Raw genomic sequence first — 138530 nt, 5'->3', positions numbered from 1 at the left:
ACCACATATAATGTGTTAATTTGTATGCCTTTGTAGATGCTAGTAGTTGGACTGTAAGTTTAGATAAGCTAACCAGTGGTTAGCTTTAGGCTAATATAAATTGACAGCTAGTTTATTCTTGGCTAGAAAGTGAGTAAGCGTATATACCAAAAATGTTCCTTTAAGAAAATGTGCGCAGAATAGCTGAACAGCAGAGGAAGGCGACGGCCTGTTTTCTCTTTGCAAAACAGTTAAAACTTGCTTTGAAAAAAATGATGTTGGAAAAGAAGCTACCATGAGAGGATGACTTGTGGATAAATCTTGGACAACTTGACAGTTTCTGCTTTTTCCTGGGGTCTAATGGCTTCAACAAAACGACCAATCTGTTACTCCATCACTGTCGAGAAAAGCCAGTGTGAAATACAAGGCTCCTCTGGCTAGAACTACAACAATGTGATGGCACCATTCACCCTAACAACGGACGCATTTAACTGTCTGACTGTAAGCGACATGACGAATCTAAATGTCAACATTGTCAACTAACAGTGTCCATAAAGGGGCACAGCGCTCTTACTACTTTCAGGTTTGAGTTATACAGCGCAAGTGTCTCGTATGTTCTGGCTACAGTTGACCCAGTAACTCGCTGTCCGTGGAAAGAGGAATTAATCTTCCACTGGGTCATTCTGCAAGCTCCATTTGTTATTGTAAAGATGCCTAAGACCTAGTTTTAGCTCTAAGCAGCCAGTCTGAGAGAGGGATTCACTGCAGACATGACTTGAATTGAGTCACTTATTACAAATGACAAGAATACAGAAGCACAGTTCTGTTGGACACTTTAAAACAAAGATATCAATGTAACTATATGCAAGGTAAAACACTGCATTATTCTTTAATAACACAGGTGACCTTGGGGTCTGGTTGTGATTTAAGTGTTGTGCTGACTTGGCTTTCCTGAGGACGTTTATAGGCTACTGACATCCACAGGCATGGTGTTAATTTGTGTCTGTGAAACCTGGTTCCCACCTGTCTGCAGCCAATATAGTGAGAAGTCCTGTGTGTGCGTGTGTGTGCGTGTGTGCGTGTGTTAATGATGGGGCCAGGAGGGAGATATGCTTGTTGGCAGTTCAGGTAACTCTCAGTTGGGGGCGCTGCTGCAGAACCTCTCTCCTCCTTGAGGACTTGACAGCACCATACTATGAATTTAATACAAGTTTCCATCCAGTCTAAATTCTTGAATACACTATTAATGTTCATAAACACATTATTGACACCAGAAGAGCATCTCCCCATAAAATTGTAAAACACAATTACAACAATTTTTCAGTGGCTTCGTGGTGATATTTTACCCAAAATACACAAAGTAAATTACTCACAAATACGTACTAAGTACTGAAATAAATAAAATACTCCAACACAGTGAAAGTTATATGTTCAAAAATGCTAAACAGATTAAGGTTAAAAAATAAAAGTATTGGCTTCATATTGTAGTATATTGACAGTACGAGTATACTGTTGTTTTATATTGTGGTACTGACATGTAATACTTTCAAGTTACTAAAAACACTATCATGTATAAAATAAAGGAAAGGAACTCCAACAAAAAGAGAGGAAAAAGAGAGAGAAAGATGTGACAACAGATTTACAGTTGGAGTAAATTCTTTAAAACTTTTTAGGCAAAGTCTTAAATACTGAGCTTGGAATAAAATGTACTGTACAAGTGTAGTATTTCCCCTTTGGAAAAATGATGGAGCAAAAATGTAAAGTCTCCCCAACACTTAAAATAAGGAAAAGTATCACCTCATAATGTGAGTCGTATAGAACAGCACAGTGCTTTACCTGTGAGTTCCAGCATCTCTATAATCAGTGTCACTTCAGTGTGATGATTTCATCCACCCTCCCTCCTGGGTGAAGCAGCATGCTGCTTCACTGGTTAAATATTAAGCACACAGCTCTGCCTCATCCTCCTCTCATCCGTCACACTCCCATCTGCTCCTGCTGCTCCATTTGTGCCTCTGCACACCCCGGCCCGGGTAAGAGAGCAGGTCAGCGACCCATCTGCTGATAGACATCACAGAAATACAGTATGCAGCACGGGAGAAGTGAACATGACCCCTGTCATCTAACTCTAATGATGGACAACACAACTCGTTACAGTGCGCCGAAGTGACAGTCCGCAAAGAACAGAAGTTTTGCCTCGGTGCAGGTGTGTTTTCAAGAATATATGGGCCAGTAAGGGCTGTTTCCAACCAGCCCACCCTGGCAACACGTGTGCTGCGTAATGGAAAAATCTAAATCTCTGCCAGTAAATCAATTTTCAGCGCCCTGCGTGTTGCCCACTGCAGAATGACAGCAGCAAAATACAACCTCAACCAAGCAAGCACAATAGGTAAGAGGATGAAAAAAATAGACATGTTTGTTGTTTTGGCCGTAGAAGGTGTGTGATCTGACCAAAAAGCCAAATGATTGGAATTAACCTGACACCAAGTGTAGCCGCCTGTGGTATCTCAAATGCACAAAAAAAAGTCACATTTAAAACTCAAAGGACATATTTAGTGGAGAGGAACAACAGTGCAGCTTGGTTTATCCGGCATTTAAAAGGATAAATGTCTCTGTAAGGCTGCCTTGAAAACCTACACCTATAATAAGTAGTTGTCAGAGGGAAGTTAGCAGGATGTACATTATTCCTCATTGGGAGATCTTTTTTCTGTTTCCTCCCCTAATTCATATTATACCAACTGTGTTCTGAATTAAATTAAATGATTTCTCAATTCTTGGTTTATTGGACCCTATTTTATACTTCTTTTTGAAAGTTCAATGTTAAAATCTAAAGGGCATTTTTTTTTTTACCAGCTTGTTTGGCCAGTATGTTCACATTGCCCAGAATGTCTGTATGAGCAGGGACCCACATAATGTGACCTCCGTCCCACATATGTTACCGTGATTTCCTAAATTAAATCTTGGCTAGACTGGATGCAACTAACTTGAAATTAAATATTGCAGCTTTTTTGTACTGCACATTGAAGGATGCTGTATAGCAGCTGTATCCTGTATATATTGGCACATATTGATATATCAATGGCACCAAGTTACAGAGAAACAGTGCTGCTGGCATTACATAGTTCGCTCACTGTAGAGCACTGACAAGTTCGTTTTTCAACTTTAAAATGTGCACATTGTGGTAAACATTTGTTGTTGTTTTTGTAAACTTGAGGGATCTTTAAAAAAGGAGGGTGAAAAAGCAATATATCCAACTATATAGGATTTAAGCTATGCAGAGGTTTAGGGTCCAAGGTCACCCCATGCACCACTTAAGTATTTGGATTTAGAGTTTTTTCTCAGTTAAGGGTTTAATCATGTTTTTCTGCATGTGTTTTCTAGGGTCTGAGGTCTGAATGCTACTTCACATCACATCTCCACACTTCCAGGAATAAACATAAACATTTACTTTTGTGAATTTAAAAGTTGTTAATTGTTGTTGAGATTAAAAGTACTTAAATAATCCTCAGTGTTTCATATATTTATTTACTGTCAGGTATATTTTATGTAACTACCCTTGGTAATTACTGTAAAAAACGTCATTAACAGCTTCATTAATTGATCTTAATGTGTTTGTTTTTGTCTTGAACACAGCAGCATGTTGTGTATTGTTTTCTTCTTCTGTGGTTTTATGACAGTTGTCATCATGTCTCTTCCGGCCGCCATCTTTGTTGTTTTTAATGAGCTGCGGGCGAAATATTTCTAATTCTGCAGGGACAATTTAAAGTTAGCTTATGCGGGTTACTCACAATTAAGTTGAAAAAATAGATGTGTTTTTACTGTTATGGCTGCGTGAATGGACGTGGTTGAGTCTCAAAGCAAAAAGTTGTGATTCACCTGCGCTACAAGAGCGGCTAACGTAGATGTTAGCTAACTATTAGCAGAGTCTTCAAAGGAAAATATTCGCACACTTTTTGTTTAAAACGTAAAGTAAGGAGGTTGGGTTAATGTGTTTACGCTGTTTAAGAGGCTGGCTTCAAAACTTAGCCACTCGGTAAGTTTAACAAGGTTAGACGCTTGACAAAAGTCCTCAGATTCAATAATATGGCGCAACAATTGGGCTCCTTGGCTGCACACTGGAGAAGCTGTGCGCCAAAACTACCTGCTGAGCGCAAAGTGTCGGGACGTGCGTCGTGACTGAAGGAGGGAGCACCACACCACCACACCACCACACCACATCCCTGCGACAGCTCGGTTTCCCTTATCTCCTGATCCTCTAAATGCGGCATCTATCTTCATCCTGATGCGCCTGCTCTTCTTCCTCCTCCTCCGCCTCCTCTTCCTCCTGGAGCAGCAGAATCAGGTAGGACACGCTTCCGATTTTGGGAAAGAAAAAAAAAACATCACCCACATATCCAGTTGGTGGAGGTGGGAGCTGTGGTCCTCTACGGTGCAGTTGTTCAGTTTGTCCGTGTCATGGTTGTCAGGGGACCACTGTCAGAGGAGGGCTGGGGGATAGTGGGAGATGCCCTGGCATCCGTAGTGAGATGCATCGGCAGGGAAGGACACACTGTTGCTACCCAGTCTGTCTGCTGTCGTTGCCTCAGAGACGCGCATTGTGCCGCAGGTATGCAGAGGAACAGAGGGGATGGATGCAACCAATTACACTGTCTTATTCCCCCCCCCCCCCTCTGTTTTTGTGGATGTGTGCTGCACATGCGACATGGTGCATCTCCTGTCTTCATGTCACATAGTTTTAGGACATAATAATGGGTTGATGATATAATAGGGCGACCTATTTTCTGCTCTTTAATACTCCCCACTGAGAGCAGTAAGACTCAGAGTGGCTCCAGTCAGTGCCTCTTATGTGTTACCATCAGTTTTGGATCACAGAGCTAAGCATCCGCCTGTTTGACAACACTTAATGCCGTTTTGAACTTATATCTTGAATCCTCAAAAACTTTTCTGATCTTCTGGATGTAAGAAATCACAGAGAAGATATCATTCATTCATTAGTACAACGTGAACCAAAGTTTAAAATGTCTTATGACACATATTGGTATATATTACTTTCCAATAATCTGTATTTTTATTCTTTTTGTGCCACTGTCACAAAGTTTTTAAAGTAATCTTCGGTGTTTTTCAAAGACAGCAGGGACTAAACTTAACGTAGCTCAACTGAAGATGTTATCAGGGATACAGTTACCTGTCTTTTTGGTTGACATTGGCTTTATTCACTGTAAATCCTAAGCAATAAATTGTAGATTTAATCTATGTTAACCATATCATAATAGTTGTAGACTTTCTGGTAATAGCCAACCGCACGCCACTGCATTATGCAGATAAAGAGCCCCTGACATTATTAATATTAGTATTTGGGTGTTTCACTGTGTGCAAGGTTAATTGTTACAGTTGTCAGCAGTTATAGTGGCCAAGGTGAATCAATGCAAATCAAGATGATGCACTCCACATCAGATGACGAAAAAGAGCCTGCACAGGAAGAACTATGTTCATCCTGAGATGTAATTTAGAGTGTTTTGTATCATAAACTGTCTCTGCTTCTTCTCCCTCTTGCTGCAGTAGATTGTACACTTTACTGAGATTTAGGATGTTGCACAGTTTCACCTTTTATTCTTGAAATCACATTACACTATAAATACACCTTCAGTGTCTGTAATATTTGTTTTGCTCCTCATTTTTCTTCACAACTAGCCCTGACCTCTGCCAGGTATTCAAATGTAACCAAACTTTCCTGAAAGTGACCTGGAAGTAAAAGCGTTTATAAAACAAATTCTCAGTCATTCTACCTAAAGTCATAATAGGTCACAGCCAGTCTGTTTAACAAAGTGTACAGTAGTTACCAGAGTTAATTCTTCTTTTCTTCTTTTTGCCTCTTACTGTACTGTATTTTTTGTTGTTTTGTCCATTGTTACTAGTTGCTTTGAAAATATTTCCCAGAATGTTGAGAAAAAGTAAATTCTTTAACCACATTGCAGCATTTAAAACACTTATTTTGATGTGAAACAAAAGGTGGTCATTATTTCCTAAACCATCTTATGCTTTAAAGGTCTTGCATAGTTACTTCATACTGTAGTACAACTTTAACCTACTATACCTGCAGTTTCACAGACGTGCACATTTTTCAAGTAGTGGCCAATTGAACTGAGCACTTGTTGATCTGTTTACTTCTGGGTTTACCTCCAAATATGCTATTTTAGATGCCTTCTCTTTTCTTCTCCATTGTAAGGCTGTGGCTACCAGTGTTGCTATGTTCCCACATTGCAGCAGGGAAACTAGTGGGTAAAATCCTTTAATACCCAGCAGGGGTTTTGGCCAAAACTATGAAAACAAGGCCCAGTTTGTAAAAACAAAAAAAACAATTCTCCTCTGAATAAAATAGATGAAATATAGCATATACTTGAATATTTATACTTCACAAACAGTGGCTCCTCTGATACTGTCAATTAACAATTCATACATGATTACTTTGTGTTTGCAGTGTTGTTAGTATCTCATTCTGTGTGCATTAGAATGTGTGAAATCTAAGGGGCTGGGGAGCCCCTGGTTAGGAATATATCATAGAGGTTGTGCTATTCTTAAATAAAGGTTGGTGGATTGATTGATCCAGCTGTCAAAATTTGGCCAAAACAGTACAAACCAGACAACAGTACACACTCAGATCAGTTCAGCATTTAGGTAAATCTGAAAAAAAACAATTCTATCATATTTACACAAGCATCAACACATAAAATACTTCATTAGCTAATAAAATGATGCATTCTAATGAGTCATTTAGGATGGTTGATTACTGCTGCAGTTTCAGTGTTCCCTCTGTCTGTCATTTGCATATCATGGCACAGTGTTAGAATTAATTTAACCATGACCAATTCTCTCTGCAGCAATCAGAAAGACCACTGCAGGCATTATGGTCTTCACAGAATCTCTGGACAGATGGATGGAAAATCAGCCTCTGATTATGTTTCTTATGTGTTTTCTCTCTGTTCTCTCTTTCCTCCCTCCTCCCCTCTCCCCATCTCGCTCAGCAGCTCGATTGAATGCACGTTGGTGTAATCTCACAGTGATAAATGGGTTCGCTGTTTCAGCTGTCCAGATGTGCCAATTAAAAACTTGAGATCACAGCTATTTCATATCTGTTTCTAAACCTTTTTAGTGTTAGTGTTATGCTAATGGATATCTAGAAAGACTGATAGCACTGCCTGCCCACAGTGTCCTTCAAATACTGAGGTGCACTGTGTTTAATTGTATCTACATGTACCCGACTGCACTATACCCTTAACAAAGCAGCCACATATTTGGCCGTTTTTATTACCCAATTCAGCTTGGTGCTACTGTTTACGTTATTATGTAAGGAATGTCTCATTATGCTATTGTTGGAAAAGCCGTGTCGACTTGCCCGATTTCTGAGTCTTGGCAAAAGTGGACTTTCAGCACTTAGAGTTAAATAATCTAGACTCCAGGGTAAACCGCACATTGAGGGCTTACAGTGGGCTGTTTGTATTGGGTGCATTCAGGTCAAACCTTCTGCTCAACAAAGCCCTCAGTGAGACTAAAGGAACTTGCAGGATTTCATTTTTGAGGAATTGCGCAGTACAACAATGTAAGTGAAAAAGCTTGAAGAAAACTACCTTGTGATAGAATAGAAAATTGCTCTATATATTACTTTGAAATGTTCTTGGTGTCATATGTTTCTGTTTTATACATGCATTGTTTTTAGGATTTTTTTTCTTTCATACTCCTACCTCCTAGGCTTAAAATTCCTGCCACGTATGAGGCTCAGCAGGTACCTCCTGAGTGGTCACCTAAGTTCCTTCCTGCTGACTTGCTGTTCTGTTACACTCCCCCAGAATTCACTCTGCATGTCTGTGTGGCATCAGAAAAGAGTGGGAGTTTTTAAAGTTGCATGGTGGGAGTGTACATCATGTTTCTGAAACGGATAGCTAATTGCTAAATGCTCAGGGGCAGGAATGAATCACTCAAAATACAGCAGCAAAAATGTCGTTATTTTGGAGTATGATAGACGAATTTGGCCCAGTAAAAAAGAATGGGACCAGCTCCTGTTAGTTGTTGTTGGAGGATGCATCGTCTGTATTTGTCACTGGTTCTATTCTGAAACACTGGGGAAAAATCCTTTGTTTATTATGTAAAAGTGACTATTGATCTGTGTGGGATGACATTTTTCTTGCTTGGATAGTTGAGCACAAGAAAACCATGGCAGTCAACGTGCAACAAGATATATTTGCCATGTACAGTATGATCTATGCCTTCAATTAGTTAGTTACTGTAAATGCCAGTATCCCAAAAGAGGAAGTCAGAGAAGCAGTATGTGGAAGCAGTATGTAAAGTGAGACAGATAAACTAGTTAATGAACTGAAATTACCCATTTTTCCTCATTCTGAAAATCATCTTCTTAGTGTCTGCTTTGAGAATAATATGGTTCACTGTGTTTGACCTAAATCCATTATAATGGAATTTCCTATGATATGTTAGGTTTGTAATGTAAGTTGTGTCTTGTAATCTGAACCAAGAAAAATGACAGCATTGTTTCAGAAAAAAACCCAAAACATCTTTATGCTAAAAGGCAGGGCGTGCAACTTATTTTTGCTGTATTTGTTGAAAAAAAGTTAAACTAAAAAAAACCAAAAATCTGGTATTTGTGGTTGTCTCAGGCCTGTAATAAACCTGTCCAGTCATTGCATTGTACGTACCTACATACCTGCCTACCTGCATGCATGCTGCAAGTACACATTGCATATGGCCGTAGTTGTCCACAAACTGAAGCTAGTGCGCTAGTTGCACAAGAATGGCAGAGAAAGTGCGGCCAAAATTTGAGCTGCAGCTCAGCGACAGACAGTTGTTGAGAAAGGGAGAGTGCTGCTGCTGTGAAATTTGTGTATGGCGACAGACTGTCGTTTAGTGATCTCAATCTCTAGTGAGCTATTTTTGCTGTGAAGTACTACTTTAACTCTGCTGGGTGGCCGTTGGTAGCTGTTTTGGCTACACGAATGATGAGCTGATCGCTCTGAAACCTGCTGGCATCTTGACCACGAGATCTTCACAAATTCCAGAAGAATTGTGGAGGAAAACACACCGAGGTTGCAGAGGAAAGAAGAACCAGCGGAGGAGAGAAACCAGAGGGAGTCAACGGAGGCGTATGGAGGAAAAGAAATATAAACCCTGTCTCCCCATCATTACTATGGGCAACGTGAGATCGCTGGTAAACAAGATGAAGGAGCTAACAGCGTTAGCCAGGAGTCGGATGGAGTACCGGGAGTGTAGTTTGGTGTGCTGTTTGGAGACATGGCTGCATCAGGACATTCCCGACGACAATGTTTCCATCGGTGGCTTCCAAACTGTTCGGGCCGACAGGGATTGCACCAGGAGCGGTAAGCGGAAAGGAGGGGGGCCGTTCTGGTGAACAACAGGTGGTGCAGTCCTGCTCATATTACTATCAAGGAGCGCATCTGCAGCCCGGACATTGAACTGTTTGCTGTTGGTCTTCGTCCACGTTGCCTGCCACGGGAGTTTTCGCATGTTGTTGTGGTGACTGTTTACATTCCTCCTTCTGCCAACCCAACTTCGGCGTGTCACGTCATCCACTCTGCCATAGCCCGGGTACAGACTCTACACCCGAGTGCACTCACTGCTATCTCTGTCTTCAACCATGTCACCATGGCAAAGGCACTGCCCAACTTCACCCAGTACGTGAACTGTTCCACCAGAGAGGAGAGGACCCTGGACTCTGGACTCACCTGATTATTATTATTGTTATTATTATTATTATTATTATTGTTATATAATACAGCTCCTCACTCAGAGTGTACATGTTGTTATATATTATTGTTGGTAGTAGTGGTATTATTTGTATTATTATTGTTATTATAATATGATACAGCTCCTCACTCTGAGTGTACATGTTGTTATATATTATTATTAGTAGCAGTGGTATTATTTGTATTATTATTATTGTTATTACTTTCGTGTTTGAAGTTTATTCTTATTCTTTTGGAGCTGTGCGTAACAAAAAGCAATTTCCCCCTGGGGATTATTAAAGTAATTCTGATTCTGATTCTGATATCCCATTCGCACAAAGGGTGGGATTTCTTTGGTTGGATACTGTCAAAATCTAGCTGCTCTTGCTAGTTTCTTCACTGCCTTTAACTGGTAAAACTCTCTAACAGCCATACGAATTATCACTCACGTCAGCGGGGAGCAAAAGAAGAAATACTGTAATGTTGTTATAGAGCCACAAAGTCTGCAGAGGAAGAACGACGTGTTGATGAGTCAATAGGATATCAGACACAGGAGACCATTGATTCCTGTTTCCCGCACATATAAATGTTATTTTCTTTTAACCATGACTGCCAAAACCAGAAAGTTAGTGTTTTGAGAATTTATAAGGTGTCCTAACCCTAACCAAATAGTTTTTTGCCTAAGCCTTATCAAACATTAACCATAGGGGTGTCAGATCAGAAAATGGTGACATTATGCTGTTCTTGAGAGTTATTACAAATTATACACTTCATTGTCTACTTTGTTGCACTTGTGGTGTAATTCCATGCTGGCTGGGCTCTCTTGGGCCTATGGCTCTAACCCTGAAATTCCACCGGGCACGTCTGCGTCAGGATCCGGCTGCGCTACAGTTTTGTTCCATCCTCCGTGTGGCTTCATATCCCACTGGAGACGTTTCAGAAGCTAAGCGTTTTGCCTGTTAATTGCTCAGATTTTGTTGATTTAGTAATTTTTCCTTCATTTTCATTCCACTAACATGAGCAAACGGGCTACTTTTCTTGTTTTTTCTTTTTTAAATGTGTTTCTTGTGGGAATTTACTACTTTGTTGTGCTGTAGCCTTCGCACAGCAGGCTAAAGGGAAAGCGTTGTCAACAGTGTTAAAATCCCACTGACTGGTTAGTAATACTGATGTGGTGGAATATACGATCAAAAGTCTGCATTGAGTATTTATTTATTTATTTGAAAATTGAAAAGATCCTCTTTGCCATTTGTTTGGCTGACTGTTTGCCTTATCTGCTTTGTGGTGCTTAACATGACCAGGCTAAGGCTTCCGTCAAAAATAGACCAGGCGTGTATTTTAGCTTCTGGGACGCTTCTGACACATGCTGTGGCGCCTCTGGTGGGATTTGAGGCATTAACTAGAGTGACCATGATCAACTCCGGCGGCCATGTCGCAGCCGAAATGCGACGCAGACACACCTGGTGGGATCTTGCCTGAAGATAAAAGTGTTTATTCGGTCATGAATAAATGGTTTCTGATGAGGACAGTTAAAAGTTGGGGTTTAAAAATGTAGCCATATTGTGCCTAGCAATTTTTAAGGAATCAAACACAATTACACTTACAGTCATTGTAATTGCGGGCGTGTCAATATATAGATTACATATCATATACATATAGTATACTGTGCAGATAATGACATAGTAGTCGTAAATGAATGGGCTGTCAGACATTCCACACGTGTGCTGGCATCATATTGTATTTTTAATCTTAAAGATGTGTTTATAGCAAGGTTGAAGGATTTACTGTCAGTTTTCCAGTATGTTATAGAGGTCATTCGTCTGAATTGCATGTTCATATGTTAGGGACAGCTGTTCACGTTGTTACTGGTAGCTGAACACAGAAGTCATTCATACCTGCAGCATGAACTGAGATGGGGATATGGGATTTTATATGGCATTGACTGTATCATGTTGGTAATAAAGACATATATGAAAGGATTTTGGGTCAATGTTATGCTGCAGGTCATGGGGGTAACATATTAAAGGGCGTTTACAAGGACTGGAGGTGTGAACAGCCTTGATCTCTGGCAAAATATCAGCAGTAGGAGTCCAGAGTGAAACAACACTGTACTCTGGGGGTGTGCATTGTAATATAGTGTAGAACGGTAAGGTCATTCAGGAGTCACAATCATTTGTCACTGCGTGGAATTGTTGTGGCATTGAAGTTGTCCTTGTGTCTTTCCAGAACATGCTGTTCTGATGTGCCCACACAATGGATCCATCATGGTAGTTATCTTTTGACATTTTTATGAGCCGCTTATGAGCTGTTGCCTCATATTCCTGCTTAATATGGTTGCGGGGACTTATGTAGCACTTGTATGTTCAGGTAGTTTCTTATCTTAAATCACATTAAGCCCTGCTGATAGACCAATGCTTACTGAGTGACACAGACTAGACTCTAAATACCACTAAAGCTGTGCAACAGGATTCCTGCAGAGTGAAAGGGATTCGGAAATCCATCTGTGCTCACAGTGCTCCTTGGGGATCATGTTTCCCTTGTATCTTTTTTCTCTTTCTTTCTCTCTCTATCTCGGTCTCTTTCCACCACTCTTCATCAATTAGACATTGATGCTGGTTCTTATGAATAATGTAGCCACAAACACATGTAAGAAGCATGCTTGTACATTGCTTCTTTTAATAACATTATATACAAAAAAATGTGACATATCTAGAAATAACAGGTGAAAATAAGACTTATTTCAAGAATTTCTGTCTCTTATTTATAGAGTTGCAATCTGTAATGATCTTTGTGGTTGGGATGTCCTGCTGTCTTTTTTGTGAGGATAATCTCCATTTTGAATCACAACTCTGCAGGTGTTGGATTCCACATAGTTTTTACAGATTAGCCCCATTTTAAGGCAATTTCAAAGGAAAATAACTCCAAATATACAAATAAATAAGGCTGCTTAAAAGTCTCTTTACAGTCAAACAGTAGAATTTTCAGTGTCGTCAGTGAAGTCAGTCATCTGACCTGAATCCAACTGAGCATTTTTCTTTTTTAAGAAGACCAGAATGAATTCAACCACCTGCCAAAGAGGCAAAACATGAAGATGAAATGCAGCACAGGCCTTGGAAGATATCAGATGTTGTCAGATGTATATGGGATGTAGATCTCAGGCAGGATTTGCAACCAAATGTGCACAGGCTAATATACAAAGGGCATGCAGCCCCTTATTGGACATTATGACTATAAGATTACATCAGCCTGGTAGTCGCTGTCCCCTAAAATTGGGAAACTGTGTAGTTAAAGGACTACAATTCCCACACTGTTAATCTGATGTGGACTGCAACACCCTAAAGAGTACATTGCTGCTGCAAATGAAATGGAGTACAGAGCCAACTCAGCAAAATGTCTTGCTGTCCCAATATTTTCTGACAGCACTGTGCTGTATTTAACCTTTCAGAGGAGAGGATGTTGACACTGAACACTTGTTTTGTTGGATTGAGGAGCACTTTTTGCAAATTCTCACACAAATTCACACTAATTGTTGCCATCTTGCACAGAACTCTGTGGTTTTATAAAGGTTGATCACTGTTGGTTGATCACTGTATCGATGCATTAATTCAAACTGTGTGTCTGAGGACTGTTGTTTGTTATTCTGACTGCACTTACTGTATATACATTTTAAACCACATGGGAAGTAAAAAATGTAAGAAAATGGTTCATTTGCATGTTACCACATTATGAATCTTAACTCGAGTACATTAGCAACACGATCAGGATTCGGTGACATTTGGTGTTTTGAGAAGATTCAGGTATAGCCATCATTCATGTCCCAGTTTTCCATCAAGGTCACGGTGCAACAGCAAATGCTGCACTGCTGTGCCCTTGTTAAAAATGAAATGTTTTTGAAACCTCACAGTCTTTTTAAATGCCAAATGATGTACATAATTGTCAATCAGTGCTCTGATAGTTTGCCTTTGTAGCTGCAAGCTTCATGCTCACTTCTCCTAAAGTTCACTTGAAAAGTAATGGGCTGCAGTAGCTGCTGCAGGACTACCAGTAAATAGAGGCATGATGATGGGAACCACTGTAAGCAGTTTACTGGACCATCCGTTCCCCAACACAGAGCAGACAAATTATTTTCTTCACTGCCTCTTGATCTCCTGTAGGCAACGTCATTACTTTACTTCTGCTTCAGTTTCACCGTTGTTCTGTCCTGATAAACTAATGAACTAAACATTTTGGAATGCTTTTTGGCCGCAGGGATCTGATCACATGTCAAGACGTGTCAGTGTCTATGTTAGTGTGTTTGCATGTGCGCACATCTTTCCACAGTACCTAGTCTACAACCACTGGTAACAGTTACACCCCTGTGAGGAGCAATGTTTCAGACTACATTAATTTACAGTAGGTTCCCATCACAGTGTTTTGACACAGTCATTTTCTGTTCTATCTTTGAAGTGGCTCACTCCTGACAAATAGTTCAATAAAACCTTGTTTCTGTTCTGTGGTATGGCTATTAGACCCCTCCTGACATATCATAAACTATTACCGTGATCTGTTTGGACATTAACGGTTACAGATGGTCTGTGAGCTTGCCAGCGAGGCTGGAAGCTGCGCTGCATGTGATGAAATCCTCTGTGCTACTGTACTTAATCAAACGTAAGCAGGCCAGTGTGTTAAGAACTTTCTTAAGTCGCACTATTTCACTTTAGACATTTCACAAATGGAATCCGTTGGTAGCGAGGGAAGATGTGGCTTCGTCTCTGTTTAAAGAGTCAAGCTGATGTGCCCCATCTCACCGTGGGGAGAGGCAGTTTGAGTATATGATGGCAGACCAGAGTAGGCATCTAAGTATAGTTCTGTGTGTGTGCATACACATGTGTTTGTGAAAGCATCTGTGTATGTGTGTGAGTGTGTGAAGGTTTTTGGGGTACTGTCTATTTACAGCTCAGCCTGTGGGAGATGTCCAAGTCCAACAGAGAGGGCATGGGGGCATGGGAAGACCTCCACTCTGCCTCATGTTTCATCCTTTTTCTGTTAGGACCTAAGCAGTGTGTGTGTGTGTGTATGTTTGTAGTTGTGTGTTTGTGGGTCTGCGCACACTGTGTTGTGTCAAGGTTGCTGAAAATAGTCGCAGTGCATAAGTAAAAGAATATGACACTGTTGCATGCTCATGCACACACACAATTGTTCAGAGGGAATTGTCTAACAAGATTATCCCTGTGGCTCCCCTCACAGCTGGTTGTTTACAAGGCCAAATACTTTCTCTTCCACTGATAGTGATTCATTATTTTCAGAGAGAGAGAGAGTGAGAGAGCAAAATGGAGAAACAAACTTTTATTTGACTTTATTTTGCTTTGAATTGAAGAATGTTTCAGTACCCAGTTTACATCATGAAAATAAATGCACTGGGCTATTTCCAAATTTACAGAATATCCACCCTCAAAGCCTTAAAAGCCCGCTCAGTAATCTTTTTAACTGTGTAAATAGAAGAAAATCTTAACACAATGTCCCCTTATTGGCTCTTTGCAGAGCTTTCAACCACATCTCACAGTCTTCATCAGAGAATGGTGTTTGCTCAGTTGTCATGGAAATGTCCTAGTATGTTGAGATGCTATTGAAAAAGCGTTAAAAGCTCAAGGGGAACTTGAGTTAAGATTATTTTTGTCAACATTTCCAACGTAGAAAATGAACTTTCACACTCAGCTGTAATTGAATAATTGAGTTGAGCTTGAGTTGACAAAAAATCTTCCCACATATTGCGTTTAACTTACAGAAGCTAAAGGCGCGCTTGTGTTTCACTGGACCTTTAAATGCCTTGGACTTCCTGCCAGGCTAGAATTGATTAAGCCGTACTTGAGGATCCGCCTGAGGCTCTTTGAGTGTCAAAACATCGTCAACTGCACAGCACAACAACACTCTATTGTGGGCCACATATGCTTCCTCATTGGAGCAGTTGTGGTTCACCTGCTGTTCTCAAGGGAGCCCAAACAGCTACAGTGTTGAGGTGTGAGTGTAGAGCAGCTCACATTAATTTCCTTTACCTTTACCCTTCCATTTCTCATACAGTCAAGGTACTTGAACCTTGAAATGCTCCAATCACAACAATTCTTTTGTAAAAAAAATAAAATAAAAAAGCCTGGCAATAATTGTTTTTTTTCATTTGTTAAACGGTTGATTATCTTTTAATTAGGCGATTGTGTTTCAGTTATAATAAAGTAGTAAATCATTAAAAAAGCAAGCAAATCCTCACATTTGGCTAGCCAGTCTTTTGTATTGTTATTATATGAATCACTTAAATGATTAACAATCTATTAATATAAGTAATCGTTGTCAATTCCTGTTTCAGCTCTACTTTGTATTGCCCAACCATTTACAATTTTGTGTCATCACAAAATTGAGTATATATCACAGTCTATTCCTGCTGCTCCGGTGTAACCGAGCAACAATCACTGTGGTGCAGTGATGCAGACAGCGCTGAAGTGCCTTAAGATGGCAGGTCCTCCAGTACCTCTCCAATATTTAGTCATCTGACACACTTTGATCAGTTCAAATAGACTGCTAATGTGGGTTAGACCAGCATTACTGTGTCGGTCTGAATAGGGTGTAAGACTGCGTGTCCATTAACAGTTGGGACTGCCTCCCTTCACGTTACCAAATGCTCTTTGCAAGAAAAACACATTTTGGCAGGGACTGTCGCCACCCTGCTGTGAGAAGATTGGCGCCCTACTATTTCCAAGAGTGCACCCTCCTCAGTAATGAGTCCCATCATTATGCAAATGGTTAATATTTCCTATTTTTGATTTAGAGTAACTACACTGAAATAAAGGCCAAGTTAAGTTTGTTTAGTTTTGCTTTCTCACTTGCCAACCCTCTCATATGTGCTCTGTCTCTCACTCTCCGTTGCTCTTTTTTAGATCGTTTTTTTTTAACAAAGTTCACATCATGTTTAGTGACATACAAAGCAGCACTATAGCATTGTGATTTTTCTATTCTATTCCTTCTATTTCTTTTGCTATGAATTAAACTTAACTGATGTGAGACTGTTGGCAATTTTGAAATTTATTGGTCCATTCAGGGGACATTCAAACTGAAAGAAGGTCACATCTTGACTGACAGGTCCTCCGTACCATTACATATACCTGTGGGGGTTTTGCTTCCTTGCACCATTTAGTTGCACTAAGGCTCCACCCCTTTGTCCATGCTTGGATTTTGCTTGGAAAGGTAATAAATTGCAGTCAGTGACAAAGCCAACCTCTAAACTTCAAAGCTCTCTGTGGGTGACACTCCATCCATGTTTTCTACAGTCTGATTTTACCTTCATGTTATCTTACCACGCTGTTATTAAAAAGGATATTACTATGGCTGAAACATACATCACATGACAGTAAACGGGACAGAGGACAGGTAGTAAAATTATTTTTAAGCAATGAGAAACTGTGTTTTTAAGTATTTGAAACAAAATTCAGCACTTAGTGCAGTTAAAGCTAATTTGCATGTGCATATTATTTTAATTTTTTGTCAGCAGTTCATGAAAAAACTAAAAGAAACTGCAGAAATGCAAGCTAAGTACATACTCATCTTCTGCAGAGCGAGAGGAATCCCTTTGAGTGCAGAGTGGATGACTGTCAATTCATCAGTTATGTTTTTTGATGATTGACTGAAGGCCTTAGCCGTCAGGGTCAGTGCGCTCTCATTACAAGAGGTCATGCTCGCAGGTCCTATATATACACGACACCAGCTCTGTCCCTCGTAGCGTCCCTCTCTCTCTCTCCCTCCCTTCATCTCTCCCTCCCTGCCTCCCTCCCTCCCTCCTTTCATTTGTTCTAGGGACAGAGCCCTAGTGTGAAGCTTCTTGTTCTTGTACTTTCCCGTGCTGTGCAGCTTTCCAGCCGTTCAGAATGAGTTCGCTTAAGGCAAATACACTGACCATGCGACATGGAAAAGCCCCATTCGGCCTGCTGTCTGCTCCTGCTAGAAGCTCTCTAGGTTATATTTAGTATTGGACAGGCCGCCCTGCTACTACAACTATCATCAGCACCAAAAGGGATATCTGAGGAAACTGTACCTGGCACCACCACCACATTTTCCTCTCTCTGCTCTTTCACTGTAAGTAAATCCTGACATTTCTGTTCAATTCAGAATAGTTTTGCCACAATGAAGAGAGCACAAAGGGATTAGGGATTGAGAGCAGTTACACTACACTTGACATATTGTGGAGTGTTTTAGTTTTTGTAATCCTTTAATGTGGCTCTACTTGATGTCCTGTAACTACTGTGGTAGCAGTCAACTTCACTGTATGTCTCAATGTATCAGGCTGACTTTGGAATAATAAACAGTACTGCTCTAGACCGTGGTGTGGAAAGAAACCTGTGGCTGAAGAGTGTTTTAGTTCTTTATTTGTTGTTCAATGAGAGGAGACTGGCTTGTAAGTGACTGTGGAGGTTTATATAGAGCAGTAAAATGTGAACTATTATGATGTGGTCAAGATGAAGTGTTGGTCTGTGCAAACACAACCAAATGACCGAGGTGTAAAAACTTCCAATATGGCAGTTTTAGTTTCAGTTCTCCTGTCTTTTTAATTCTTGTTCCCAACAGTGTTTGTCACCATCACAACAGCTTTGTGTTTACATAGGGAAATGCTACAGTTAGGTACATATTTGTCTTCAGGGAAAACATTTATCTTACTCATCAGTTACAGAGGGAGGGGAAGGGGGTGGGATTAGGGTAGTGGTTGTGCTTGTATTTGACAGAGGAAGTGGACAGCAAGACATGGAAAGTTTAAAAGTGAGGTTCTCATCCCTGAAAATGGAAAGTCAGAGAGAAGGCAGACGTAAAAACGAGAGAGGGAGAGAGAGGGAGAGAGAGAGAGGGAGGATGGTGGGAACATCTGGAGAAACAAGACCAGTGCCAAACCCTGTGACAACATGAAGGGACTGGAAAGTCTCCTGAGAGAGGCTTCAATGCACACTCTCACACGGTCACACACATGTGGATCATAGCATGTATACATTGGCTAATGGAGATGAGCTGAGCCCTACCAGAAGAAATGGCTTTCCATTTGTGCCTCATAAGTATTCAAGATTTGTGCATCAGCCTCATATCGCCCCCACTGCAGTTGCAATGTGTTTGGCAATATGGGGATTCATTCATCGCCTGTGCCTGCACAATGTTCTACATGGCCCCCCTGCCGCGCTCTACTGTGGCCTTTTAAGGAGACATCATGTGGCTATATGTTCTGTTTAAAGGCTTTGTAATCCAATGTCATACTGCAGTTTTCTACTGTAATCCAGTTGTATACTGCAGGGGGGATCCTGAACGGCAACAGGAGTTACCTTTTAATCAAAATGTAATTAACTGCATCTGTTGCATACGTGTTTTATATGTTGGATTCTTTAAGTAACAGAAAGTGTTGCACATTAACATGCAGTTTTCAATTTTTGTCGAGGGTGGCATTAGCTCTCCTTCTAATTGTCTAGCAGTAGGCAGGCAGGTTTCTTTTTTTAGATTCCCATCCTTACTTATTGAGTGCCATGAAGAGTCACTGGTTAAGGACAGGTTTGTGCAGTATAACGACTGAAAATGCAGCACTGAACACAACAGAGGGATGGGGGTGAAGGGCAGGAAGATGATGGGGTGAGGGGTGGAGTCGGGGTGCAGAGAGCACTACTACCTTCTGGTGGACTGACAGGCTAGTGTTCATGACACCAATTACCTGCAGTGGAAAGTGTGTGTTTGTGTGTGCATGCCTGTAGAACTACTGCAAGTAAGTCATCCCCTCATCCTTTACTGCAGAGGAAAGCTGCTCGATGGAGCACTCCCACCTGGATTTTCCCTCTCCATCTTTTTATTCCTGTTTCTCTATTCTCCCTGTCTCATCCTCACTCCCACTTTCTACTCAGCTTCGAGTATCTTTGCCCATGTGAAGGGGATTCAGCCACCTTACCAAATTAATGCTGATGTTTTGTGGATACCTCTGCCTTGTGGTTCGGTTCACTAAGGATTGTATTCTTCTTCTATCTACATTTCACTAAGAAAAGAAACTCATGTCTGTTCACTGATTGGTATTAATGTTTCCTTCAGTACAGTGAGAATAACAAAGGTGAGCTTGGAGTTTCATTATTGACTCTAGAAACTGTAGTTCGACAAAGAATTTTAGCACTATGTCTACTCATTGGATATTTTCCAGTGCTTTCAACCTCATCTCTAACCCCTTTTTTATTATTCAGATGTTAAAGGTCTCAGAGAGAATTTTTTTATAGAGTAAATATAGAATAACAAACAGTCTGTGCTTGAATGTGTGCATCATTGCTCACTGCCCAATTTAGGTTAAACACTAAGCGACATATTTGTATCTACTTATGTTAATCTTTACCAGTTTCACTCACTGGAACAGATGCTGTACGTCAGCTACAATACAAACAGTGTGTGTGACTGTGCTTGTGTATCTGTGTGTGAGTGTGTTGGTTACCAAGTAGAAGGTTTACTGCTTTAATGATAAGAATTCAGAAGAACCCAATTTTACAGAATTAAGCACAGCAACCTGTTATATTACTAATAAATACATCAAAGCACAGTCCTTTCTTGTCTCCTGTATCACTAGGCAGTGTATAGGAAATAATGGAAAAACACAGCTTGCCGTTTTCTTACACTAGTTTGAAGGAGTGAACGGAAAAATCTTGTTCGGTCAGTGGAAATAGCCCCCGAGAGGAAATAACTTGACCATGCTAATGCTGGGTCCAGAGACGAGCGTACCACGACCATTAAAGTGCCAGGAGAGAGATACAATCAACAAACCCACGCACTCAGTGCACCAAAGAACAGCGCAGGACGGAGCATAGTGAGGAGCTACCTGCCTGCCCGTGCTCACACAGAGTTCCTGCTCCACAGAAACACAGGCACACAGATACTCCTTTCTGCCAGCTGTCTTTGTTTCTGATGAGGCTGATGGATCGCATCCATTCTATGCAGACTATCTCTATACTGCCTTAACAGCAAACTTTTCCTAAAATAGCCAGCTGCCCCCGTCCACTTGTGTGGATAACTCAGTTCAGTCATTGGTTCATTTGCTTCTTGTAATGATTGCAGCTAGATGGAGAAAGAGGATATGAATGGTAAAAGAGGAGAAGAATGGCATGAAGGCTGGGTAGAGAGAGAGAGAGAGAGAGAGAGAAAGAGAGGGAGGAGCAGGGGAGGAAAAGCTTCTGAAAACAGGGAATTTCATATCGTTTCCTGCTGTAAACATGCTGTAAACTCTCTTCAAAGGGGTAAATGATTGTCTTCCGTTTTTAATTATTTAAATATATGTCATTACACTAAAATGGCCCTCAACTAATGACTATATAATCCTCATTGTGAGGCTTTCTGAGTAGTAGCCATCAAAAAAGACCGCACATTGTATTTGAGCTTTTTTTGTGCAGTTGCTACCAGTAGTGGATATGTGTGTGGGAATTGGCCTCCTAATTGTTTAATTTCTAAATCTAAATAAAAAAGTCAGTACCGGTTTGGTCATTAGTGGGGCTGCACTTAATGATTATTTACTTTGTTGATTAATCCTAGGATTTTTTTTTTATTGATTCATTGTTTAATTGATAAAATGTCAGAAAAAAAAAATCTCCATCATAGTTTCTAAAAGCCCTAGTTGACATATTCATATTCCTTTTTTTGTGCAAGCAACAGTCTAAATTTTGCATTAACTGTCATAGAAAACACTAGAAAATACCATAATTCATTCATATTTTAGAAGCAAGGGCCAGTGAATTGTTGGTTATTTCTGCTTACAAAAATCATTGAAAGCAGGGTCTGCTGAACTGGAGCAACTAGCTAGACTAACCTAGATTTTGAAAGTATCCAACTGAAAAAAAATCTCACCTCCTTCCTCAGGCCTCCCTTCAAAGCCACTCCCCCAAAACACATAAACATGCACTGCCTGACTACTGCTGGACGACAAGTCCACTATAGCGATGAGAAGACCGGCTGCCACCGCCACGGCTCCGTGGACGGTTCTCACTACTGAATCTAAAGCATTTTCACAGGGCCAACAGCCTGAGGTCCAAAGTGTTACCAAAGGACTAACTGTGCTCAAACAATCCTGTTTAAACAATCCAGTTAGCTCACATTGTCTCTACCCTGCCTGACCGGGATGTATGTGTCTATTAAGTGCTGTCATTTGAGATGGATTTATGTCAGCAGATATAAGGTAGACAGTTTCCTCTCTGCAAAGCCTATACTGTAATTATGGCAATCATTTCTCTATCTGGTGGTATAGATACAGATTGCATTTAAAGCCACCAGTGTTGGCCCAGCCTATAGAAAAACTCGAATGTCTGTGTTTTTCTGTGTACTTCGTAAATTTAAAGAAATACATAAAATATAACGTAAATGTAACATAATATAAATTAAACATGAACATGCAAAGCATTTTAGATAATTCCAGACAAACTCATCAAGAGAAATAATAAAATTTTTACTCCATCTTATGCTTCATTAGAACACGAAGTAGCTCTGCCTTTTGAAAATAGCCTGAGGTTTAAACAATCGTAACGGAACACTCTTCACAAATAAGCCACAATTATCATTATATTGCAACACCCATTGCCTCTAACCTTTTTAACATTGGGGTTGTTAACTGATGTAATAGCCAGTTTCTCCTGTGTACTATGTGGCAGTCCCTTTTAGAAGTCTGTTCAAGTTTTAGCCCATTAACAATGTATCACATGTACTTTATTACAAGTGTCTGAACTGATATCCCGCCTTCAAGGCAGCCATAGGGTCAGTCTAATTCACTCATATGAAAATAATCGTGTTTTTTAAAAATTCTATAATTCTTATTTTTTAGTACTTATTTTACTGAATCAAACTAAACAGTGACTGCTGGGGATTAATAGAGAGTTGAAAGTCATATATACTTTGTCTATAACTATTTACACATAGTACAGAAACAGTGTTATTCTTTTTGATTATCGTAGAATGTTGTTTCATTCAAGTGTGCATAAAGATGTGTGATTAAGTATGATTAAGTATTTAGATTATTGATTTAAAGCTGCTGTAAATTACATTTTTGGCATTGAATTAAAAAGGAAGGATAGTATTCAGGCAGAGCACAGAAGTCGTGCCACCAAGTTTTAGTTATTTTTTTATGTAACGCAGATTATTGTTCATGTATGTGTTCGTTAAGGAAGGATTTCTCTTTGTTGCTCAGATTCTTTGAAAGCTCCTTCAAAGAGCAGAGCCTTTCCTGCCAATCTGTGTAACCATCAGTTTAAGTCCACCAGCCGCTTGCATTGCCAAATCCTCTCCTGAGAGTTGACTCCAAACTCCAAAACTATCACTATTATACCAGCCTTTAAAAATCCACTGGTTGACCCTCTGCCTCAGACCAGGTGTACACATGGTGTTAGCTGATATAGCTGCTGGCGAAATGATAAGGTACATATGAAATATAAGGTGAGAGAGATAACCCAATAGTAAAAGACTGATTTGGTTGTTTGCCAACTTGATTCTCATTTGACTTTTATACAGTAAAATATCACTCAAGGACACATTTATAAAATTCATTTTACTTATTTATGAGTCATGAATTTCAATTTAACTTACATTTGAGCCATTAATTCTCTATTAACTATCTTTTTATTTGATCCTAAATTCCGAAGCACTTTGTAAAGTTTGTCTCAATATGAGCGTTACAAATTAATCACTGATTATCTTTTTGTTTAACAGTAATGACTAACGAATCACCATAATGGTGGGTCACAGGCACACGTGTGGTGGTATGGCTGCTGTAAATTGCCACAGCCGTGCATAATGGTCATCTATCTAATGACAGTTGTTTGGTGCTGTTGGAGAACCTCATTCAGTTAAATTGCACTTCTTCATTCTTCTCACTGACGGGTCCAATGAGCGTGGCGAGGGCACACGTGTCGATATGCAAACAGATGTTTAAGGGTGTTTCTACGTCCAGTTATGATGGACTGTGGGAGTGGAAGCGAGGCTTGTGCACATGTGCCGGTTCCACAGTGATTGAGAGTCATGAAACAGAAACGTGTACAGTTTTACAGTTTTGGCAAAAATAATGCATATGCACTTTTCGGTCTTTGTGAGTACCCCAGTTTTAGCCATGAATCTACACACCTGCTCCCTAGAGCACACAGCCTGTGCTTGGTGCAACTGTTTACAGAACGTTATGGGTCATCAGCGTGGATGCTAACATAATTATTGCTATAGTTATCTTTCTTGGTGTGGACAGCCCCTAAGGGTTCAGTCAGAAGAGCAACATTTCTGATTTTAATGAAATTGATGCCACTAGTGGATTTGCCCACAGAGATTAAGTAGAAAGATTTGTGTGCGTCTTGACAGTTTTGAGTGTGGGTGTGCCACTTAATGATGTGTCGAAGACTGGGCCACCAATTCAAGCAAACAAGCAGAGACCAGTGGAGTGTACTTTACCTGCCCAGCACAACGCATCAGGGTGCCTGAGTAAACAAGTACAAGAAAGCTGAGTGTCTAACAAGCTAAAGGAACTGATTTTTCTGAGTTGGTGGACTAAACTAGGGCTAATAAGACGATAAAAAGAAATGACAATGTTGCTTCATGTCAGTTAGATGTGACTGCAGTTGTGAACATGTTAATGCCAGTCAACTGTTTTTTTCAATCCAACAAAAATGCCTCAAACTGAGCTCTGACACAGGGTCTGGGGTCACCGGAGGTCACCAAGTGTTGAGCAGAATGCACACAAACTGTTAACAGTCTGCGGCAACAGGGCTGCAGCATGTAGTCTGGTGGTGATACACCTCTAGAATCAATGATGCCATTGTTTCTATTGACTGACTGAACTAATTTACAAGCCAAAATCCAACAAAAGTGAACTTTGCCCTTTGTTAAAAATACATTCTGATTGGTTGTTTGGCTGCAGGAAAGAGTTCAACCTAGTCTTTATAAGAAGGTATCTGTGAATTCATGTTGAATTACCGGAAACCTCCCCTAAGACCTTGAAAACCCAATTAATCTCTCTTGTATAACAGTGAAAATCTTGCCAGCTTTGGCAAAACCCTCTGTTTGTTACATGGAATAAACCACTGGACAGGTTTTATGGCAGTAATTTATTGTAAGATGTAAATAGAGATTACAAACAATTAACAATATAACATGACAGTACAAAGAAATGCAAGGAGCTCCCCATTCCTGCCTCATAAACAGCTATTCATTTTACAACCTAAAAGTCATAAACGAGAGCTTGTTGAATCAGACACAAAATAACATAAAGCTGCAGAAACATCCATCGTTTCTGACATTTATGACAAGCTTTTGATTCTTACCTCTTCATGGAATAAATTAAACTGCAAAAGACCGTCCCACACTGTGTCTGCACTTTGCACTCATGTCTGTGGTAGCAGCCAGTGGACCAGTAAAATCCTTCTGTTTAGAGGTAGGAAAGGGCTTTCAGAGATACCGCAGGTCCATATTCCCAAGTGCACCCTGCAATTAATTGGGACCTAACACCATTTGAATATTGAGTGTGAACGAATTGGGCCATGCCCCTGAGGAAAGTTCTGCTTCACAAAAATAAATTCTAAGATGACATTAAAACAAGTCAATAATGTGAGAGTAATTAGTTTTCATGTTTCATGATACATTTTCTTTGCTAATTGTATTCACTTATTAGATAAATTATGCCCAATGTAGTACAGTTACGCACACTTACTTAGTGTACTATTGGCTTCGAAGCAAGTTCAACATCATTTGCCCTCAGCAGCTTATTTATGGTATTGGTATGGTATTCTTCTCTGTCCGACACTAGGACAGTTCCTTCCTGTTCTCCTCTAACATCAGGGCACCACAATGAACAGCACTCTGCTTTTTGAAGGAAAGAAAAAGAAGTTATTTTAATTGTCATGGTTGAAACCAGGCCAGTCTCTCATACTGATAATGTATTCTTAATCTGACCCCTTTTCAAACTGCTCTGCACCTGTGGTCATAGCACTACCAGAAATCAGTTAACACTGTGCACTTGTGCCACATTAATGTGAATGTGCTTAGTGGTGTGTGCCATTCATACTTAGTATGTGTTTGATATGTATGTGTGTTCGTGAGAGAGAAGGAGAATGAGAGTGTTATGTATCACCCTGTTCTGCTGCAGAGGTAAAACTGGATGCCTGCCCAGTTTCTTCATGCGCCATTGTTGAAACCGTTGTGGAGGGGAACTTCAGCACACACCTACGTGCTTGTAATCCCATTTCCATTATGTTGAAAATACTGTTTTTCTCTCTCTCTCTCTTCCTAATAAGAAATTTGATATGAATTATTTTTCATGGTCAACTGTCACACTCATTGTGTCAGGTTAGGATTGTGCATTTGCCTATGAGTAAATGTAAATGCTCGTCTGGTTCCATTACTGTGAATCACTGACCACATCTTCAGTTTGCTTAGTGACTGTCAGTGTTGTTTAAAATGACCTTGATTGGATAGATATGTCCGACCCTACACTCTGTGTTAAAGAAAAGCTCATCTCACATCAGCTAACATGAACACAGTTAGTATGTACTGCTTCTTGGACATTTCTGCTGAATTTTCTGCACAACCTTCCTGCAAACCTTGAGAAACTGATTTACTTCTCTGACATAACAGTGACATTTTTGCCATCTTTAGCACAAACCTCTCTAAACAACATAAAGTAAACCACAAGACATTCACAAGATTTTCCATGTAGCAGAGGCTTTGTAAACTGCATCTCATTCTCAAACCATGTGATGCTACTCCTGTAACTTTAATGTACATCCAGTTGTACTGTGTGTACAGCAGAACAGCCGCTGGGGCATTAAAATGTAAAAATCGTTCGATGGAACAAAGGCAAGGCTAGAAACAGAAACACCTTCTCTCTGTACTTATTTGCATTTTGGATCTCATAAGACAGCAGGTTAGTCACCATTCGACCCAGACTGAGGGTTCTGCTAAGCGAAAGGCAAACTGAGGAAACAACCAGCACCAATAGGACTAATCTGTAATAAAAAAAAACTATTAGTTGCAGCCCTATTGCAGATATATTGTAATGGTGTATGTATGATGGCCCAGTTATAAAATGTCTTGGTCGTTACACATCTGGGTCACAAATTGATCCATATCAAAAATGTGTGTTTATTTAGAAAAAAAAGACAGCTCTTGGCCAATTTGTCATTATCAGATTTCTGGCAAATGTTGAAATGGGTCAGTTCTATTTTTAAACGTTACAGATCCTTCAGAATCAGAAATTCAGTTATTGCACCTCACCTGGGGTGTTAATGCACATGCTTTAGTGTGCTCTCTTGCACTTTGTCTGGTATATTCTGCACTGGCTCATTTTGAGCTTCACTCACATGTGGTGTCCTTACATTACAGTGGAGCAGCCATCAACCACGAAGGGTGGGAATAAAAACAGACAAAACCTCCTTGGTTCTGATGACGCAAACAAAAACACTGACAGATGATTGCAACATCCTCACTAAGAACAAAAGCAAACATGGCTTTTTCGTATAGTATTCAGCAGGTTTTCTATGTACTTTGAAACTCCCTCCGTTTGGTGCTGCCACATTCATTTCATCCTCCTCAGTTCTCCTCTTCAGGTCATGCTGACGTGATGCATGTTTAGCCCTTTGAATACATTGTGTATCTGTGGTGGCTGGTTGATGAATGTGGCATAGACCATCCAGGTTTTATCCCAGGCTACAAACCAGCTACATGTTGGACACTAGCTAGCTGGACAGCGGTCATTTCCACTCAGATTTTTCACATAAAATGCTTTAAAGGATGTCATTCTGTTTTCTTTCACCTTAACTCACCCTGTGTAAGAATAACATTTAGTACATAGAGGAAACCTTATAGCCAAAGGCATATTCAGATGTTAGTCATTCATGTTTTATGTGAAAGGTCCACACTACAAAGACCTTATGTCACAGTCACAAAAAGCTATGAATTAAAAGCCTGGTTCGCTCCGGGCCACAGTTACATCCCACATACTGTATGCTAAATGTGTCGCGTATCCTCTGCACTCTACTTATAGGGCTGAAGATAAATATAGCCTTGATGTTAAAGGCATGCTGGTGTGCATTCTTTTTAATAATTAGCATAAGAGCGAGCTGCTCGCTGGGGTATGAGATGATGTGCTTTTATGAGGTCACGAAAGACGTGTCACGCAATGGGACACTCATGGTATTTACATAATTTATATTTATGAAGACAACACTGTTTTCTTCATTAAGCTTGAATCCAAGTAGCCCTTGCACAAAAATGTATGTGATTCTACCGGTGAAATGATATTGAAGGGATTGGTCTTTGTCTATGGAGAACCTGTTGGTGATTTTGATATTGTGATAATCTAAAACTAATCAACTAAATATACACCATGATTCAATTTCTTTTAAAACCTGATCTCTATAGAAGTTTCTGTATTAAGCTATCAGGACAATCTTACCCTAACACGGGAGACCGTTTACTTCTTATTCTAGTTTCAGCACTTAGTTGGATATATCATATAACTTTTTTTTAACACAGTAACACACAAAACAGACTGAAGCGTAGGCTGCATGCTGACTGTTTCATTAAAGGGATGAAACAGTTGGGTTGCTTTCTTTAGATTATGCATATACCCTATAAGAAGCTGTGGCGGTCGTGTTTGTACGTTGTGTACCGTGTGTGTTTAGGTGGCACACGGCAGGTTCTTTACACATGATTTGCCTCATGTTAATAGGTTTCCATTTTCCTTCTGATTTGCTTTTTTCTTAGTTCCATCTTTTAATGAAATCTGCTCTGTTATTTTTTTTCTCTCCCTCTTTTCTCAGTCTTTAGAGAACAACCACGTGTAAGATGATTTGCTGCTTTGCAGGTTCAGCAGTAGTTAAACTGTAACATCAAAGATGCCTTCATGGAGGGAAGCTCTATGCCAAGCTCTTTTTGAAGAAGATTATTTGAGCATTTTTGTATAGTTGGACAGCGAGCAGTGGCGATGGGGGAAGGAACTTGGTTTTCTAGCTGGAGCCATGCTGACAGTGTTGAAAGTACATGGCATGTGGCTTGGAAGCAGGCCATTTGAGTCATACTTCATACATTTGTTATGAACGAGAGAACAATTTCCAGTGTGTGTATTTTAGATTAAAATCAATTATCCTGATGATTCAACAGATAAATATGTGAATGTGAACCACATAGCCTTTTCAAACACCTAAAAGCATGGCCAGAAGATAAATGCAGTGGTCGGTAATTCAGCATTGTGTGAAAAGCAAAGCAGCTTTGATTATAAATATAGTGCTGGCCTTGAAATCCAGTCCAAATAGCATCATTATAGATTCATCAGAGACATCAGTATCAGTTTATTCAAGCATCTTCTTGCTGCATCATCAGCCTCATCAAAGTTCAGATCTCAACATCTCACTCTTCTCTTTCCCTTTCTTCTTCGTCCCTTTCTGTTCCCCTCCTTTTCTAAGGCTTATCTCCTCATCGTCTTGCTGTCTTTTTTCTCCTCCCTCTCCTCTTCCTCTTTTCTTTTGCCCTGTCCTCCTCCTCTAATCTTCCCATCCTCTACCAACTCGTCTTCCCTCTTCCTCTACTTCTCTTTCTTCCCTCAGTTTGCTGCAGTGCATCACTAGCAGGCATATTAACATCTCATCTCCATTACCCAGCAACGTCCTGCCCTCTCCTTCTGCTTTTTACCACCTTCCCTTTTTCTCCTGTCCGTCCTGCCTTCACCTGCACCAATTCCACGGCTCTTCCTTTAATTTTCATAATACTCACAATTTTAATTATTTGCATATTTTCTTTTACTCATTTTTCATCCACATTTTTACCCCTTTTAATAGTTGTCTATGCATGTGATCATCATCATTAAAAAGACCTCCTCTCCTCTCCTCTCCTCTCCTCTCCTCTCCTCTCCTCTCCTCTCCTCTCCTCTCCTCTCCTGTGACGAGCTGTACTGTGTCAAGAGAGTGTATGCCCTTGGTGTGACCGTGAGAGAGATGGGCTAAAGCTCTGCAGTAGCAAGCCAGTGAGTGAGCAACTTGCTTTCCCTGTGTGTGTGTGTGTGTGTGTGTGTGTGTGTGTCCTGGGCAGCACCAATCGGGTTTATTTGCGTAATGCAACTCAACCAGGCAGGTCTGGTGATCATGGATCCCCGGCTATCTGTCTTCTGAAGCTCACCATTCCCAAATCAGCCTTGTCTCTCCGCTTTCCTCCATCACTCTTCATCACATGCGTTCCTGGTTGCCTCTCCTCTACCTTGAAGGGAGTTAGAAGCTAATCATGCTTCATGGGCAGCATTTTTTACATTTACAGACACTTGTGTTGCCCACCAACACAGTTTCACTTCATTTAAGCCACATCCACTGGAAAGGATGTAAGGCCAGTTTTTTCTCATGAAGTAATCAAAATGACAGAATGTAGATGGCAAAGGATATTGCAGAGGCATTTTTTCAAACTGGCAGTGAAAAGGGAACATAGATTGTATTAAGATGTTATATCAGTGGCAGCCGTCTTCATCCGCAGTCTTTAGCTAGGAGTAAGTATTCAGGTCTCATCCTTAGGACTTCCATTTGAATAGAAATAGCTAATGACAGAGTGATAAATTTTATTACTTGAAAGGATTGGGGCTCTTGTCTGATTACTTCCTTGAAGGTGTCATTCAAGATTAGTCTCTCTCTCTCTCTCTCTCTCTCTCTCTCTCTCTCCCCCCATCTTTTTCACCCTGTCTTTGTGACCCTGGGTTTCTCCCCCTCTCTTTCCCCCTCTGTGTGTGTCTCTCTGCTCTGTCCAAGACTTGTGTCGTAACTGAGTGACCACGAGGAACAATGATTAGCATGGTTTTAGTTGGAAGAGTGTTATACATGGAAGCAATTAAACTTCATTGTTGTGCCATAAGGAGTTTAGCTGGACGGATTAGCGTAGTCAAACTTGTTATTGTTTGAAATTAAGTCCTTCATTTTGGGGGAAAGTGCCACCTGAGTTTAGACACTGATAGAGAGACTGAGACACTGATGAATCTATTGTCAAAAGCAACCATTCATACACAATCATTTGGTAAGCAAATATCAAAATGCATTTTAGTCCACAATTACAAATTGTAACTTGTCGTGAGCCTTAATGCCTTAATCATTATGTATTTATTGTCCATGTTTGTATTTGTTCCAGCCTGTCAAAATGTTGGAGCATTTAGCAGGAGAGATTGGAAATAACTGTAATGCAAAGGGCTTATTTAGTCAAAAACAATACAGATTAAAGATGTTTTGTTCATGCTAGCTTATTAGCCCAATCGTTTTTAACAAGCACAGGATGTAGGCTAAGAGCTGCTTGTTGTTGTGTGTGTGTGTGTGTGTGTGTGTGTGTGTGTGTGTGGGGTTGTTCTCTGCGTAGCCTATGTGAGCTAGCATTATTCTCAGTGCCAGGCAGATCAGTTGCATAGCAACAAGAACTTTTTGAGGGCAGGAAATCTTTCACCAGTGGAATGTGTCAAGCATAAGAACAGTAAAAATGGAAAGAGAGAGATGCCTACTGTACATACCCCCAAATTCCCATACCCGGGTTCAGAAATGACATAAAACAGATGGATTGTAATTGAAGGAATCATAGTGCAACTGTTATTAATCTGTGGAAATAGATAATAACACAGAAGAAGATCTTTAAGTATGACTTTGAAAATCCGAACAATGCATATTGACAGCTCAAAATTGCCATCAGTATGCAGTATGCAATATGCAGAACTCCCAAACTCCAGCAGGGGTGAGGAGAACCATGCAAACAGCAATGCAGCAAATTTGTATAAATGTCACAGCTTCTGCAGCACAAATAATTCAGCTGAATTAACCACTCTTGAATAAAGCTATTGCAGTAGCTGATGGAATTGATAGATTTTGTGTAAATTTGTCTCTTAGCATACAAACATTCTCAGAATACATAAACTTATTCATGCACTATAATGTACATTTTCCTCTTACATATCCTAAGTGCCCAGGGGAACATGAATATAGTTTCATTGTTAAGAAAAGATAGAAAAAATATTGAAAGAGAGCAAGATACACTCACAAACTTTGCGCAGGCAGGGAGAAGTCAGCAGCACTGTAATAGAACAGAAGTAATGGTAACATAAAGTCTTCAAATGACAATTAAAGTGCATAAAGCAGTGGGGCAGACTAAGACTGGTTTGATAAGCTGATACAGCAACCTGCAAAACACTTTTACAGAAAATGTATCTTTTGTAAAAGAAACCTGAAGGCAACTGTTTTCAAAATAATTTCCAAAATCAAACCAAAAACTTGAATGGTGCCAGAGGTCAGAGCAGAGCCCAGTTAAACAAGCTTGTCTCTTGCCGGAGAGGAGATTACCTCCCTCTTCACTGTTTAGTAGTCAGAATGACCAGTTGCAAGTGATGATATACTAAATGACACTGCAGAGCCTCTCCCATACTGTGCCATGTTTTATTAGCACACTTGCGCTTCGGGCCTTTACAGGGTGTGAAAAGACAACCTTATTTGCATATCTAGTGCAGTTACATTAAAAATGACTTGTCACTGGAGGCTTATTTCCATCACTGCCAATGGGGATTCTCAAAAAGGGTGTTCCCAGCAGACACTCAGTGTGAAACAACAGAAGAAACTGGCAATCAAATCTTCCATATAAAGTTTTAAAGGCAACAGTTTTCAAAATAATTTCCAACATTCTTTAGTTTATAGGCAACTAGTTTTATTGTCATCGTCATATACATTATATTGTATTGGTTTGACTGGTTTGATGCTGAGAAAATACATTTAAAGAGGCATTTCCATCTCACTCCAGCATCCCCATGCCTCTGCTTTCTATCTATCTTTGTCCATATTAACATGTCACCTACAAAGTTCAGTCTTTTACATATGTAGTGTTCTACTCCATAACTACAGCTGATCCATGTCTTTGTGTTGGCCTTCTGTGTGTTCTTCACTGTGATGTTTAATGATAGTTAGATTTGAATGTCCTGACCAATTCAGAGTGCTGGGCGATGGATGCTGCCACATTGTCAGCAGGTCAGCACAGTGGCCTAAATACAGCTTTCTGTCTTCTCTTTACTCTGCTACTTCTGCACCAAAGCTGTTGTTTAAAGCCTTGTGTCATGAAATTTTATTTCAAATAAAATAATAATCATATAAATCCAGAAACATTTATGGATGTGTGATGAGAAATGAGCATATTTTGAGAAAATGCATGAGGGTGAAATATTAGCTTTTTCTTGGATAGAGTTATCCTTATTTATTATTCTTCACAAAACTTCCCGCTACCTTTAGATTAACAGAAATGACTGTTATTTAGTAGTAGGTCTGGCCAAATTGTAACTCAGCTCAAACTGGCAGCAGATCCTGATAGTCTCACACTGTAGGTAATGTAGCGTGGTCACAATCTGCACTGGCTCACACATCAGTCGTTTGAATAGCGTATAAGAATGGCACTATATTGCCGTGATGTATTGCACACTGTTTTATGTGGCTGTAAATTTGCTGTTTGTATTTGCCACCTGTATATTTCAGTGAGAGGTATATCATATGTTTCAAAGCTTTGTGACATCCTGTATGCAGTTTTACATTTTCATATTTTCCACCATGAAATATGTTACCAAGGCACACCACATTACTGATACATCAGTACAACCTAATTGACCCGGCATTAAAAATGGGGGAGGGACTATAGATCGGCTTTTCTACCCATTAATCTGACACACACAAAGCTGACATGTCAGTAATCAAATTTTAAGACACCTCTAGGGAATAATGCTTGTCATTTTTCATTTCTGGCTTTATCTAAATTACATTAATTGGCCTAAGGGGGCACTGCAGTGTTTGTTTGCTTGTCTATATGGCATCTGCTCAATACAGTATATTAGATGCTGCCGATCAAATAGAAATGAAATGGAAGAGGGGCAAGTGTACCATAGTGTTTGCTATGTTACATATCATACAGGATATTCCATCATGTATCAATTAGATTTTTTAGAAAATATAGTGAACTAATCTGGATTTCAGAATTACAGTAAGCTTGAGCCCCTACGTGCACTGTATGTATTTCTGTCAATAGAGTACAGATGGTATCAGAATATCACTAGTGTCCAACATGTATGGGACATACATGTTGGACACTAGTGATATTCTGATACCATTTTGTCTTTCAGTCAATGTACATGTATATATAAAAGTATGTATCTATAAATATATCAGTGTCGCAGTGCCTGGCTCAGGTTAAACCCTTTGTAAAATATCTTTTATTATCTAGTTTGTCCTGTCACAGCTGGAAAAGAACACAAATAAAAAGGGATGTAACAATACCATAAACTCACAGTATGATAGTAGCACAATAAAAAGTCCACAATATATTTATCTTCATACTAAAAAGAAACAAAGACAAACGATGACTTGAAGAAATAACATTTAACAAAAGAAAAAGTTCAACTGCGGCTCCATGACTGCGGTATTTTAGGCACTCAAATTGGACATATTGTCACTAAGGAAAAATACATAACGCTTGCAGTAAACACAAATGCCAGTATAATACTCCAGTATAAGCGTCCTCTGACCTGTTGAGAATTCCTGAACAACTGCAGCTTGCACTCCTACACAGGGCAGGCACAACGGACTGACTGAGAGGCACATGTGAAGGCACACTGTGGCGGAATTCAAGCAATTTCACCATCTTCTACATTTTCTACGACTGACCACGGTCGGATATTGGCTGTGATAAAGACTTGCACAGCATTAGTTATTACTTCAGCACAATCTGAATCTGCAGTGAGAGGCTGCTTGAGAACTTTTGGGGAGAAGGGCTTCAGGTCTGTTTTTGTCTTGTTCTGCTTTTCAACACATTTAGGTGATGCCGACATGTTTGGAGTGTTTCCATTTATGTTGGCATACAGTGTGACACTAATCATTGTCCATTTTCTCTGTAGTTAACCAAGCTAAGACACACTGCAGCACTGAGAATTTGTTTAGCGCAATATCACAAAATTCAGGGACTTTTGTAATCTTTTGTACTCTCTGTCCCTCTACGAGTATGTGCATCCTTTCATTGTCCCATAGTGGGACACTGTAGGTATATTTCTTATCCTTATGTTGTGACATAATCATTGAATGGTCTTCTTCAGATTTGATATGATATGAAATGCATGTATGATCCTTATGTTTACAGCATTGTGTACATTTGGTATTTCCACCTCATTGATAATCTTTTTATATCTGTATATTGTTAGATTTGTGCTGCACAACAATTGTCCTATTATCTCACCTTAACTAATCTGTCTAGACTTGGATCTTTTTGAATGAACCCACAATTCAGAGCATGTCAACCATTTAAAAGGCTGATAAATTGCAGAAAGGTTTTACTAACATGCAGATGGCCTCTGACTCGAGTAGAGAATAGACACTACTATAGGCATCACATTGGATGTGTTTGACTCCATGCACCCAGATAATCTATCTCCAGCTTCTTTCCCATTCAAGGTCAGAGACAATCTGTATAGGACAGAGTTGTCCCTGTCAGCACTCTTCTGTTCTCTTATTTTCCTCCTTCTCCTCCTCCTCCTCCTCCTCCTCCTCATCCTCTCTGTCTCTGCTGTCCTGTCCTGGGGTGGAGAGAGCTGGCAATCGTTCAGTGTAACAACTTGGCTCTGATTAATTGGCTGTTTAAAAAAAACAAAAAAAACATGGTCCTTGAAAAGTTCCCCTCACTTTAAGGCAACTAATTTTAGATTGAGTTTGAAGTGTGAAAGTGCATTCGTGTTTATCTGTGGACGGTGAGCACAGTGAGTTCTCCTGTTAATTGTATTGGACAGTGAGGTTGAGGCAGTTCCAAAGTGCCATTCTCTGTCTGTACTGAACATACTCTCTCAAGTCACCTCACTGTCAACCGTGTGTAGCATTAGCATGGCACTCTAGAGATGAGTTAGAAAATGCTGGTCCCTATTTAAACAAACCCCAACCACTCAGGTGTCACTTAAACAAGGGCATCTGACTAAAATGCATTCGGGATCATATTCAAGAGACATCATCTCATAAATAAAGCATGTGTTTACACAAAGCAATTTCCTAGCATTGTTCTGGTTCCCATCACAGGCAGAATAAGGTTGTGTGTCTTAGTAGTTGAACCTATCACACAAACTGTTCATGTTTTTGTGTTACAACGCAGTAGGTCCAAGTGATGACTATTGTCCAAGTTAAGACTTGGTTCTGGCACACAGGTACACTGACTTTTCCCTGATTTTGAGAGTTATACACTCAGTATAACATTTATTAGTATTTTCGTTGCTTTAATTACAACAAGACTAACAGTCCACAGCCGTGCTAGCAGCTGTGTGAGGCTGTACTTTGGTACAGCAGTGCTTTGAGCCAAAAGATAATGTCAGCATTGCATACAAGCTCACAATCCATCCAATAGTTTTCCAGTCATTACACTTGGACCCCAAATGTCAATCTTATGGTTAGAGGAAAACTCAAGGGGATAGCCAAAGTCATTAGGATACATTGCACTGAAACCATAAATATTTTTGTACCAGTTGTTGTGCCAATAGTTGCTGAGATATATCAGCCTGGACCACAGTGGTGGACAGACATTGGCATCCTTCTAGATATGCTGCTGGCTTCACTAAATAATGGCAATTATAGGAGCCTCTCTTGCTGAGAGAAATACAGAGCGCTCAATGCACCGATGTAGTATGTAACAGCTCACTGAGATATGTAACTAAAATTAGGAGAGGATATTGGGGTCTACAGTAGATTCTACAGTAGTAATTCGGACTGGAGTTCACTAATCTCTGTAGGAAATGGCATTTTCTCTCCTCTGCCAGAGAAGCAGGTCAGAGTGCACATTGTGCTATACTGTAGCTATACTGTGCTTACTGTTGAAGTATAGCATGGCATTCACTAAAAGGAGAAAGACAAGCTGATGAAGGTAAAGCTCTCAACAGAATATTGTGGGCAGTTAAAACATTTTCACAGTAGACATAGTTTTTATACCAGACTGGCGTTTGCTCTAATTGTGGCAAGTTAATTGTCTTGAGGTGAGGTTTATTTTTCCTGTGATGCAATGACTTTGAATTTACTTTGCCTCATATTTGCGCAGTAGATTCCATCCTTCCTTGCCCCTGGCTAAACTGACAGCCCTTTGAAGCAATATTGACTGATAATCATAGTACTCATCCTACTTATTTCCCCTCCAGCCACTGGCTCAGAAAACCTGTCACTGTTGACCTCAACAGAACCGAACTTTGTATAATATAGACAGACACACAGTACCTTGACACCTTTAAGTAAACTGATCTCTATTTATTTTTCCTCATGAGGGTTTCTCCAAGAGCCCTTAAGTCATAATCACCCTCACTTAGCAAATAGCCTTATGAGAGTGTCCATATCCTTATCTGAAATCCTGTTTTAATATTAATTTAACAAGGAATTGCAATTACTCACTGCAATGAAAATAATACAGTGTATCAAAGGTGTGGAAAACATCATATACATTGTCCAGTCTTGCTGGGAAGACTATTGTATTCAACTGAGAATGAACTATATTCACTCACAATTGGCTGTAGCTATTCATATGAGTGTTCCAGTCTTTTTATAAACTATCTGGAATTGTCCAGCTTACAGATGTACAAGACTGATTAATCCTCTGCCACAGCTTAATCCTCACACCTCACCTCAACCAGGCATTAATTTCCCCTGGAAATGGGGGAATAAGAACTGAATATATGGCTATTTAGGAGGGACTGTATGTGCTGAGAGGGAGAGGAGATAAATGGAAAAGAGAAAAAAAAAACGAGGAAGCCTGGGTAGATTAATGGCTTTGGACACCCAGCTTTTCTCGTCTGTACCCAGTGCATCTCCTAGCAGCTGAACAGATTTCAGAGGCAGGCAGCTTTGTTAGATTATCAGTACAACAATGTGTTTTTAGCTCTGCACCCAGGGGTCAGCCAATCAGGGACAAAGACCCCCACTAGATAGGTTGATGGGTTTTCCTTGCAAGAATTGGGGGACTGAAATTAGACTTCCATCTAAACCTGCTGTACGTCTAGTGATGGTCTGGACAAGTAAAATTAAAATCTTTCGTCTTTTATCTTTCCTTTATTTATAAAACAAGATTTCTACATGACTGGATCAGTAAGACTTGTATGTTGTAATGACTGTAGTACCAACAAAACAAGCTATATGCAATTTTGATATATTCTTAGCAGTTTTGCACTGAATACAGCTGTGTTTTTTTGTCAGTCCTCTCTTTTGTACACTTGAATTTTAATGCAAAGTGAAGGTAGAGAGCTAGCCAATCACATTCTCTATGTGCAACCAAGACTTAACTGTGCTCTTTGTAGAAAGTCAATTACCAACATGGGGAGAAGGAAAAGTGAAAGCTCTGTTTGACGTGAATGTTTCAACAGTGAGCCTTAGTACTTTGCCCATGCACACAATTACCCCTCACCAGACTCTTTAAAACCCTTTAAACGCTCTGCACTTGCGTTTGTTGGTGGGTGTTAAGAATTAACTATGTGCTCATTCATTAATATTTCCGTACCACTACAAGTGCTGAGCCACCAACCGACAAGGGACATATAGTACATGGAGCAGTTAAAACCCAAGTGATTGGGATTGACCTTCTCCCGTGTTAAACACTTCGACACATTTTCCGAATGGAGGTGGTTTTTTTACTTTTTCTAAGATAAACCCGTCAAAAAAAAAGTCACCCAGCAGGCCTTCACAGCAAAAGTAAGGTTCCCCCATTAAATGTAGGTAATAATTGCACTAATATAGTTACATTAGATGGTCTGTCAGTGAACTCTATCCAACCTTGTATTCTGAAATGACTTTAGGTACTTTACCTTGCATCTAAAATCTGTTTGGCCTCTAAAATCAGAATGCGGTAAATTACAGTGAATAATCATGCATTTGATGTTTTTAATGGTGTGCCAAAGCTTAAAATAGTGATTTAATATTGATTGATGCAGTCATAGAGAGATACTGTATAATCAGTAGTTACAGTACATATACTAGTCATAAATTTATATCTCATCTATCTGACATATTGGATAATGTTTTAGTAGATGTAGAAAATGAATTTGAAAAGCTAGTAGATAGCTGCCAGTTTGCCAAGGTAGTCTCCAGGTATTATGTCCTTTAGTACTCTAAGAGCTTTAAAAAAATTCTTCATCTTCATCATAGTATCAAGTAAGGACACAAAGTATTGGAATAACTTCTGCAAAGCACTTAAGTCCCTGTTTATATTTTGGAGCGTCTTGCTGCATTACTTTCCATATTAATGTGAAAACAATCCTGAGACTAATGTGCCTACCTTGTTTTGTTTTTTTAATACTGAGTTTGTGTTAAAACCAGTTGTGTGTTGTGAATACAAATATTTTGACATATATCTTAACCAATGAAGACATTGTTTAGCTGAATTAATGAACTCATTGCATGGGATTTTGCTGCTGTGAAGACCAGTATGAGGAAATTGATAACAATGAAGAGCATCCAGAACATGGGGAAAAACAGGTGCCATAGGACTGTCCCATATAGGACTGTAACCAGGGATGCTGAGCTACATGGTAGAGATCATTCACAGCTGACAAACAGGAACAGACAAATTCTAACTTAATCTTTGAAAACTCTACATTTGACACCAGTGGGTACAGCCTTGGTAGAAAAAGTCAGAGCGCGTGCTTGCTGCTGTTTTATGTACTGTCTGCACTGTCTGTCATTGTGTAATGTCTCCTTCTCCTCTGCCTACCCTTGCCTCTGGGTTTGGTATGCAGGAAGCTTAGCTAAAGAGAATTTGACTGAGTTCACCCCAGCCGTCGGACGACATCTCCCTGTCTGCTGGCTCTGTGTGTGGGAGTGTGTACGTGGATGTAGGTGTTTGAGTTCTTGTGAGTTCTATCAGGCTTGTGTGTGTGTTTCCATTAGTCTTATGGCTTATGGCTGTCCTTGGGGAGTTAGATGAAGCTCTCCATCACTCTTGGAACAAGGACTGAGAGAAGAGAAAGGGGACATAACAGTGTAGAGAGCGGTATGAGAGAGGAAAATGGGACGGCCGTGCTGGTTGTGATTAAATGAGTCACAGTTTGATTGCCTACATATTAGATACCAAGATGTTTTTGTCTTCTCTGTTTCAAAACCAGTGGGAAGACAAGGAAGTATCCCATGAATTTCATGGTGGTATTGTGTTATCAGGATTTGCCAACAAATTTGGCTTATTTCAACTGCATCATAACCAGCAGTAGAGCTTAAACAGTAAACTGATCAACAGAAATTTAATCAGCAAATCACTGATTCATTGTCAAATATGCAGCTTTCTTGCTTTCATTTTTTATTATATGTTGGTAAACTGAATATAGTTGGGTCTCTATTGGTCCTACAAAACAAGCAATTTGAAGATGTACATTTTTACTTATTTTCTGACATTTTATTGATCAAGTGACTCATCACTTAATCGAGAAAACAACTGGTAGATAACCTAGAAGTAGATTGGTGGTATGAATATAGAATATAATGGTGTAGCACTGTGAGGAAAGCCTTGTATGATAAGTTAAATATGGTCTTTGGTCAACAATTAAACGAATAGGCTACTCATCTTTTTCTGTTTTAATCATTTGTTATTATCTATGCAGTAGACACATTCTTTTTAAAAATCATTGTGTTTCATGGGCTCGTGTAGCTTGTTTATCAGTCACTACTATGGCATTTGTGGAGAGAAGATGTTGCACAAGTTAAAAATTGCAGCTTGCATGTTGCAGATTTGATGAAACAGGCCTCAGACCTTTAACATGCAGCTGTAGAATTGGCACAGAGCTCTCAGTCTTGATAACTGTCAGAGATTATTGCTGCAAGGAAGTGCAGACATGCAGAGTGTGAGCAATATATTAGATAAGAGGGAGTGTGTGTGACGGTGACCTCTCACAGAGAGAGGTTAGAGACCTTTGGGAGTCATCTCATTAACCACATGCTTGTGTGCGTGCCCACACACAGTCACAGTGCATGGTCATGTTTTACTACAGTACTCAGGAGATGGCCCAAGGCTTCCGTAATTAATAAGGCTAATGGTTATTGGCTGGTGGCTAGTGACCAGGATATGAAATCTCTGATTGACCCAAGGTAAACATGGCACTTGACGGGTTAACAGATCCCCTCTGGAAGGAAATGGAGCTTTTATGAGAGAGAGGGAAGAGGCCATTTATAGAGGAGGACGAAGAGGATGAGGAGCCTTATACTAATGTGTCTAATGGGCTTCTTGAATGATAGTAACTTAATTAAGATGAATGGCATAAATTTCTCTTAAGCTAAATACGTGTGTGTGTGTGTGTGTTTTATTTAGTGCAAAGGCGTGCCTGCAGCATCTATTTAAAATTGTCCTACCTGCAGGATTTGGGTGGGAAGAAGCTGACTTTCATATTAATGAGACTTGTTTATTCCCACTAAAAAGAAGGGTGGCACTGTACTCTCTGAACGTCTCAGTTCACAGACTCTTTTTTTTTTTTATTCATACCTAGAATTACACTGACAGTGACAGTTTTACATGTGAAGTCAAACAGGAAATCCGGATGCGAGGAATGCCATGATGTGTTTTGATTCATGTGGGTGGAGCAGGAGTTTGTATGGGTGGTCTTTGGCTGTGCAGGACTGGTACCTCCAGCTTAGCCTGCCTGTGATGCTTTTGTCCTCTCGTGCTCTTTCTCCCAGGTTTTGGTGCACTGCAGCCCTGAATTCTCTCAGACGTGCTGCATTGATATTCAGGGCCTGTTTCTGATCTCCATCACTGCTCTCTCTCTCTCTCTCTCTCTTTTCCTGTCCTGTCAGAGATAAATGGTCTCAACAGTTGCTTATTGTCCAAACTTTCCTCGCTAAACAAAATCATTATATATGAACTAATATACTCAAAGCTTGTACAAAGTTATCCAGTCACCACAAGACTGTAAGCAATTACCTGCTCTTCTATTCTCTTCTATTCTATCATGCCGTGTTCCACCTGCCTTCACCTGCATTGCTGCAGCTGCCGTGGCAGCTCCCTCCTGCTGATGCTGGAGTCAAGGTGTTGTTTTGTCCAGCTTCCCTAAACAGATCTTGATTTGAATTTTTATCTCATTAGATAAGATCAGAAATGTGCACAGTGTCCTTAATTAGAGTGACTCACCTGCACAGCATATATACATAATATATACATTATTCAACTATGCAAACATCCGAAAAGCAGCATCAACAGCAGCAGGCATGCTACTTTCAACCAATAACTCTAGTAAGCTGGTTGAAGTGTTTCTTTAAAGTGATCCTCTGCAGTAAAATTTCAGTGCAAGATAAGATTTCTCAGATTTGTGCCAGACACAATGTTTTCAACAGTTCAGGCTTGCTAATCAAGTACATAAGCCTGATAGCTTGACATTAACCGTGATAGAATCCGGCCTTTCTTCAAACAGTCACACAGTAGCCCCCTTCTCTCTCTTTGTTGAAAACATTGTGCTGAACACTTCATTTTGTGACTCAAACCTTGTCATTTAACTGGGGATGTGCTCCCTCTCAAGTGGAACAGTTGTGCAGCAGTAGTGATACTGTACAGCATGCACAAACTGAGACCTCTACAATAGTGTAGGTTTTTCAGTACATGCTGTGTGTTACATCAGAGCCCAGCTTGGATGTGCAAAGCTCAGCTCTGTTTAACATGTTTTCATCCTAGTGGGAATAACCTAAAGTGGAGGAATACTACTAGTGATGCTGGTGCTGTCCGACATCTGATATTTACATAAAACACCTGTGACACAACAGGGTGGAGAGAGAGAGTGTTACACAGTGAGAGAGAGACACGGAAAAATAGACACAGAAAAACAAAACGGAAGATAAATAAGAGAGAGACAGAGAGAGAGATGGAGAGAGAGAGGGGGGTAGCAGTTTGACACAGTAAGGCTCACACTCCCCTCCTCCTCCCCTTCTCTCCCTGCAAGCTGTGACAGGATGAGATGTGGGATAGTGACGTGACGGCAACATGACACAAAGCTGTTATCCTCCCCTGTCGTGGCTGGCTGGCTGGATGGCCAGATGACTGGCTGGGGCAGAACAGGTGTGTTAGTGCTTATGTGTGTGTCGTGCTAGAGCCAAGACACACACATGTACAGGCACACAAAAGCATTATGTCCTGCAGCCATCATGTTCACTGGGGTGAGCTGTATGCAAGCTAGCGTGTGCTGTATGGGTGTCCCCATCTGCAGAAGAGAAGGATGAGCCTGGCAACGATCCATGTCCTTGAAAGTTACCCTCCTCTTCCCTCTCCTCCATCTCTGTTTTTCACCCATATCACCCATACCTTCTTTACCTCAACATCCTGTTTCTTGTTTCTGCCTTTACTGCCTCTCCCTTTTCTCTTTTTTTTTTTTATTTCTGACCTTTCTCTCCATGCCGCCTTCTCTTGCTCATTCTCTTCCTTTCCTCTCCTCTCCTACATCATCTGTTAATTCTCTCCATCTCCCTCTGTCCCTCTCCCCCCTTCTTCCCCCATCCTCCTTTTTTTAGCCATTTCTGAAATAAGGGTTGCGTGCATTTACACAGAGGACCTCCTGCTCTGCTCTTAGGGCAAAATGTCACAGAGAGGGGAGTAAGAGAGAGCCACAGAGAGAGAGAGAGATCTAGAGAAAGGATGGACTCATGTTTCTTTCCTTTGCCTATCGTTTCTTTCGCCATGCTGCCAACCCTCTCTTTTTTCTTTGTCTATCCTCATCAATCCATCCATCAATTTATCTTTCCATCTATCTATCTTGATCCCTCTCTCCAGTCAGTGAAAAGCTTTGTAAAGTGAAGATCAGCCTCTCTGCTATGCAGTACTGCTCACAGTCACACAGACACACACACACACACACACACACCCACCCACACACACCCCTGCCGCCTGCCGACATGGTACAGGCTGTGCATTGAGACAGCCCCAGCTGAGGCAGTAGCAGTGAGTGTGCAGCTTAGCGAGTCTCCACACACACGCACACCTACACTCACTCACTCACACACACATACACACACACACATACTTGCACACTGCTGTGGTGGATAGTCCACCACTGCATGTGCTGTTGCAAGATCATTTTCAGTTGGGAGGATTTTCACGTCACGGTGATGGTGGTGATCACCATGCTGCCATGTAAGTATGCATTGTCCTTGTCTAAGATGTAAATGAATGAACAGCTTATCTGTGTTTGCTGGTTTCGTTCTTTTGATTCTGTCGGTGTAAATCATATGCATGTCGGGAGGCTGTGATGTGTGAATATGAGGCTGTACACGTTGTTCTGTGTGTGTCTTAGTTTTATGGGTATGCAGAACATAGATAATATTGTAGCTGTGTATCAGTAGGCAAGGTAGTTAAGAGGCAGGTGATCTGTTAGAGGGGGAGAGGAGAGATGAGGATGATCTGTGGTAGAAAAAATTATTCTCCTCTAGAAGCAATTCACGTTTGGAGATCTGTTTGATGTATGTGCATCTGTCTATGTATGCATGATATATATATGATATATGATGTGTGTGTATATATATATATATATATATATCATATATATAATATGCTCATATCTGTATATACATGCATATACGTATCTTGCATGTTGCCTAACTCCATGCTCTATGGCAGCCTATGATTTTGTTTTTAGAATTTCAGTCCATCGATGCCCTTGTCTTGTAATTGCTCTAGATGAAGATGCTTTACTACACACATCTTCACTCAGTCAGGCCATCTGTTGGCAGCACGAAGTCTGCAGTCTCTCTTCGCTGTCACACTTACTGACTGGTTCTGCTGTAGCAGAAGGCTTCGCTGTCCTAACTGATCATGTGTGTTTGCTGGCTAGCTGTCTTCACTACATTAGCTAACTGACTATTTGGCATGGTGACTGGATTAATAGGGAACATTATCACCTCTTCTCCTTGATCTGCTGGATAGCTGGAATCTGGAATCAGCCACAGAGCCAACCAGTGCCCAATGAATCTGTAATTTCACTGGCTGGTTAGTTGAATGTTTTCTTTCTTATCAGATCAACTGGCTGATCATGACACAAGTGTCTGACAGGGTCACTGGCCTATTATCTGGTTGGCTGACTTGTCAGTCAGTTCAGTAGATGGCCAGTTAGTTACTGTGTGCACCAAAAGAAGAAATCCATTTAGAGACACGTCAGTACAGCAAGGTTGTCAAACAACCGGTCAGCCATTTGCCTAGCCACCAAGGTGTTTAGTCATTCATGCATTCATTCAGTCAGCAAGTCAGTCGTTCAGTCAGACATTAAGTCGGTCAGCAACACTGTTTGACTGCCTGTCATAGGAAATTGATTGCGCCTCTGTTGGGGCTGGGATGACTGTGTGACCTCAACCATCAGCTCCACTGCACCAAGACACCTTTCTCTCCGACTCTTTCTGTTTCTTTTTGTCCCGTTCTAAAGCACACAAAACACACAGGTGATGAGACATTTGTAAAGGTGTACGCAGGCTGAAAATTTGGAGCAATAGAGAAATGAAGAAAATGTACTGGCTCTCTGTCCTCTAAAACTAAAACACAATTTTAGATGTCAACACCACACATTCGATGATGTTGTAGGATAATAGTATCACAGCGAGCATACAATGATGTATTCCACCACTCTTTTTAACTTAAGGTTGGATAATACAGACCTACAAAGATGTAAGATTAAATCACCATGTGGCGTTTCCATTTCCACATCAGTCCTGTGAACCTTATAAACCTTGTAAATACTGTATAATTAAATTTAACCAGTCCCTCCCTTGCAGTTTGTAAACTTCTCTTCCTCTCCCTGTGAAGGCACTCATACACACCAAAATGTCCATTTATATTAATAGTATTTCTTTATGCTCCTAAAATTTGTCAAGATATTTTTGATGTCATATAGTCAAGAGAGAATCCGTTGGCGGGCGCAGTACATTAAATTTTGCTGTGTCATCATCACCTTGGTGTAGCATAGCGACAAACACAGTGCAAGAGCAGGCTTGACAGTCATTTTTCACACAAAAATGATTTCCTCTTATCTTGTTAGTTATACCAAATGACAGGTAATGATAGATGGTGCTCTGTGACATTATAAATAGCTCGTTTAGATTTTTTTGTGAGCAAGTCTACCAGTGGGAGGATTCTTAGACAACAGAGGAAAGAAAAGAAAAGGAGAGGTGAGGAGGGTGAGTGGGGGAGTGTACATAGCGGCACAAAGTGAGAAGCCTGTCATGCTATTTGAGGACAGTTTCAATTCAATTCTTACTCCTAAATTCAGCCTAAAAAACAGGATTTTGTGCTATAAAGATAAAAATCGACTTGATTCAAAACATGCCTACTTGTGCCTACTTGCATTCACAGCTTTTTTCGTTGTTTTGTTTTGTTAAAATTAGATGCTTTAGATGGATTGCTGAGCTCCCTCCAGTCAGCTGGACCAGTGTTAGATTTACTTTTTCTAAACGTGTAGGTTACAAACGCCAAACTATATCATTTATGACTTTAAATGGTCATATCTATCAAGTAGCTCCCAAAAGGTTTACAGTTTAAACAAAAAAAGGGCTGGATTTTGTGATTACCTCATGAAGTTCAACTCAAATAAACATGAGCTGGGTTGAAAGGCAGGATGTAAGCAACTGCAGGCACTCACTTGACACTGACACCCACTTGCTTTGAGTGTGATGTCACATTGCTCGATCCAGCAATGAGGATCAGTGTTTTTTTCTAATTAATCTTATCCAGGTGAAAGGACTTCGAGTTCCAGTCACCTGTTATATGTGAATCTGACGGCATGGAGTGTGTTTGTGTGCATACACATGTGTAAGTGTGTGTGAGACGCAGTGAGAGACAGAGACTAATAGCCTTTATCTCTCTCTGTTCCTGACCTGTCAGTCATTACATTTTCAGTATGTTTCCCTGTGATTGGTCGAGGAGTTTTTTTTTAGAAAGTGTCTGAGTGAAGACTTTGTTCACACACTGCTGGGTTCCATATGTTTCAGCTGGTCCCTACCACCTTTGAACTAGTCAGTGTTTGAGGTTGATTTAATACATTTGCATGCATTGTGCAATTTTGATACTTGATCTACATGTTTAGACCACCTCTCATTTCAAATTAATATTCCAAGATGAGTTTTCTTGGATCTTCTTGTTGGATGTTCTAACATTTTGAAATACATTTTTCATCTTGGAGGCACCAAAATTAAAAATTTTCAAAACCTAGTTGTTAATTGGCAGTGCTGGGCTTCTACATCTACAGTATAAAATGCATTTTTGTATGTGATATATCGCAGCGTAATTGTTGGCTCTGTAAAAAGAGTTGCAACAGTGATAAAATAAAGGCACAGGGAGCAACATTAATGCGTCATTAATCATATTGTCACTGACAGCTCACACTTGATGATGTATGTCGTATGACATTTTATAGCCACAATTTATTGCCATAATAATATACTATAGTAATGTAATAGTACACAAGAGAGATTTTTGCACATAGGATGTACAAACTGTCTTAATATTACCTAATGTTTCTAAAATTTAAGATATATAAGGTAGATAAAATCTCAGTTTAACTATCTGTGCTACAACATGGATGTGTAATGATGTATGAGACAAAATTATACCATTAATCTTAAGCCTGTTTTGCAGGTTTTGCTCGCTTCAACACCAAGTTGAAATTTAAAAGACTATTGTCACTCAGTCACTCTTCATAAATTATTTTTTGTACTCCTCTCCTCTCCTCTCCTCTCCTGACTTTAGTTCCCTTCTAGCACACTTAGCCTGCATGTGTTGAATTTAATTAGACCAATAACTCCCTCATGATTTCTACAGGCTCATCTGGAGCAAGGAGAGGGCCACAGCAGTCTTTTTTTCTTTCTGTCTTCTAGTGACCTTGCAGCAGGAAGTTAGTGTGTGTGTGTATGTGTGTGTGTTTGCGTGTGCGTGCGTGTGTGTGTGCGTGTGCGTGTGTGTGGGTAGGAAATGTGCATACCGCATGTACATGTGTATTGGAGAACATGTGGTGTGTGATCTCTCTTAGTGAATACATGAATATAAATGCATGAATGTACTGTATGCATGTATGGGTAAAATGCTTAATATGATTTATTGCCTTTCTCTGTACACCCCAAAAAGACAAAAAAGTCAAGTATTCGTTCATTCCTCAGAACGTCTAACTTGTGATCTTGATGCTACTTAATTAAGACATACAGACTGTGTGCCACATTGTAATCTGCTTATTCAATTCTGTTTGAAACATTTGAAAAATAGAGTGCAGCTGGTGCTAATTCAGGATAAAAATTAGATAAATGTGTTCTGGAGGACTAAAATGGCTACCAGTGACTCTTTTGTAAGCCCTCTCTTTTGTTCTATTAACAGTTAGATAGATGCGCTCTACTGCGTGCATACTGCAGCCAATATTACACCATTTCAGTTCCTCCTTATCTCCCTGCAGACAGCTGAATTCAAAGCCAGTCTATCTTTCTAGGCCTTTCTGCCTGTTGTCCTATTTTACAGTGAAACCTGGTACACCAGTATTTGTCCTTTTATTTGTGTACCTGAACTAATGGTTGTTCTCCCAAAGCAGTGGCGCAAATGCATTACCAGGACTAGATGCTTTGCTAGCTATTGTTGTGCAGGTTAGTCCTGCATGCTCGGTGGCACCATCCGATGTTCGCATGTTTATAGGTACCGTTTCCTCACATGCACATGCTCCTCCCCCAGCAGAGGATCATAACAGACTCCTAATGTCCCCCTGTAGGAAGACTTCAGCATTATATAATGAACAACTTGCAGGCAAAGACGCAGCCAGGCGTACAGGAGGCAAGCAGGCAAAAGCAGAAGATCAAAGCAAGAACAGGCAGACTGGCAGGGTGGTTTCATTAAATGTAAGTAACGAATGTGGTAGAAATAAAATCATATGTAGAGTAGTTGTAGACAGGCATTAAGAGAGGGACAGAAACGGATCAGTGGGCATAAATGCTACAGAAGCATCAAGCAAAAATGTCTTGCTTATTTAGTTGATGTCACTCTGCAGACAATGAAAATATTATTTGGTTTGTTAGGCCAATTCTAGCCACATTTTGCTTATTAAGACTAATGTTCAGGATCAGACTGAGTCTGCTTTAGTTTGGAACGGTGGCCGGCAGTTGGCACATATTAACTTGTAATTTTGAGGATTAAAAGCTTTATTCACTTGATTTCCACTCTATGAGAGACCATTAACATTATTTCAAACATCCGATTTTTACAAGTTGAATGTGAGGAAGACCTAAAGTCTTGATGCAATGATAATAAAGATAAATCCAAATGGAGAATTGAAGATTAGAGAGGGGAAGATTAAGAGCCCAAAGATGTTTCACCTCCATGTTTGTTTGTGTTATAAGTTGTAGCTGCAGCAGCTGAACGTGTTTTTGTCAGATTCAGGAGATGATGATGGGGTTAGAGCTCGAGGAGTGCGTAATCATCATCTTCACCTCGTCATCGCATGTGTGTTCCCCACATCAGACTTATCCACAAGTGTGTGTGCTAAGTATCTTCATGTTTCACAGCTGGAAAAAAATAGTCAGTCAAAAAGTTTCCAAAATAAACTTGTCAATAAACTTACCACATCAATCAGTCTTATTTTGGGTGGTCTGGTACCTAGAGGCAAAAAATCTGATGCTCTTTTCTTTTATGTCAAAAATACATATTCTATTCTATTCTATTCTATTCTATTCTGTTCTGTTCTATTCTATTCTATTCTATTCTATTCCTGGAAATGACAAAGTATTTGAGTGCCTTCCTGTTTACCTCAGATGTCATCTAACCATGCGGCCCATTTAGTTGTACAGGAAGGATTTCTGTAAGAAGCTGTATCATGCTTTTTGATCCCTGGGTGTTTTCAGGACACAGATTAAGCAGCTTGTCATGCTGAAAAACAGCAGAGTGCTTCCATGACAAAAGGCTTACAAATGTAGAAACAGATGAGTAATCTGAGGTCAGGATCCCAGCCTACAGGGAAACAAATGGAAAAAGACAGGGGTCAAACTCATTTAGTTTTTTAACAACTGGGTTTTGTTTTTGTTGACACAGATAATTGCTCTTCCTAATTAGTATGAGTAAGTAGAACCATCACGAGCAATCTTGTTATACCTATTTGTCAGTGACTAATATTATCATCATCATTACGGTAAATAATTCTCAGCCTTTTGACATCAGAGTCATTTCTGAATGTTCGTTTTATATGCAAACATACAGGCCAGTGCTCGCGTGACTGTGCAGGTTTTGCTTTCTGTGACGTTCACAGAGATGAGAGCATCGCTGAAGTTCCCTTCTTTTATCAATACTCCCTGTAGATACCATTTTTCCATTACTGACATGAATCACTTTTCAAAGAAATGGAACATGCTTGGCTTAGTCCAAGCTTTAATGGCATCAGTGATGAAGAAATACAGATTTCTGTCTGTTTATACATATGCCTCAGTGGTACCATTACCATTATGTCATGGATTTTACCAAAACCTGAACTTAATTTGCAGCCGCCGCCTCATTGCACACAAGCTTTAAGCAATCAGCCTCGAAAATGATGACTCAGTATGTTTTGCTGGACCTCTTTTGGCTAAAAACCCTCTTAAGCAAGTGTCAGACTCCGTGCCATTACTATTCAGTGAACCGTATTCCATGTGGACTGTACCATGTGTCATACTGTGTGTGGATTAGTAAAATCCCCAAGAGCACACTTGTCATCCTCTTGTTTGATGCATTATTCTCCGAAGGTAGAGAATCTGCTGGTGAAACAGATTAAAACAGACTCATTCTAGGTTCAACTAGGTTCAAGTGACTGAGGTTATGATGCAGAAGCTAAGATGGGGGCGTGGAGCACGAAGGGCGTAAAAGTCGTAATCCCTACCAAGGGCACAAGTAAGAAAGGTGTTTTAACGGAGTCCGCCAGGCATTGTGTCGATGTGCTGTTAAATATTATGATAATGCACTGCAGGCATATGTGAGGCAGTTAAATTTAACCTATAACTCAGAAACAAGTCTGCAGACTTACAGCGGCTCTGTTAGGCTATAGCCTGCTAATGTCCGCATGCTAACATGCATAGCAGGCAATATTAGTGTAGCATGTTAAAATGCTAACATTGGCTTACTCGTTCTTATCCTGAAATACATCTATGGCTGATGGGACTGTCCTTAGTTTTGCATGAAAAACAAAAATCAGGGTTCACCAAAGGCATTGGATATATTGTCTAGGAACCAAATTTCATGGCAATCCAACAAATAATAGTACAGATGCTGGACCAGAGATGGTGGACTAAAAAACAATGCCATTGCGATCCCTAAAGTCATGCTGCTACGGTGGCTAAAACACAAACAGTAACTGTAGCGTCTCAAAATATGTTTTATCACATTGGATTCTGTTGGAGTCATTTTCTTTTAACAAAGGTTAAATACCTGAATGTTTTTTTTTCTAGAGAGAAGAACATGAGATCCACGTTCAGCAGCTTCGGTAGATATTCTTTGGTTAACTTTAATTCCTCTCTCATTGTTTCTTAATCATATAACTGTGCCACCATATACACTAGTCTAAAAAAAACAAATATTAAAAACAGAAAAGTTTCACTTTATTCCACTCTCACCATCTTATAATTTGCAGGGGTTCCACTTCCCTGAGTTCCTGTACAAAGTGATTGACAGCTGGGGGCCATGCTCCGAGGGAATTGGGCTGGGAGTCTAGTTTGATTGGAGAATTTATCACCAGATAGCAAAACTGCTCCTCATTTACTGGATGATCTCCTACTGAGGCAAAACCACAGCTTATTATAGTACCAGAACATCCTCATCACTATTAAGCTAACACTACACCACTATTTATTAGAGGATCATTATGTTCTGGAAACATTTGGGTTAGCTAGTTTTTCAATAATAATGACTTTTTCATGCTACATTAGATTGGTACATTTCATTATACTTGCAGTGCAATAACATTCCAGCATTTATTTGGTTACAGTTGTTAATGTGCATCCACACTGCTGCCCCAGGCAGGATTACACTCTACATCTCCGTATCTCCCTCCACAGCTTGACAATGTTGCTTACGTTGCATAATGCCATTTGCTCACTAAGTACACCTAGGACAAGGTATTCAGGTGGCCATGAATACAGCAGAACTTCTCACAACAGTAACAGGCCAAAAAAGGCAGTTATTTGTAGCAAATTATCAAAGAATAAAGCAATGGTAATGAAAAGATCCTCCACTGAAAGAAGAGAGGAAAGGTGGCATCTGTACACCAGCCAGAATCGGTGTGTGCGCTGGAGAAGCAGAGAAAGCAAAGGAGGCAGGTGGAAGTAAGAAGGAGAGTGAGAGAGAGAGATGAGTCGCCCACAGTGGCACATCTTAACATATAATTGAGGCACTTCTTGTCCTCTTTAGGAAAGGATTTCTCATAGACGTGAAGGATGGTGTCCATTAGTGCTTCTCTATTTGGACTGAAAGCGTATATCGCTCAGTGCCTTTGTCCTCCATCTCAGTCACAGCTATAGCATATCATCACCAGTTCTCACTTTCCCGCTTCGCAGTCTCACTCTGCAGTGACACACAGCAACCCCTGCAGCTATCAGGGTTGCCTGGCTTTTCTGCAAAACCCGTTCACCATCTTTAAGCCGACACAGGCTAAGCACACACATAAACATGGATGTATGTATTCATGCGTATCTCTTTCTCTCTCTCCCCTTCGCTCTGAGTCATCCCTCTCTCTCTCTCTCCTTTTTTTCCTCTCCGCTTCAGCCTGATATGAGTTGGAGCTGCAGTCCTTTTCGAGCTCATGCATTGGTTTCCAAAATAACCTTTTTCTTCGTCAGACTCTGTCTGCTGCTCTTAGTTAGCATGACAGCTGCTTTCAACCCAATTAGAGAGCACTGATGGTGGCTGAAAGGAAGCTCTCCGTGCTGTTGTTATATAACAATTCACCTCAGAGACAATGTCAGTTAACGTCTTTCTCTCTTTCTGGGTTTGCATCTGTGCACTTGGATATTGCAGTGCAGTATTACAATGCAGCTGCTATCTAATGTGTGCATGCGTGTGCTTGGGGATTCCCTGAGCATTGTGCAACTGCGTCTGCTGCTTAGCTGATACTTATTCATTCAATTTTTGACATTTTTTGTAGCTTTCGACTAATTAAATTTCATAAATGGGGCTGTGCAAAAAGAGGCAGTGTAGTGCAGGCCATACACAGCATATATTTACACAGTAAAGCTGCTTTTAAAGGTAATTTTATTCAGTTTTTTTGATTTCACTAAAACATATATGGACTCAAACGCACTGTTATCAGGTCATGCACATTGTAGGTCCTCCTTTGTTTATGTTGTAACATACTGTAGAAAGAGTGGACACACTTTTATCAACACATTCACAGTCTAATAGTCCCAAAGCAGTCCTACCTTTGTGAGGCTTATGATTTCTTAAATACATTTTTAAGACTACGTCAGTGAGCTGTTCTTTCTGAGACTATAGTTTGTGGTGTTGTATCAATTGCATCACATCTCAAGGTATGCATGTTATTTCCCTCCCACACAAACCTGTTGTTATAAAAGAATCGGATCAGTGCTTTTGAACATATTTTGAAATGAAACGCTTCATGTCATGATACAAACCCCAGAGCATTTGCAAACCTGTCATCTAAAATTATAATGTGATATTTACGGACATGCAGGTGTGCAGCAGAGCAGCTCCATCATCGGTGAAGTCTCCTGCACTATTTTTTGTCACAGGCAGGTGGGGCTGTATGCCAGTACTGCTGCTGGTGGTGGTGCAGTGGGCACAGCTCACACCTCAGCTCTGCCTCACTGTGCTCAAGGACATTTTGAGACAAACACACGGAGAATGCGCATGGCTTCACCGTGGAGGACAGCAAACTACCCACTGCCTGCCAGACCAGGAACTTTCCGTCAAAGAGAAAGCAGCAATTATTTTATGGCACCGTTTCTCCGTCAACACTTGTTCTTTGTAGTCACAGAGCAGAACAGAGAGACTCAGCAGATGAATCACAAGGCTCAACACATAGAGAAAAGGTAAAATCAATGCCACGATAGAATGCACAATATTATATTGCACATAATGTGTCAATTAAAACATGTCTCCCCTGACGATGGATAGAAAAAGAGAGACTGATGATGATGTCATCAAGAAACAATTACAAAATCGAAACTGCCCACCATCAAAAAACACTGATGAGACAGGAGGACATCTTTTAGTTGAGTGTATATACTTATGTTATGTTTTTAGAAATTATTGACCTGGGCTGCCAGTGTGTGATGCACTTAAGAAAACACAGTGCCCCCGCATCAACACTGTGATAGTATAAGTACTGTGGGGTTTCTCAGTTGCACTGCAGCACATTTTACCTCTGTTTAATGTGCACAAACTAAATACTTCAAAGCAATCATTTCAGTTCAATAATGAAACAACTGCAAAAGTTACTTTTGCCATCTTTTATCACAAAAATACTACCGCTAGTTAAAAATGATGCTACAACATGTGCCTTGGCTGGACAGACAACTGCTTAGTGTTGCTGTGTTGGCTTTATTTTAATACCCTTTTCTGTGCCTCAGCTATAGTTGATCCCTCTCCGTTTTTCAGTAGTTTCATCATATGGCAAACACTGTACATTATGGTGGTCAGATGGTCATAGCATCTGGCCGTCGAGCTTCACATTTTAATGTGGATGGATCCCATATGGTGTTCAAGTTCATAAAGTCCAATTAAGTGTTCTCGCATTTAAGGTAAAAAGCTGTTAATTATTGCAAAATCTACACTTTCTCCTTGAGTGTTTGATCTTATGTTACTCATTACTCACTGTCAAGCCACGGGGAGCATGCCAACAATTATGCAGACAGACTGGCAAGTAGGCAGGGAGGTCAGGCGAAGAAAAGCACAGCAGGAAAGTTTTTTAGTCAGCTACAGATATAGAGATTGGTGGTGCGGGCTATGGAGAGCTACAAAGACATGACTGGGAGTGGTGGTGATAGAAATATTGGAGACAGAAGGTTTTTGCAAGATGTAAAAAATCATGAAGAGCTCCATATCGCCAGCACTTGAGGAAAAGACAGTTACGCAGCCTTTGATGTTCAAATTATTTAACAGTGAGGAAGAACGCTTTTGCCACACTGCCTTCATCACGGTTTTATCTGTGAATGCACACAAAACCTCAACAATAGCTCTACTTACAGCTGCCCTCCTTTTCCAAGGAAAGAGGAAATCAATTCTGTGTGTACATATATGCATTTCAGTTTGTGTGTGTGTGTATATGTGGTTGCATTGATTTAAAGTTACTCAGCTCAGCCCTCAGCAGCGCACTTCACCTCTATCTCACCCTTTCCCCTTGGTCCTTCCATGCTCCCCCCTCTTAATCTCATAATTTCATAATTCTGTATTACCCTTTCACACCCCTCCTTCAGTCTTTTGTTATTGTTTGCACCCCCCCCCCCCCCTTGCTCTCTCCTCTCTCCTCATTTCCTTCCCACCCACATCTCAATCTCTTCCACTCTTGCACATGTCATTGTAATTTAAAGATAGGCAGCTGCAGGCCAGCAGAATGTAACACCACCACCACCACCGCTGCTGCCAGTCACTTACATCACCTACATGTAAAGCTGGACACACACTGCCTTACATGGTTGGTAATGAACAGATGTTGTGGACGGAGCCGCAACCACATTCTTTATTAAATTAGTCATTATATACTGCGTTTCTATCAACATTTTCTTTTCTTTCGACCAAGAAAAATATTGGAGAGGGTTTAAAACTGACAAGCAGGAAAGGTTATCAGCTTGAATCAAACCCAAGTATGGATTACACAGTGTAGCTTGCTGATGTTGCAGCTTTCCGTGACAGATTTGCTTTAAATTAATTTATGTCTTTAGGCCTGTCTAACATTATATATATTCATGCAGGGTACAATGCACAGAATTAGCCTTTTTCTGTGTGTTTGGAATAAAGGTGATCAATACTTTAATTCTATTCTAATTCTAATTCTAATTATGCTTTTATTTAATTTCGTCTTGGGTGATCATCAGCATTTTGGATTTGCTGTTATGCTGACAATGTCTCTTGGTTTTACTGTGCCAGCTCAACTTTCCAACTGCCTCAACCAACAGGGTAGTGGGCTTTCAGTCGAGTAACTACAGGACCCAGATCCATGCTGGTTTCCATTTTGCCCAGTTATCTTACTGACTAACTTCTTGGCTGCAAAAGACAAACTAGAAGGATGGAAATCAGCATTTTCTTACTGCTGAGGAGCGGTACAGGTATACCACTATAACTGGTGATGGTGACAGTGTCCCTCTGATATAGTTTCTCTCCTCAGCCAGCCTCCTGATTAACCATTCAGGCACATAAACACACACACTCACATAACCACACACACACACACACACACACACACACCATTTCCTGGGAGAGCATTTATTTGCTTTCATTTGACAGTTTTGGAGGATCTGGCCGACACAGATGTCTGCCTTGGCATGCAAAGAGTACCACCAACATTGATTGGACCTGATCGGCAGGAAAGGGGGACAGCATAAAAGGATGGAGGAAAAAACAGGGAGGAAAATGCAGTCCCGGCCCGGGCTGCTTCTGTTTTTGTGTAATAAATGCAGAGAGTACTCGAAACCCTACTAAGATGGAATATATAACGCTTTTATTTAATGTATCACTATAATATTAATCTGTAGGTGGGGAAAACAGAACAGTAGCTCTGAGGATTAGTAGTGTAAAGTAGCATGAAATGGAATTACTCAAGTAAAATAGGGGTCCTACAAAAATTTTACTTAAGTATAGAAATTGAGTAAATGTCCTTAGTGGCTTTCCACCACTGCCTTAATCAGTTTCACAGAAATGTTAAGCAGGTTTGTTGGGTAGCACCTGCCCAGGTAACCTTGCCAGTGCTGTCTTCTGTAAGAGCTGGCACTCATTAACAGACAGGACTGGTTCCTGTGGAGTTACAGATGTGTGTTCACATGTTGGCAGGGTCTCGCTCCACCCCACTGTGACAAGGTCGGTGCCCCGCTGTTCCCGAGCACACAATTGTGTCTGCTACTAGTCCCATCTGTATCATCACCCTTGATATTTGTGACTGGATGCCTTGCTGGTTGTGTCAGTCTGGCTGATTTAAAGCAGTGCGTGCCACCAGTGCCAGTGATCTGAGTGTGCTCGCGTCACTGTTGCTGAGTTTTATCTGCGGCTAAGTGAACTTCCTGTCACTTCCCATTCCTGCTTTCAAGCAGGCGATAAGCTGCATCTTGTAACATGGTACCCTGTGTTGTTAACTTGTATTTCAGCATGTCAACGTGTGTTATAGGTCCTAGGAATAATAATAATAATAAATGTCTCCCACTTGTGAGACATACAGTAAATATTGTTTTCATATTCATGACATTTTTACTACATACCAACAAAGTAAAAAACAAAAGACTGGGTTGCTCCATTATCTTCTCTGTGGTTTAAACATGTGAACAGATTGCACAGACAGTCACAGCAGCAGTCACAAGAAATGTGTTTCAGCTTTATGTAAGCAGTTCATAACAATACAGCTTCCTCTTGACTTCACTTTTAATTTACCTCACACTATACATATGAAGATTATACACTGTAGATCCAATGAGTTTTGGTATATAAAGCAGCCCTTTCACATATAGGAATTTGGTGTGTGATGTTAGGCACAGGTGAACCCCTCGAGGGCAGACTGTACACTAACACCTGATGACCTTCAAACAGTGAATGATCAAATCACCCATTGTATCATTACATAGTTTGTTGAATGGATGGAGTGAGCAGCCATGCTATCAACTTCACTTTGACTTTATCGTCTGATTTTAACCAAATATATTTAACCATATAAAGTTTTCCGATGGCCCCCTCTGTACATTTGCCACTTTTACCGCTGCATTAGGACTCCTCATTCTTGCAGTATTAACACTGTGCATTGCAAATAATGGGTCAATATCACCATAAGGTGCCTTTGAGACTTCCCAATTTCCCCCCAAAAAAGCTGAGATTTTCCATTTAACTTCACATTTATTGTATTAAGTAGATGTTATGCTGTTAGAAATGCATGTTGGTCAAGCTCCCACACTTTTTATAAATTAACTGCAAGCAGACAATGCACACGCAAACAGCTAAATATGTCAACCCTGTCATGGACAATTTCAAAGTAGAATAAATACATTGTAATTACATAGTGATTATAAAATGTATATTTTCAGAAAGCTATTTAGTCCCTTTCTCAACACTATGTTTTAGTTAATGGGAAAAGTATTTGGATAGTAATGAAATTAGGGCAACCATGTCCACCCTGTCATGGAAGGCTTGCTGACAGGGTGGACAATGACAGGGTGGACATTTTTGGCTACTGTTAGCATTTAATGAGCACATGGTGGACCTTCACTTAGCAACATGATTCAGTTAGCAAGCGGACTGTGTACTGTTTAACACATATATTTCGAATTTCTGAAAGGTTTTTATATTAATTGATATTTCACTATGACAGAGTGGACGTGTTAAGCTTGACAACATCTAACTACACACCTAATATGATGAAAATGACAAAACATAAGTGTAAATACTTACTCTGCAACTAGCCACTGTTTCAGTCTCCACTGAAGAAAGACGAAATGCTGGTTGTGATCTCACTGAAAACATCAGCGAGTTTCTTAAAGGGGCATTTAGCCCAAAATGAAAGGGTGGACAGCAATCTCAGGGACACATGCAAAATGTTCAATACTATTATGAAAATAGAATATACATGATCAAAATGACTTGTTTTATCAAATAACTTGTTGTGACAATAAAACCATGTAAAAAAATTTTTGATTTAGTATCATTTAACCACTTATTACGCACACTGAAGTTAGCAGAACAGTGTGTGGGACATGCCAAAATCACGTACATCCAAAGAAAAAAAATGGTATAAAATGAAGGAAACACATTTTTAGAGACATATTATTGTACTGATATGTGCGCAAATCTTTGGTCACTTATAATAAGACCTCAGAGTTTAATTATTCTGCTACATTTTCATGATGACTGAGTGATTCTGATGAGGACACCAAAGGCACTTTATAGTGATATTGACCCTAATGGAGGGACGGTATAGCCAGCCAGTTGGTCTTGATTCACAGTGGCGTTCAGCATAATGCAATACAGTCCTGCTTTGATTCCAAATCTCCACCTGAGTGGGTGGGCGGTGATGAAGGGCAGCTGTCAGCCACAGGTTTCCTGATGGCATTGACTGAAAATTGAGGCACACATGTAAATTACTGGTGACAGATCAATAGTGTATTGTGATATTATATGTGTGTATGTGGAAGTGTGTAGATTGTGAGAAACTGGTGACTTTATTAAAGTCAAGGCAATATTCTGTCTCTGCTCTATTGTCACACAATCTTATGGAAAGATGAGCAAACATTGAGTTGATCCTGTTAGCAAGTATTGCATGTGCTGCTCGCTCATCTGTTTCATAGTTGTCTGTTCTTGTCACACTTGAGAACTAAATGTCTATTAAACCGTGGCTGTCTGAGTGACTTGCGAACAGCTATCATCTCTGTTGGAGTAAAATAACGGCAGCCTCATCCTTTGATTTTTTTTTCTAATACCAAGAAATTAGTAATCCATTATGTTAAGCAGCTGATGTAAACTGTAAATTGCAGCGTAATGTCGTACCACCGTCTCCTCTCTGAGGTGAGTGTAGTTCTTGGTGAGCGGGTGGGAGACATGGAGTGAAATCCTTAATGCCAGGCAGCACAAGACAGCAGGTAGAAGGGAATGGATCACTGAGATAGAGTGACTGCATAGGAGAGGTCTCTTACTGTAGAATGAGAGAGAACTAGTGGTGAGATAGCAGCAGCACCTCCACGGCTCAGCCCATCCTCCCCGTGACAGCGCAGCGTTACGTGCTGCATCTCTCCTTTGTCGTCAGAGCAGCCCCAGCCTCCCGCCCGCGCACAACTCCTCTCCGCTCTGCACCAGAAAGGAGCATCCTCTTCTCTCCGCCCTCCCTCTCTTTCGTATCCTCTCTGCCTCTCTCTCTCTCTCTGTCTCTCTCTCTCTCCCTCTCTGTCAGTTGGTGTGTCCTCAGAATGAGGTTAGCAGCAGCAGCAGCAGCAGCAGCAGTAGATAGAGACAGCAGAGCCACACTTACTGCAGCAGCCAGGAGAGGCTGTCCTTCAGCCGTGCACCATCTACCGCTGCATTCACCCCTGCCCTGAGAACGCAACGCTCATTCTTGTGCTCTCTTTCTGTCTCTCTCTCTCTCTCGCTCTCGCTCTCTCTCTCTCTGTAGCAGTGATGGGGAAGACCACCATGTAGACACAGAGAGGCAGCAGAGGCAACAGCAGAATAGCAGCAATGGGAAGCCACACATGGAGCGGGTCTGGACTGCAGCCGTGGTGAGCCTGAGACCAGCAGGACTTGCAATCACCATCATTGCCCATCTCAGGACCTGACCACTGGGGCTGTCCAACGCTCACCTGGATGCTCCCCACTTGTGTTTCGTCATCCCCTCCTCTCCTTGTTCTCTGCTGCTCTTTCTCCTCCTCTTCTTCTGTTTCTTCTCTTTGATGGTTTTTGGTCTACTGATATCTGACAGTCTCCTGAAACTGCGAAGCTGCTCATTGATTTATCCCCTCGGATTTCCCCCCCATTTTTAATCTCTCTATCTGCCTACTTTACCTTCAAGTGGCATTCTTTTTTCCCTTTTTTGGTTGTTGTTGCCTGCTTGATACCTATTTTGGAATTTTTTTTAATGAGACTGAGCTCATCTCTCTGTTGTGCAACCTTTTTGATTGATCTATAAGCAATAACAAACACTAATCTAACTGACTTGACAAGCTGACATCATGGGGGACATGTCCAACAGCGATTTTTATGCCAAGAACCAAAGAAACGAGGACAACCATGCGGCAGGCTTCGGCTGCTCGCTCATGGAGCTGCGCTCGCTCATGGAGCTGCGTGGCACAGAGGCGGTGGTCAAGCTCCAGGAGGACTACGGGGGCGTAGAGGGACTGTGCAAACGACTGAAAACCTCACCCACAGAAGGTGAGTCCCCATGCTTGTCTGTGTATGTGCCCGGTTGTGTATGTGAATATATGTGCACTGGTGTGTGTCGTATGAAGGATCGCACCTTGAGGAATGTGTTCTACTGCTGTGTGTCGAGCCAATTACAAGATTGATGATAAGTTTCCACTGTTATTACTGCTGGTTTGAATATGGATAGTTAGTATATACGTGGTACCCCTGCTTTATTTGACACAAAATCATTGGTAAAAGCACAGGCACGAACAAACCTTGTAAAGCACCTGGAGAAATGCGTAAGCACAGCATCAGAACAGCAGACAGGGAAGGGAGTCCTGTTTGAAGGGACTAATGAAAATTCTTCTCAGCCAGCTAGTGTTAGACCTGTTTAGTATGCATAGAAATCTCTGTGGACAGTTTAGCCTCCCCTCACTCTCCCTCCCCCACACAACGCCCCCCACCCTCCCTTGTCGTTCTCCCATCCCATCAGCCAATCGTCCGTAGCCTTATTAAGGAGCAGGTCTCTGGGGCAACACGGTAGAGGTTTTGGCCATGTGCGACGTGCTGTGGCGTCTGCAAATGTGAAGTGGGCATGAGTGGAATGGGAAAGTAAAAAGCACAGTGATAAATAACAGGTACAGCATATGTTCTCTATTTATTTATTTCTGTTGAATACGTGGAAAAGACAGTAAATATTTAATTTCTGCTGTGTATTTCCTCCTTCTGTTCTTTTATCCAAACTGGTGTAGGTTTGTTTAGTTATATTACAGCACTATTTTTCTTCATTGAGGGAATCACCAATGAAAATTTTAAAATTGTATAAAAGCACAGCATGTGGTACCCCAGAATCCCCTCATATCCGTTTTACACACCTGCCTGAGCTATGACATAATATCCACTTTAGGTTATTGAAAAATTCATGCAGACATATATTGTTAAAGCAGCCCAACCTTTACTTTATCTACATAGTGCACAAAAGTCGGCTTTTGTGTTGCTACGTCTTCTTACTTCATCTGTGTATTGAATATTTATAACAGTGTTGAAATCATCCACCTCCCCTGATGTAGAGACCATTGCTCAGTATTCATGTAGCATCACCTGTGTGACATCAAAGGCAACCTGTAACCTTATAGGCTGATAGTCACCGAAGATTGTGTTCCCCGGTCTTCTCATCCAATAGCACCACTTCTAGGTCAGCTGGTGGCAATACCTGCTGCAAGACACAGGGACAACAGAGTTAACTGGATAGATTCAGAGAAGTCCAAGTCGCAGAGCTGAATTAAGTTTGAATAAAGAGCAAATCAGAAAGGGATGGAAAAGAATAAAAGCACTGATGAACACTGGGGATGCAGCCTATCGCTCGTCCACAACATCAGTGTGAAACAATGCCTGCAGTGTTCCAGCGATTCTGAAATTAAACTGAATTTGAACTAGCAATAAAATTATCATAACAGACATAAAATTATAATTCCATTTATTCCATTCTCATGAGCATCCTGATTAGATACACGAACACTACATTTCATCAGTGCGCTAAACACTAATTCAGGATCACAGCCTGCAGTCTTGCAATAAAACTACAATTAAAGTCATTAAACATACAATATAAAAACAGGAATATTATATTTATTAACATGCTTTCTGTCACTGGTAGTCTGACTTGTTGAGCGTAACATCTCAGCAGTGCCACTGTATGTACTGTATGTGCAACACCAGGTCTGACACTGAGGGGAGAGCGCGTTACATAATAATACATGATAAAAGCACAAAATAGTACATCAACATTTACTTTTGTTTTGGTACAGGCTGAGTTATAATTACATGATGCAGCTCATTTAAGACATTGATTAAATGTTTACCAGGGCATTTTCATATTTTAATTGAAGAAGTGAATGCTAAAATTATTGCGGATCACTGTTCAAAATTAAAGTTCCTCCTTGCTGATACGTCCTACGGGTAAAATAATAATCAGAAAGAAAAAAAGAAATGGGGAAAAAATGGCTCTAAGGAGCAATTCAAAATGTATGTAAATGCAGTTCCCTGCCAGCTGGATTATTCAAAACATTACAATCTCAAACGTGTGACTGTGCCATGAATTATTTTGGGATTCATTGGATTTACAAGAATGCATTGTGTGTCTTGTGCAGTACTTGTGCAGGATAAATGAGGAATTTCCATATTATAGTTTATCAACATGTTGAAGTCCCCAAGTTTTGGTTGAGATCTTGTCTTACTGCTAACAAGCAGGTGTTCTCCCGTCCCTGGTTATTATTATTAATTGTTAAAATGAATTATGCTATCTCTCAGCAGAGCGTTCATTAAGTAGAAACTGAGTAATGGTACCTGGTGCTATTTGCATTAAAGATCCCAGGTGTTTCTATATTTATGCTGTGTGTCTCCTCTTGTGTGCTGTGTGGTTTCTCCACAGAACATATGTTACCTCAGAAAGATGATCATGGTAATTATCCTTGAAGCTATTCTGTATTGGTTGCTGTCATCATGTGTGGTGTGTGTAACGTGTATATGTCCCAGGGGCCGGAGTTTGATGCTAAGAGGCCCTGAGCACAGTTGACCTATTAGCCCTGTATACTGTTGCCGTTACCAGCCCGTTCATGTGATACTAACAGTTCATGAGTGGCTAAAGCCCATTATGCAGCATAAATGCATAATGGCTCTGTAAGTATAGAAATGCTACCAGTTAAGAAGTTCCCCTTCCGACCACATGCATTCAGATGCAGCAGGCAGCAGGCTCCTGCTACACTGATGCTACAGTACATGAAAATGTGAAATTTAGAAAAAAAGGACAAATAGTGTTCCAGCAGCTAGACATGTGATAGGCTGTTTATTTATTTATCTGACACAAAATGTAAGTTACTTATGAGGGTTAGAGGATACAGCACTCACTGCATGTCTAAGCAGGACTCACATTATGTATAACTGCAGTGGTTTGTAGGAAACATAGCTTGGTTTTTAACAATCTAAATGATAAAAAAAAGAAGCTTACTTGAACACATTTCTTTAGGCATTAGCATGTTTATCATTTTTAACCCATAGAGAATTGATACATGGTGATGAAATCAATGGTGATTCAGTGACACATGACATAACAGCCCGGATCCTCTGTTTCTTACCCTTCAATTTTCTCAGTAGCCTGATTCCTTGCACTATATACCTGCACCCAGGATGTAGTTACCTATGTGTTACCTTGTAGGTGACTGTGGGGTGAAGAAGCTTGCGTTTCCCCGAGACAGCCAGCGGGTGAATGGCATGAGTCATTCAGGGGCCAGATGGGATGTCAGGCTACAGCTAAGTTTCCGAGAAGGGACAGCAGGAAGCAGCTCGGGGTATGACCTGCTTCTCTTCAGATAGGAGAAAAGATGGTTGGTGGTTGCTCATAGTGTAACTATTTTCTCAAGAGACTGTAGAGAGCTCATTGGTAGGTCCTCCTGGGTTGGGAGCAAGGAATTGTGAGAGAGTACTCAGGGCAGAGCCGTTCCTCAAGGGTTGGGAGGATGAAGAGGTGCTTAGGGCACCGATAGTCTTTGATGCTGTGAGAAAGGGAGGGCAGGAGGGTACTTAGCAAAACTGTGCGGGAAAGGAAGAGTAAACACAGATTTGTGTTGAAGCCACATTATATATAAGGGTTGTGCTCACCTCACTATAGTACACTGGTAAGCTTTGCAGGATATTTTGATATGACTGCAAATTTGGATAAAATGATGTGATATTTGAAATGAAGCAGTGAATGTTTTAAAACATGCATCACTATAAGTGTACACACATTTTTTAATACCAGTATCAGTTCTGGCATCTTTTAGCTGTGTACAGTATGCCTACTAGTATCATCACCCAAAGCAGAACACCCACCAGGACCCCTGAAAAATCAGGCTCATAACTGCCACAGTCACTTTTTTATAACTTCCAGTTCACTATCTGCAGAGCTGCACGTGAGCGTGACTTTACACACCAAGGTGATGGAATAAAGTGTTATCTCATGCATGCTGAAGAGAGATAGCACTAAATACAAATTACCGCTGCAGGAATTTAAAATAGGCAATAGGAATTCAATCCAAGAGTAAAAATTTGCTATTTTATTTACAACTAAGCAACAACGACTGAGATACCTCAATTTCATATCCTCACCTTCACGCCTTTTCTGTCACATGTTTTTTATTTGCCCTGTACAATATCACCACACCTTATTTCAATCGTCTTACCGCCTCCATCTTTTCACCACCTCCCTTAGGGCTCCAGTTCTCCTGATCTGACTCCCACTGCACATACACGCACTTCTACCACCACCTACAAATCCCCCGCAGTTTTATACCAGCAGTCCATTCCAGATGCTTGCCAATATCTTAACCGCACCAAAACTATACCTAAGATATTATGATCTCCAACCTAAATTGAAAAATTCTACCTTGAATTTATGCATCTAATCATCTGAAAATCATCTGTCAAATGATCTGTACAAAGTACAAATGATCTTTGAAAAAAGGTCTCACGCACACGTTTGTGTACATAGAAATGTACAGACTTTAACAACAACTCCCATTGTGCATTTTTGGTCTAACATGCAATCTCACCTCATGCCAATAATGGGGAATTGGGATGGAAATGTTATACTTCTGTGCATTCACTGTGCATTCAGCATCTTAGATTAGTTCACCTTTAGATTTCAGGATTTCAGTTTTTCCCTCACTGATCTCATAGCAACAGCAGCTGAGGTTAATAGGTGTTACAGTACTTAGAAAGCAGAAAAAACATTATTACTCAGAAAAGTTCAAATAATTAAAACACTGACAATAACCTATAGAACTGCTAAATTATTACCACCACCATGGAGCTCATGTTTTCAGTGCCACCTGCTTGTCTTCTTGCCAGCAGGATTACTGAAACACTGCTGGCCCATTTTTCAGGAAACTTGGTGGAAAGGTGTGCCATGGGTGAAGGAAGAACCGATTGAATTTTTGAGTGGACAGACATCTAATTCAAGAACAAGCAATACTATGGACTAAATTGTAATACCGGAGTCTAGTAGTAGTAGTACACTTTTGGACGGAGCCGTATTAGCTGGTTCCCCCATCTAATCTTTCTAATCTATGCTAATCTCAGCTAACTGGCTCCAGCTACTGTATACATTTATCGTATAGACGTGAAAGTGGCATTGATCTTCTCGTCTAACTCTTGGCAAGAAAGCATTATTTGATTTTTAAATATCAAACTATTCCTTTAAAGCAAACTTTGAAATGGAAAATAAAAATATATTTCCACCCGCTCCACAACTCCATGATGTCTTCTCCTGTAAAACACCTTACTTCCTACCTCCCTTTATCCCTCCTACCTCCCCTCCCTGTCCCCTCCAGACCTCATCAGCCCTTCTACCTGCCCTTACTCTCTCTCTCTACCTCCCATTCCTCTGTCTCATCACACCTTACCTCTCCTCCCTTCTCTCCCTCCTCTGCTCCCATTTCTATTTCGGTGTGCTGGTCGGTCGCTGATATCCCAGTGGGCCAGTGTACAGCGTAGCCTAAATAGACCTGCTCTACATCTATAACCTTCATTATCTCTCTCTTCTACTCTCACTTATTTTACTGAGTTAGTAACAATGTAATTGTGCTGGAAAAGTAGCACACAGTTCTAAATTTGTGTTTGTGCCTAAACTATTGAAAATATACTATCTGAACGTGGACTTGGTTTTTGATACCTCTAGTAACACAGAGCACAGTAGCCTTTGACAAGTGGAAAAAAAATGGTTTGCAGAAATGCAGGTGACAATCATTTGATTGAGGACAGATGTTTTTATAGCAGATTCCTGAGGGGAATGCCCCTGCATTACTTTTTGTGGCAGTAATGACAGTGGTGGATTGTGGCCAGATGATACATCATGCACACTGCCTGTTTTCCTTATGGGAGCTGGTTGTTGACGGTTCTTGTGTTAACAGTCCACTCATTGAGGTGAGCACTTTATCTGAATGTGATTCGATATAAACACACACAAACAACAGACCCGAAATGTCTCTACACACAAATACACACACGCAGTTTATCGCATACAGTATAAATCCATTGATTTGTATCCAGTGTCTTGGATGTTTGCATTCATTTTTCTTCAGTGACATTGGCTTGATGTCAAGGACACAAATTTAGGGGTGTGCATGTGTGTTTGGCAAAACATGTAGAAAAGAACAAAAAGGAAGAAATGGAGGTGTAGCAGGAGAAAGACTGAAGATGAGAAGAGAGTGTTGTTCAAAAAGAGGTTAGATGTATGAAGATGGGTAAATACTTTTTTCCTTTTTTCTATTCGGCCACAGCCCCTCTTGCAGCTACAGATGGCCGTCTAGTATCATACATTGCATTGTGATTTCCCTTTGTAAAATCAAGGCTGTGCTACTATCACTGTTCGTATTCCTCCTACATATTTCGCTCTATGTTCTGTACTGCTCCCATGACGAGGCCTTATGAGTTCTATACATAACTCAGGAAACTGTTTGCCCCACGCATCTGTCATCCACCTCTTCCCACCTTCTCTCTATCGTCCTCTCTCCTTCTCCCTCCATCCTCTCTGACTGCAGAGTTTTGTTGAAAACACCTCTCCTGCTCCCCCATTTCATCTCCTTTATTTATATATTTTTTTATTTTCCTTCATTCATACAAAGCTTCTCCCTTTTTTCCCTCTAATCTTTTTTTATCCCTCCCTTGAAATAAAGTCCACATTTCAATCTGGGTACATTTCTCACATTCTCCTCTTCTAATTACCCTGTTGTTTCTCCTTCTGCTCCTCTTCTCATCTGTTTGTCCCTCATCCCACCTTTCCTCCTTGCTCCTTTTCGTTTTGGCCCTCCCTCCATCTCGCCCTCCCTGATGATCATACTTATCGCGTCCTCCAGTCGCAGCACCTCGAGCGCGTTCCCTTCTGACGCAGTATATTTAATCTCTGTCCCACAAGGGATCTCTCACACGGAGCAGCCATCTCTTTAATAAGGACAATTTCTCCTGCTCTGCAACTCCTCTTCTCCTCCTCTCCTCCTCCTCTCCTTCTCTCCTCTCCGCCATTCCCTCACCTCCCTTCCCCTAGTGGCTCCGTAAAAGGGAAAGAAGAGGAAGAAAAAGAGAGAGAATGAAATAGGAGGCGGTGGAGAAGCGAGTGAGAGATGTCTCTCAGAGGACAGATTATAAATGATACACAGCCATTTTGCTCTGTGAGGGAGCAAAACCACATCATGGGCACACACGCACACTCACAAATACACACCACTACTCACACAGGTGTTCTTCTGCGGTGTAGTAGCAGTGACCTTGAAGGAGGCTTAAGCAGCATTGTGGCACAGTGGTCGATCACTGCAATAGCACTCTATATGCAATATTAAGAAGATTTACTGAGTGAAAGAATGTGCTGACGTCTTAATGAGCAGTCCAGCTAATGCATGTCTTTGGTATGTCTTTAAAAAAAAGCCTGATTTTATTTATAGTCAATAAATGTTTTATTGATGCTTCTAGATCAGTGAAAATCACTAATCAAATAAGAACTACACATATACAACATCTAGTGTTGTATACAGTGGGGCAAAAAAGTATTTAGTCAGCCACCAATTGTGCAAGTTCTCCCACTTAAAAAGATGAGAGAGGCCTGTAATTTTCATCATAGGTACACTTCAACTATGAGAGACAAAATGAGAAAAACAAAATCCAGAAAATCACTGATTTTTAAAGAACTTATTTGCAAATTATGGTGGAAAATAAGTATTTGGTCAATAACAAAAGTTCATCTCAATACTTTGTTATATACCCGTTGTTGACAGAGGTCAAACGTTTTCTGTAAGTCTTCACAAGGTTTTCACACATCATGTTGCTGGTATTTTGGCCCATTCCTCCATGCAGATCTCTTCTAGAGCAGTGATGTTTTGGGGCCGTCGCTGGGCAACACAGATTTTCAACTCCCTCCAAAGATTTTCTATGGGGTTGAGATCTGGAGACTGGCTAGGCCACTCCAGGACCTTGAAATGCTTCTTACGAAGCCACTCCTTCGTTACCCGGGCGGTGTGTTTGGGATCATTGTCATGCTGAAAGACCCAGCCACGTTTCATCTTCAATGCCCTTGCTGATGGAAGGAGGTTTTCACTCAAAATCTCACGATACATGGCCCCATTCATTCTTTCCTTTACACGGATCAGTCGTCCTGGTCCCTTTGCAGAAAAACAGCCCTAAAGCATGATGTTTCCACCCCCATGCTTCACAGTAGGTATGGTGTTCTTTGGATGCAACTCAGCATTCTTTCTCCTCCAAACACGACAAGTTGAGTTTTTACCAAAAAGTTCTATTTTGGTTTCATCTGACCATATGACATTCTCCCAATCGTCTTCTGGATCATCCAAATGCTCTCTAGCAAACTTCAGACGGGCCTGGACATGTACTGGCTTAAGCAGGGGGACACGTCTGGCACTGCAGGATTTGAGTCCCTGGCGGCGTAGTGTGTTACTGATGGTAGCCTTTGTTACTTTGGTCCCAGCTCTCTGCAGGTCATTCACTAGGTCCCCCCGTGTGGTTCTGGGATTTTTGCTCACCGTTCTTGTCATCATTTTGACCCCACGGGGTGAGATCTTGCGTGGAGCCCCAGATCGAGGGAGATGATCAGTGGTCTTGTATGTCTTCCATTTTGTAATAATTGCTCCCACAGTTGATTTCTTCACACCAAGCTGCTTACCTATTGCAGATTCAGTCTTCCCAGCCTGGTGCAGGTCTACAATTTTGTTTCTGGTGTCCTTTGACAGCTCTTTGGTCTTGGCCATAGTGGAGTTTGGAGTGTGACTGTTTGAGGTTGTGGACAGGTGTCTTTTATACTGATAACCAGTTCAAACAGGTGCCATTAATACAGGTAACGAGTGGAGGACAGAGGAGCCTCTTAAAGAAGAAGTTACAGGTCTGTGAGAGCCAGAAATCTTGCTTGTTTGTGGGTGACCAAATACTTATTTTACCGAGGAATTTACCAATTAATTCATTAAAAATCCTACAATGTGATTTCCTGGATTCTTTCCCCCCATTCTGTCTCTCACAGTTGAACTGTACCTATGATGAAAATTACAGGCCTCTCTCATCTTTTTAAGTGGGAGAACTTGCACAATTGGTGGCTGACTAAATACTTTTTTGCCCCACTGTACATGTTTACAAAGCAGTACATGGGTTAGATAGTATAGTATATGGGTTAGATCATTGGGAAAAAATACAAGGACAAATAACTGCTGATGATTTACTGTACTGACATTTGAATTTACAAGCTTGTTACAAGCCTCCATCAATGACTTGCTAACAAACAGATCTGATGCAAACAGGAAGCCCTAAGAGCTTCTCCAATCTGGCAACCCAAAAGGTTACTTTTTTCACACTGTTTCATGTTCATCTGTTAAGCATAAAAAAATTAAAAAAAGACATAAACCATTAGTAAAGTTCTTAGTGGCAAATGATGAACCCTTTCTATGCCTTACAACAATGTACTCCTTGTTGCAAAGCTGTGCCAATTTCTTAATGCACCATAATACAAAAAGATGAGCAGGTGTAGGGAAAAAATAATAATGGCTTGTGAACATTTCCGCTGGGATGTGTTGTGAAGTGCAATCACTTCTCAGATGCTTAGGCTTTTATATCAGGCTTTGATTACTGTCTCTGGAGAAATGCGCTGTGGGCTGGTTTCCCAGACAGGAATTAAACAAGGTCTTGGACTAAAACAAAGTTTATATCCCTTAGATGTCCACTGAAATGCATCCTTAGGCTTGACTATGTCTAATTTCTTTTTGAGAAATTGGCCTTGAATGTGGAAATTATCTGTGCCTCTTTTCATCAGTAGTGATGCATATCAGATGAAAAGCCAGCACAGTGTATTGATTCCCTCATGATAAATATGACTTGATGGGTTGACCAGTAACAATACAAGGAGAATCAAGTGAGCTAGAGAAGTATTTCAATATGTTGAACTAGGCTACCATTGTCAGGAAGATACTTTGAATGTGCTATATGTGTACTCTATACAGTATATATTGTATATTACTGTATTGTCATTGTATGACTATACACTTTCTTTTTTTTTTAAACTCCATCTTGCCAGGCAGACAGATATGTAGACACACACACACACACATGCGCATGCACGCACACACAGGCAGATGCTGGTCATTGCCGGCAGTGAAGTCAGCTGTCCCAGGAGATGCCTGACTGAATTAAGAGGACAGATGCCAAAAACCAGACTCTACTGGCCTGCTCTCATGGAGCCTGGTGCTGACTCACAACAGTATACAGTATGTCTGTTTACTTTAGTGTACAGATTGGTTTTCAGTAGACATGATTGAAAATGTAAGAAAAAAATAAACATGGTTGTCTTGGTAGTTTCCAGATATGAAACTGACTGTAAAGCATCACTGTGTGGAAAAAACAACATATGTGCTGATTCAACTCTCCTTAGGAAAACAACAATTTAAACTTACTTGTATGGATCTTTAAGCTTTACTTGTGATTGACGTTTTCAGTTCACTTAAAAAATAATTCAGTTATTACTTTACATTAAACATGAGGTCATTGTGACAGTTTAGCTATTTCACATCTGATTTCATCTTATGAAATCGTTGGTCTTGTCGTTAGCATTTTTTTAAGCATGAGGGAACACTGACTGACATTGCAGTGCAGTGATGTTTTTCCTCCTTTCTTGTTTTTTGTGCTGCCAGACTCCTCTGGCTTTGAAATAATTGGTGATGTAATGCTAAGACATTGTTACCAAGGCAAGAAATTAAATCAGCACTTTTCATATTTCTTCAAAGTGTACTAAGATTCATTCCTCCTTGTTTTTTCAAACTTTAACTTTCAAATGAAACATTTTAATTTGCAGTCTTGCAAAGTAAGCCCACAGTGTTCAGGTGGGGTGTAGTGTCATGCTTAAGGGCTCTTGAGGGACAGGACAGGTGGCTGTTGAATCTGTGATCCACTGACAGGTTTCTACCATCAGTCCACCACACCACCTCATTACTTTAGTTCGTGTCTGCCTGGAAAGTCTGCCAGTAGATAAGTGAATCACTCAAAAATACAGTGGCAGAAACTGACATCTCCAAATGCTTCTCTGTCCTAGGTCGCTGTCACATATCTACATTCAGTTCTTGTCCTCTGAAATGTCCTGAATCTGAACTGGCTGCTGGAAGCCAGGAGTATGGATAGCAAGTTGACAGGCGTGGTGATGCTTTTAGCTGAATATGCAGAGTCCCGGGCTATAACCGGCTTGTTTCTTTCCATGTCAGCTCTTTTCCTGAGTTGACCTCTCTCCTCTCTCTTCTCCCGCTGTGGGGCAGAACAAGGATGGTACCACCACTGCCAACACAGACAGACAGCATTTCCCTCTCAAGGGCACATACACAGTCTTGGACCGGATCCAGCCCTGCCTTGCTCAAGGGCACAGAGCAGCCATCTCTCAACTTTGAATTCATGCAGAAAGTAGAGGAGAGTAATCCATAACATCCTAGCAGCAGCAGAAAAGAGGAACAGGAACATGGATATTGTCTCACTCCAATTTAGAGTTTTACCTTTCCTGAACCTTTGAAACGTATGACTGTGTGTCTTGCCCAAAGGCATAAAGAAAGAATAAACTAAGCATGTTTAATCTTGCCCAGGGGATGAAGGATACTACCACACTGATAGTACACTTACCCAAGGGCACGGCATCAAAGCATCAAAACCAGACACCGCCTAATGTGCAAACACATCATCTCAACTTCTGCAGTTCACTAATCTAGCAATGCTCTTGTGATGGTACTTTTGAGCTATTGCACTTTTATCCAGTAAGTACAGTACAGCTGGGTCTGATTTAAAAGAATCTTCATTGGGGAATTTATACTTCACCTGTTCAAACCTTCACTGGTAGAAGGAATATTCAGATCCATTATGTAGTCCTTTATCCTTTAAGTTACAGTCATCACAATCTTACTTGCCTACAATAGTAAAAGTAAGCATTTTACTATTGTAGCTGGTCGGTGGAGTAGTTTTATTTTTGAATGTAAATGTACCACTGCAAATCCTGTAATTCTGGATGCAATCACTCATGTTTTTCTACTTTCTTGTGCTTAAGTACTGTATGTATACTGTGTGCACAGTGTAAGAGATTTTTTACAGTAGTATTAAAACAATTAATCCATTAGAAAATAATTCATAAAAACACATTGATAATCAAATAATCATTCAATTTGTCTGATATAGATTGCCAAATATGAAATGTGTCTTTATATCATGATAAATTGACCATGTTTAGATTTTGGACTGTTGGTTGGATTGGAAAAAAAAATATTGGCCTCAAGGAACTTGCGAAGAGCATATATTTTTAAAAAATCTTATAGACTAAACAATTCATCAATAATTAAAAAAAAAAAAGTCTCAGTCCTTTTCTCTTGTAGATATAGTTTGCCATTTAGTAGTGTGTGTATATATATATATATTATTTTTTTTTACAGTTTATAAATGTGACCCAGCCAGCACCAAATGATTAGCCTTACATTAGTAGTATATGGAAAAATCAATTGTGCCTAATGCCATCTAAGAACATCTGTTTCATTTCAGGAACATTAAAGATGCATCCATTTGTGCAACAGATGGAACTTTTTGGATGGGGTTTCATGGGCTCAGTCACATTAAGTTCGCTGAAAATGCTACTGCATAGCACAAGCAAAGATCAATACCCTTTCAACTCTCCACTGTAATTTCCATGTAGTGTTAGGGTTCTCCTATTTCAAGAGTGTGCTGATTAACAGATAGTTCTTACATGCTTTAATCCATTTAAAACATCATTGATATCGATGTATAAATATGATGACAAAATTACATTGAATGATGTCAAATTATTATTTGAATTATTAGTATACATTTAGTTCAGTTGGCATTTGCCCTCCACAGTCATCAGCGCCTCTCTTGCTAAACCCCAAACAGTGTATTTTCCCTGCAATTCCAGGCAGACAATAAGGCACATTAGTGTGTGTAGATTTCCCTTACCTGTCATGACTATTTCATGACTCTCTCAGGTAGTTTGAATTTTAATAGCTGTCCCTATTGTGTCCGGAGCTTATCTGAGCCCCTGGGCGAAACCAGAGACTGACACCCAGATGGGAGACAGCAGATAGACCACTGTCACTCTCCCTTTCAGCCTCTTGGCCCTGGACGCTCTCCCTTTTCACTCCCAAGGGGGGAGGGTTGCTGACTTGTGTGAGTGCGCATCCACTGCGTTTACGTGCAGTTGGAAATGTTAGTGTATGTGTGTAGGCATGAGGGAAAACACAACAGCTCCTGATCGCCATGGTTAACTAAGCCAACAGAGCCAAAACTACGGTGTCAGTATAGATAGTATAAATATTTGTTTTTACTATGCTGTACGTAGCTCTCTATGGACTTATTTAAAATAAACCATTACCTTGTCATTAACCCCTATGATCTGTAAATGGGAATGTACAATAATTTATACAGTCTAGTAGTATTAAAGCTGTCAAAATGTACATATATTCCTGCAGTCATGCGTACAACAGTCCCTACATAAATATACAAACAGTCACACATGAGAGGAGTAAGGAAAAGGGGTGTTTTCTCCTTCTGAGTGTGCATGGCTAAAAGAGAAAGTGAGAGATGAAAAGGTGAAAATAGGAGGGACTGTGTTGTTACAGCTACTGCTCAGCCACAGCACTATATTATTTATTGCAGCATCTACAAAGTGAATAAGAATTCAGTACCAGTGACATTTCATCATCAGATATGAAGACTGGCTTAAGAAATCCAGGAACTGAATGAATTTATGTTTATTTCACATTGTATGATGATGTGTGATGATGGATGGATGAATGGATGAATGGATGGAAGGAAGAATGGAGGGATGCACAGGTAGATAGATAGATTGATTGATTGAATTAATGGTTGAACAGTCTGGAATTACAGGGTGAGGTAACTGACCGCATTACACTTTGCCCTTATCACTAAGCAGTTGTGTCTAAACATGCTCACACACTCTCACTATCTCTTTCTCTTTCTTTGCCACACACACACACACACACACACAGAGGCTGTAAACAGATGTCACATTAATGTTGTGTCCACATCTAGGGCAGTCGGGCCAGCTAACATTACAGTGTTTGAGGCTCAGATGGTGGAACAGATATACTAAATGACTAATAAATTCAGTAAGAGACTCACATTTTTTTACATTGTTTTTCACTTTTGAGCATTTGCAGTCAGTTGAATAAGCACATTTGGACACTCACATGTATGCATGCATGAAGAGAAAATCTTTTCCACAGATGACATCACGATTTTCACCCGTATTTTTTGCGTTTTTTTGTGTCTGTGACGATTCAAGTGGTTACACAATTTCATTTTTAACTATGTGTTTGTAACTCTCATCTTCTATGAATTTGGCCCCACACAGCAGGCTGCTCAAATGTTTTACAGTACAAAAACTGCTCTGCGTCTTACACGTTAGATTTATTTACATCAATGTCCCGTCCCACATAGATCATGTCACCTGTAGTAACTGAGCTTAAGGAGAATTTGGCAGGGCTTGGTTCGACGCAATGGATATCCTCACCAATACAAACATGGCAGAATCATGTTTACATAACAATGACTTTGCTGGATTTTATATGATTTATCATACGGCCCAAATGCACATACACATGATGGTTTTGAAATGTGACTCACCTGCACCCAGAAACGGCACAGACGCATCGATCCAGAATATGAACTGGACCTCGCCCGTGCACAGAATTTTAACACAATAATAGCGGTTTCATGAATTTTGATAAGGACCATATGCACCGAAGCCTTCATCCTACTTGAGTCACCGTCAGCTTTTATCTGTTTTTTCCCCTCCGTGCTGCTCTTGATGTGCTACTTGCCAGGCCTCCAAAAAAGATTTCTAAGAAGGTGTAAATTAAACCTTTGGGTATTAAATTTCTGTGATATGAGCGACATACACCAACTGCATCTATGGGTTTTCGCTGTTGCCTGCTTTTCTTGCATAACATTACATAATCAGCTTTTTTTCACAACATTATTAAATAAAACAAAAAAACTGCAAGAAATATCGTCATAGAAACAAAAGAGCATGTGTACTTTGGGTCAGAACATAATAGCTTATAAAATGAACGTGGGATGATTTATTCAGTCTTTTATACCTGAAGACTTTGTTTATTCAGCCATCTTGTCCAGTCTCTGTACAAGACTCCCAGCAACATTTTATGTACAGTACTCGAAAGTACTGCAGGAATACTAAGTGAAAATCAGTTAGCCTGTGGAGTGAGTGGCATGTGTGTTTGTGTGTATGTATGCATGTGAGAGAGAGAGAGAGCTGTGAGCAGTGTTCTCTCACTCCATTCTCTCGCATGAGTCAGACTCATAGAGCACAGTGCGTGACAGCAAAATCACCCACTTGTACAGCTGCCCCCACAAAATCGCATGCACACACACACACACACACACACACACCCTCACACGCTCATATACAGTTACATATTTTATTTTCGGCATTGCTACATAGGCTACATGTAATTCGGGTTGTTGGGAGACCTTTCAAAACTGCCCTGGCATTTGAGAAAACACAAATTAAGTGGCATCAGAGAATGAGTTCAGATGCAGTGGCTTTTTAGTTTTGATAATGAAAGACCTATAATGCCAAGACAAAAATGTGTTTTTAGTGGTCAGTTTGTAGCACTGTCAAAATCAGACATAAATCAGCTCTGGAACATGTCACATCCAAAGGCCGCCAGCATCTCTACATCTCACTAATTAACTCGCTATATCTCAAACAGTAAAAACAATTTGCCGTTTAATGGGGGATTATGTGCCAGACTATTTCTTGGCCAGGGCCAGTTACTTCCTTGAGTCTCCGCTGGTTGCTTGGCAACTGGGCCCCGCTAAGAAATAGTGCCCCCCTCGCTCATCTACAAACACGATCGTGGTATCAATCTTCTCATCTAACACTCACCAACAATGTGTATTTTCCAAAATGTTGAACTATTCCTTTAAGTAAATATCCTGTAAAAGTAGCAGCCAAGACCAGAGCTCCTCTGAGCTCTCGGTTGCCTGATAAATGAAAATGAAAATCCGCCACAGATCCTGTTCCCGTAGTTTGCATCTCTATAGTGTAGCATAGTGCATTTGCATTATTAGACTTATCTGTCATTTTGTCGGCACAAGCAGAAACACACGGTAACAGGCTGTAGTATGGTGTCACACTCATGTGAACATATGCACACACATACAGTGCACGCGTGATGGGAAAGACATGGTGTCAAAAATTGCTCAGTGTCACTTTCCAGTCCATTACCTTTTAGATGGGGCTGTCCGTAGGGGAATAAATGATAGATCTACGTGTGTGTTTGTGCGTGTGAGCATGCATTTGTGTTAGTGTGACCCTGTGACTTCTCATGAAATGAGAGAATGTATTTTCTCTGCTGTTTGTTTACATACAGTACAGTATGTGTGCTCGCCTGTTATGCTACAGTGAAGACATGTCACATCAACTCGTCCTCACAGAGAGAGCCTGCCTCCTGCCGTGCCCTTGTGCACTCTCAATCCTGACAGGGTGCGGAGCACACAGAGAATCAGAGCATGCAAAACCCCGTCGTAAGCTGAGCTAAGAGATCAATCTTTAAAGCAAAGCAACACAAAATAAGACATTGAACTTTTTCAAGCAAGAGAAACCCTCCCTGAACACAGGATGGGCTGAAAAATCCCTTTCCTGCTGTTTTTAAATGTTGCACTAACATCAATCCCCCTGATGTTTTCCCCAAAACATCCAGCTCCATTGTGTTTAAGTGAGAAAAAGCACCTCCTTTCTTTAATTACATCTTCATTTAACAGAGCCTGGACCTGCTGTGCTGCTGGGTGTGGCATCCCTGTACAGGAATGATTTGTTCAATTTAGTTATATTCGCCACTAATGTCTCCAATTAAAGAGGCTGTTCAGTTGAAATGTCAAGTTAATCAAGCTAAACTCCAAACCCGTGATTAAATTTTTTCCAGACATTTCCCCACCTGGCTAATTGCAATAAAACATCATAGACATATGTGTTCCTTCACTTGTGTACGGTATGTTTGTCTACTGTCTGGCCTTAAACACAATAAGGGGTGAATTCCTCTGTGTCCTTGTTGCTAGAAGCAGAGATGTGGGGAGGTGGTCAGCAGATCTGAATCTTCGTTTTGTATTACAAGAGTTTGCACAAATCAGATTTTTACTTCTATCGCTCTCAGGTGTGATGAGTTCTCTGGCATTATATCTTCTATGCTCTCTAGTTAGAGTGTGGGTTGTAAACGGTTGTAAAGCTTTGTTTTTATCTCCAGTTCCAAAAAACCTTGAAAGTGAATATAACGTGGAAAATGCATCACCTTGGAAACTGAACATTGTCAGTAAACCAGGAACTGCAACAATGTTTGCACACATAAACTTACATGGAAAGCCGAGAACAAATGTACAAAGATACGCACAGTCACGCATCTTAAACAAGGACAACAAGTAAAAAGCTAATATAAAAGCATCCAGTGCTTTCAGCCCCTTAACTAGCACTACAACAACAATGTATGTTGCGCTGCCATATCTTATACTGCATCCGACACAAGAGACACAAGCCTTAATAGCATATCCAAAAAAAAGCACATTTATTTCCACTTTCTTGTCTTTGTGTGCACTTTCCTGTTATTGTCTGGATCTCTGGATCTGCAACACACTTCATTATTTTTTTTAATATCATCCTGGATCTGCCCTTTGAAGCTACCTATTCTGCCTTTGTACGCACAGTAACAAACCTCTGAATCTTTTTTGGCATAAAATTGTGTCATTATGATGGAGGTCATTCTCAAGGACACTGTGACACATTTCTCCATCACTCCATCTTCTAATAAGAGCATCATAATTATCCACCTTTTAGCCGCTGATGGGTTATTATTCATAGAGTCACTCTACATCCAGCCTACTTTCATTTCCTGTTTCGCTCTCTCTCTCTCTCTCTCTCTCTCTCTCTCCCTCTCCCCCTCTCTCTCTCTCTCTCTCTATCCTTTTCTCACTCTCTTGTGCTCTCTGAGTCACACTTCAACCCTCTCTGTCTTCTCTCTTCATTCCCCTCTCTCTTTTCAAAATGGTTGAAGCTATTGATTCGCTGCAGAAAAAAAGCATCAATATTTTGCGTCGTTATGATGATGATCATCATCATCATCGTCGTAGAACCCTGTTGCCATGGTGACTTGTTTTGGACACTGTGGCACACGGTATTGTGAGGGGGGGGGGAAGTTCAGACAGGCAGGAAGACGTAAAACCAAACAGGGAGGGAAAACAGATACTGCATGGATCCAGCCGGACACGCTAGAATATTGTTCACTCCATTATGTGAAGATTCTTTTATGTATATAAATGTCTGTTTGCAGCTCCACTGTGACGTGGCTGTTTTACAAGGACATTTGGAGGTCATCACATCATTTTATCCTTTACTGTATTTTCTTTGTGGAAACGTACCTACGTCTGCACACATATACACATGCATGCAAGCTCTGGGTCAGAAAACACACATATAACACACTCACACACACACACACACACACACACTTACATATTCACACGTTCTCCAAGGTTCAGAGTCACGGGTATTTCCATCCAATGAGTGGGATGCATAGCGTTTCCATGGAGATCTATTTTTAGCCATGGACAAAAAAGGGCCAACTGTTAAAATATGCCATCATGTTCCCTCTTACTGAAAAAAAATCCCATTTCCTCCTATGCAGAAAGGTTGGCATGAAGTTTTTTTCATGTCTATCCTGTCTATTTGGAAACAGGATGTTTGGTAGGAACCATTTGTCAAAAGCAGATTTTACTCCGAGATCATTCTGTGTTCGACAGATCAGCGCATTACTGACCATAAATGATAGAATAAGAACATTGAGAAAAAGGAGAAATTCTATTATATCTTCATCAAGTTTACTTTTTGGCATTTTATTGACAATAACACGTCAATAACAACATATCATAAATCAGAAAAGTAACGAACAGATGAGTCAACAGAGGAAACAATCTTTGGTTGCAGCCCCAGTCTAATCACTGTATTTTCAATGATACATCATCTGATTATCATTACATTAGTAATGTCACCATAACAAGTGTCATAGTCAGGTTTCCAAAATGATCTAAGAGTAGAGATTACGGAGCCAATTTTTCTGTTTAAGTTACAGAAGCAGGGGCAGCTTTTTTGGCCCTGAACCCAGACAGCCAAAGAAGCCCATACTGATGATTTGTAGTGCAGCCCTTTTCATGATTAATTCCATAATCATACGTTTTTAATAGGCATTGAATATTTTAACTTTAACCATCTAATGCTTACAATCAACTATGATCAACGGTGGTTTATTATTAATCATGCCTGCTTAATTAGCCAGTACTCAGCGGAAAGTGACTGAATATGTGGAGTGACTTGACTGCATGCAACCGAATTCATAAATTGGATTAAAGTACAGGATGCATTTCTGGGACGGTAAATTGATTTTACTTCATCTGCTGAGTCACCAGGATGCTGACCGTTTGTTTTAAGTCCATCGTCTGATGATCTAAAAAGGAACTGCAATCTAACACTAATGATAGTGCATCATTCCTCGTCTCATTTTTCATTTTTCATAGGTGGACTCAAATTACCTTTCCAAAAGGCTTTTATCATTTGAACATTCATTAGAACAATTGCAATGAGCTTTGGTGAAATTAATTTCCAATTATACAGCCCCAGTAGTTCCTTATCTGTTCCCATCCACAGTCCATGTACATTTGGTATGTAGTTTGCTTGTATATTACTCTCTGTTTGGGCTTCTCTCCGTGGTAATGAACTCAAGCACAAAGACTTCTGTGCAATCACCCTTAATCCTCTGTGAGATTGTTGTGAGTCATCTGTGTATCGCCACATTTTCTCTGCCCTCTCACTGCCTCCTCAAAATCCATTGCCAGAGCAGTTAGGTGGGCTGACAGTATTTAGCCTACAATATTTCATAAGCTGGCAAATGAATTTTAAGCAGGACTGCAACCAGCTATCCAGGAAGGAATGATAATGTAGCGGAGGATTTTCCAGGAAGCAATGAGTATTTAATGATGAGGGAGATTGATTACAGCGTAGCTCACTTCTGAAGGGCATTTAAAGAGAACACACTTAAAACATTTAACAAGGTTAAATGTCATGTTGAACTGATGTACTCCTCCCATACAGAGGTTCATATCACATGGCAGAAAGAGCTAAGAGTATGCAGTATGTTGTATTACAGTGCGTAATGATAATACAGAATGGTGCATTTGCTATAACTAGCTCCCCTATAGGAGGATTAACATACATGTTTATTGTTTTTAAAAATTCTGTGGAGGTATGACGTGAATGTCATATTTGATGTGCACCTGACCCATTTGAAAATATAGAGTGGGTTCTACACAAGCTGGATGTGAATATGCGTATATATATGTGCATCTGTGCTTGTGTGCGTGTGTGTGTGTGTGTGTGTGTGTGTGCGCACGCTCGCTAAAGCCTGCTTATGTGAGCTCTAGTTTTACCATGGCATGAGGCAAGCAACTGCAGGCATGCTTGGCCAGCCTTATTACACACACACACACATGCACACACACATACACACACAAAGCACGTGCAGGCGGTCACGACTCACAGATCCATGCGCTTACACGCAAACATACCCAAACACCCATGCAGGCATGCTTGTGTGTGATGAGATGCAGGGTGCTGTGGAGATCAATGGGAGAGCATGCTAGGTCCTCTCACAGAGACAATTAAAAGAGAATGGATAACGAGGCTATTTATAGACTGATCTATTTGTAACCAGGGCATTCTCCTACGTAGGAGCTGGGAATTGTTCTCTTTTCAGCCTGCCCTCCTTCTATCCTCTCCTTCTCCCTCTGTGTTGCTCTCTCTCTCTTTTACAAGCAAGTGAAACTGATTTCTTTTCTCCATTTTCTATCTTTTTTTTTTTTTTTTTGCAGTATCTAAACCTGTTTTCCACACAACAAAACCCCGTCGTTCTCTTTCTTCGCTTCTCTTCCGACATCGGATGCAGATGTATCATCAATTCTTTTATGCAGATGTTAATAAGTCACGTCACATTCATACGCAATCACATGTGAAACAGTGTCATGCACAAGCAATGTTATCAGGTGCAATCCAGGGCCACTCCTGGGAGACCCAGTGACGCACCATGCATGACATAATGCTGTGGTAATGTCTGTGGTTGTGAGAGCGAGACACAGAGAGAGAGACAGAGAGAGATGGTGAACACACACTGTGCTTGTGTGTGCACTCAGCACCAGATAATGGAACTACACTGAGCAGCAGCCAGATAGAAACCAATAATGTAGCTTGATAGAAATCTATTAAGAATCATTTTAACTGAGGATATAGAACATACATTTGCATTGCTGTTATTACGCTTAATGTTACCTCCAAAGCTTTGTGAGGACAGCCAAAGGATTGGATTTGTGAAGGATTGATGTAGATATATTTTATAGTTCACAGCAGTTTCTGACACACCAGTGATGCAGATTCTTATGGTAGCTGTAATAAATGTGATTTAATGTGTGGACATTTATACATATTAAGTATAATAGTTCGGGCAATATATACTCAATTTTAGGGCTCATTAGTTTAAATTGAAAAGCAGATAAATGATATAACTCCAGTACAGTCAACCACAGAATCTAAATTATGTCCATATTCGCCATAATGTTGAATATAATGCACCACATGCACTAATGTCCTGTGCTTCTAAATCATCCCACATTGAAAACATTACTTAATGCATCTTTAAAGGAAATATTTATTAAAAACAATTGCATACAAAAAGCAACAAATTTCTGTTAATGCTAACTGGATTATGAAATTCAACCATGAGTGTCTGTGTCCACACAACCTCTGCAGTCTCATTTAGCCACTTGCTAGCAACAGCCTATTTAAGACACTTAAAAGCTTCAAAATTCAGGTGTGATCACTGATGTGATTTATGTCGCAGAAAAAAAACATAAAAACCTCTAAAGCTTGTGTTGTCCACAGACCTTATTTCAGGCATCTAATGAAAAACCCATTCAAAAAATCCATTGACTTTGAGACCGGGGAACTGCAAGTGCAAAAATGCTAATTTCCGGGTTTTCGGGCTCCTTCCCACAGCACTCTATTACTCTTGCCAACACACTACACCTGATGTAATTGGCCCTTTTGCCACATTATATGTATGAGAAAAACTACTGTATGAGAATAATTTCCTTCACAGTATTCTAAAAAGTAAATTGTGCTTCGAGCCACTATGAAGTTCTTCAGATAAAAGAGCCGAAGGTATTTGTGCACAATAGTTCATGATGTGTGAGGAGGTGGATGAGGTGAAAGCACTAAGTCCTCGTCTCTTGAGCAGAATTATATGAGGAACGCAGACCCATGGCCCATCATGACTCAAAGTGGTAATTAGATAAGAAACTCTTAAAACAAAAGATTGATTAGAAAGCTGGCTGGAAATCAGTGCTTGTAAGAATAAAGCTGTGCATTTAAATACTTTTTGTGTGAGAGAGCTCTAACTCCTACTTCTCTCTCCTTCTCTTTCTGTGTCTTCTTCTCTCAGGTCTCGCAGGTGCCCAACCTGACCTGGACAAGAGAAAAGAACTATATGGTAAAAACCTGATACCTCCAAAGAAGCCAAAAACCTTCCTGCAGCTGGTATGGGAGGCACTGCAGGACGTCACCCTCATCATCCTGGAGATCGCCGCCCTGATCTCCCTGGGCCTCTCCTTCTACCACCCTCCCGGAGAAAGCAGCGGAGAGTGTGAGTGAAACAGCTCTCGTGACATCACTTCCTGCTCTGTTATCATTCATTTCAAGGTCTTGAGAAAGACACACAAACACACAGACACACGCACTCTACAACAGTCACAGTTATCTCTGGTATCCCCACTATTGCTGAGGACAGCAAAGGGCTGTAATTGCATTGGCCCACTGATATCACTTCTTCTGACATTGCTGGCACTTGCTCACACACTTACAGTACATGTATGCACACACACTTTTTAATTGGTGAGGCAGGTCACACTCGGTTTGTGACTTGCCTCGAGATCAAGTGACTCATCAAGTATTAGTGTAATTTTGTGTGCGCGTGTGTGTGCGGGCGTGTGTGTGTTTGTGTGTGCGTGCGTGTGTGTGTGCATGTGCGCGTGTGTGCATGTGCGTGTGTTCGCATGCGCGTGCACATGTTGAATGTGTTAAATGTGCGTATAAAAGGTACTGGGAAGGTTAATGAAGTGTTGAGTAGAGAAATAACCTTGAGCTCTCAGCGCCCATACATCAGCCCTGTGAGCCGTGAAACAGGAAATGAAGACAGAGACCATAACGAGGTGCTGAGTCAGCAACATCAGTCATTGCTCCCAGCATTATCACAGTAATGGAATTCAGTTCCCCTGCCAAAGGGACCAGTCATCATTTCAAGGCGTTTTAAGAAGTAGAAATACCAACGAAAAAAGAAATGGTTATCACAGTGTAACTTGTGTGGGTAGTTAATTAAATGATTTCTCAGCTAATACGCTTTTAGGAGGTTTGTTAAGATTAAGATGTAGTTAATAAGCCAGTAAATAAATCATAAACTCAGTCAGCCAAATAGTTATCATTGGTTAGTTGGAATTTGAACATCAGTCATGACCAGCACTTTTCCCTTCAAATTCTTTGCATTTTTTGAGCTTTATGAAAAAGCTCTCTGCATCACCAAGTCCAAATAAAGCAGAGAAAGGCCAAAGGAATCATTATGCAAATAACTGCGTCCATCTACAGATACATAATCAAGCTTCCCTTTAACTTGAGGCAAAAAAAGGTACCAATATGCAAGTCTCCTCTCATATTTGAATGATATGAATACATATGAATAGATATGAGGAGCAGAGTGATTCAGAAAGATATGAATTTATTCCGCTTTGGATCACCATATTCAGAAAAACACTCAGTGGAAATGTGTGTGTGTGTGTAACAGAGATGAGGAGTTTTTAGAGAGGAACTAAAACACAACAGCATCCCAACTATAATGTAATTTTTGAGATTCATAACAAAAAGGAAATAATGATGTACATGTATTGAGCAATAGTCACATTTCTGGTGATGATCCCTCAAATTTGGCTTTAAAGAGTTTTGTCCTACGGCAAGATGTTTTACAGCTGACTTGACTGCCTTTACACCCTTGGCACAATACATTTAGCAAAATGACAGTAAACCTTCATGGAAATTAGATCATTAGAAATAATGACTATAAATATAATAAAGCAATAATACAAAAAAAAATGTCAAAATCCCATAAAACTGGAATCCTTAAAACATTTATGGAATGACGTTTCTACATAGCAAATATCACAGCATCTACACACATCCCTCACTGCCAGTTTACTGTTTTGTTTAATAATAGGTCAAAACCATCTCAATGGTCCAGAAATAGAAGGTGGTGGGATGACTTAATTCTCATTTACATATGAAACGGCCTGGCTGCAGTTGAATGAGTAGGCTCCTAATTGCGTCTGAATCAAACACACAACATGCAACAAAACAAGGCCAATACAAGACAATACTATAAGTAGACATACAGTAGAAACATGGTATGGCACAGCGTCGCAACCAATTAGTTAAAATGCCTTTGAAGCTCATGGACATTTATTTATTCATTTACATGCCATGCAGTTGTAAAAAGTTTCTCAGTCAACTGCATTAGGTGGATTATTTTGTGCTCCTTGGGTGCTCCTGCCGCACAGTGTTGGCACTTCAGCACCATGGACAGCTACGGCTTTGCTGCATGATGATGTGTGTTAGCGAGACGAGGAGACATTCACATGTCTAAATACTAAGAGCTGTACAATCAGAACCATGAACACTCACTGTTTAACTGTCAGCATGGTGCAGCAATCAAGCAGGATAGACTGAAGTCATCCTATTAAATTGTTCACACTCTTGCACGCTTGTATTGTGCCTAATTTTACTAGCATTTAGTTATTTCTGTAAAATAAATAAATGGTAATAATTTGTCTTACAGGAAATTCATGTTTCTCCTAATGGCCTAATGGAAATGTTTTGGGATGTTGTTGTGTGTTTGCCCTCGTTGGTCACCGTGGAGTCCATTTGTAGTGTCTAGTATTTCTAAATTGCTTCTTGGACTCTAGTTCTTGGTTAAATCAGACTCTCCATATGTAATGTCTGTAATATGAAGTGTGCAGTACTTCCCTTGTGAGCTGCAAGTGTTTTATAGTCCGAAGCAAATCACCCCACTGGGGGCTTTTGAAGTCAGCTAGCCAGTAGTGTAGTGCACAATGGCTCCTAGAGCATTACATGAAGCAGCACGAGGAGGACTGGGAATAGGCCTTGTTTTATTCCCAAATATACCCTAGACTGTGTGCACAGCCAGTAGACTGCAGGACATTCATTTCAAGAAGAACAAATGAATGAAGAGATGAGGAGAAGTGAATTCTCTGAAGGTAATTTTAGCCAGAATTCATTTTACTTTCAGAGTCATCTTTTATATTGAACACATGGTACAGAGGGAAATAGAAATTGCACATACGCATGTACTTGGACTGTTTATTCACACACACTTATAACACAGTCAACTGTCTTTGTTCACAGCTTTTCAGCCCACAGTGTGAGTTTGAGCTTTGATTACATCCCTGTGTCTTATTATGGAGTGTTCAAGCTACATACATAAATAAATGAATATAAATAATAAGTGTACATACGTGTACGCGTGTGTATGAAATTTGTGAGTTGATCCAGGTCCACCACTTGATCTATAAGCTCTGTAAGTGTTTGTCAATAAGATACTTCAGCCTGTATGTATGAAAACACAGTGTGCTTGCAAATGTAAGACATCCATATAATGTTCCTCTTCTCCCTCCCACCTACATTTCCAAACTGTAGCCTGTGGTGCGGCAGCAGCCGGGGTAGAGGACGAGGGCGAGGCCGATGCCGGCTGGATTGAGGGCGCAGCTATCCTGTTGTCTGTGGTGTGTGTGGTGCTCGTGACTGCCTTCAACGACTGGTCGAAGGAGAAGCAGTTCCGTGGGCTGCAGAGCCGCATCGAGCAGGAGCAGAAATTCCAGGTGGTCCGCGGTAGCCAGGTCATACAGCTGCCCGTGGCTGACATACTGGTGGGGGATATTGCACAGATCAAATATGGTAGGTGTGAGGAGATTGTCAAACTGTGTGTGTGTGTGCGTGCCTGTTAGAGTTTACTCAGTTTATGACGTATAGAAAGAGGAGTACACTCAAATGGCAAAAATATTCTTAGTGCAAATTCATAGTTCACAGAACTTTGAAACAGAATCCATAAAAAGAGTGAACTTAGAGAAGGCTTAAACATTGATTGATATTTTACACGTTGATATCTATCCCGTTTGCATTTTCTTGCTACTATAGATATTTTGCATGAACTCACTTTGATCTCACTGTGATATCCTGTGACATGGTGACTGACCAAAGTCGAGCAAACTTTCCAGCACATTTTAATAAGTTTGATGTGGTTTGGACGTGCCCACTGACTGCCTTGATTGGCTTGTCCATTGTTCTGTGTAAAGTCATTTTCATGGTTCAGTAGCTCAAAATAGACTTTCACCTCATTTCCAGAGGGGGATTAACATTATTAAGTCCACCTTAAGCAATTAAATATATTCAAGCTACAGTATGTTAATGTTGAGAAATTAATTAGTTGACAGACAGACCCATACTGGGAAATACACATCTTCTCTCAATGCCATCATGTACCAAGAATATGCTACAGTGGTCACAGTCTATCTATCCTGCCATGCTTAAGCTCAATCCCATGTTAATGATGTTATTAGAACTATGTTACTGTATAAGGCATTATTAATCAGTTCCCAAAATGTAAATAAACTCTACCATATCTATTTTTACAGGTGATCTGCTGCCTGCTGATGGAGTGTTGATCCAGGGCAACGACTTGAAGATTGATGAGTCATCACTGACCGGAGAGTCCGACCACGTCAAGAAGTCTGCAGACAAGGACCCCATGCTCTTGTCTGGTGTGTTGCCAGCTGATGGATGGGTGTATACTGCTTGTCAGTCATGTTTTGCCGCATGTCATGTTGTGTAAAGAGCAAAAACAGAGGAGGCGACTTGACTCTGAGACAGAGGACTCTGTACTTCACCTCCTCTGTCAAAATGGCTTACTGCTTTGAGTTTGAATGTTCCAACTTCAGAGACCTACCTTTATCGAATAGAAAGCATTGATGAGTCTCTCAAATAAGCCCACAATTACATTTCTAGTATTTTTTACTTTTGCAAATGGGCTAGTGGGCTGTTGTGAATTTGCCATCCGGCACCAGAACTCAACATGTAAAAATAAAGTGGGTTGGTTTGTTACACCTACTGTCCTAATGTCACAACCTTTTATTTCCATCCATTGCATTCAAATATGATGTTGATGGCAGACATAAAAGCCCTCAGCTAAATGTTTCAAGATGTTTTTATATTGAGGTCTGCCTGCCTAGTTTGCATTTTAGGGGCTCTATTGTGTAAAAAAAAATTGAAGTCACAGTCATGGCATTACATCAGACAGAAGACAAAAGGTTCTTAATTATAATCTGAAAATCAATACCGAAGACACTCGCAGCAGCCTGGAAGACACTGTTTTTTTTTTTTTTTAATCTGCTTTCCCTCATTACTGGTTTAGTATTTGCTGCTGCAGAGACACTTGGATTTGCAGCTGTAGGACTCTTAGAAATGAAGAATATCACTGACAACAGAAACGTGGGTTAATCTGATCTCACATCTTAGTATTTTTTTCCTGTGGATAATTAGCTGTGTGTCTTTTTGCTGCCTTCTTTAATTAGCCTCATGTTCACCCACAGCGACTTACTCTCCCAAAGGTTAATAATGTTCTATGTGTCTATACTGTACAATACATAAGCACAAAAGTGAAGTGCAGTCTGCACGTATTTGCCCAGTGACACATTTTGACTGCTTTTGGCTCTCAAATCCAACACATTGGATTTGAAATAAAACTGAAAACTGTGAGTGAGAATTAAGTGCCGACTTTCAGCTTAATAATGTTTGAGGCACTCTCACTACTGTATAAGTTGAAGTGTTGGAATTGCAGCCCTTCTGACACATACAGTAGGTCAATACAGCAGGACAGGGATCCCTAAATATAGAACCAAAATAGAACAAAAGCAAACAATACGTTTTGTAGAACAAACAATCGAATGTTCTTGACCGACCACGTCAGTCACTCAGAGATGCCATAACAACAGGAGTGAGCTGTTTTAGTTTGCACTGTACCACGAAATTTGAGCACACAGTAAACCACTTTCACACCCTCATCTAATCTCAATGTTAAATCTAGAATATTCTAACTGGAGTGTGATCATACCTCTGCGGTGCCTCTCTATCAGTTTTGTAGTAGTTTGTTTTGAGACTGCTGTCGATTTCAAAGTTCATTAACGCAAATGCACACAATCATGGCAGGAGCACAAAAAAAATTACACTTTTTCAGGCAACACTGAAAAGTTATATTTATAATCTAGCTGTAATCTTGATGTAACACTGCTGGCCGTTCTCCAGGGACCCATGTGATGGAGGGGTCAGGGCGCATGGTGGTTTCTGCTGTCGGTGTCAACTCTCAGACTGGAATCATCTTCACCCTGCTGGGGGCTGGCACAGAGGAAGAAGAGAAGAAAGAAAAGAAAGGTAAGATCATTACATCATTAGATGAAAAAGAACATCTAAACATGCTCCATAAGATTATTTGCTTGCAGTTGCTTCAGGAGTACTGAGGTAATTTTGTTTTTTGTCAGTGTTGCTCAGCAACGTACCCTTGAAAAAGCTTTTGTCATTTCATTACTTTATGTCCTGAAAGTCGAGCTGTACGATCATTGTGTAATATCAGTGTTTGTAACAGTCCTTGTTATCAGAGGGGTAATACAGAATGACCTCACAAACATGTTTAACACGTGAACTGTATGAAACTTTTGTAGGTAGTTGTAGTGCAGTACCTGACAGTAAGCCTCTGTGTCACAATCGTCTTTGCTGAATGTGTATAAATACTATATGAAATGAGTATTGGTGGTACACTTGTGAGCTGCAGTATCAACGCTCTAGTGGTGCAGGTGCAATATTGTCCTTACTCTCTTATCCTTACAAATTTTGCCTCGAAGGAGGGGCAGTGGAAGACGGACACCAGAATGCAGGTAGAGTATCACCTTTCTCTGACCCCTCGGAGTGGTACTTGATCCTTCTGACCCTTAACCCCTAATGATCGCCAATAAACCACCGTTGCTCTTCAACCCTTTTCTGTAACCAAGCACCCTTTCCCCAATTTAATTCCTCACTTAAAAAGAGACGCCTCATCATCACAACACTGCATCTTTTTAAGTGCTGACAGATGACACATTTCACAATGCATAATCCTCTCCCCTTATAACTGGCACTGCACTCATCAAACTAACTAGCTAGCATTCAACATCGGTCCTGCTTCATGGACGTATTGAATGCCATGAATAAACAAAGCCTGTCAGACTCATCTCATTTCTGTGTTACAGAACAATGACATGAGAGCGACAGCATTGCAGGTGTACAGCACATGTACCAGCAGTAGAGAGTAGACAGTATAAGCCTTTGTAAGATGTTTTCACATCTTACATACGTACATATACCAATTCTAACATCAGTAGTGGTTTGTTGCCACTGTTACCAGTGCCTCTGCAGACAGCTCTGTAGTTCCAACGAGCAGACACCCCAGTAGCTTGCATGGATAACATACATATATGTTTGAATTGTCACAGGATATAAGGTAATAGTAAAACATGTCATCCCCTGTGGATAATACTTGCCTCTTCTGAACTGAGCACCAACAAATATGCGTTATTGTTTTGATCAGTAATTATAGCACTCCAGTAGTACGCTTTTCATGTGGCTGTAGCATAATGCTCATATACATTATTATCCCAGGTGTTATCATTCAAATCAGATTGATCAAACCAGAAAAAAAGAAATTCCAGGAGGTGTTTGATCAACCAATAATGAACTGTATAGTAAAGTTGTGGATTTTTGTGGAAGTTTCCATTAATGTTATCTAAAGAAAAAAAAATCAGACAGCTGGGACTTCTTGAAAGGGTCAAAGGAGCCAAATCTAGTATTATTCAGATGGATTTGCTGTCAAAACACTGCTCATGATTGCAGACTCATCAATAGCTTGCACTAAAATCACTGGGGTGCTGTGTCATTAAAGAAAGCAATTACCTTTTAATGAGATAATAAATGAAGTATAGAATTGTGATGAAACTTCCAAACTGCTGCAAATCGTAGTGTCTCTGTGAACACTAGGAACTCAAAAGGACACAGGAAAACGATTCTTGACCTTGAAAAAAGAATCTCATTTTTCTAGTAATCATTCTTTATGTGACTGCTGTCAAGAGACAAGCAAATCAAATCCTTGTGAGATCCATTCATAACTATAACTGTATACTGGGCTACGGCAAAAATTTGGATACTTTGTCATATTAACATAGGTAATCTTCATTAGACCCATGACTTACCTGGTTGGAACATGTGTATTTCCCTGAGTAATACGTGTACCCTGTTTTGTTTACTTTGCAGGACAGTTTAATTTCAGATTGGCTATGCAACACCTTTTAGCTTCATTGTTTCAGATTTTCTGCTCCAGTTATGATTTTGTGATGCGAAAAGATATTACATGAATAACATGGTTTAAATTAACTTCACATTGAAAACAATAAATGCAGTATATCACAAACACCATAACGAGTATCATATAATCCAAACAAATAAACAGATAATCCCTGTTGTTGTGTACAGTCCAGTACATTCAGTATATTGTAACAAATATGTGTAAAATCAACCTCCAGTAGGTTTGTTGTATATATCCATATATGTTATGTTCAGATTTCATGTTTCATGTCTGTCTAATGTTATACTTGTTTATTTATTGGCTTCACATTTAGTAAATCATTGTAGTAAGATAAATGTGATTAAATAATTAATAGATACATTATATGTTAAACTTAAATTCACACTCACCACACCACTAATCTATAGTATTCACATACAGTCTACATATGCTGAATCTCTTAAATGTGCTATAACCGTGTTATTTCTGTTCATTGTCTTGTGTGTGCACGTGCGTGTGTGTGTTTATGCGTGGGTGCGTGTGTGTATGTTTTCGTTTGTTCATGTTCGGCCTTCATTGTTACTGGCTAGACTGCTCCCATCCCCCTATCCACCCCATCGCAACTATAGCCACGGATGGGGCTGCAGGCATTAATGCCCCTGGCAGTGCCAGCCTAATTAATGGTAGGTTGACAAAAACCGCTGATCTCTGACCTCTTTCTGTCGTGACTTTTGACTCCTCCTACCTCCTCCATTCTCCAACTGCCCCCGATCATGGGTGCTCTCCCTCTGCTCCACTCTTATCTTTTCTTTCAGTTGTGTCGGGCCTTCTTGTATCCATGCTGTCAATGCATGTCGTCTTTAGTTGTAGAAAATAGTCTTGTGTTTCTTTTTCTTCTCTTTATGCTGTCTTTTGTCTTGTAATGCTTCAAGTGAATATGCTAATAAGCTGTCTTGGAAAAAAAAATGGTCCTGATATTGGATTTTTTTGGGTCAATCTTCGAATGAAAACTAGAACAAATAAAACTCTGTGGCGTAGATAGAGAACATTTCGTGAAGGATAGTGAAGATAATGTTTGTGAGGTTTTCGACATTTGGAAAAATAATCTTTTTTTGCTGAAAGTTAGATGAGAAGATTGACACCACTGCTTCCAACCAAGAAATAGCCTGGCACCCCAGAAAATGTCATTTTTACACTTTGTACAGCTCAAACTAGATCAAACAAGATATAGCGGGTTAAGCTTAAGAGCTGCTGATGGATGGATTTTGTCATTAGCAGACAATGTCAAGCTAGCTATCTCCCCCCCTTCCATCTTTTGCTAAGGTAGGCTAACTGGCTGCTGATGGTAGCTTCATATTTACTGTACAGTTATGAGAGAGGTATCAATCTTCTCATCTACCTCTCGACAAGAAAGTACATAAAGATATGTCCCAAAACGTAGAAATACTCCTTTAAATGGTGATGTAAGGTTCTTATTTTTGTAGCTGTGTAGTAAAAGAATTGTTATATTGATTCATATTTCTGATGATATTTCTGAAGACTGGTTTCAAAATCATACTGTAGGGCCATCTCCTTTAGTTGGGTGTCTCCTCTGAGATCACTTAGTGCGAGGCTGCCATTTCTCTGTTAGCTGGACGAGATGCAAACGATTAACTTCATTCATTGCTGCACTGGGTTCTCTCTTATCTTTGTCTCCTTGGAGAGCAGCCACAAAACATTTGTACTCAAGGCAGGAGGGGCGTGATTTGCACTGTAATGATGACCTTGTGCTGTCCTGGGCTGGAACAGAGCAATTTGTCATCTTCAGCTTTATTGTGACTCCAGGGAACTGGCTAATGTGGAAGCGCAGGTGAAACGAGCCATTTATTCTCCACATACAAGCTGACAATTCTGCGAAAATCTGGTCTCCTGCCTCTACCTGAGTAATTTTCTCTGTGACATTTGAGTACAAAGCACTGAAAGACAGATTTTGTGCAATTTCTTGCCTGCCCACCACTTAGAAAAGCAGTGCATATCTCTATAATTGTAGTCGGGGTGCATAATGGGATGAGCACTGCAATATATGATAAATGCTTTCTTAATTATATTGTCTTGTTTTGCAAACATTGCATATACATTTGGTTTGAAAGAGCAAGACTCCTGTAACTTTTAGTTTTATGTATTGAGTGATATAAAATCATTGATATATATATGTAAATTGATATATATTCTATGTGTAGTGGTGAGAACGCTCTCAGCAGCTTTAGACCAACCACAAGTTGACTGTGTAATTTAAAACAGTGTTGCTTGACTGAAGCATGCATTTAAATGAAGTTCACTTCTTGTGTAAGCAGAATACAGAATCCAACAGCATAAAAAATTCACTGTCCCCCAACTTAGATTTTTCGATTTTCCTCCAGTTGTTCTTATGTAACTTCACCATGTGGGAGGCTTTTCCTCCAGGCTCTCTCTCTCTCCTTCTCTCTCTCTCTCTCTGCCTCTCTGTATTGTTCACATCACATCTCGAGTCTGCTTCCCTCTAAGTGTGTGAACTTGCATGTGCTTTTTGAATTTTCCTCTTATGCATGCTGTCTCTTGTTTGTGTGTACTGTACGTATGTGTGTGTTTGTGGTTTACGCTCCCTCACTGTCAGTGTTCAGTGTAATGCTCTATCTACTGTATGTCTTGATATCTCATTTTATACCCTGACGATTTGACTCGTATTATTGATAATGTTTGTGGAATTACCTGTGCTCATAGTGTGAGTATGTCATTCAGAACAATATTTCAAAACAGAAAGTTTAGCAGAAAGTGTGCAGTTTTCAAAATGTTTAGCATAATGTTAAGTCACATGTGATATATTTTATATATATATATAGGCCCATTAAGCATTTTTAATTACCCGACTATTTGCTTATACAATAAAACAAGTCTATTAAAACTTGATATCCTCTGATTTTAATACAAGAACATCTGCACACCACAGTATTTGTAATACCTGTGATTAGTGTGAGAATAACTCTCAATTTTGTTTTATTAACCCCTTGCCAGTAGCTGTAGCTTCAAGTTACACCACATCACTCACATACCACAAGCCTTTCTATGTGACTGTCACAGAGACGTTGTATTAAAAGTCATTTTCCTGTCTCCCTGTTTGTGGATTTTGGTTCTCACTATGTGTGTTGTCTCTGTGGTGATAATTTGTTGACTTGTCTGCCTTGGTTATTTTTGTTGTTATTGTCCTGTATGTCTCCATCATAGGTAAAATGCAAGATGGCAATATGGAGAGCAACCAGATTAAAGGTAACCAAACCATCTCTTTCACTCTCTCCTCCCCTGCGTTCTCTCCTCCTCCTCCTCCTTCTCCAGCTTCCTCTTCTCATCTTTTCCCCTCTATGGTGTGTAGTGTAAGCTCTGGGTCAAACACAAGTCAAATACATCCACTTACTCAATTTTTCTTTTAAATTAAGTGATTTTTTCAGTGTACATAATATTTCTACATTCTTAATATAATATATTCTAATATAAGAATATATATCAATATTATATATGTATATATTGATACATATTTAAGGGTTTGACCCAGGTTTTACCTGCAGTCATATTAGGGTAGAAAATCCTCCTCCTCACTCTGTCGGTCACTGATGTGTTGTCCCTGGTCTGTTGTTCTGTTGTTGTTCTTGTTGTGTTGTTGACTTGTCTTGTTCTCTATGAGAGAAAGGAAACCTGCCCTGCTCAACTACTGTATCTTTTCACCAAAAATACCCCAAACTGTCCTTTTACTGCTCTCCTTAAATCATATACCACACCCTGGTTTCCCTTCATAGCTGTTTCATACACACAATATGGCATGAATTGTCTGGGATACTGAGACATTTTTGATGGTTATTGGTGTAACTACAGCAATACTTCATTTTAGTTTTGTCTGTGACAGTCAAAGATTCTCAATAATATAAAACTGTCATCTGAAAAGTTTCCTCTTTTAAAACAAAAACATAGTGAGATGGAATAACAAGCTGGAAAAGCCCAAGCAAATGGGCAAAAGGGCAAATGAAGATTGTTTACACCTTGGTTTGATGACTACAGTCTAGATCAGCGTTGCAAGAGTACAGAACAAAATGCAGCTTTCAGAAGATGAATATTTGTCCTGACCGTGTATCGCTGTCAAGTGTTTGATCTCCTCTGCTGCATACATTTGGATACAGACACTTTCTGTCTGGTGTCATGGAGGTGGGAAAACAAAATGCACAACCATACAGTATGACAAATGTCGAAGATTAAAAGGTTTTTTTCATGAGCATCAAACGCATGAACATGATTGGGAATCAGGGCTGAAATGATTCTTGGCAGTGGGTTATTTCAACAGAGAAGCACTCTGCTGTATGTGTAAGGGCAAGAGGGATGGAGACGAAGTGATATGAATGAGGATTGGTTTTACAGCCTGAACAGCATTTTTTTCTTTTTTACAAGAAATATTAAATCTTTTTTGTCACACCATTAAACACTTTCTACAGTATGAAGTAGATACAATATAAATTAATAGAAATTGTGAAGATAGATTACATACAGTGGGGCAAAAAAGTATTTAGTCAGCCACCAATTGTGCAAGTTCTCCCACTTTAAAAGATGAGAGAGGCCTGTAATTTTCATCATAGGTACACTTCAACTATGAGAGACAGAATGGGGGGAAGAATCCAGGAAATCACATTGTCTGATTTTTAAAGAATTTATTTGCAAATTATGGTGGAAAATAAGTATTTGGTCAATAACAAAAGTTCATCTCAATACTTTGTTATATACCCTTTGTTGGCAATGACAGAGGTCAGACGTTTTCTGTAAGTCTTCACAAGGTTTTCACACACTGTTCCTGGTATTTTGGCCCATTCCTCCATGCAGATCTCCTCTAGAGCAGTGATGTTTTGGGGCTGTCGCTGGGCAACACAGACTTTCAACTCCCTCCAAAGATTTTCTATGGGGTTGAGATCTGGAGACTGGCTAGGCCACTCCATGACCTTGAAATGCTTCTTACGAAGCCACTCAGTGGTTTTGGGATTTTTACTCACCGTTCTTGTGATCATTTTGACCCCACGGGGTGAGATCTTGCGTGGAGCCCCAGATCGAGGGAGATTATCAGTGGTCTTGTATGTCTTCCATTTTCTAATAATTGCTCCCACAGTTGATTTCTTCACACCAAGCTGCTTACCTATTGCAGATTCAGTCTTCCCAGCCTGGTGCAGGTCTACAATTTTGTTTCTGGTGTCCTTTGACAGCTCTTTGGTCTTGGCCATAGTAGAGTTTGGAGTGTGACTGTTTGAGGTTGTGAACAGGTGCCATTAATACAGGTAACGAGTGGAGGACAGAGGAGCCTCTTAAAGAAGAAGTTATAGAGCCAGAAATCTTGCTTGTTTGTAGGTGACCAAATACTTATTTTACCAAGGAATTTACTAATTCATTCATTAAAAATCCTACAATGTGATTTCCTGGATTCTTTCCCCCCATTCTGTCTCTCACAGTTGAAGTGTACCTATGATGAAAATTACAGGCCTCTCTCATCTTTTAAGTGGGAGAACTTGCACAATTGGTGGCTGACTAAATACTTTTATGCCCCACTGTACGTGTTTAGCAAATGATCAACAACCGTTTGGAGTAATGGAAGCAGTTTTATTCAATTAAATTTTTTCAAATGTACCTAAGAATTTGCTGCATACATTAATTGCACTTAATGTGTTCCAGCCTCCTCCCTGAGATGTTTTATTGCAATAACATGTATAATTACATTCATATACAAGGTTCGACTACAGTATTGCGGATTTCCAATGATTAGTTACTCGTCATTGTAATTATTATGGCCATTACCTTAGATCTCTGCACTGTCTGCCAGTATGGTATAAAGTTGATTTTAAAGCACTATCTGTACATCTACTGTATACTGTACATCTTGGTTTATCGTGAACATCACTCAATTGGGTAAGGTTAAAAGATATTTCTATTTTACTTTTAATCCAAGGTCTAAAACTGGTCTGCAAAGTGCAAAGTCCCAGGGTAAAAACAGCTAAACGATTGGAAAATGATGTTGAGTTATAATAATACACTCAGGAACAAACCTCCAGATTGCTTGAGACTCTATTTTGGAATAAACCCCAATAAATTCTCTTTTTATTTTAATTTGTATCTTTATTGTTATTAATACTGTTTTTTTTTTTGTCCCTTTATCCCTTTTTAATCTTGTCATTTCTTTTCTGGTTCTTTGCTGTTTTTTTTGTTTATTTTCTATGTGAAGCACAGTGAGTTTTTCATGTGTGTGTGAAATGTGGTTCACTGTATATAAGGTTTCCTTTTCTTTTGGATGTAAGATCACTGAATTATTCATGACCTACTGTAAACATGTGTTTGTGATGAAAAGATAGTGTGAGTGATAAGAGAGACAGTTTTTCCCATACTACAGAGACAAGGTTCACAGCTTCTTTGATTTTACCACAAAGACAATGTAGGGACAAACATAAACAATCGTAGTTAGATCTTTAAAAGGATGCGCCTTCCCAGAGACATAAACAGTCATTGTTATGGTATGTGAAAGCTTTATACATACCAATGAGTTCCCATCTTGTCATGGGACATCATATGATCTCTTCCTGGTTCAAGTGTATGTCTGTGCTGACTGTCCTGAAGCTAGTGTAACGCCTGGGTGTTGAAGCCTGTCTCCCTGTTCTTTACTCTCTTGGTCAACCAACATTTCTAACATTGCTGCTGTCTGTTTTTTGTGGTGTTTACAGTCAAGAAGCAGGACGGAGCAGCTGCCATGGAGATGCAGCCTCTAAAGAGTGCTGAAGGTGGAGAGTCCGATGAGAAAGAGAAGAAGAAGGTGTCTGTTCCAAAGAAGGAGAAGTCTGTGCTGCAAGGGAAGCTGACCAAGCTGGCTGTCCAGATTGGCAAAGCAGGTACAGCAAATTGTGCAAGTCCATCACTCAGTCAGGCAGTTGAATCAGGGACAACAAGGTACTGAAGCATCATCCTGTCCATCAAAGCAAGATGTTGCTCCGATAAGACTTACTCCTTTGTCGCTTAAAGCAATTAAAGTAGTTAAGAGGAATGTTCAAGTGTCCAAATTGTGAAACTATAGAAGAGCTTGTTCTCTTCATTTTTATAAATGACCTGCCCTCTGGAGACTTGCTGAATCATTGTAATGGGAACAACTGAGACTGCATTATGCAGCTTGCTCTCTTTTGTAATCCATACCATAGTCAATTGTTTGTAATGTCATTTACAGCAATTTATGACACCAAGGACTGGATGTCTGTAACACTTGCAGTGGGTCTGTACCAACAAGCATTTTTAGTAACAGATGCCCACATGCCAATATGCCCACGCTGTGGGTGTCCTCCCAGCAGCAACATAGTAGGATTACTGTTGAACAAATCGTGGCCATGGCAGTTTGGATTCTTAAAACCAGAATCACAACAATCTTCAAAATATTCCTTAATAGCTGATTAGGAAGCTGAAACAACCTGACTGCCAAGACTTTCCTTGTTTTCTTCTTTTTCTTGGTAAAAAGTTACAGGTTTCTCATTTTCTGAGAATCCTTTAAAGAAGTCCTTGTTTTAACAGTGTGCTGTTACATCAGACTGCTGGCCTGAGTGATGGAATGAGGACGTGGTGTCAGAACAATGAAATACCATGGATGGATTAGCATACAAGCTGCACTATAAGATCATATGGCCTTCCTGTGGGTCCTGCAGAAAAAGTCTGAACTTAATACACTTCTGGGCCTATGACCCTCTAGCCACTAGAGGGTAACATAAAAACAGACATACGCGTCTAGAGTGTGTGTCTGTTTTTATGTTATTGTATCTTTTCTGCTTTCTATACACACATTGATTCAGGTGAGCCAGTGGCTTGCAGAAATGGAATAAAGATACCAGATATTTATATAATATGAAACTTTGAAAATATCAAAGCTTTGAATTTTAACCCCTCAAGAGCCATCTTGGGTTGGCCCCATGTTTTGCACTGGTTTCATTTTTGGTGCTTTGGCTTTCTCCCATACCAAAACACAAGCAAGTCGCCCAACTGATATCTTTCATATCTTTTTTCAGGTTTGCTCATGTCAGCCGTCACAGTCATCATCCTGGTCCTGTATTTTGCCATTGACAACTTTGTGATGCAGAAGCGCCCTTGGATGCCTGAATGCACTCCCATCTACATCCAGTACTTTGTCAAGTTCTTCATCATCGGTGTGACTGTGTTGGTGGTGGCTGTGCCAGAGGGTCTGCCGTTGGCGGTCACCATCTCCCTGGCCTACTCTGTCAAGGTGAGCAGAGACGCTGCTGTACTTCTGCTATTGGTCCATTTACACATTCTGCACATTTAGCTGTGTATCAGTTTATACAGTATACTGTATTATCTTTTGAGAGGATACGCTTTTGCTTTCAATTGTCCCACATTTTTCATGAATGGCTTTTTTGTGCTGTTTTGTGTTGTTTTCATTTGACTTGACGTGGAGTGAAGATTGTAAAAAGTGAATGCTCACACAGCATTAAAAGACTCACAGGAACAATAGCAAACAACAAATTCTGATCAAGGTCAAATCCCGAAAGCATATTTGTCTCTGTGACTGTGAATTAAATAGGCATTATAACATACAATGTGAGCATCAGCATGCCTCTTTTTGTATTTATAGCCAGTGTAAGCCAGTGAAGTGTGATAATCTACTTAATCCATCCAATAGTTCAGATATTTTAAAGCATTTTCAAATATGCATTGCAACACATCCTGATTATCATGTTGTTTCAACAGAAAATGATGAAAGACAACAACCTGGTGCGTCACCTGGATGCATGCGAAACAATGGGCAATGCTACAGCCATCTGCTCAGACAAGACAGGCACGCTAACCACCAACCGCATGACGGCTGTACAGTGTTACGTCGGGGATGTGCACTACAAAGAAGTCCCAGATCCTGGAGCTCTGTCACCCAAATCACTGGACATACTGGTCAATGCCATCTCCATCAACAGCGCCTACACCACCAAGATACTGGTAGGCCACATATAATGGTTGTCATTGTTGAAGTTACTTAAGAGGTCCATCCTGTGGAGTTGAACGTTAATGTATCAGAACACATACTCCTAAACACATTTATTTTTCTCACATATATCGCTGTCATTTTTATCGTGTACATCATATGTGACACTCTCTCTGAACCCATAATCACAGTATTTAAGATATTATATTATACTAAAGCCTATTTAGCTAAGACTTAAATATCTTGAGTTAGCTGCTCAGATTTCAGCTCCTGTACCACCATGTATTGAGAGCAGCCCTGAAACGGTGAGACAGTTCTGCAGTGGTTTCTTCTTGGCGAAGGAGGCAGTCTGTGTCTTTGGCTTGTGTTTTCATCAGGCATTCACTCAACTTGTCACCTTTAGAACGGTTGTGTAATTTTGCCATATCTGATATTGAGAGCATAGCAGACTGTAATTGAATCCAATCTGCCTAAGTGCCTGAGATGATCTCTTGTTTACAGTGAATGCAGCGAAGACAGATTCTCTCTAAGCCAATTAGACCTGTAGGCAATAAGAATAGCCATAGATAGATATATAAATATATTTACTCAGGGACTGTCACATGTTTTAATTACAGAATCAGAAACCTGTTTGTGCTGATATTCCCTCAGGCCACAGGTCTGAATCATTGTTTCTATAATCTAGCAGTTGGCAAAAATATCCCGAAAGCAAAGATTGCCAAGATCAGGATGTCTTCAGACTGTTCAGAGCAACATGCCTGAGTAATAATTTTCCTGGCATGACCATGTGTACTCACCTGCACACACATATACACACCATTTATGCCTGTCTGTGTGTCACAGTCCTTGTAAACCCCTGCAGAGTCTATTCAGTGATGGCTGACCAACTGACAAATGCCCTTATGGAACTTGCATGAGGAATGAGCTGAGCAGGCGGGACATCTGCGAAAGAAGGATCCCACAGATTTCACTTCCTACCCCTCAAGGCACAATCACAGTCTTGGTGAAAACAAAGTGTTGGTCATTGGATTTCTAAGATGGAGACCTACATATTTGTAGGAGAAATTTAGAAATAGATTTCCTATTTATTAAGGCTATATAAACGCCATCTAACACCTTTGATCTCACCAACCTATCCCTAACCGCCTAATTCTAACCTTAACCATAAACAAATTCATATCCAACCCTCACTTTAACCTGACCTAAATTCACACCTCAGCCCTAACCTTAACCAGAACTGCAGAATTGATGTTTTGCCTCATGGAGACTGGGCTTTGGTTCTCATGAGGACGACTGGTTCTGACAAAGTTGGTGTTTATACTGGAGATGGTCCCAATAAGGAAAGAATAAATGCATACACACATACTCACACACATGCACACACATTGTGTGTTGACTGACTCAGTTTATCTTACAGTTCCATCTTTCCACTTGCCAAATGCCAAATAATGACTCTGCATTTGACCTGGACCTACAGCCTGTATTGTAGTTGGGACAACTTAAGTCTAGTCTGAGATAAGTCAGACCAGTCTGGAGATTTAGGTAGGCCAAGTTGCGTGGGGTTTGAGATCAAGTTAAGATTGAGATAGAAAGAACAGAAACATAACCCTGCCGATTGAATATTTGTTATATACTATAACTAAGTACAATCCTTTTGGAATCCTTTTTAGAAAAGTTTGAAATGTGAGAGGAACAGGGAAAAATAGTGGTGCAGTCGTTTTAGCATCAGAAACTGTGGGCTGCATGCTGTGCAGAAAGTGTCTTCAGAAATACAATTGTTGCATTATTTGTTAATATCATGATTACAACTCTGAGAAAGAAGCAATGATATCAAAGACGAAAGTTGTGCCTAAAACAAACTGGAAAAGCAAAAGCAGGACATATAAAAGTATGTTGTGTCTCTATTGGGAACTGACTGTAAAAGGTGAGAGTGATGGTCAAGACAAGACAGAAAAACTCGAGCAACACATTACATTAAAGACGTCTTTAAAAAAAAATGTAACATTATTGACATATTCTGTGAATGCTGTGGTTCAAAATGTGATTTAGTTTTGCTGATGGAACTATGATGTTGCTTCTGTTTCCCTTTTCCCACAGCATTTCTTTGCCAAGACGTGCTACATTAACAAGATGTTATCCCTTTAGAAAAACCTGGAGGAATGCACTGCAGCATTACATCAGACTATTGTACTTCGATAGCTGCTTAGCTCAACGGAATTAAGCACCGGCAGAGTGCAGCTTAGACTTGGTGGATTAAATGGCACATTTAGTCTGTTCTATAATCTCCTCATTCATAAAAGAGGTTACCTCATGTGCCAAAGTAGAAGTTAAACTTAGGGTAAACTTCAAATGATATCAGTTCACATTCCTGCGCTGTTTGTCACCCTCCATCAACAGTAATTACTCACAGCATGTGTGTACTGTAGCAGTAGATTTTCTGACCACTTAGCTACATATCTGGTTAAATCAAATTCATATATAGTACATACGTCCATTAACCCATGCATACATAAATACACAGTGCATACATGAATAAATATAGTATGGAGCCCAAAATTCAGCACGTACATAGTAGATAGTACAGTACATGTCAGCCTGAATGTATTTATTTACCGAGCGCCCTTATTGGGATGAAGGAGAGGAACAAAGGAAAAGCAAGATAGGGAAGGTCAACGTAATTAAGAAGTAAAGGGAACTCTAAAAGCAGCATGCAAAAGGGAAATTTCTGAGGAATATTTAGTGCATTCCTCTCACCCTCCCCCAGCCGCCCCCATTCCCCCAGCATCACTCCAGCCCTGCAGTATGCTGGCTGGTGTGTTCTTATATAAGAGGCCAATCCTGTGGGATGCCAGCATGGCTATGGAAGTCTTTGATGGCCACCACACAAAGGCACAAAGGCAAAGAGGCAGGCTTTGATACCCCTATCAATCCCACTACTGCCTCTCTGGCTTTATAATGCAGCCAGTGGTATAGGTCTGCTTCTTCGGTCAGCACATACAGACTCTCAAGTGGAGAAGCCTCATCCTCCAGGGAGAAATTCAGACACATTTACACACTGAAGCCATGCACACGTACAGTACATGCACACTCGTACTGTACATGCACATGCACACGTACACTTATTCATGCATTCTGAAAAGGATGCGTGCAAACGCATAAAATAATGCAGACAAGTGGATCCTTAACACACTAGTTTGCCTTGAATTTCTCTTGCAGACAAGTCAGGCATGCTACATTGCAATTTGCGAACGGCATTGACTGACGTCATTTCAGAGGAATGTGCGTCATCGCCAGTGGCAAGAGCCTCATAGCAAACAGTCGGCCCAAAGAATTAGTCATACGTTATTTATTTATTTTATTTTAACTTTCACATCACTTTCTCAGTGTTTTCAATATATTCGTGACATAATAGCATTCTCTGTAAGTAGACTGTGGGTAGGGTGTAAAACTATTAAGTACAGATGCAGAGATAGTTGTACACAAATATCACTTATACACACATCTGTCATATCAGGCATACTCACACTGTAGGCGGTAGTCGAACCGCAGGTGTATGTTCTCACAGCACAGTGGCATGTGTTTAGCATGACTGTGTGAGTGTCCTGGGAGCTCAGGCTCATGTTGCTTCAACCACCTGCTCGGGTCATTATTCCGGTCAGGGACGAGAGAGATAGATAACACACACACACGCACATGCAGGCCTGTACACACACACAGATGGCTTTAGTTGTGAGGAATAGGTGCTTGGGGAAATGGAAAGACAGTTACAGTAGCTTAGTATGTGGTTTAAATCGGCTCGTCAGAATGTGTCTGATGTTTAAAAGCAGATTATAGTAAAACAAAACTAACTTCATGATAAATAGGAAAAACTACATTTGCTGCTCTACAATGAGCAATTTATTGTTTGTTATTAATTATGATTATTTTTTGCATGAAGGAGACAGAGAACCAGAGCCAGAAAAGACATTTTCAGCAGAATTATGTCCTTCTCTTCTCCCGTTCTCTCTTTCTGTGTTCAGCAGTTGCTCACAGAGTTGACAGTGTTGCTGAGATGGCAGTGAAAGAGAAGTCGTCATCATATTAGAATGACAGAGCTTTGATGTTTCAGAGGCACAGAGCTAAATGGGCTCCCTGTGTTTCCCTCACACAGGACATGAAAGATTTCATGCTTTCAGAGACTGTGTTTCTAATTTCACTTATATACATACAATCTTTACTGAGACTAACAGTCTGCTACCACACCAGACTTATTTTACTTTGCCCTACAAGTAAATTCAAGACTTTTAAAAAAGAAATCAAAGGGATATTTGTGTAAATAAAACATAAAACAAATAAAACAAAAGATTTCTCATGCAAGACCAGATGTCAGGATGGTGGGGGAGTTTCTATTAGCTGTAAATCAAATCAAGTCCACATACAGTAAATGATGCGAACAACCTCAAAACTCCCACAGTAATAAATCCATGTGGTCGAGGTCGGCATGTATACGTGTATACGTGAACCATGGTGTACAGCTTTGAATGGGACAGAAATCCCACTGAACGACATCTTAAAGTAAGACACAGGGAGGCTTAAATGGTGGCTAGAGCAGCAACATCATTAAAATCTACATAGATACAAATTCTTCTAGCTTTGTTAGCTCCATGGTCAGGTTCTTTTACTCTTTTATTCAGACGAGTTTATAATAGTACATATAGTAATAATATAGGTATTGTAAGAAGTTTAATTGTGTATATTAATGAATAAGTACGACACATTGTATACCGTATAAGAAAGGCTATATCAGTATTGTCACTGTGACAAGATATTATTGAAAACACATACACACACACACAGACACAGTTTTAATGGTGCACATTTTGAATGAGATTTGGTTCGAATTTAAGTTAGCAAATAAATAAAGGGCATAACAACATAGTAGGAGGTCATAAAGGAAATAAATGGTCAGAGATGGACAATGAAAACAAACGGGGTAAAGTAGGTAGAGAAGAGGGAAAGGGAAGCAAAGCAAAGCGAAGTTCAAAAAGGATGAAAGAAGATGGGGACATTATTCAAAACGAGGAGAGAGAGAAGCACATTCGCGTGACAAGTGTCCTCATCGTGGACTGGAAGACTGTATTACTGCCCTCCAGCATCCCTCCGGGCCTTAGCCCAGTTGGCTGGTACAGTCATGTGGCGAGCTAGAATATCATCCACTCCTACATGCAAAGAGGGAACAAGAAGGAAGGCGGGGGCATGTGGGGGGCCTTGTAAGAGATCGGGGAAACTGGTAGTGAGGAAGAGGAGAAAGCGATGAAGGACAAAAGGGATAGAAGGGGAGGAGAGAGGGAAAGACAGAATGGAAAGAATAAAGTCAGGCTCAGAAAGACAGATGAGTAAATGGGTGGAGTTGAGTGTGAAGAGAAGAGGAAGAAAATGCAAGAGAAAGGGAAGGAGCAGGAGGGGTGGATTAAGGAGAGCCCCAGGTGGAATAGGAAGTAAAGTTGCCAGCTCTCCCTCTGGCATATGTCCTTGCCTGCGGGAGCACCCAAGGACCAGGGAGAGGGCAGCTGGTCTCTAGCCACGTCCAGGACAGCACATGCCAGGCATAGCCCAGTCATGCCAACATTGGGCATCCCATGCCAGCAACTATCTTTGTGCGTAAAAACCCACGTCAAACTAAACCTCTGCGGAATCTCTAAGAATAAAAGGCAGTGTCACTGTTGATGTTCTGTTTACTCATTGCTCTTTCTCCTGCCTCGTTTTGTTTTTGCAGCAGCCGTTGGTCTGTGTTTCAGCAATGCGTTCCTAAAACAATATCTGATTTCTGAATATTAACTATGTGCAAATTTAAATTTATTGTTAGGAAGTGTAAGATTTTCACCAAAACAAGTCATTGACAAATGAATTATTGTTGTTTTAATTTTCTTTTGATATGTTGTCATGTATGTAAAGCCCTAAAATAAACACTGCAAGTGAGATACTTGATTACTGCAAACTATTTAAACAGCACTTGTATCGGAATGATTATATCCCAAACGTTTTGATCAATATAGGTGATCACTGAAGCCATGATCACTATGAGCGGTGTCCACTGCATTTTCAAATACAATATGGTAAATAAATACAAATCTAAAATCAGATTTATTTAAATAAGTAAACACAAACAGTTACAGCTTACTGTTGTTGTGTTTCTAATTCTATACTGTTTGTTTCAGTGTCAACTTATTCAGCAATGCCATTTATTCAGTCTATAATCATTATTCCATAACATTATATTCAGATGACACTATGATACTATTTTCCCTAATTACAACAACCAGAGAGATAACTCCACAGTCAAAGACAGACAAATAGGAATAAGAGAATGGCGAATACATAGTATCATTTGTGTCTTATAGTCCTGATGAGATGAAAACGTTGTCTTAGAGTATATTTGGGCGAAAACAGGGATTGAATTCCAAATGACAAGAAATTTGTGTTCAAATTTCGTGAAACCTTTGTTTCAACAGGCAAGTTCAAATTCAGTCTCCCTAATTTAGATATAAATCAGAGAGGGAATTTATTTGTGTCAATCTCATTAAGCAAAGTTTAGTAAACTAGTGGAATTACCTAAAACCAATTGGCCAAATAACACTCATCTTTTGGGATAAATATGGCTTAAAGGCTAAATATGTTTACATGCCTTGTTAAGATGCATGTGCCTTACACTTAAAGTAGTGCAACTACTGAATTATGGCCATGATAATAGTGGAAGACAACTCAGGCACAGCAAAAACAATGCTTAGCAACATTTACATGTTTCTTAAAGAAAACAACTCTTCTAATCTTCTAATGACATTTTGTATAAATGACCTTTTAAAACTATAATTCGTCCTGTTTGGCTGTCAGCTGGTCATTTATGTTTAGTTGTTTAGTGTGGTGTTGTTATGTTGCTGGGAGCCTATTCTCCCAAACACTTAGCAGACAGGGTAGATGAGGCCATTTGTTTCATCCCCTCATTAGCCAATGACAGGCAGTGTCTTCCTGATGTAATCACTGGTCATTAGGAAAAGGCATTAATTCTGTTATTTACCACAAACTCTGTATAAAGTATTTATACTCTTCTCTGTGTCTGTGAGACACACAGTTGAACATTAACCAGATATGTCCAATTACTAGGTGAACATGGGCCAGCAGTCTGATTGAGTTTTAATGATTAATGAGATTTTAGCTGACTTTCTCTTTAACCCTCTCGGCTGGAACTGCTGGCTCACAGCAGCTGCAGCTAAAGGGACTTGTAAAATATGTCTGAGCCTGAATGAATCAATATTCATTGTTTCTTAAGAACTGGTGGTTCCAAAATATTGAGCTACCTAAGCAAACACTGAAAGCAAATACTATATTTCACTCACTTGACAGTTGAATTAAGGATATAGAAGTCTGCAATATTCAGTCCAATTTCCACAAATTGGTCACAATCCCACCATGGTGTTTGCTTCATTTGGGATTTACTGAAATATAATCTCTAAACCTTGACTTATCTTGGTTGACATCAGCAATGATGACCCTCAGACCCTCAGTTCAGATAAGGAAAAACCTTTGACAAACAGCAACAGAGGAGGGATCCCCCCTATAGGACAGACAGACATGACAATAGATGTCACATGTACAGTTGGGACAGAAAAAAACTGGTATTATACCTTGAAAAAAAAAAAATGACAGTATTAATTAAATCGATTGCAGTTCGGTAATGTTTTGTTATTCACTGCTTGGAAATACATTTGAACGTTTTGAGTCAGTCACCTTAGATTCTCATTAGCACAGTTTATTAGCATTCTCTATCAAAACCTCGTTAGCAGGTGGTCAAGAGCGTTAGAGTCATTAGATGGAGAACATGAGGGCATCAATTCCAACCAGCCATTAGTGTGATTAACTACTCTGCCAATACCGAATCTTTCTCAGTACATTTTGGCATGTGCTGAATGGTGAAAACAACAACAAGAAAGTGAAATTCAAAATGTAGAAATGTCGAGCCGTCCTTTTAAATCTAATCTTGGTTGGAGGCTTGTTTAGACGCAGAACAGAAAGGCTGCAGTCAATCTATTTTGGGGCAAATAGCACAGACTGAGGGTGTCTGCTTAGCAGCAAGTCAGAGGCATTATGTTCAGTGTGCTTTTGACATGGTGTGTGTGTGTGTGTGTGTGTGTGTGTGTGTGTGTGTGTGTGTGTGTGTGTGTGTGTGTGTTCCAAGAAAGAGAGTGTACCTGACAAGCTGTTCTTTAGCTGTGAGTGTAGGTGTCAAGTGTACTGTTGGTACTATATTTAAAGCAAGACCCCAGGGAGACTAGCTTTCTGCTCAGTGCCAGCTAATGGATCCGAATGAACCAAATGTAACATGTTGTAAAATCAAACAGGACTATTTTCTATGATACTGATTGAGGACGGCACTTACTTGGTACTCTCCACATTTTTACAACTAGTTGATTAAATGATCAGTCAAAAAACAGAAAATGAATTATTTTAGGAATCAATTAATCGCTTCAGTCATTTTTCAAGCAGAAGTGCCAAGTGCTTGTGGTTCCAGCTCCCCAAATGTGGGGATTTGCTGCTTTTCTGAATATCGCTGGGTTTTAGACTGATGGTTGGACAAAACAAGGAATTTGAGGAGAACTTGAACTCTACCTCAGGGGGATTTACTGCTCATTTTTCATTTTCTGACATTCTGACAAATAATCACATAATTGAGAAAACTATTTATTAGCATTTTTGAAGAATGAAGCTGAAATCCTTTTTTATTGCCACATCTTTTATCTAATTAAAAGGAATATCAGCTTGAGAGTGTGTAATAATGAGAAGAGGCATGTTTGATGACAGTAAGGGTTGCACACTTGCACACTCTTAGATGTGTCGTGACTTATTAGCAGCAGTGTCACTACAATGGTCAGTGTGTGAGCGAGAGTGTGCAGGATACTGACAATAATGAGATTAGATCTGTCACAGTGGCATAAATAGAAACAGAAATAAATATGGATAGTCACACCATATGCTTTATTGCTTGTATTTCTGTTTGATACCACAATGTAGAGAGAGTGAGTAAATGGAGTGAAGCTCGGGAAATACTAATAAATAAGGACTGGGAGAAGATGAAAAGGGAAAGGGAAGGGAAGATTCAAGGACATGTGTGAAATGAGATGAGTGAAAATCCTGCAAGAGAATCAGAGCCAAAGAGTAAGAATCCCCAAGTGGTGCAGAGAGAGCCCTCTCTTTTCCCAAGTCTCTCCCTCCAAGTATGCTTTTCCCCGTGTTACCATGGCAACGCCGAGTCTTCCACAAGCTGACCACATGCACACACTCACACACTTGCACATACAGTAAGTTTGTACGCAAGTGCACAGATATACTGTAGCACCTGAACAGCCATGTGCACAGATTTAAAGAGAAATCACTAAAAAGAGTTAAACACATTAATTAATCAGAACAAATCTGATAAATGTGTGACAGCTTTTCAAGCAAAAATTAAGCAAAATATTGCACCTTTTTAAAAATGAAAATTTGCTGTTTTTGTCTCTGACAGTAAATTGACAGTAAATTTAATATCTTGCTCAAAGCGAGTACTTTGAGTATCTTGCTTTGGATATTGTGATTTGTGTTTTTTTTTTTTGTCTATATATTTATAGGGCAAGAAATGAATCACACAAAAATAATCAATTAAAAAAACAGTCTGCATGTTAATATGTAATAAAAGAAATCTAATGATCATATCAGAACCGCATTTTACAAGTTTTATGTAAAACAAACATGTCACAAGCTGTGGCCGTTGTTCAAACACCACCTATAGTGGTAGAAATAGTCATGTAGAAATGGTGTGAATCTGGTATGAAGCTGTATGGGAAACAAATTAGGCTACGAATGTAGAATTACAGATTGCAAGGGGTTGAGCCATATGCCTGACATGAGAAGATCCAAATTTGATTCCATCTATCTCATCTCCTACCCTCCCACACAGAGCACCCCTTTCACCTGCAAGCTAGTTAATTATCACTAGCTGCTATTTCAAGCCTTACATTGGTTGCAGTGCACTGAGAATCTTATTGATTGAGTAGTTCACAGAACAAACAGTATAGACTTTTTGTGTGTTTAGCTGAAGTCCTGAGAGTCTCATACCAGGATTTTCTTTATTTACCAAACTAGTTCGAACATGCCTGTTTGGGTTGGGAATATTGCTGTTTGCAGCTTTCCTGAGAACTGGTCATCCAAACAACTTCACTTTGGACACTCCTTCCTTTGGTCCTGAGCATTGCACATTGCTTGACATTTTTGCAATCCCTAGCAATGCTATACGTGTCATCTGGGTGCAAAAGTTCTCACAAACATTTAGCTTCAATGAAGTCAAGGCCCCAATCAAGGATCAAGGAAGTCCCAGATTGTATACACTTCAAGATGGAAGATCTTTAAACGCACCCTCATCAGAAACTCTAATTTTCCTTAACCTTTTATATCTATCCTTTTTTATACCAAGTCATTGCTAACACCTAGCAATTTGGGACAAGACTATTTACAAAACAGATATGTTTATACCCAGAGTTTGTTATAATGTAATATCTTCTGTTGTCTCTGTCTTCATCTGTTCTTGACTGTGCTCTAGCGAGTGATGGAGAGTGAGCTGTACCTGCTCTAAATACACGACACAATGTATACTTCTTGTTGTACCTCCGTTTTAGTTAAATGAGAAAACACACTACAGATGGAATAAAATCATGTTTCCGTTAAATTCTACAAAATGATGGGTGAAACAATCACATAATAAGTTTAAATCATCAAAGCCTATACTGAGAAGTTAAGGGAAAAACAACCACAGGTAGAAAATGAGCACATATACCACTGTATTGCACCAAATATTTGGGCTGAAAATAGAGCTGAACATCCAATAATCTCTTCCTCTGCCTCTCTCCAGCCCCCAGATAAAGAAGGCGGTCTGCCAAAGCAGGTGGGCAACAAGACAGAGTGTGGCCTGCTGGGATTGGTCTTGGACCTGAAGCGGGACTACCAGCCAATAAGAAACCAGATCCCAGAGGAGAAGCTTTACAAAGTCTACACCTTCAACTCTGTCAGGAAGTCCATGAGCACTGTCGTCAAATTGTCTGATGGGAGCTTCCGCATGTACAGCAAGGGAGCCTCCGAGATCGTCCTCAAAAAGTGAGTCTCGTTTTTTGATTAGAATGAATTGATTCTGATAATAATAGAAGCACATAATCTTGTTTCATCCTCCCAAGAGCTGGCAATTTATTCTCTGTGGGGTAAATGAGTCTGAGACCTCTAAGTCAAGCACAATTTATGTCATTATTTGCGTCCTGCTGTACTGTCAAGAGGACGTTCTGGGTGTTCTAGTAGTGATGGTGTGCCTAACAGAGCACATGGACCTTTCTTTTCTAAAAGCATTGCAACTTTCACATTTTATGGCAACATTGGAGGTAAGAGAGCATTTTGTTTTTTGCAGATGCTATGTTTCTAGGTCTTTTTTTGTTCAATATGATATTTATTTGACTTCTATTCAATGTCCTTTGTAGCAGACAGCGGGACTGCTCTCAGTGAGAGCTGAGTGAAGCAGAAAAGATTTTACCTAGAAGTGTGGAAGGGGATTCAGACTAAAAGCTGCAAGCCTTTTATCAATCAAGTTTCAACCCTGTTGTGTAGGAGAATACTTTGCAGGACAACGGCGCAACCACCAAGACGGGAGCCGCCTGATTACTTCATACAGTACATAAACAACCAGGTTTTTGTAAAGGAAAAAAAAAATTGGAAAAAAAAAAGAGTACTCAAACCAGCAGGAGGTGCTCATCTCTAGTAGCAGCCTCAACCACTCCAGAGGAGCTTAAATCCCTGTTTGGCATATCTATGTACAGATCTGGATGTACTGTGCGGTGAAGAGGAGGCTCCCAGTTATAGCCAATTCAATGAGCCAAGACAGTTTCTTTGAGATTAAGCAGTCCATCAAAGTCAAAACCAATCTTGATGTCTCAGATGACAAGGCTGCTTTAATCTGATGAGACCAGGGAAGGCCTCTGTAGATGAGCAGATGATTCCCTTCACAGACTGGTGTCCTATACGGCATGGAAATAAAATCTTCCAGGACTGATTTGTCAGTCCCATTGGTCCGGTCTTGGATTTTAAAGTTTACAAGGGCTGGAATACTTTCACGACCAGGAGGGAATGCAGTTGCTCAGATGGCACAGTCTCTAAAAGAACACACCTGTACTTTGACAGGAGTTTCACCTCTGTCAGAGTACTGGATATGTTGAAAGCAAATGGTCTACTGGGAACGGGAGCCATTATGAAAAATAGAATGCCTGTACTGTGCAAGTCAAAGATGCCAGATGACACCAAGCTACATAAACAAGAAAGAGGTACATCCGAAATGGATGTCAGAAAACCATCAGAGGATGCTGTGACGAAGTGGCAGGACAAGAAGGCAGTTCTGATGGCCTCTAGTGCCATGGGAGCCCCATGACAGCTGCCTGACATGGTCAGCAAAAGAGAGCTGCCATGTGATTGTGCCTAGACTTGCTGTTGTGGCAGAGTACAACACAAACATGGGTGGAGTTGATTTGTGCGACCACATGACCAGCTTTTAACTAATGCCACAAGAAAATGGACCATCCACACAGTTGTTCAATTCTTTGACCTGACTGCCTCAAACAGCGGGATCGAGTACAGGTCAGACCAGCAGGTCTCTTGGAGACAAGCTAAGGAGAGGCTGTAGTATCTTAACGTCAAGCTGATGCAAGCTGAAGAAATGATTGCTCTGACACAAGGTGGCCAGTGATGATGATGAGACGAGCACTGATGACGAAGAGTACATTTCAACAAAGACGAGGAGGCCTGTTTAACCATAACCCAATGACAATGTCAAAAAATATGGAGCACTCCATTTTGGAGGAATTGGTGGAGACAGTGCAGGAGAGAAAAAATGCGAAGGGAAAATATTTATCACATGCATTACACATAACACAACAAAAGGTTTGTCCCTCAATCAGAAGGTCGGGGGTTCAATCCCCAGCTCCTATGGGTCAACATGTCGAAGTGTGCTTGGGCAAGACACTGAACCCCAACTTGCTCCTGAAGCATGGCTTCAGTGTGTGAATGAGTATGAAAGAATAGTCTCCTCCAAATTACATTTCTCCTGTATGAATGATGGGTGAATGGGTGAATGAGGATGTCATGTAAAGCGCTTTGAGTAGTTGAAATAACTAGAAAGGCGCCATACAAATACAGACCATTTACCACGCATGATATATTGTTTGTGCTGTGTGTAGCGTGGCAACCCAGCTTTGTGTGACAGAATCTTGTTTAATCAGAAAGCTCCACTATTAAATGTCTTAACACGATGGTTTAGTTTTCAGTTGTGTTTTATTTTTTTTTTATTTATTTATTTGTTTGTAATTTTCATGAAATTAAAGGAAATTTAACAGGAATCCACACAAAAGTGAATACAATATCATTATATTATTTCACTCTGTGATCACCCAAGACCTGATGTTTTTATTTTGCTGCACAGTATATGTAGTTTTCCATCCTGGATAATAACTTTGACATGACCAAAGTTACAATACACACTGTAAAATATCCTGATCTCTCCACTCCACCTTTAATCACAGATGCAGCCATATCCTGAATGAGGTGGGTGAGCCGAGGGCTTTCCGTCCACGGGACAAGGACGAGATGGTGAAGAAGGTGATCGAGCCCATGGCATGTGATGGCCTAAGGACCATCTGCGTTGGGTACCGTGACTTCTCCAGTGAACCTGAACCCAACTGGGACGATGAGAACAACATCCTCAATGACCTCACAGCCATCTGTGTTGTTGGGATTGAAGATCCTGTCAGGGCAGAGGTAGGAGAGATATTTTGGTAACATACTCAGAGGAGTGGAAGTCGGGCAAATGGACTTTACAGTCATGCTACACTACCAGCTGCTTGTTCGCTGATGTGTCCTCACCATTACTTTTAGCTTAAGGTTTTACATATTTATAGGATTTCTTTCATCCTCTCAACACTTTACTGTTCTTAATAATTTCTAGATTTGAACCATTTCCACTGCGCTTCTTGTGCATGCTGTCTCAAGAATGAATCATAAAGGATCATACATCAGCTATCCATCCTCGGTTAACCTACTGTATCAACCGTCTGTACTGCGCTCACAGTTTTCATACCTTCTTTGTCTACATGTGTTCAGGCTTTTCTTCACACATTTTTTTATTACATTAACAGCTGACAGGGAAACAACCTAAAAACAGCAAAGTTAACTACATCACGTATGTCAACACTGTGTTAAAAACAGACAGTAGAAAATCATCTTTCTTTTTTGAGTAAAACAAAGGGCGAACAAAGCAACAAGACTCTGGCGACTGTAGCAGCCTACACAGTGAGCTGACAGAGGGATCATGTGTTATTTGAAGACTTGACATTTGGGTGTATGTATGATTAATTGCTTCACTGATGATTATTGATTCATGAAATACACACTGCAGACTGGGCCAGTCAGCTTTAGCTGATTGAATGTGTGCTGCTCAGTTTTCGTACATAGCTAATATTGTTACCGTGCAGTTGCTAGTTATATATGTTGCAGATACAATGGTACATATTGTGAACGCATATTGTATTATATAGATCCCATTTTAATAGATTCATTTGTTATATTTGGTCCTAAAAGGGAAATTTCTGGGTGAGTAGAAATAAGTGACACATCAATCAGTTATTTCTTCATTGATAAAAAAGTATTTTCAAGAATTTCATTTGAATAAAAGGAAGAATATATTTAGGAGACGTTGGGTGGAAAGAGGTATCTGTGTACAGTAGGAAAACTGACCTCACTTGACAGCTCCAGTGCAGGTACAGGGAAGCAGGAAGCTAACTGACTGCTGCATTATTCAACTTCTTCCTTTCATCCTTTTTTCCATCCCCCTCCTCACACTCTAACAAGATCTCTCATTCAACCTTTCCCCATCATGTTTTTTTTTTTTTTTTTCATTTCCACCTCTATATTGTGGGGATTGACTTTCACCTTTCTCTGGTTGCTCTCTTTTTCCTTCTCACTTCCTCTGAGCCCACTTTTCTCTCTCACTTTGCTTTTCTCTCTTTCTTTCTGAAGCTGAGTTATGTAAGTATCTGAGCAGACCTAGATAAATAAAAAAGTACAGAGAGGGAAAAGAAAGATTATCGTCCTCAAAATGAATGAGCAAATAATCTTAGGAACAACTAGATGCGCTAACGAGAAATTTCTTTCATATTACAGTGTTTATTTAAGGTTGTATAGCGAGAAATGTGAAGGAAAAAGCTAAATATTGGACGAGCAGTAAAGCAGATGTCTGCAAATGCTGCAATGTTTGTTACCTACTTCAAATTGTAGGTGTTAATATAGTCCTGTGCGTTGCTCTAAGCCTGGCAGTTTGCAGCATTTCTCTTTCTTCCACCACAGAATTCACTTAACATCTGACATTTTCAATAACTGATGTGCAAAAGCCGTGTACTGAACACCGCTGCACTCCACTAACATCTTTCCAGATCTCTTACCAAGACTGGCTAATATTGGAAATTAGATGACTTTCCGCTCTGCTAAAAAGGTCACACAGAGTGGTAAACATGTTTTTGGTTTGTTTATTAGTCTCCAATTTCTTCCTCCAGAATGCGATGTTCTTTTAATAACTGGCTGCTCTGTAGGGTTTCCCCCCTGAGAGAAAAGAGAGGAGGGAATGAGAGGGGAAAAAAATAAAAGAAAGAGAAGGGAAAGATAGAGGCAGAGAAAGATAAACAAATTCAAAATCAGATTCATGTCAGAGGACCACTGGAGATCGAAGACGGTAAGGAGAGAAACCGAGGAAAACGAGAGTGTAACCGTATCCGTATTAGAGACACGAGAGGCTTGTTTTTCAGTCTCACCCACTAGCCTCCTACCCTCTACCACTGTCGGACCAGATTGTATTTTTAATAAGCCTCCACTCTCCTCTTCTCCTCCTCCTCTCCACATCCTCTTTCGGGTGACCAGTCAACTAGAGCAGTGGGAATCCAAAGGAGGGAGAGTGAAACAGACAGCAAGGTTGACAGATAGGCAGACGGGAACTTGATATCTTGATAATAATGACTTTGTGAGAGAGCAGAGAATGCAGGATGTAATAACTTTCTCCACTTGCCACAATATTTACTGCAAGAACTTCTTTAATTTGTCAGATCAGATTTATCAGACATTACTTGCAACTACTAATGAATGAATGCAACTTGTGCTCCATGTTCTATCTTTAAGTGCTTATTATTTTAAAAAATTACTAACTCAGCTGTGCATGAATACTGATGTTTGTAGGACTCTAAACGCATATGTGTGAAATACTATTGTTGTGACTTTCAGGAAATAATCGACCTTCGTGACCTTCTCCTCATTGGGAAATTGTTGCAAAATTATAGCCTGAATTCAATTCAATTCAGTTTTTTAATTAAATTTTGTGTGATGAATTGAGTGATGAAAAGTGATGAATTGAAAAACTTTTATATATCATATCTGGCTGTTTTTCTGCAAAGTCCTCGAAATGTTTCTGTATCATGACTGGTGCTCGTTGCACATTTTGATATTCTAAAGCAGTTAATTTGGTTCGATTAACTTGAAAGCATTGCATGTCCCATCTTTCAAGCGAGATGATATAAAGAAGAAATAACACATTCTTTCTTTTACGAATGAAAAGCTGAATTCAGAAGCTCAATTAAATACACTCGGTATTTGCTGCTATGATGGCTAATGTTAGTTCTTATTAGCAAACTTTAAGTAAATATTGCTGCATAGCAATATGCTTCACTGACATAAAGACCCTCGAGTTTTCCTCACAGAATTATAAGATGTGAAATTACACGTTGGATGAAATTATATGTTTCTGTTTGTTTAACCTGCAGCACATCAAAGGCCTGTCCTCCTCCGCTGTATGAATTTACTTTGCAATTTGCTCCCTTTAAATCAGTAAAATCCTTTGTGTTTTACACGCACGAGCAGCTTGATTTGACAGTTTAATGTTCGATATGTTTACAGATCGAGATGGTGGATTCGTTAGGTCTTCCATCCTATGTTGTAGTTTGCATGTGTGTGTTTGTGAGTACAAGCATGTTCCCATGTGTATGTGCAATATGCCCGGGCATCTGTGAGAGTGAAGTGGAAAGTGTGCACAGTGTTGCCTTTGTGGTTGTGTGTGTGTGTCAGAGAGAAAAAGACAGATAGAGTCCCAGGCCAGTGTGTATGTACAGATGGATGTGAGTTGCTGTTACTTTATATGCACACGTTTGTTTATGTGTGGGTGTGGAGAGCAGGGCTCGCCCACATTGACCTTTGTCAGGAAGAAGATGTGCTGAATTAATACTTTGCTTTTGCTACTTGGTTTCACCACAGATCAATTTCCATACAGTAATATCTCCCAGTTATTCTTCTATTATTGTACTGGACTATTATTTGAAGTCAAAAGAGCTCAGATAAAATGCTGTTGTATAACACATTAGTATAATAACATAACAATATAGTTAGAATAAGAATATAATAGCAATAATAAAAAGGGACAAACACTGCACAATACTATTCTGATAAAATAAAACTAATAGAGTTAGATTTTTTTTGTAAATGTGTACCTGTATGTATGTGGTTTGCCTGTCAAAGATAGCAGTGTTGTTGCCACTGGTTTGTTCTTACAGCAGCTATAATGAATATTTTCATAGTAACAGTGGATCACATTGTTCATCACTGTTGTTCATCATCACTGTTTTGGTTCAGTCTCACCACTCTCATACTGTGGCGTTGTCTTTGGCTCCAACAAGCAGCGTTTTTCAGTGATGAAGCCTGAAAACTGACTGTATTTTACCTGTGTGACACCAAGTGACAGACTGACATATTGTAGAGAAGTGATTGTTTGGTAACAAGTTCACTACATGTCAATGAGCTTGTGCTTACAAATAGTTTCGGCTGCCTCCAAGGGGTCAAAAATGTTTTGCAAGACTAAATCATTTGTGTGTGCACTGTATCTGTATCCTCATACATAATTCTGCTGTATCAAATTATTTTGCAAATGTGCTTATTTATCAATCTTTAGGTGCCCGATGCTATCCAGAAGTGCCAGCGTGCAGGCATCACAGTGCGCATGGTGACAGGAGACAACATAAACACAGCCAGGGCCATAGCCATCAAATGTGGCATCATCCACCCCGGAGAGGACTTTCTCTGCATTGATGGCAAAGAGTTCAACAGGAGGATCCGCAATGAAAAAGGAGAGGTACAGTAACTACTGTCAGAGTGAACCAGGGAGAGAGGCTGAGCTCAGGAAAAAGAAACATACAGCTCTGAACCTCAATCACAACCACATGTCCTGTTATTTCTTTTTGTGCGTGCTTGTCTGTGTGTGTGTGTGTGTGTGTGTGTGTGTGTGTGTGTGTGTGTGTGTGTGTGTGTGTGTGTGTGTGTGTGTGTGTGCAGGTGGAGCAGGAGCGTATTGACAAGGTTTGGCCTAAGCTCCGAGTTCTGGCCAGATCATCCCCAACCGACAAACACACACTCGTCAAAGGTGAACTGGTTGCACTATTTCATATTTATTACAATCAAATGTTTAAACATTATTGCTCATTAAAATAACATGCATATATTTTACTAAGTATATAGTTTGTGAGAGCTTTGCCAAGGCATTAAATAACTGGGAAATCAAGATAGTTGTACATACACAAGATCAGCAGCACTGTCTTACCTTTCCTCACTTCAGATGCTGTATTTAGTGTTCTGTACATGCAATGCTGCATGTGCTGCGTCATTGTAATGTGTATGTGTATTTGACAGGCATTATTGACAGCACTATGGTAGACCAGAGGCAGGTGGTGGCTGTAACAGGAGATGGGACCAATGATGGACCTGCACTAAAGAAAGCTGATGTCGGCTTCGCCATGGTGAGCAAACCCTGTTTTCTTTTCTTCTGTTTCTATCTTTTGAGCTTAATCTCAGTCAACATCTGCAGATATCTTCTTCACCTCTGCAGTATTGAGGATTTCTTCTCAGGCACTCTGCCTCTGCCTGTGTAGATTAGGAGCTCCCCCTAGTGGATTTCCAAGCTCATACAATTTCTTTGTGGCATACAATGAAAAAATATGCTGATTCTCTTCATCTTGTTAATCACAGCTTTGCGTTTATTTGTTATTTAACTGTTGTGTTGTTTTTTGTATTTCTGCTCTAGTCAGAGTTAGATAATTTGGCTCAGCAGCACCATTTCCCCCTCAATGTGATTACATGAGGCAGTTTTTTGTGACTCTACAGCCCTACAGCCCATGAGCTCAAGTACCCTTTAAACTGGTTGTCCGCTAATATTATTAATTAGGTAAAAATGGACATTGTTTTCATGTGTTTTTCATTCCAAACATGTAATTTCTGTGAAGCACTTTGTAAGAAAAGATTTATTATTATGTTTTTATTATGAAATTGTGGATGTTTAGGCTTGTCTTATTTTTCAAATTTACATTCATCCTACTAACACTTGGTGAGGCAGAAATGAGAGGTGTCCCGAGAGGCTGGTAGAAAAAGGTATCCTGTGGAATTTTTGGCCTCGACTAGAGCTATGGGGTTTTTGGAGTTTTTTTTAATTAGCTGGTCCCCATTTTGCATATCAGTGCCCAAGTGCACATGGATGACTTGATGCACAGTCCTGCCAAAGGGTTCACACTATTTTTGATTTTTAGATGGTGGTATTGTGCCAAGAAAGGCAGCAATGCACAAGCAAAGAGAGGGAACAATAAGCCAGTAAACATGGAAACTTCAGTTTTTAAACTTTTAAGAATATCGGCTTTGTAAATGTTTTATGAGGAAAGAAATGCACAGTTGTTAGAGCTCAAGGATCCACACAATGCCTTTTGATGAGTAACGCTGAATGTTTGTTTGCATCCACTCTGTTGGAAGGATGTTGCCTCTAGCCTACTGAAACTACCCTACTGTGGGTTATTTGAATGGAACACATTCACAAACTCGTCCTCATGTGTAACGCTTTTTTAATCAAGCACAAGGTTGTCCTAGTATGGCTACTGTTTATGAGGTGCTACACCCTGTCATTTGTCCTGTAACTCAACAAATATGAAGCACATCCTCCTCCTCCCATAACTATGGAGCCTCCTGTCATCAAACCACCAACACAGACATTGACTGCCTAATTAGTCTGCATCATCATTATCCATGATGAGAGATGACTCGTGTCCACAGTCCAGTTCTGTCCAGTGGCTTCAGTATTGGTTTAGATTAATTTCTTTCATTTTTTTATCTGCTAAGTTGAGAAATGGTGTTGTATGATGCAATAGATGACCAACAAACTCAGAATCACTATAATTGTGAACTAGCAAACCCTTGTTTTTTTCTGACGGCACTTTTCTTCACTCCTCCAGGGTATTGCTGGTACAGATGTGGCCAAGGAGGCGTCAGATATCATTCTGACTGATGATAACTTCAGCAGCATTGTCAAGGCAGTAATGTGGGGCCGGAATGTCTATGACAGCATCTCCAAGTTTCTTCAGTTCCAGCTTACTGTCAACGTTGTGGCCGTCATAGTGGCTTTCAGTGGCGCCTGCATCACACAGGTCAGAGGGGAGTGGTATGAGGGGTTAGGGGAGATGAGCAAAGAGTTTCGTAAAGCAAAGTCATTACTGGAGATGTTTTAAACAATTTGGTAATATATCCATCTGTGGGTTAATGTGAATTCATGAGATTGTCATAGCTTGTTGGGGGGCACCTGCTCTGACTGACAGTGCCACAAAGGTCCTTTAAAATCAGAATAAACACATGAGGCACCCTGGGTTGGAAGTGGATTTTATTAGCATAACTGTAGTCTATTCTGTAACTCAACACTGTATTGAGAGTGCAATACTTCATCGTATATCTAACAATACAATCAAAACAATGGCTCATTTTAGAAGGTTATACAATCCTGGTGTCTGAAAAAAGCTCCAGTTCCAGCAGCTAAAGTACTGGCTATTAACTACTTTCCACTTCCGGTATGTATTAAAGTTATAGGTTGTTAAAGGTGATTTCCCTTGCATTTCCGCAGGACTCTCCCCTGAAGGCAGTGCAGATGTTGTGGGTGAACCTGATCATGGACACTTTTGCATCTCTGGCCCTGGCGACAGAGCCACCCACAGAGTCTCTGCTGAAGAGGAAGCCATACGGTCGCAACAAGCCTCTCATCTCCAGCACCATGACAAAGAATATCCTCGGACATGGAGTCTATCAGCTCATCATCATCTTCACACTGCTCTTTGTTGGTACGGACTGTGATTTTGCTCTGCACCTCTGTTGATGTGATACAGTACAGGTTCATGTCATACTGATTGCCTGTTTTTTTTATCTATCTAGGTGAGCAGATTTTTGACATTGACAGCGGCCGTAATGCTCCTCTCCACTCTCCTCCATCTGAGCACTACACCATCATCTTCAACACCTTCGTCATGATGCAGCTGTTTAATGAGATAAATGCCCGCAAAATCCACGGGGAGAGGAACGTCTTCGATGGCATCTTCAGGAACCCCATCTTCTGCTCTATTGTCTTTGGCACCTTTGCTGTGCAGGTAAGGAGACGTAAATTATTTGACTGCATTAATTATTTACGTTTGATTGGCTATTATTATAATTTAGATATGGCACGCCAAATTGGATTCAACAACTGAAGATTTATTTAATTCATGAATGAAAGTATTTTACTTTTATCCCTTTGTACATCTTCTTGTTTTGTGCTGTGCTTTGTGTAGATTGTGATTGTGCAGTTTGGAGGGAAGCCATTCAGCTGTCAACCTCTGGACCTGGAAAAGTGGATGTGGTGTGTTTTTCTCGGCCTGGGAGAGCTTGTCTGGGGACAGGTAACATGCCAAGTCATCGGTTTCTCCATCTTTCTATTTTCCTGCTGTGCTTGTTTTCTTGCTCTTATTGTAGTTTGCCATGTTTTACTCTGTACTGTACTGTATTGTACTGTACACTTGTCAACTTTCCTTTTGACCCGGTTCCCTGTCCTCTCTACGGATTAGGTGATAGCCACCATACCCAATAGCAGGTTGCGCTTCCTGCGGAGGGCGGGGCAGTTAACTCAGAAAGATGAGTTACCAGAGGAGGACGTGAATGAAGACAATGAGGAAATTGACCACGCAGAGAGGGAGCTGAGGAGAGGACAGATCCTCTGGTTCAGAGGACTCAACCGCATTCAGACTCAGGTGAGGAGACGAGACGGCCTCAAGTTCAGTCCCCATGTTGGAATTTGCTGTTTCATTTCGCAGGGAGATATTGCTGGATTGATTCTGCCTGAAAGAATATACGGATATTTTAAAATTTAAAAGACCCTCACGTGATTACTTAATAATAAGAATTCAGGGTTTGTTTTGTCAATAAGCAGACAAGATTGAATTTCACCTGTTGTGTTTTCTAACATGGCTTTTTGTTTTACTCTTTGTCTGTTTTTGTCATTTAAGTTTTCAATAGGAAGTCACACCACCTCAGACATTACCCAAGAAGCGTGCCCATGAGAAGTGCTAGAATATATAATATAAATGTGAAGTCATTTTATCTCAAGATGATTTATTTAGGTTCATGAAGATGCAGCTTTCTCTGGCTGGACTGAGCTGATCACCAGTGTGGACCTGTGGAAGCTCGACAGTCAGACCTCGGAGTTAAATACAACCGGACATAGTCACTCGATTGTTCTCACTGTGACCAACTTTGCACACCGTTATCACTGTGATATTCAAGACAGTTTTGCCTGTGTGTTGGATTTGATATCATCTCACTGATGTGTCACTAATGGTCCAGGGTGAAGCTATCCCACAAAATGATACCATGGACCAGCATCCTACAGAGGCAGCCAAACATGGTTAAGAGACCGCAGGAATAGAGGTTTTATGGTTTACTAATATGGTTTACTTCAACTGATTGTCAGAGCTCCAGCCATCAATTTGATTGGTTGTGATACCATTGTACTCCAGCAGGGCAACAAGCAAGAGGAGTCAGATGAGGAAACAGGTTTTAAAGGAACCCTTGAGTGAGTTACATTTATTTGAAAGAGAAGAAGAAATTATAAAATTACAATAAAAACTGTTCATTCTAAACATCCATCTCAGGTTACAGACCAACTTCCTGGTTTATCTTTGAACTACTACACTTGCTGTGCACACTTATTGTTTTCCTATGTAATGACATGGTTTAACTAATCCGACAAAATTGTCTAATCATCTGACCACTTGTGGCTGTTGCCCTGTTTCAACTGGGTTTTTTTGGAGATGTTGAGTAATGTAGTGAGTACAATGTTATCATAATCAATCAAAGCAATCACCAGAGCTACAAATATAAAACCCTAGTTGTACTAAACCGTGTTTTTTCTCTAATTCCTGAAGAAAAATGAGTGGAGATGCCACAAAAACAAAATACTTTGCATGATGCAAATGGCTGCATCTGTATGCAATACATCAACTAGCCTGTAGGGTCTTTAAAGGGTTGGATCACCCAAATTAGCAAGTTCATTTTCTGTCTTACCTCTTATTGTATCTAGCCATACAGATAGTTTTGGCTTTATTTATTTAGGTTTTGAGATATTTGTCTCTAAGACATCTGTGTCCAGGCACCCAATACAAACAAGGTGAATGGCCTTTTGTTCTATATTGCTTACAACATTGAAAAACATAAAATAGATAATATGCAACACCACATCTTCCCAGAAATAAGGTCCCAGTTACTCTGGTTGATCCACCCAATATACTGTCAGTAGTTCTCAGTAGAAAGTAGTTCCACTGTGAGGTCTGTGTATTATTTGTAGTGAGACATTGTCTCTGGAAACCCGTTGTGTTTGGGTGGGGCAAAAATCTTGAGACCAGGTAAGAGAAAAGATGTTTTTAGTAATTTAGGTGAACTAACCCTTTGTGTCAATCCAGCATTTCGTTGGGGGGGGGATACTGCACCCTGACCTTTAGCTGTCGCCCCTCATCGTGTCATGATTGAGATACTTTGTGCTCCCTCTACCACCAAAGTCACCCAGCCAGTCAACCTGTGTTGCCATTTGGTCTCTGTCACTCTGAGCAGCCATTTGTCCTCTCCTGTCCCGCTTTCCTCCCACAGATTGAAGTAGTCAACACCTTCAAGAGTGGCACCTCCTTTCAGGGGGCGGGGGCCCTGAGACGCCAATCATCCACCACCAGCCAGACCCAGGATGTAACCAATGTTTCTAGTCCTAGTCACGTGTCCTTGTCCAATGCCCTTTCCTCTCCTACAAGCACTACTGCTGCTACTGCTCCTCCCACTACTGGCCGTGAGTCAGAACTCTGTCAGTCTGCTTCTCTGCTCTCTTGGCTTCAGGGGTGCCATCATGTCATGAACCAAAAAGTTATTTTTCTCCGTACTCCGTCTGGCTTATTATTCCTGCCAAATTACCATGACAGTCTCCATTTTGGGGTTGGCATCTCTGAAGATTCGTCTTTTTTTTGTTTTTTCTTTCTTGCTCTCTGCTTTTTTCATTTCTTCTCTTTCTTCTGTCTTTTTGCTGTTCATACTGGATTTCAAATTCATCTTGATATCTCCTCCCATGCTTGGGTGTACTGTCCTCTCATTGGTGAATGTGTGTTTGTTTCCTCAGAGTGCTAGGAGCGCAGGACTAAGGGTGATACCCACGGCGTGACATTTCAGGTTGTGAGTTTGTCTCCCTCTGCTCATCCCCCTCCATCATGCCATCTTCCAATCCTTCCATTTTTATGTCTTGACAGACATAACTGAACTAATGTCAATCAACTCACCAAGGGACTGGGTAAACATTCAAGTATAAGTCGCAATGTTGTCTTATTTCGTCTGTGAGTTTGCTACTGATGAAGCAAATCACACTGAATTGAGCTGAGACACATTTTACCAGCTATTTCATGTATTCTCCAGCTGACACATCATCTACAATGACAAGAACACATGAAGGAGCTTACAGTACGAAGTAGCAGACCTACGACAGCCACTTTGCAAGCTTTCAAAATGTTCTTTTAAACGGGGACCCCAAATGGTGCAACTAAAATCTAACCCCATCTTTCTCTCTAGTTCACACACACACACACACACACACACACACACACACTATGTCTCTAATCTACTTGATGAAAGTCAGATGTAAAACTCTGCGTCGGGTGTGTGGACAGGACTGGAGGGAACAGGAGAATCACCATAAAGCATTACTGCACCAATAATTCATCCCGTCTTGTCGCTTCATACTGTCGGTGTAGTTGACTGTCATGTTGCCATAGTTACAGACATAGATCCTCTGCAGCACCAGCAACGTAAATTCAACCCCCCACCCTTTTCTGACACCCCATCAGTGTTACTTGTCAGACATCCTGTCACATGCACTCATCCAGACAAGCTCTTATTATTTTTCTTTATGTGTTTTGTCTCCTTATACCCTGCTCTGCCACAGCTTTTAGAGTAGCAGTGCTACAATATTTACAGTATACACAGTATTCCCGTACATTGTAGGTATAGGTTTGTAATTTCTGAACCAAAACACTAGGCTGCATGACTTATTATTATTTGGCAATTATATATAACAAGTAAAAAGAAGCATTTCTTAAATATGCGTATATGTTATTATTTTTGGAGATTGTATTTGAATTTGAAAATACTTTGAATTCAAAATATTATAATTTTAATAATCAATGAATTGTTGAATTCTTTTATCACAAAACAAATATTTATCACATTAACAAATATGATGATTTACATTTTTTTTCTGCCTCTTTGCTAAAGTAAAGTGAGTGGGGATGCCTCAAAACATCCCTACTTGTATAATATTGTAAATGGCTGCATCTGCATAGGATCTTTAAAGGGTCGTACCACCGAAATTAGCAATCCCATTTTCTGTCCTACCTCCTATTGCATCTAGCCATGCAAGATAGTTTTGGTTTATTTATTTAGGTTTTGAGATATTTATCTCTGAGATGTCTGTCTCCAGGCACCCAATAGAAACGAGGTGAATGGCGTTTTGTTCAATGTCTCTGAACACATTGAAAAATTACACTTAAGATTCTGAACAGCACCACCTCTTCCCAGAAATAATATCCAAGTTAGTCAGGATGATCCACCCATTTGGTCTGCTGTTTTTCGCTGCTTTACATCAAAATAGATTGATTGCCTTTAGTCTTTGGATTGTTGGTTGGGAAAAACAAGCAATTTCAGGATTTTGGAGGTTGTGATGAGTATTTTTAGCAAATTTCAAGCCACACATGAAACCTTAAAACTATTTGGAGATAAAAAGTCACACACCTTGAAATATTTGTCCACTGACACATATTCTCTTCATTGTGTTCTGTAATAATTTAACTTTTGCTTTATTCACAATTCTAACAAGGATTAGGATTTTCACTCTCATTTCAGTACTTGTTATACTGTGTATTTCAGCAGCATTTGGACAAAATATAATAAACTATAGCTATAATAAACATTACATTTTTATGGCTTCAACTCACAAAAATCCTTTAAAAATCAGATGGCATTAACACGAGTAGTTTTGTGATGTTGAGAGGAAACATTATCAAGGCAACCACACTGAATCTTATTATATACCTGAGCGTGCTGATATGATTCAATATCTTTTTAGCAATTAAATTATACGTGTAGATCCTACAGTACATGCAGGTAGGGTTTTGATTAAAGCAACACTTCCCTGTAATCCACAAACTGAAGAGACTGATACAGCTAATTCTTGTTTGGGGCCTATACTTGAGTGTTTACTTAGATGTGCATGGAGTTGAAAACATGCTTTGACCGTCAGCCCTCTGACAGGAAACCTATTATTTCCATTATTCACTTCCATGTGTTTCGTGTCAGCAGTCTGTGTGCCGGTGTCCACTTCTTCACCGTCCTGTTGTCTTGGTGCATGTAGTTTGTGTTTACCTCACGTTGCTCATAATATCTAAACCTGCTGTGTTCGCTTGTGGTCAAAATGCCACCGTTTTCCTTTTTCTTTTTGGATGTGTCGTTTTGTTGTGAGTTTTTACACTGCAATGCTTGTGTTGAACCAACCCTCTCATGCAGGCTTGAGTTTGACTCCCTTCATTGCCCTGTTTGGGACCATGCTCCACCCACCCTGTGCTATATCTGTGTGTTTGTGTGTCCCATTCAGAGTCTGTGTGGATATTTTCCCAGACAGAGCTCTGGTACCTCCAGAAGTTTTTAAACCACCTGATTGGATCTCTCAGATCTAACCTCCTTCCTTCTTACTGACCTCGTCCACCAGATTTCTTCAAACTTGCATGTGATATTCTCCTTTAGTTTTTTCTGTGAGCATTCCATTTATTAACGTGGCTTGTTTCTAGGTATACAGCACATTGGACTAAAGCGTATACTTACAACGAGCGTTTGTGTTGCTTTAGTATTTGTTTTTCTTGAAATGTATGATTTTGTTGTGTTTTTTTTACGATTGTGTTCCTCACGGCTTTTCTTAGTGCACGCACAAAATTGAGTGACTTGTGAACTGTAGTCATCTTGTGAAAGCAGAACACAGACTGCAGTTGCCTTTTCTCTTGTTGCTCCTTCACCTTCTCCTCTTCCTGTACCTCTGTATCCTCAGTTGAGAGGTTCTCTCCTTTCCCTCCGTCCCTCCTCTCTCCCAGTCCCCTCTATCCTCTCATCCCAAGGGTCCCTCCAAACCCAGCCATTTTGCCTGCAGCATCACCTCTCATTGTTTGTCTTCTGTTTCTTCCCTTTTCGCAAAACAGATCCGCGTTGTGAATGCATTCCGTAGCTCCCTCTATGAAGGCCTGGAAAAACCAGACTCCAGATCATCCATCCACAACTTCATGACACACCCCGAGTTTAGGATAGAAGACTCCACGCCCAACATCCCCCTCATCGACGACACAGACGAGGAATCCGCTCGGAGGAGGAGGAAGTACTCCAGCCAGCCCTCGTCCCCCAACAAGAATAACAACGCCATCGACAGTGGCATCAATCTCACCATCGACACCAGTAAATCAGCCGCTTCCTCCAGCCCCGCCAGCCCTCTTCACAGCTTGGAGACCAGCCTCTAACCCTGATCCTAACCTCAGCTCTAACCTCTAATGTCATTTCCTTGCAGTGTGGGGGCACCTCCTCCAATTCCTCCAGACCTTTAACTGCAACCTTACACCTTGTCAACCCCAAATTTCACCCAGTCCAGCTCAATTCTCATAACCTAACCATTCTCCACCTTCACAGGACAGGTCCTGTGGCAAAATCTTCATCTTTACCCCCCTTAACCTTGAGCTCTTAAAGCTCTCCGCTCCTCTCAAAATGGAGGAAATCTAAAGTAATACAGCAAGGTGAAAAGAAAAACAAACTTAACATACAATCAAAAAAGCGCAACAAAGCCACAAAACCTACACAGCCATCCTGCTTTTGTGGTTGTATGTGTAAGGTGGCCGCGGTGGTGGTGTGTTTGACTATATGCGTGTTAGCATGTACTGTATTAGCGTGCCACTGACTGCACATATGTATGAACTGTGTCTTTAGTGGCACCGGGAGGAGGACGATGAGGAGGGAGACACTGCTGAGGAGTGAAAATCACAAAACAGGACAGACTCTAAACTCCCCTTACACTCCCTCTCCTCAACAATAACATTGTCAATACTGATGATAGTTTAAATTAAATTGAAAAACATTGTTATTATTCTGATTCTCATTCTGATTATTATTGTTATTATTATTGTTGCTCCTGCATGAATGTACATTACCCAAGTTTTATTTAAAAGGGTTTTAATTTTATTGGAGTTCTTTCGTTGTGATGGGCTAGGCCTCGCGGCGGACTACTACTTTAAAGACAGCTTCTCTGAGTTCCTGGCCTACAAAATTCCCTCTTCTGTGTGGCATGAACATGTACCCGACTGTAAAAATTTATTTCATCCATAAACAGAAATGTGTAACGAGGTGGTAGGGCTCAACTTGCACAGTAGTTTTGCACCTGTTGGAAAAGAGGAACGCAAAATAATATTGATGACGATAGCATTTATGGGATATATTCTATAAATATAAATACATATAAATATATTTAGAGAGAGTTTATCTTTGTTTGTCGGCATGTTGCCTTGTTCCTGCTTCAATGGCTCAAAATACTTTGACTTATTTATGTCTTAAAGAGAATGTAATTTGTTTACAACCTCGTAGAGATAAACTTCCTGGTTTCTAGAAGGAGACAGGCGAAGCTGGAGCTCAGAAGGACCAGAGCTGTGTTGGTGTGTTATTACAGAAAAACCATGTGCTGGAATTTGCTTGCTATCTTTTCAAATATTGTAGATATTTTTAGAGGATTGACAAACAAAAAGAAACCAAAATATAATGGGATATGTAGTAAATGTGGAATCTTAGTATTATGCTATATGATTGTTGGGATCAGGTTGGAGTGGCTTGCCTTTTCTAAACGGAGGCCTCCTTTTTGTGACAGAGGGGGAATATTTAATTCTGTTTTCACTACTTCTTCTTCTCTCTTTTTTTTATTGTGTTTTTTTTCTGTGCTTCAGCGCTGGCCTGGGGTCAGGGCTCGAGTCAAAGGCTGATATCAGGACCTTTACCGTGAACTGTCTTCTAGATAAACCTGCTTGTTCAAAGGACTTGATGTTTTAAAAATATGTGTGACCATCAAAAAGGCTGCAATCGAGTCATATTAGAAATCTGCAAAGTTATATTTGGCTTATCTGTGCTGCACGGAAATCAGACTTTTTCTTTTGTTTAAAATTTGGAATATATTGTGTTGTTTTTATTTTTTATTTAATTTTGATTTATTTTCAGTTCTCCTCTAGCAGAGGGACACATGCCCCACAAAGCTGTTGGCATTTTTAACATCAAAAAAAAGGAAAAACTGACAAAAAAAAAAAACAAAACAAATTACAACAAAAATGGAATGTTGCTTTGACTCTTTTTCTATATATAAAAAAAGATGATCCTTTTCTGCACTATCTGGTTATGAATGAAAACTTCTGTGGTGTAATTCTAGATGTGCTTTTGTGTGTTTTAACCAAGCTTGTCTTCCTGCCGTCACAGAATATACAGTACTCTAGCATCTCAACTGTACTCACTAGTTGTAAACTATTTATTGTGCTTTGACCAATCAGACATTACCAGAGAGAAGTTACATACAGAAGACACATTTAACCTGTCTTATTGCACTCAGAAGGACAAGGCCACTTAACTAGCCTGTACTATTGTTATTTCTATTACTAACCGAAGTCATTGGCAAGCATGACGTGATAGGCTCATTATGCAACTTGAAAAAATTGACGGTTTTTCTACTTTTAAAAAATCCTATACACTACTACAGTATATACAATCATTTATCCGAGCATCTTTTTTCTTTTTTATATCCTCCTCCTCCTCCTCTGTCATTTCCCAGTCGATCCGTCCATCTGGAGAGGGTGCACAAGCTTTACCAGTCAGCTCAGGCGTGTTGAAAAAGTAACATGGACCATTTGAATAAAATCTGTCTTATTTAAGTTGAAAAAAACGGTCTGGATTCTGATATTCTGCTTAGAAGCTGTTGATTTATTTTGTTTCCTTTCCAACGTTTTAACTTGACAGTTTATTTGTTTATTTGTCTGTAAAAAAAAATTTAAAAACAATAAACAAACAGCATTTTCAGTAAAAAAAAAAAAAAAAGAAAAAAGACTTAAGCCAACATTCTCAAACCACTTTTACATCCAGGAGGACATTCAGCTTTAACAGGATGCAAAGACAACAAGTTTAAAATAATCTTTGTAAATACAGCAATGAGTCCACTGAGGACAGAAACTCCAAGCGGACTGGTGTGAAAACAGGAACTCTTCCTGACTACATCTACCATCATGCACCACAACGAGTCATACTGCCGACGCAGCTGTTTGGCTGTTTGTAATCAATCACTGCTCCTGTCAGAAACACTTCAAAACATCGTGATTACATCCAAATGATAACACGTGTTGTAACAACCAATAATTATGTTGACGATGACACCAACAATGATGATGACGACGACGATGATGATGATGATGATAATGCTGATGATAATGATAATGATGATATCAATGATACTTCTTGCAATATACTCTCACCTGCCTCGATGTACTGTATTTAGCAGCATGCAGTTTGTGGAACAAAGAAAAAGAGAAATGCCAACAGATAACTTTTTGGCATACTTAGCCATTTATGGGTAAGTGATTTAAGTGTTCATCTTGTTTTTATGATATTTTTTTTATCTATACAATAATTGTAAATAAAGAACTCAATGTCTTTGTTCATTTAATACTATGCAAAAAGTCATGCTTTTCTGATTGTTACCCACCCTTAATCCTAGAGTGTGTTGCTGGAATGTTTGTGGTCTCAAAAGTCAGTGAAAACAATGTGATGTAAATTATTTTCTAGCTTGAGGAAAAAGTTAAATGATGATGAAAATTATTATAATGATACCATGAAGAGGATGATAATAGTGGTGGTGACAGTGATGATGATGATGATGATGATGATGATGATATAATATGATGATGATGAACTGTGACTCTTGCTGCTTGACTGTCCCATTTACCACACTCCTGACAGGAGCGCAAGTGAAAAACATAATAAAAACAAAAAAACGGAAAAAATCACCTAATAAATCTCCCAGAGCAGCATGACCCAGCATGGTGTGTCCTGGCCCCGTGTGACATGTCCTGTTCTGATTCGTTGTGCTTCACCTACCAGTGTTCACTTTGTTTTTCCATCTCCATTGTTGTGAACGGTTTATAGCAAATGTTCAGGGTTTTTAGTTTGAAAAGAAGCTCTTGATGTAATACACCCTCAACCAGTGGGCTCCAACCTTACCTTACCTGTCCCCTTAATATGAGGCGTTACCTGATGGCCAAGGGCTTTAAGGCCATAAACCGTGTGCGGTAACCGCAGCATCCCTGGTTCAAGTCTGGCTGAGGATTTTTGTTGCACGTCACGGCCCATCTCTCCCCTTCTTTTCCTCTCTGACTGTACTCTCTACTCAAATACAGCCACAGAAAAAGTAAAAACAAATACAAATAAAAAGAATCAGTGTTGCAGTAAATTCCAGCAAAGAGTGAAAATGAGATTGTTAACAGTAGAGGCCTGATGACGCATGCTAACATACAAATGTTTAGCAGGTAAAATTTTGACCATGTTGACCATCTTAGTTCAGCTGAGGCTGATGCAGGTGAATGCAGATGTTTTGGTCATAAACCAAAGTGGTGGACAAGTTGAAATTCTGACCTAAAGATGGTGCTGGATAAAAATGTATGGTCAGTGTAATTAACAGTCATCCACTGGGGACTATGAATGCTTGAACATAATTTAATGGCAATCCATCCCAGAGCACTTGAGATATTTCAGTCTAGACCAAAGTGGTGGACTGACGGGCCGACATTACCATCCCAACAGACCCACTGTGAGCACGGAAAAAACAAAGTTATTAAAAAAGATTAGAAGATTATTTTTTCATCTAGAAATGAGAACATTTTCTCATTTGTCCTACATCCTTGATAATTTACCTCAAATTTATCTTTTGAAACCGTTTACACGTTTCTGAGATCAATGCCTCAGTTCTCACAAATGTCCTGTTTACATCCACTCAGTTAAAGACATTCACACCTTGAAGCTGCCCAGTACAACCAGTCTGATCTGTAGCCACTGGGCGGCGTCACTGGAGCAGTGAAGGATTAAGGGCCTTGGACAAGGATGCTCCAGCAGCAGTAATGAGGAAGAGCCAAGCGTTTGTCTTTCACATTTCCAACCTCAACCAACCTTCACTTAGGCTGTTACTGTCGTGGTTATATTTCAAGTGCTGTGATCTTCATACTCCTGAAGTCTGCATACTCCTGACACCACACTATGCCGCGCGTGTCTTACACTTATGTTTGTAAGCTCATCTGAGATTTTCAAGAGCTGTAGTGAGGTTAAATGCATCAACATGGCAAATTTCTTCCCATGATTTAAAATTGCTGATGCCTGCAGCATGCTGAAGTAGGATTGATTCCACCCAGTCTGATGTGGAGGGGGTTGAGGAACATCATAGCACTGACTTAATCTTCTTACCATTTAATTTAAAATAGGACTATGCCTGCCAGTATCGGCATGATATTAGACTCCTTTGAAATGGAAAAGCATTGCAAACATCTGCTGAGCATGTTGAGTTGACTGTATCTTCCAAAAATGATGATAAGCCCAAACTGCCCATGAGAGACGGATGGATGGATGGATGGATGGAAAGCGACCGCCAGTCCAACACTGCTCTTGCATTAGTGAAGAGTTTAGTCAGTGAGGACATGATATGATATGTGAGTGTCAGATGGGGGATGTTGTATGGCAGAAAGGTCATAGAAGACGTTTAATCTGAATGTCTACGTCCACTGGAGGGCAGTGTTTCACTAAAGATAACCGAAGATGCTGTTCAGTTCCAGTTCGTCCTCCTCAGGTCTCTTTAACATCAATTTTGTTTTCTTTGATTATAAGCCAAAGGTCATTAAGATTCAGTCTGAGACATTGTGAGATACTTGAGTTGTGGGACGGAAACAGAAGAGGCAACAGAAGGAGAGAGCCTCAGCACCCTCAATTCACTTTTCTTTTTTCTGAAGGTTTTATCATGTCAGTCTCCAAAACTGAAAATGAAGAGGGAAATTTGTATTTAATTCTAAGGGTATAGCCGAGTTTGGCAAAGCCATATGCAAAATTTGGAATTGTTAAACCCACATTAATAGATTTCCTTGTAGTTCCTTTCCAGTAGTCTAATAATGACTCTTACGTTTACTCTTAATAACTCTTAAGCTGCTAAATGTTCCACTAAATTCACCAGCTCGTCGCTAACTCTTTCTGTCTGACATTTGTTGCCGGGCTGGTGGTGAATACAGACTTTCTTAGAACTTTTTTTTGCTGAAAACTGCCTGATGAAGCGTTAAAATGCACGATTTCACTCTCCTGTGTCATGATGTGTTTACTGCCTGTAAGGAAATGATAACTGTATCATTGTATTATAACAATGCACAGGTCACATCAGTCCTGTCTGTTTAGACTTTACTTTGTGTGCATCAGACAGTGGTGAAAATCAACTAATTACCAAAATAACCAAGAATAAAAGTCTCTATCCAGTGACACATATATTCGTTTTTAAATGGAGGGTTCTGCATGCTTGATAAATCATGGCATCAGTTGCCATAATTAAGGTACAGGCTATTTATTTGCAGCGCCATCAAAGCCAAATAAGGATTATGGATTGTGGTTTATTAATCGACCACCACCTTGTTAAATGCATGCTGAGTAGAAACAGATCCGGGCTGTGAACATTGTTAATGAGGCAGAGAAAACAGGTTCACTGTAATGGCATAATGAATGGTGTTTGTCTGCTGATGGCAAAGACACTCACTCCTCACTGGACTGACCCTCATCACCAACGTTGAGAATAAACTGTGTCGACGTGAGTGTGTGTGTGTGTGTGTGTCTTTGTACTGTTAGTGGTTGGTAATTTTAAGACCCCATGTGTGCTTTTTTTCAATTATGACAATCCCAGTGAAAAGTGATGTGTACATCGCTGTCAGCCAATGTGTCATTTTTTGGCAACAAAACCACAAGGACCCACTAGAGTCAAAACTTTTCAAATCTGACAGGCTTTAAATGAATGATTATGACAAGGGAAGGGGAGAGGTATGCACCAGGTTGAATAGGAAGGGATGAAGGAAGGAGGGAAGAGAGGATAAAAGGATGTAGGTATGGCGTTAGATGTAGGATGAGATAGGGAGGAGAAAGGATGAATAGAAGGTAAAGACAGGGTGGGTCGAGAAATCTGAGACAAATGGCACTGACTGTGTTGACTGGGTATAAGAAAGCTGACAGGTGATTATAGGTTTGGTTAAATCAGTAACTTAAATCATTAACTTCATCTTGTGATTTAATGTTACCTCAAAGGCCCAGAAGCACATCATTACTTCACTTTATGGTGTTACAGTTATGCGCACCAATCACGTGGGTGCTCCATAAGTGAGGCCAATCAAAAAAATAAATAAAAATAATTCACATCAAGACTGTGTGCTGGTAAAGTGAAGCCTGTTACAATTTGTAGCAGAGCAGTGTCTGGTTGTGGCGTTGCAAGAGCAAAAAAGGTGATTTTGTCACGATCATCATTTATATTATTCACTGAATTTGGGCAACTGCAGGCTTAAGATGAACATAAAAGAAGACTGGTTCAGAATAGTAAATCTACTGTGTAATAACTAACTCACTGTGCCGCTCCGCCATGCTACTATATCAACATTTAACATCTGTCCCGCTCTTTAACAGATTTGGGAAAGTTTAAACTCCAGCAGCTCCAGCCAAATACATTATCCAAGACAGCGTTAGCGTTTGGCAAACAGAGCGGTTGGTTCTCCCCCTTGAAACCTTTTCTTTAGCAACGTACTTTAAAGTATGTAAGCTAAACGTTGTGTTTGGCTAAAACAAAACTGTTGATATCTGCTGACAAGATGGAGACTTTTCCCATGTGTACTTTTACGTATCATGTATGTAGCCAGCAAGTGCACATTTAAGACCCTTTTATAGGACGCTCATTTTAAATTGAGTAACCAATAAAAACATGACAAGCATAGCAACAGTAACTAAGGGGGCAGGGGCTCACTGAAGAGTGAAGTGTTTTCACACTGGACATAGAAACTATTGTGAATGGACATCATCTCTCCTGCATTGATCCTACAGCTTCAGTTATTAAGGAAACAAGATTAGAAAAACAGCCTCTGTGAATTCTGTGGCCATCAGCTTAATTTAAACGGTGCAGGTGAAATGATTGTTGATTGTTGAACGATTGTTCGCTCAGCGTGCATCTGTTAGTGTATCAGGACACTTGCTTCTTGTTGTAAACTGTACCTTTAAAGGGTCACTTCATCCAAATGACTGCTCAAGACTCAAGGCAGTCTTTAATAAAATTGTTTACACTATGTCCCATGACTAAGAGTTAAGGTACTGTTTTAATACTGTGAGACTGCAGGCATCGACAAACACAGATATTTCAAAAGTAAGTAAGTGAAAACAAAACTATTTGCAATGTTTGATACCACAAGACGAAGGAGAGACATTTATTTCAACTATGTTTTAATTTAGTTTCATGGAGTTATGTAATTTGGTTATAATCATGGGCAACATAGGAGCTCCAGTTAACCCAAGGAAGTGTTAATTAAATAATTGATTATCTATTATTGGAAACTTTCTTTTTATATAATATGTTGAAATCTATGCAAATTTAAGGTTTTGGCAAGTCCTGCTGGTTTGTTATCCAGTGACTAAAAGACTCAGTGGGCAGTTAATAGGATTAAATTAATAGGAAGTGTGCTAATTGTATACAGGTTCCCTACAATTAGTTCCAAGTTTCCAATAAACTGTAAAAATAAAGCATTTGCCTGTTTTTTCTCCTTGTAATTTGGCTAATCTGACCCTTCAATGTAAGCTCTGCAGAAGCAGACATACAGTATCCTGTATACAACACATTAACCAACATTATTAAATTAAATGCTACTGCTGTAGGTCTCACCAGAAAACAAGTGCGGTGAACACTCTCTCAAACATCCTGCATGAGATGGCAAGAGAAAACGATCACACTCACACATCCAGAGATCTCAGATGCACTAGCATTAACCCTTTGCTAGCTTTAGCATTAGTCTGATAGTGTGTGTAATGGCATCAGCATGCGCGGCTGTGCCTGCTGGGGTGGCACAGCCTGTGAATATAGAGTGGGCTCCCACAGCTCGAAAGATTAGCGCCTGAGTGCATTCAAGTCCATGTGCGAGGGCCGATTTCCAGGAAGAATAGCCCTTTATTGGGCCCCAAGTTGAATCCTGCTGCTTCCCTTTGGCGCAATAGAGGGCTGCAGTAACTGACAGTCCTTTACAATCAGCCAACACTGGTGGAGGTTTTGGGCTCTCATTCTTTTTTTCACTCTTTTTCTCCAAAAGGATTGATTTTGAAATTACTCTTTCTCTGCCCAGTGTGTGTAAGGGTTGGTATATTTGTGTGCATTCGTCCGTATATGTGGGCCTGTGTGTCTGTTAGCACGCATATACGTGCACGCACGCACACACACGCACACGTGCACGTGTTTGAATGCCAGTCTTGGCAATTGTCTTAATGGGATAAGGGAAGACTATGGTTCCTGTTGAGGGGATGGGACTGTGGGAATGACATGGGAAAACACACACACGTTGCATTCATGGCACTAACAGCTATGTTGTCGGTTGACTCAAAGCAAAGGTGATATGTGGTGACTTGTTATCTCCCAAATACACCTCAGGGTTGTAAATACTCTGCACACTAGCCAAAAAAGATATGACACACCTTTCAGGCACAACCGAAACTTTTTTGCAAAACAAAATACAACCATAATCAAAAAAGGGCATGACTCACGTGTTATTTTCATAGTCTCAACATAGTTTTGAACTTTTATACCTTTTTGTTGATGCTTTTGTTTTATGCTACACACTGCAAAACTGAGGGTCATTTAAGGAGAATGGAAGAAGTGACATTATAGATTACTGAAGGAGGGGTTGATGGGGGCTTTGCAATGAGGAGCTCTGACCGGTAGGGGTCATCTGTGGCATAAATTTCATAAAGACCTTCATGCTAATAAGCCTACTACACTATCTCAGTTTTCTCACCTTTTTGGCTTGTGATATATTAACACAAATCAATATCTACCTGCAACCTCTTGTCACAGATGATAGCATTACTGTGCAGATACATTGTGAGCGTTGCTACCAGGGATTGATTTTTCTTTTTCAGACTGATTCATTTGACTTTTACAGGCCAGAGGAAAGGAGTATATTCAGTGTTACACACAAGACTTGGGTTGGAAGTATCTGTTCATCAAATCAGATCACCATTGACAGATATGTCAGACTGTATCGGCTGTGTTTAAGGCTTCTTGCTAATATCAAAAATCTGCACTAATCTTGTAATTTCGAGAGCAATAATGCATTTACATATCAGTAAAACCTCTGCTGTTTGCACCCTGTTGTTTCAACCGTTTTTAAAGCCATATTTCATGTTATGCTCCCCAAAAATAGAGTTGTTGCTGTTATCTTGGAGGTTTATTCTTGACCTTGACCTTCTTAAGGTCCACTTGTTTTTTCCAACATTTTCAGCAGACAGTTTCTC

At 40.2% G+C, this 138530-nt stretch overlaps 1 protein-coding gene across 1 annotated transcript; it reads left to right on the top strand.

Moving 5' to 3' along the window:
* Window positions 1–60547: 60547 nt before the first annotated feature.
* atp2b2 (ATPase plasma membrane Ca2+ transporting 2) lies at window positions 60548–128139 on the top strand. The gene is made up of 23 exons (XM_070837508.1): window positions 60548–60746; window positions 83357–83557; window positions 86671–86928; window positions 87666–87791; window positions 89332–89457; window positions 89925–89957; window positions 94637–94678; window positions 98149–98313; window positions 99469–99683; window positions 100169–100411; window positions 111313–111554; window positions 114014–114248; window positions 118471–118650; window positions 118851–118938; window positions 119205–119311; window positions 120788–120979; window positions 121447–121660; window positions 121752–121963; window positions 122144–122251; window positions 122417–122599; window positions 124491–124680; window positions 125005–125054; window positions 128120–128139. The coding sequence occupies exons 1-22, from the start codon at window positions 60548–60550 to the stop codon at window positions 125010–125012; spliced, it is 3567 nt and encodes a 1188-aa protein (XP_070693609.1). The 3' UTR covers window positions 125013–125054; window positions 128120–128139.
* The last annotated feature ends 10391 nt before the right edge of the window (window positions 128140–138530 follow it).

The sequence above is a fragment of the Pempheris klunzingeri genome, chromosome 2, assembly GCF_042242105.1.
Source record: "Pempheris klunzingeri isolate RE-2024b chromosome 2, fPemKlu1.hap1, whole genome shotgun sequence".
NCBI classification, from domain to species: domain Eukaryota; kingdom Metazoa; phylum Chordata; class Actinopteri; order Acropomatiformes; family Pempheridae; genus Pempheris; species Pempheris klunzingeri.
This window is presented reverse-complemented; position numbering and strand designations above follow the sequence as displayed.

What these genes read in the sequence shown, in the direction of transcription:
- atp2b2 (XM_070837508.1), top strand. Translation starts at nt 60,548, where the DNA reads ATGGGGGACATGTCCAACAGCGATTTTTATGCCAAGAACCAAAGAAAC. An exon ending in TGTCCAGATTGGCAAAGCAG is followed by an intron (nt 98,314 to 99,468) that starts GTACAGCAAATT and finishes ATCTTTTTTCAG; the next exon opens with GTTTGCTCATGTCAGCCGTC. An exon ending in GTGGCGCCTGCATCACACAG is followed by an intron (nt 120,980 to 121,446) that starts GTCAGAGGGGAG and finishes GCATTTCCGCAG; the next exon opens with GACTCTCCCCTGAAGGCAGT.